Source organism: Strix aluco, chromosome 6 (assembly GCF_031877795.1).
Source record: "Strix aluco isolate bStrAlu1 chromosome 6, bStrAlu1.hap1, whole genome shotgun sequence".
In the NCBI taxonomy this organism is placed as follows: Eukaryota; Metazoa; Chordata; class Aves; order Strigiformes; family Strigidae; genus Strix; species Strix aluco.
Window position 1 is genome coordinate 35,528,733 of NC_133936.1, and position 139,798 is coordinate 35,668,530.

The 139,798-nt window shown below is 39.1% G+C and overlaps 6 protein-coding genes across 17 annotated transcripts; 3 read left to right on the plus strand and 3 right to left on the minus strand.

Annotated features, from left to right (window-relative positions):
- Positions 1–434: 434 nt before the first annotated feature.
- PMS1 (PMS1 homolog 1, mismatch repair system component) lies at positions 435–49,292 on the minus strand. 7 transcript variants are annotated; one of them, XM_074829619.1, is made up of 14 exons: positions 48,133–48,147; positions 47,534–47,669; positions 46,258–46,411; positions 41,805–41,987; positions 39,605–39,707; positions 37,816–37,979; positions 28,099–28,215; positions 24,198–24,320; positions 22,024–22,167; positions 19,896–20,791; positions 14,250–14,705; positions 13,573–13,703; positions 3,536–3,696; positions 435–857 (listed from the first exon to the last, which is right to left on the minus strand). In XM_074829619.1, the coding sequence occupies exons 3-14, from the start codon at positions 46,387–46,389 to the stop codon at positions 666–668; spliced, it is 2,802 nt and encodes a 933-aa protein (XP_074685720.1). In that variant the 5' UTR covers positions 46,390–46,411; positions 47,534–47,669; positions 48,133–48,147; the 3' UTR covers positions 435–665. The 7 variants fall into 7 exon arrangements, 6 of the variants coding, with proteins under 6 accessions (XP_074685720.1, XP_074685719.1, XP_074685718.1 ...); XM_074829618.1 differs by lacking the exons at positions 47,534–47,669; positions 48,133–48,147 and adding an exon at positions 49,229–49,292; XM_074829617.1 differs by lacking the exons at positions 47,534–47,669; positions 48,133–48,147 and adding an exon at positions 48,538–48,996.
- Positions 49,293–49,305: 13 nt separating this feature from the next.
- Positions 49,306–55,798, plus strand: ORMDL1 (ORMDL sphingolipid biosynthesis regulator 1). 2 transcript variants are annotated; one of them, XM_074829630.1, is made up of 4 exons: positions 49,306–49,442; positions 50,925–51,118; positions 53,472–53,623; positions 55,137–55,798. In XM_074829630.1, the coding sequence occupies exons 2-4, from the start codon at positions 50,945–50,947 to the stop codon at positions 55,270–55,272; spliced, it is 462 nt and encodes a 153-aa protein (XP_074685731.1). In that variant the 5' UTR covers positions 49,306–49,442; positions 50,925–50,944; the 3' UTR covers positions 55,273–55,798. The 2 variants fall into 2 exon arrangements, with proteins under 2 accessions (XP_074685731.1, XP_074685730.1); XM_074829629.1 differs by having other exon boundaries at positions 49,327–49,442; positions 50,938–51,118.
- A 1,306-nt stretch (positions 55,799–57,104) lies between these two features.
- On the plus strand, positions 57,105–62,758 carry OSGEPL1 (O-sialoglycoprotein endopeptidase like 1). Of its 5 annotated transcripts, none has more exons than XM_074829623.1 (9): positions 57,107–57,485; positions 57,641–57,890; positions 58,302–58,689; positions 59,569–59,773; positions 59,858–60,006; positions 60,525–60,655; positions 60,801–60,872; positions 61,977–62,057; positions 62,660–62,758. In XM_074829623.1, exons 2-9 carry the CDS (start codon positions 57,679–57,681, stop codon positions 62,694–62,696), a joined length of 1,275 nt encoding a protein of 424 aa, XP_074685724.1. In that variant the 5' UTR covers positions 57,107–57,485; positions 57,641–57,678; the 3' UTR covers positions 62,697–62,758. The 5 variants fall into 5 exon arrangements, with proteins under 5 accessions (XP_074685729.1, XP_074685724.1, XP_074685726.1 ...); XM_074829625.1 differs by having other exon boundaries at positions 59,731–59,773; XM_074829624.1 differs by lacking the exon at positions 57,107–57,485 and having other exon boundaries at positions 57,496–57,890; positions 58,304–58,689.
- A 2,912-nt stretch (positions 62,759–65,670) lies between these two features.
- Positions 65,671–70,373, minus strand: ASNSD1 (asparagine synthetase domain containing 1). Its single transcript, XM_074829622.1, has 3 exons — positions 68,892–70,373; positions 67,090–67,271; positions 65,671–66,000 (listed from the first exon to the last, which is right to left on the minus strand). Exons 1-3 carry the CDS (start codon positions 70,371–70,373, stop codon positions 65,745–65,747), a joined length of 1,920 nt encoding a protein of 639 aa, XP_074685723.1. The 3' UTR covers positions 65,671–65,744.
- ASDURF (ASNSD1 upstream open reading frame) lies at positions 70,193–73,664 on the minus strand. Its single transcript, XM_074829631.1, has 4 exons — positions 73,450–73,664; positions 71,961–72,014; positions 71,343–71,418; positions 70,193–70,466 (listed from the first exon to the last, which is right to left on the minus strand). Exons 1-4 carry the CDS (start codon positions 73,567–73,569, stop codon positions 70,396–70,398), a joined length of 321 nt encoding a protein of 106 aa, XP_074685732.1. The 5' UTR covers positions 73,570–73,664; the 3' UTR covers positions 70,193–70,395.
- Positions 73,665–103,532: 29,868 nt separating this feature from the next.
- On the plus strand, positions 103,533–120,423 carry SLC40A1 (solute carrier family 40 member 1). The gene is made up of 8 exons (XM_074829632.1): positions 103,533–103,778; positions 104,021–104,088; positions 108,552–108,711; positions 109,540–109,655; positions 109,986–110,112; positions 113,298–113,540; positions 115,366–116,031; positions 117,157–120,423. Exons 1-8 carry the CDS (start codon positions 103,736–103,738, stop codon positions 117,474–117,476), a joined length of 1,743 nt encoding a protein of 580 aa, XP_074685733.1. The 5' UTR covers positions 103,533–103,735; the 3' UTR covers positions 117,477–120,423.
- Positions 120,424–139,798: the final 19,375 nt, after the last annotated feature.

A 139,798-nucleotide genomic window follows, 5' to 3' on the forward strand; every position in this document is an offset into this window, starting at 1 on the left:
ACAGGTACTGGCATCTGCTTTCCGTGCTAACCTGTGCTCCTGTGACTCCGATCCTTTCATCTTCCAAGTCATTGATCAGTTTTTGTAGATCTAAAGTTTTAAGAGTGCACTATATTTTTAAGAATCACACTTTTGTAAGTGTGTAATAAAACTTTTTGGAGATTGGACACTAGGACTTCTGATACTCATTTATGCGAGCTAACATTTTCCAAACAGAAATACAAGATCATAAAAGTGTAACTGTAATAACTGTATATGGCAATGCCACATTTAAATACCTACAGCTATCTGGCATTCCTTTGAAAATTAACATCTCATGTCCCTAGTACAATAAACTTTGCCAGGCTCTGTTGAAAGCACCTTCTAACCACATCTAAAAAAATTTGACATACCGGTATTTTCTAAACCTGCAGCAAATAAGAAAAGCATCAAACCAGTTGAGAACATTTCTTTAATAAATTCTTTTAAAAAAATAGTCATGAGTTGTTTCTCTATAGTATTTATTTCCAGTTTTCAAGCAGCACTTGAATTTAAATAAAAAAAAGTCTCTAGAAGGTGAACATATGATAACGAAGAATCATTATACAAATGTTTTGCACAAAACATACTGAAATTACAGATCAAAATTAAGTAAGAGAAATATGATCCCAAACAAAATGTTCCATTTACTGAATAATTTCCGTGGAGTTGTGCTTGTCAACTTCTGGAATATCTGTCAAGTGATGAAAAAAAGGACGACCATGAACACAGCCTTTATTTTCCTTTCCAAGCTGTTGCTTCATCCTGTAAATTGTGTTTTGTACATCTTCTTTTGACAAATGTGAGGGCAGCTGCCGAGCTAAACGTACCGCTTCTCCCTGTGGAAAGAAAAAACAAAAACAAACCCCCAATAGTTTTAAAGTACCACTTTTTAACACATTAAAGGGGCTACCAGAAAGCAGGAGTTAAGCACTCACTGTTTAAAGGTCACTCTTCTCTTTTCTGCTGATAAGTATTTTGAATTCCAGAAACCCAAACGTAACTCTTATCTTATTGGTCATTTCATGACACTTCTACAGTGGTCACACACAGTCTCCTGGTCATGTTTGCACTCTTTTTCTTTTAGGGTCCACTTTTGAAAGATGCTTTTTGTTTCTGATTATCTTATTTCCTATTGGCACCACTATCAGCTGAAGATGTTTACCAGTTCACAAGACACATTCTACACCACAAACTTTAGAACTAACACAAATGAAGTCAACAGTCACCAAAACAAAGTTTTAAAAATACTATAGTGATGTTTTAGATTAATGTTGTATTAACATTAACATTACAACCAGTTACCTCACAATACTAGAAAGCAGAAGTGACTGCTAAACACAATTACTGAAGCACCCATCCTCAAAGAATCAAGCAACTTCAAAAAGAAGTTGTCAGTCTTTTGTTTGCTCCTCAAGGATGGCCATTCCTGCCACTGCCTTCTCTTCTGTACTGTAGTAACATTGCCTAGACAGAAATGGATATAGCATACAATCTCCCTTCCCATTGTACAAACCTGAAGCAGCGTTCATAAATGTTTTAATCTGAATCTTCTCATTTTGTGTGTCTGGGATTTTTTCCCACTCTTCCAAGTGGAAAAGAGGTCACTGTGGACTATTCTCTACCTAGGAAGGCTGCTTCTTTAACCATTACCCTATTCTTTCTTCTGGGTCTACCAAAAGACAGCAAAAGCTGCAGACATGCTGCCTGCTCAAACATGAAAGTTATGATAAAAGTTGCAATTCTGAACATGACAGTGAATGGCATTTCCAGTGTTTATCCCCCAGAATGGTCAAAAAAGCCCAGTGCTCTTTTTTCCATGAGAGCAAGCCATATACTTCCTAGTTAATACGTACTGTCCAGCTACTGTTATTGCTGCACATTCATCTTCTTTTTAACAGTTCCAGGATCAAAATTACTCTTAATAAACCTTCTTCTGATAATCTCTTGATATTTACCTTTATATGTATGTGTGTGTATCTATATATATACATATACATCTGTATATAGATACAAACACACATTTGTATGTGTTTGTATATCTCTCTATATAATCAACTCCATCCCACTCAATCTGACGAGTATTTGTAAGTAGAGCAAATAAAGCTTCTGCCTCCAAACCAAGTTACAAAGCATTCCTGTCTTGAAACTTAATTCATCCCTTCTTTAAGCTTCTTTCATGAGTACACGAGAATGGTTCAGTAGTACGCAACAGAATCACTCACTCCAAAGGCAGCTGTAAACTTACTGCTCCAAAAAGACAGGGAAAGATTTGTATAATAAATGTTTAAAAGATAAACCACATATTCTGGGTAAATGGCTAGTAGCCCAATTCAGGAAAGCATGTTAGCAAATGCTTAAGAAGAGACTTAACACGTATTTTGGTAACCTTTTTGAACAGAGATCTTAAGAATTGGGATTAAATATAGCATTAGTGAAACATCTAGACAAGAAATAGAAAACTACTATTGTTAGTTACTCCAGCTTCAACTAGTCCCACATATATTAGTTGTCTCTGAAACATGCCCATTAGTGTCTCTGGATGGGCAATTTTATCTATTTGCATATCAAATATTAACAATAGTCATTCCAGTTTCAACTGTTGCAAAAGTAACTTCTGTAAGAAAACAGATTAAAGATTCTTTTACTCAGGTACCGTATTTCTGGCAACCAATAATGCTGGCTGCTTGTGAAGAACACATAGTTTCCCCTCTGTCAGTGCACTGCAAAACTTAGTCACTACTGCCTCGAATAGAGTGGACTTACAAGACTGTTGGTTGTCGATATGTGCTTCCTTTAACTGCAGAAGTTATTGATGTTAACTAAATACAAGCATTTGCAGAGGCATATGGGGTTCACCGTATGTGAGACTTCATTTTTTTACTTCAATGTCTTAATTCCAGTGACAGCTTGATTTTCTGGCAAAAAAAAGGTTTCCATTTGTCTATCTCTGAGCTTTCTTTGAATGAATCATAGGAATTTTTCCTCTTTAAGTGGAAACGGTGCACCTTCTGATTTTCACAATGTACATCTCACTGATGTTTCCATGAGAATAAGCTTCAATTAATGCCTGTTTTTCATAAACTTTTACCTTAAATGACTTTATAACTACTTCATAGATTTATTTATAAAGGAGTTAAATCTTGATGAGTGTTCTGGATTCAACTGCCTTCTAGACTTTGTAAAGCAATTTTATGGCAGTTCTGTATTCTAACACGGAGAAACACCTTTCTAGTCTGAAAACTGCCTGTATAGAAACACTTTGTGAACATCAGCTTTCAGCATGTATTATATCACATTGGACAACTGGTTTTGGATACGTCTGATTGAAGTATTTTGGTAAGCAATGCAGAACCCATACACTTCAGAGAGGATATGACATTCTTCTCAAAAGAAACTTCTGTTGAGAACAGAACTACATTAATTAAAACAGAAAGCTGAAGAAAGATTTTCAAGCTGTTTAAGAATTTATTGTAAGCTTAGCTGGACAATACTTAAAAGCAAACTTCTGTCTTACCTCCAAATAATTTATTACTTTGAGAGGCCTACATTCATACACTTCCTTTGCATTTTCATTAACTACTGCATTCAGAACTTCTTTCAAATCAGAAATACCATAATATGGCAGACAATTTGCCATCCCTTCTATTTCCACATGACTTTCTGTAGCTGAACCACCTGAAAATACAAAATCAAAACAGTAACTTATACACTGCTTGATTTCTATTCTGGAGCAATTCAGAGAAAATTAAACATGTAAAATCACTTAGTAAATTAGTCTCACAAATTCAATACAGTTAGGAAAGGTTTTTTTGCTCCTCCCTTGGAGTGAAAAGCATTTATTCGTCCAATGTTTCATTATGATTATGTGTGCCTAGTCACATCACAAATGTCTCAGCTTATTTTAATTCAAATCTTAGCTGGCACTGTTTAAATGCTTAAAACATTTTGTAGCATTCCCAGTCTTGAGCACAGCTTTAATTAAAGCTTCTATGGCTTTAATCAAACATACATGAAATTAAAGTAGAAGTTAGTAATAAAATACAGTTTAGTTTGAAAAAAATTAAAACAGAGCATTGGCACTATTTCCTATGTAATTGGTTTAAACATCTGTAAAGTTCAAATGTTACCATAACAAATTCAGCTTCTACTGAAATAAAAAGCAGTTTTTCTCCTAACACAGCAGAAGAGTTAACTTCTGCACCGTAACTAAGGGCTCTGTGACAGACTTCATACTATCATTCATATGACACCACTGCTGCAGTAGGTACCACTCTGATAAGGAAGGACAAATAAAACATTTAAACAACCTTCCAAACAAATATCTATTCAATCTTTGAGGTGTAAGAGATTTCACTTCTTATTCACACACACTACTTCCAAAAATTTGAATGAAGCTGCTACTGTACAGCTAACTTTTCTTCCACTGCCCGTCAGAAGCAAGCTCTCTAGGGGTCAGGCTCACATGTTCTTGTGCAGTTCTTCAGAGCTGCTTCTCTCATTCATGTTGGACGCACAGAAATCTCAACCCAGCCTGCATGGTATACCTTTAGTTCTTGGACTTGCAGTGGAGGAAAAGGGAAGAGCTTCACAAGGAGAGCATGGAAGAAAAAAAGTTTAGAGAGGCCAGGAGATGGTGCAGCAGAACTGACATCCTGGACTTCCAAAGGGCTGACTTTGTCTTGTTTGGGCACCTGCTTGACAGAATCCCTTGGGAGACGGTCCTGAAGGGTATAGGGGTCCAGGAAGGCTGGGCACTCTTCAAGAATGAAGTCTTAATGGCTCAGGAGCAGGCTGTCCCCAGGTGCTGTAAGAGAAGCCAGTGACAGAGAAGACCACCCTGGCTGAACAGGGAGCTTTGGCTGCAACTCAGGGAGAAAAGGAGAGTTTACAGCCTTTGGAAGAAGGGGCTAGCCACTCACAGTGATTACAAAGAGACTGTGAGGCTATGCAGGGCGGAAATCAGGAGGTCTAAAGCCCAGCTGAAAATTAATCTGGCTTCAGCAATCAAGGACAACAAGAAATGTTTCTGTAAGTACGTGAGCAGCAAAAGAAAGACCAGGGAGAGCCTCCATCCCCTGCTAGACGCAGGAGGAAACATGGTAACAAGTGATGAGAAAAAGGCTGAGGTGCTTAATGCCTTCTTTGCCTCAGTCTTTAATACCAAGACTAGTTGTACTGAGGGAATCCAGCCTCCTCAGCCAGAAGACAGAGACTGGGAGAACAACGCCCCCGCATTCCAGGAGGAGATAGTCAGTGACCTACTGCATCACAGAGACATACACAAGTCTATGGGACCGGACGGGATACACCCGAGGGTGCTGAAGGAGCTGGCTGGAGTGCTCGCCAAGCCGCTTTCCATCATTTCCCAGCAGTCCTGGCTGACTGGGGAGGTCCCGACAGACTGGAAACTGGCCAATGTGACGCCCATCTATAAGAAGGGTCGGAGGGATGATGCGGGAAATTAAGGCCTGTCAGCTTGACTTCGGTGCCCGGGAAGCTGATGGAGCAGTTCATCCTGAGTACCATCACACAACACATGCGGGACAACCAGATGATCAGGCAAAGTCAGCATGGGTTTATGAAAGGCAGGTCCTGCTTGACAAACCTGATCTCCTCCTACGACAGGGTGACCTGCTTATTGGATGAGGGAAAGGCTGTGATGTTGTCTACCTTGACTTTAGTAAGGCCTTTGACACCATTTCCCACAGCATTCTTCTGGCAAAACTGGCTGCTCGTGGCTTGGATGGGCACACGCTTCGCTGGGTAAAAAAACTGGCTGGATGGCCGGGCCCAAAGAGTTGTGGTGAACAGAGTTAAATCCAGTTGGCGGCCGGTCACGAGTGGTGTCCCCCAGGGCTCAGTTTTGGGGCCACTCCTGTTTAACATCTTTATTGATGATCTAGACGAGGGGATCGAGTGCACCCTCAGTAAGTTTGCAGATGACACCAAGTTGGGTGGGAGTGTTGATCTGCTCGAGGGTAGGGAGGCTCTGCAGAGGGATCTGGACAGGCTGGAGCGATGGGCTAAGGCCAACTGCATGAGCTTCAATAAGGCCAAATGCCGGGTGCTGCACTTGGGCCACAACAACCCCCAGCAGCGCTACAGGCTTGGGGAGGAGTGGCTGGAGAGCTGCCAGTCAGAGAGTGACCTGGGGGTGTTGATTGACAGCTGGCTGAACATGAGCCAGCAGTGTGCCCAGGTGGCCAAGAAGGCCAATGGCATCCTGGCTTGCATCAGCAATAGCGTGGCCAGCAGGGACAGGGAAGGGATCTTACCCCTGTACTCGGTCACTGGTGAGGCCGCACCTCGATTACTGTGTTCAGTTTTGGGCCCCTCACTACAAAAAAGACATTGAATTACTGGAGCATGTCCAAAGAAGGGCAACAAAGCTGGTGAAGGGTCTGGAGCACATGTTGTACGAGGAACAGCTGAGGGAACTGGGGGTGTTTAGTCTGGAGAAGAGGAGGCTGAGGGGAGACCTCATCGCCATCTACAACTACCTGAAAGAAGGTTGCAGAGAGCTGGGGATGAGTCTCTTTAACCAAGTAATAAGCGATAGGACAAGAGGTAATGGCCTCAAGTTGCGCCAGGGAAGGTTTAGACTGGATATTAGGAAGCATTTCTTTACAGAACGGGTTGTTTGACGTTGGAATGGGCTGCCCAGGGAGGTGGTGGAGTCCCCATCCCTGGAGGTGTTTAAGAGTAGGGTCGACTTAGCGCTGAGGGATATGGTGTAGTTGGGAACTGTTAATGTTGGGTGGATGGTTGGACTGGATGATCTTCAAGGTCTTTTCCAACCTAGACAATTCTGTGATTCTGTGAATGCAATTCATAATGAAAGTAAATCCACTCTTGTGTAATGGCCCCAGGTAGGATAAATTACATTCAGCCTGAGCCATGGTTTTTGCAAAGTCCAAAAAGCTAGAGAGAAATAGATTGCTACAAAGTGGATTACACTAACAGACTGCGATAAGGGATCATTCATGTTCCTAACCTAAACAACATGAAAGATTTCAGAAGTGAGAGAAAATATACATGCAATGTAAGTCACAACAACATACTTTCATTTGCTAGTAGAATGAAACTGTTATCCATGACCAGGGATTGTTTATTTAACAGTCATTAAATAAATGCATAGATGAACAGGAAGACTGTGCAGGTTGAATTTTTTTCTAAATATGTGTGTGTCACCAGATAAATAATGCTGATGGCCTTTTTAAGCTTCATGGCAAGAGATACTTTGACCAGAGTGGGAATTTGATATAGGGAACACCCCCTACCCCAAAAAGTCACATAACCTCCTTCAGCTACATATTTAACACTGCTATAAATTTGAAACTTTATTTCCTTTTTCACACAGCATTGCCTTCCTTCTCTTTTCCAAGCTGTCTGTCCCTAATCATGGCCAGCAAAAACAGACATATCTTTTATGTACTGCTGTAAGCCTGTGATCAGATTCAGCTTAAAGCAAAATGTTAAACTATCTGAAAGTTCGCCAGTTATTAAAGGTGAGATAAGATGATGCACTATGCCAATATTTCCCCATGGGAAAGGCTGCCAGTAAGAGACAGGAGCAAAAGATGAAGTCTGTTTTTAATCTCCTTCAGCTCTTTTAATTTTTTTCCCAATTCTGCTGTAATGAAAGACTAGATTTGAGTAACTGTTCCAGATCATTTGATTATGCTGCTCTCTAAAGTGAAAACTTAGTCTGTTTGACAACCTTTCAATAACTACCTCTCTATATGCTACCAAAAATGGGACACAAAATTTTGTTAAGTTCCAAGTGTTAAGATTTTCAGTTTAAAAACTCTATTTCCAGTTCTATCCTCTTCAAATTTCATGACAGTGAGATTCTGGATTTGCAAAATGTGTCTTTTTTTTTTTTTTTTTTTTTTTTGCAAAGCCAGTAAACCAATCATACATGCTTGCTAATGAGACTGCTAATGCCTGAAACTCTTTGGTTTTACCAATAGCAATTTTCCTGTCTGCAAATTTTGACAGCCAAATTTGACTTCACCATACTGCTTGTTAATTTGAAAGTCAAAGGGGGCTTTAAAGAGTCTAACATAAGAACAAACAATACAAATCCTGGCTAAGAGAAGTTTTCTTCTTTGGTATTTCTGTTTGTCATTCTTCTTTTGTGCTTACATTCTTTAGATTGCAAAGTAGCCCACTGCATGCTGATTAACATATATTTATCTGCAAGTCTTTGCAGGAATTCCAATATTGGCAACATTTGATGATATAAGCAGATGTCTGAGCCTCAGTGTACTTGTAAATTTTTGACAAAATATACGTTAAGATTTTTGAGTATTCAAACAGCAGTCTTCAAGCAGTTTCCATGGTAGTTTCTACAAAATGCTTTGCAACTTCCAAGGAAAATATTTCCGTGAACAAATAAACTAGCTTTCAATTGACTAAAAATGTGGATTTCTCATTGCTACAAATTTCCCCTTTCTCTTTCCAAACAAAGCATTCACAATCATCTTTGGATAATTCCTTCTTGATGGCCAGGAAAAATTGTTCTCCTCCAGCTGCCACCTAGATTAGGTGACAATATAAGACTATCTATCTTCCAGTCTATGGTCAAAATCAAACTGAAATTAAGTAGCAGCATGATTTTCCACTGGTTGGTTACAAGAGCTGAGGCAGCTTATATTACCAAGGAAGATGGATTATTTACCTATTACTGCTCTTTGAGGCCCTGTAAGCACATTCTTTGTATATATGCATTTGGGTAAACATATTCTATCAGGCAGACGATTCTACCCTGAAAGCCTGCCTTAGAGCATGGCCCAAAGCCCATCATGGTTACAAAAACAGGTAAGATGTGTTCCTTGCTCTCAGTTCCTTTCCAGCCAAGAATTCGCATCTCTCTAGCACTTTCACAAAGGCAGATGTGCAGTGAAGGTACATATAACAAACACAGCTTAAGAAGAACTGAACAGAAAGTAATCCATCTTACTTCTTGAAATGCTTCTCTGTGTGCAGGGGTCATTGCTATACCCAGCAAACAAATGCCTGGCAGATCCCAGAATACCGAGTTAAGTAAAAGCAAACAGACTGCTCTCCCAAAGGTAGCATCACTTGAATCCTCAGTAAGGCCAGAATATGAGGGGGCGGGAGGGCAGTGGAAGACAGACTGGAGTTCAGCGTCACAGCTTTGCAAATCACAACAACTGGCACGTTCCACAAAGAAACCATTGATTTTGCCTAACTGACATACTCACAGCAAGAAGTTTTTTCTGAGCTATTTCACAACATGTTTTTCACTGTCAGCTATCCAGAGAAAAAACCAGCTGAAAACTCCTTAGACTGCTGAGCGATCAATATAATGGGAAACAAGGAGACATTACAAAAGATCTTAAGTCTACCAAAACAAGAAGATAGGGCATGTCCAAGATCTAGGATATTTGGAACAACTTTGGCTACAGTCATACAGAGTCTTTGAACAATATGGAGCAGAAGTAGATTACATTCCTGTCTTACAACAAGAGAACATTCAAAGGACAGACATCCTTAAATGAAACAATAGGCAAGTAAGGCCTGATACTCTTGCACTCTTGTAAAAATAACTATTGAAAGGCTGCATTTGTGAAAAAGGAAAACATTGCCAGAAGTTCTAACAGTTTTCCCACCAAAATGACAGAACAAGAACAAAACTCAGTCCTTGTTAGGAAGAAAAGGCCTAATTAGACCTTTCAAAAACCTACTAGGAGTAGTGCATCTGGTGTCACATGGTGCCATGGGGTTCAGTGTGAGGCATGTCCGTGCTATGCCTGTGAGAAAGACTCCTGGGAGATTATTAGAGTAACTAAAGTTCAGAACCACCCCACTAGCTAAGAGGTCTTGGCCTTTAAAGAGTGTAGTTATATTTCTACGAATTCCAAGTACTGTGAGGGAGTAAGATTCAATTTCTAAGTATTAATCCCAAGACCTGCCAAATTTAGTGCAAAACTAATGAATTTTTTTTTATCCTATGAGAGTTGTCCCTTACAGACCAAGTCATCCAAATAAGGAAAAAACAATACTATGTGATTGGTTTATTAAGTAAGAAGCTATCAGAATTAAAATCTTTATAAAAAGTTTCTCTGTGCCATAAGTTGCCAAAAGGTAAAAATTTAAATTTAACAAAGACCAGTTGAGATGCAAGTCCAACACAACAAGGGAATTAACAAAGTCACATTCCAAATTAAGGCAGCTGTTCAGATTTTCTTGTTATTAAATAGCTAGTCTTGTAAAACACCCCCCACCAAGAGCAAATAAGGAATGAATCTATGGTCCTATATTCAAGTCATTATACTTATCTAGGAAACAGTCCTAGTGAGGTGCTCAATACCAAAGCAAGAGGTCTTGCATTCCAAATTAATATCTGAGTATTATGAGTAGACTTAATATATGACAATGGACAGCAATACTCAAGGTCCTTCTCATCTCCTTTGGACAAATATGTGTGGAGATTTCAACAAATAATCAATGCCACCTACTAGATTGACAGTCCTTTTCAGAGACCACCATGGGTCAAGGAAAGCCTCTTCTCCTGCAGCCAAAACTGCCAAACATTGAATTGGAGCAGCTAAATTTCCTTCATTCTTGTTTTGGAAGGTATTTTAGAGCTATTGATGCCATCACAGACTTATCCACATGGATCAACAGAAAGTCTTGTATTTTTGCAAGAAGAAATTACTAGAAATACCACTTTCACATTCAAATTCAAAGCTAAAGAAATGCAACCTTTGCTTGTGACATAAAAGATGATATCTCTGTTAGAAAAAGGAAATTTTCTACTGCAGAAAATAAAACTCTCAACCCAGGATGAAAAAGGAAGCCATATACTAGTGGTTATTAATAAGAAATCAACCAGCAGTCAGAAAGGGACATATGACCATGTCAGGGTTGACGTTCCAAAGGGAAGTATAGATCTTCAAATATACTACAGTGGACCCTGACATCAAGAAAGAGTTGATAGTTCAGTTGAGAAACAGAAAATACTAGGACTGATCCAATTTTACCCAAAAAGATGGGAAAAAATGAGTTATAAAGGTACATGCACAGCGAACGGGGTTCAGGTGTGCCCCTATGAATGCTGCTAAGGTGAAACTCTTCAGCTACCATGGGTTAAGTGCACATTTGCATTCTGGACACCTCTCCAGAGGAAGCTGTGACTTTATCATTCACCATGCAAAGTGGCAACTCCTGTCCCAAAAAATTATATATCCTGAAGGAACAAAAGTTTTCTGAGGCAACTTCTAGCTCAACATCTGAATGTCCCCCTTTGAGGCTGTGCCTGAGTTTCCAAAAACCACAAAAATAGACACTGGATTCAGACAGCAAACAAAAAAAATTGCTTCTATAAGGATAGTGAAGAATGTTTTATTAGACAAACTTGTTCTCTCAAAGTTGAGAAATCCTGTAGGATACTCAAGTATAAGTGGGACAAATGACTCTGGTCTGCAGGTCACTTTCCTAAAGATTATACAAAAGAATCCAGAAATTAAAGAACCTCAAAGTGCATAGTGAAATTCCCAGAGAAAGACACGTAAGGAGTATTAATTATTAATACCTGTGTTTGTAAAAATCAGCTTTAATAAGTATTTGTAGAAGATAGTAGCAAATTTGTAGAAGACAGCGTATTTCAGGGATGAGTTTAAGGGAAAAAGAAAAAGGAGGGACTGATGAAGTATTAAGTAAAAATCCTTGGGTCAATTGGAAAAAAAGCTGGGAGAAATTCCATTCATTTGTTTGCTGGTATTTCTACCTTCAACTGCAATGGTATGCTCTTTTAATAACAGAAGCTGTAACTGCTATAATGTCATCAGCAGAAGCTTATAAACATGACTGACAAGACTCAGATGTTATTAATGTTGTAGCTAAAATATAAGACTGGGCCAAAGAACTGAATTAGATTCCCGTTCTTCATATGGGCTAGCTGTATGGTACTGGTCAAGTTCATGACCATGGTTCATCGACCTGTATAGGGCATATAAAGCATGTTTACTTTCACTAATTGTAAACCAAATGAGAAGAGTTTCCTCACAAGATTTTCTTAATTTCACATACTTAGGAACACAGGATTGGAAGACGGTTACTACTTCCCAGTTACTGTGTTGTTATATTGCACAAATCTGCTCTTAAACTAACCAAGCTACCTTAAAACTAGTTTCCCATCTCCACTACCACAAGACTGGTCAACAACTCTTCTCTGTTGTTACCTAGACACTGTCTTCAAATTTTCACATTCAATTTATTCACATCCAGTTTACATTAATTAGATTTTGAGCAAACTTACAATATCAGGAGGTGAAGGCTAAGCAGCAATCCCTTTCTCCCATACTTGTCTAGAGACATATCATAGACTTCCTCAGTTTTTCATTTGCTGGACTGAATAAACCTTTTAAAGGCTGCCTCTTACAATACACACTTTATTTCCCTAATTATTCAATCTAAGATTATTACCATGAACACCTCTTCTACAAAGTTTTTGCTATGTATGTAAGGATTTAGCCAGTGCAAAATAAATTTTCTTGGTTTAGCTGTGCGTGATTCAGTAAAGAAAACAGCTTAGACTCTGTTCTTCCCATGAGCCAGCCTCTGAGTGGAGTTGCTCTACATCCCTTTTTTGTACCTACCCTTAAAAGATCCCATATGTTACAGTAGATCTGTCATCACTGTACATATGTGGGGATCTGTAACACATGAAGCTATAGCATTTCTAACAGCTCTTATAGTGAAACTTTTCTCTGAGCTGTCAGCTAGGTACTACCCCCAAAGACGTTCGCTTTTCTTGGAATTCTGCTATAGAAATCCTGATCTGCAGAACCAACCCTGAGTGGGTTGCCCCTGGGTTTCCACCAACATCCCTATAAATTGTTCTTCAGAAAGATATATAAACATTTGATCTCTCTTGCTAACGTATGAGGATCTTAAATGAAACAGGTTTATTCTGTGATCTACGTAGAGGCATTGAAAAGTAGGCTGTCTCAAAAAAAAAGTTCAGACTGAACTCTATCAAAAGGTGCGATGGTGATCCTGTCACCCTCTCTTTACTGGCCCCTTTGGGCTCTGTTACAACTCTGATGTGAAAGTAAGTCAATAACCAGAACCAGGTTCTTACTGGACCTCCTCAACAGTGGAGGATTAGTCAGCTAAAGCACGTACTCACAGAAGCTTCTGCAAGTATCACCTTGGAAGAAGCTGCCAGGACTAAGAAATTCTCATCAGTTTAATCTAAATTCTGTCAGAATGGCAATTAAGGATATTGACATCTAGCATTTTGGGAAAAGAAGAAAAAATAAAAGTCAGGAAAACGTGGATTTCAGAGCATTTTTTGAAATACTAATAACATTTTCTGTTCAGTTATCAGTTTCCATTAGTCAGTGTTCTATGTAGGAGATTACATTGTTTGCCAAGTAATAAAATCTCAGTGTTAAGGAAAGCAGGATGTTAGTGCTTTAAATGTGGAATAACATGATCTACATTAACAATCATTTAAATCGTTAAATCAGTTGAAACAAGCCCCAGTATGACTAAAAGATTTAAAAACTATCATACCTTCTATCACTTTTATCTGGAATCCATTTGCTACAAGCCTTGGATCTGACAAGTAACTCGATCCATTGAAACTCTGGTAACCCTTCCGCATTTTATAAAGAGCGGCCATATACTGAGCTCCACCAATAAGGCTGGAAAAAAAAAAATATCCCCAAAGTGTTAAAAACCAAAATCCTTAATGTGAAAATTAAAACTGTGAGAAAAATACAGGAAAAAGTAGTAAGTGATGAGGAGTGATCAGAATTTTTAAAAGTATTCTGAAAAAGCAATTTTTTTAAAGAAACAAAATTGCAACTATTCACATATCTTAAAGAGTGGCTGAGTTTAGGTATATAATAATAATTACATCAGCCATTCTCTAATCCATGGGAGAAAGCTAACTAGAGTGAAGTTGTGTAAATGTGGAACATTTAATTTTCCTCTGGTGGAGGAAATTTGTCTTTACTGCATTACCAATGAAACTGGTCAAAATTCACACTTATTTCAACTGGAGTATGACCAGGCCTGCTCATTACTATAAGGTAAAAGTATACAAAACATAAATATCTGTTGTTACAGATAAATGAATATACAAATAATCACAGAATTAGCAAACAGGGCCTTACCAGAGTTTACTGTAAAAAATTATCAAATGATACTTGAAATAACATACAAATTTTTGCTCAATTGTACTGTACCTGTCCGTTAACACAATCGGCTGGTCCAGTTTCTCTACTGGAAGTTTATAATTCATCAGTAGTCTTTTACGTAGCAGGGCTTCTTCCAATCTATAGGGATTCAGCAACATTAGCTTTTTTTCAGTAGCAAATATCCAGACATCAGGAAAACTCTGACGACGGATCAGGAAAAGCTCATGTTCATCTGAGTCATTTTTCTCGTGTCTCTGAAGCTGATGTCTACAGGAACTCAGAGAAAAAGGCACTGTCACAATTTTCGTAGGCTGTTCAGGTTTCCGCTTCTTTTCAGTTTGAGCATGTAATATCTTGTCAAGTTTCTGCTGGTCGGATAGGGAAGTCTTCAGTTTGGGTTTCTGTTTTACTGCCTCCTTTGTTGGTCGGTGCACTGTCTGTTCCATAGCTTTCTTGACCTCTTTGTTGTACCGTTCCATGTCTTTAACAGCTTTTATTTCATAACTTAAAAGAGAAAACAAACAAGTAGCATAATCAGATAAAAATCCCCAAACCCCAACTCTGAACATACTAAAACAAAAGGCAAGGTAACCATTTCAACAGACAAGAACAACTCCCATGGTTTATTCAAGTAGCCACATCAATATGCTTTCCACAATGATGGAGGTGGAAGGATATCAGGGACTGTGCCCGTATTACATTACCCTTTGAAGATGATGAGTTGGAAATTTTCCTTCATCATGACAGCCAGCAAAACTTGAATTACTGAAGGGGGAGGAGCAGACTGCATCATACAAAGAGCTACAGCAAGTTGCTTTTGACCTCAGTCCCAAAGACTGTGTTTAACCCTAATCTGCAGTCAGATATATAGTTTTGGAAGTTTTGTCACAGGCACATCCAGCCCAATTCACAAAGCCATTTAAGTTTCCAGAGCTCTATAGACTTCAAGGGGGGGTCCATGTGGTTAGGTAAGAATTTGGAGTCTAAATAACTTCATAAGCCTCAGGCTTTACTTAACATAAAGAACTACATTTGATTTCAAATGGCCAATTAGCCATTTCAAATTAGCCTCATAAATAAAAAGTGTTAGGATACAGAATAGAAACGATTATCACAGAATTCTGTAACTAATAAACTTACGGATTTTTCAAAAAGTACTCAATAACAAACTACTACTAAATGCTGTCTGAATGGATAGAACATTACTACATACTAAATCTCTATAACGTGAATGGATTCTTAATGAGTTTACTAATGTCAAGAAGATAGCTAAACTTTTATAGATGCCAGGTTGCCTACTGCATACAAATCTTACTTTTTTGAAGGCCAAAGGAGTGATTTGCTGAACTCCCTCTTTTTGCCCTTATTTGATATTCCAAATTCTAGCACGTAATTCAAACCAGTCCAATCTTCAATAAAAAAAGTAGTAGTATCATATGTAAGTATTGGAAATAAATATTTTAGCTGGTCATATTTATTTATTGCTACTTGCTGGAACAGTTTGATTCAATTATGTGTATGCATGCTGGAAAATTAAGGTCAACAAAAGGGTCACCATTTGCAATTAATTATGATGTGCTAGCGTTCACATATGGTACCAATATTTAGTTAACTAAAAAAGTCAGCTTAAATAGTTTCTTGCAATAAATCATGTCCTACAAAATATGGAGTAAACGTTAAGATAAAAAACATCTGCTCCTTTTAAAATGAATGGATGAAATCACTTGAACAGAAATTTTTTTAACCCAAATACATTTATTGCTTTGACCAGATCAATAAATACTTTGTTTTGAATACACCCAACTGTAATGCAGGAGAGTATTTAACTATAAGAGAACTGAGCTTTCAGTGATACACTGATAATCCAAAACAAAAGCACCTCCAAAGAAAGTCCAACTTGTCTGTCATTTTAGGCTACCATCAGAAAAATTCTAGTCCTAAAAGCTTTGATTATGAGGGTTTTGCAAATTCATATACATCACTATCAGTGATTTGCTCAGAATCAAAGAAAACAGCAGGTTTACAAACTATGAGGGAACATCTTTGCCTTTTCAAAAATCCTTCCACAGAGGCAAGTATAATCAACAAGCGCTACAAGAACAGTTTCTCCTCTGCTTTGTGAATTAAGACTGTAGATTCAGGATCCCTTCTTGAAGCTACAAAACCTAAAGCCAAGGAAATGTGCAAATCTGGGTGTAAGGAGGGAGTGGAAGACTCGAATGAAGTCTAGTTTCAAAGGCAGCTTTGGTTTAACTAGACAAATGGATCCACAATTTATTATTTTCCCCCTGCATCTTAAACCCAAATGAAATATTTAGCATGTAACAAAAACCTTTTAATCCAAGGTCTCTCAGACCTTATAAGAAAAATAATCTGAATTTGACTATCTGGAGTAAACTCTGACTGGAAATGGCCACTTGTGTAGAATCATATGTGTCCAGAATAGAGGCGCATCGCATTCTGAATGTAACACATCTCAGCATCAGACTCTTCACCTAATGAAACAAAATCAACTCAAATTATCACCATGAGTATGTATTACATTCTACTTCTGTGTTTCCCTGCTTTGTGAAGAGGAAAATTAAAAAAGCTTTTAATAGCCCATATCAGCTTTTCAGTTGGATTCTGAAATGCATAGGTTTCAGGTGACTAGCACTGTTTCCTAGGAGTGGACAATATGGACTTACAATTAGGACTGAACAGATGCTGGGGACAAGCATCAGTATGGGACAACTGATACCAATTATTAATGTCATTATTCATGATTAATATCTAGCAGTATATGAATAGAGCTGGCTAGAGATATGAAGGATGGCCAGTGACTAGATGGTACCACCAAATGACCATGTTAACTAAAAGGTTAAAAGACAGTAAAAAAGAATTTTTCTGGAATTGCTAAGCAAGCATACTTACCCCAAAGTGAAAGAGGTGCAAATAATGCATACACCCACACACAAGCCATGAGATGCATGGAAAGTTTATCAGGCAATAAAAAACTACCACATATGAGCTCGTTACTACTAGCCACTAATGACTGCCTATGTGCATGCTCTTACCTGTCAACAGACAGCACTGGCCACGCTACCTGAAATGATGTTTCTCCCCAGGTACAAATATACTCATGAAGAATTACTATAGAATACTGACAAGGTAATATGTTAGTCCCATGATAATGTGCATGTAGTTCTGAACCTTTCCTACACCTTCAGGGTAACTACTGCTGCCACTGACATGGCCCTTGGAGGGATTTCTGCCACTCCTACCTGAGCCTGATATGCAAGAAATATTAAGGCCAGAAAAGTACGTAAGTTGTATTAAGTAAGAGCAGAGTGAGAGCAAGAAATTAAATCCTGGCTTTGCAAAGCAGGGGGATACGCAACGTTGCCAACATGGACATGCATGGAAGCTTTCCTCTTCTATTATAACCTAAAGACCATAACATTTTACATTCCGGTTGAGTAATAAATGCTGGCTTGTTTTGAAAAGGCTATCCTATGTCACTATGAGACATCTGTTGGTTGTACTGCTCCCAAAAGGGATTTAAACTCATTTAGACCTGCTGGAGGAGCCACAGAGAGAAACAGAGATGCTGAAGCCAAGCACACCCATTGTAACATAAACGCATAACTTTATCACAGAAGGATGGAGGACTAGAGCCCAGAAAAAGTGGTGTCTTGCCAGCAAGGTTGCAGGAAGTTGGAGGTATAGTGTGCTCAGTAGAACTGTGGCACTTTGGCTGTCCTGTTGTATATACATTTGTTGTTACCTCTAGGTGGCCCAATTTATCCAGAGTATCTGGTAGCCAAGACTTATGTTCTCTGCCAGACGTACAACAGTTCTTCTGGATTGTTGCCTTGGAGGAAAAGATGTCTGTGTATCTCTTCCTCTTCGTTATTTTCTGAGGCAATTTTAAAAGATTAAAAGCAGAAAAGAGATACACCAAAGCTGAAATGTATGGACACAACCAGTGGTAAATCTTTTATTCACTTCAACATCCACTGGACCATACTGCATTCAATCCTACATATAAGGAAAACTTCATTACGTCATTAGTTCAGGTCTCCTTCCTGAACTAATACAAAGTTAATCTGTAGGCACACTCTTAAACATAACAGTTGTACCAGGAAAGCAACCATGAAATCTCAAAAGCTAAAGCAGAGCAAATTAAAATTTTCTGAAACAGCTGGCAGAACCTTTTGTTTCAGTTCATTAAAAGCATAATTATAATTGGACTAGATTTCTACTATTACATTAATATTTCTGCTAATGCAGAGATAGACAAAACACTTTCTCACATGTTTGGTTTTGTGATCATGGCATGTTGCTTGCTTAGTGAGCTTTAAATTAATTAAATCGGAAGCTAGATGAAAAGGTTTTACTTAATTCAGATATAGCTGGTATTCAGAACAATGCAGATGTTTTCAAACAAAGCCAAGAAGTCAAGGAAAAAACTGGTACCTTACAGTTAATTCAATAGGTATAGCTTCTCTTTCTTACCATTCTCCTAATCAAATCTCCTATTAGTGTTAAAATTACGCTGTTCTGCCTAGTATAGTTTCCTTTTCAGTGGTCTTTCTTAATCCCCTCTCCTTGCTTCCATAACATGAAGAAAACACATTTTCACAACACTGCCAATGAGTTTGTTCTTCGGAACCAAAATTTAATTTCCCAAACTTTCTGCTACAAATTACAATATGCATTCAAAGCACTACATGTGAAACTATTGAAGAACTTCTATTTTCCCCATTTGTGTGATGTTCTACAGTGTTTTACATTTTATAAAATGACAAACAAGATGTAGAAGGTTTGGTGTTTCTTTTTCTTTAAACTGTCTTAGAATGTCTCAAAATCTGTTATTCTAATTCATCTTTTACCGTAATACAACTTCCACATAAAGGACAACACATACCTGATGTTTTAACTAATCCAACCCCTGCCCCAAATTAGGCTAAAATATTTCCCTTACTTGCAGATGGATTTCAAAATCTCAGTGATAATCAGTTTTAGAAAAATATGGACTTTAGCTATTCAGACTGCAATCTAAACAGAGATTTGGCTTTGGCTGAAACAGATTAAAATTCAGACTGTACCATACTCTCTGAACCAGCACTGGAATAGCTGTTTAGGGGAAAAAGAAATTCCTTGTGTCATTTGATTGGGTTTTATAAATACAATTCTGAGGTAGCCTGGATTAAGATATGTACTAAATTTAGAGGAAAGGAGTTTACCAAATGTTCCAGTACTAAAGATCCTGAAAAAGAATTCTCACTTTGTAGAAATAAAAAAGAACTGTTCATTGGAAAAGCTCTGGAGGAATTATACAGTGCCTCATCCATCACCATGCTGGTTTTCACTGACAGTGCATCAGGAGTGACAACATACAGGCAGCCCTTGGAAAAGAGGTTTGCAGGATTCAAACAGTACATTTTCTTGCCTGTTATCTCTAAATAGCAATTCAACAAAACTGTCCCTCCGTAACTGCTGCACATCACAGTGGCAAAATGAGTATCAGCAGTGCACATCTGCACACAACAAAAGGTTACAACTCACAATTCTAATGCTGATCTTGAAAAGTCAAAATTAATTTTCTGTTCTATTTTTTCATAAATAACTGGGAAGTTACAATTTTTTAAAATCACTTCAGGTGACTCATCAGTAACTACCAGACTTAGAAGTCACAGCCTGAAAACTTACTTCTTTTTTTCCTCTTCATTCAAATTCTTCCACTGCTCTTCAATTCTCAGCAGGATGTCCTCCATGCTGGCCTTTGGATTATCAGTTATCAATTTTGGACGACATTCTTGAGTGAAAAATCCAATTGCAGACTTAGGTTTTCTTATTATTTTACTACTAATTAAGTCATAAGCTGACACCTGTCCGAATTTATCACTTATCACATTTCTTTTCTTTATGCTTTGATTTAAGATTTGTGGATCATTGCTTTGTTCATCACTATGTTCATTTTGCTTATTAATTGTTCCTCCAATTTCAGGAATCAGAATCTTAACAGGTTCCAGATTGTCTCCTAGATGGTTTTTAAATCCACTTCCCATACTCCAATTATCAGCAGAGATTTCAGGTAAGTCTTTAGGGACTAACACTTCCTCATTTTTTTCTATTTTGTCAATATTATCAGAACTCAAAAGATGCTCATTGGCTTTTTTAGACTTGGGGTCCATGGGAACACTGTTACTTTCAGTATCAGTTATATTCTGTCCATTCTGTTCCTCCTCACACAATAAATTTAAGGAACTGTCTGAAAAGGCATCACTCTTAGAAACCTCTTTTTTGTCCAGGCGACTATGTACATTATCACCACAAAACGTCTGATGACTTAAGCAGATCTCTGTGTTTTTTCCTGCTTGACAGTTTTGCACATCACTGCTGAATGAAAGGAATGAAGTATGAGCATGTAGATCATCATTTCCAGATGGTCCCATTTCATTAACAACCACATCTGTTTGTTCTGTTCTATGAACAAACATGTCTTCTGCAGTAACATCTGTTTTATTACTTTCACCAGGGACTGTAGCAGGTAGTGGTCCATACAGTGATTTCAACACGTTTTCAACAGCAAGTAAGACAGATTCCTGAAAAAAAAAAAAAACCCAACCAAAAAACAACAGAAAAGCCACACACACAAGCACACCTTAAAATGTTACTGACAGATATTGAGAATATAGAACAATAAGCAAAGTGATCTTATTCAGAATATTTTTCAGACAAATCTGGACAGGTTATTGCACACATGCTCAAAAAGACTCTGAACTGAACACCTTTAGCCTCAAATATTTTGTGATAGGTATTTCACTCCACTGGTTATCACAAAACTGAGTAACTACAGGTAAAGCTATTCCCAACTAATATGGACTTAGAAGATTATAGTCAAGACAGATGCACCAACAACATCCATTTCATGTAAGCATGTTTGTGTAGGTGCTTTTATGATGCATGCTTCCAACACAGCTTTGCACCAAATGATGGAAATGAAAACCAGAAAAAAAAAACAGAAGAAAAAAGAAAAAAGAAAACCCAACCCTTTTTCTAATGCCGAAGGAAAGCTTTAAACTAGATCGAATGTGAGAATGCTGTGTTAATTTTCATACAAGTGACACTTAACAGGCAATACATTTACAAGATTATCATAGATAAAAACAAAACCTTTAAGTGAAGAAGAGGATTAACATACTGGTGTGACTACCTATCTATCTAACCTTCTTCATTTCTGTGGCACTGTTTTTCATATGAAGTACTAATTAAGTGAAAGTGACCTTATGGAAATTTATTACTACACATCGTCTAAAACATGGGCATATATGGTCTAAATTTCAGGTCTTGATAGTATGAACAAGGTATCCTGAAAGTTAAGTGATGTCAACAATAATCTATACACATAATGGCAAAATAGTGCTTTGACCAGAAATCAACTCCCTCCGCCCCCCCTTCATGTTCATGGTGTTTAAAAAGTGGTTACTTAGTGTAATTATGAAGATAAGCATGAGATTTATGTAGGGACACACATCATAATTCCATTTAGCTTCTCTCACTATAAAGCCATTGAAAAACAGTGACACACACATGTATCTGACAGGTAAAAGTGATCTTGGAAATCAACTGGGAAATTAATTTTGAAAAATCCTCCACTTAGCCTGTTCAATACTTTTCAAACAAAATAGTCCTGTAATAAAGGCAAGCTATCATGTAACTAAAACAAAACAGTGGCACTGTTTACCTTCAAACATTTCAGTAGTCCCAGAAGCCCTTATTATGCTTACATAAGTAAAAGGTTGACAACTCAAAACCAGATTAAAATCTTAGTTACCTTATAATGCAGTAAAACTTGAGTTTTATCAGGTGTTAAATTCACATCCACAGCAGAAGCAGGTACAGTAATATTCAAAAAGAAAATAGGATATAAACGAGTACAGTCCTTGTGCACCACCAGACTGTAGTACTGTCGAATTAACTACAGATTGATTTAACAAAGAGATGTCAGTAAAGGCAATAAAATAGACACAAAGGCACAGAAACAAAATTTGACATTATAAAAGCATAACTGGTTGGTTTGTTGATTTGGGTTTTTTTTTAAGTTAAAGGAATGCTAAAAAGGTCCTCATGGGTATACATGTATGCTGGAATAATCACCAAAAGGGCAGTTATTGGTGGTTTCCCTGTCTTCATAGCTAAATTAAAAAAAAAAAAAACAAAAAACCACAAAAAGGAACCAATTCTAAGACACTAATGGTAGCTATTTTGATCTTCTGAATGAAAGTATTGATCACACTTGGAAGAATAGATATGATATGCCCAAATTGGACTGCAACTCCACTACTTCTTCAACCAACACAAATACTATTATTTGTTTGTTTTTTAAAGAAAATCTACTTATATAGCATGCAACTACATTGCTGCCTCTTTCAGCCAAATTAAAGTCTGTTTGAGAACATAGCCTTGCACCACAGACCTGCCCTTCACCCAGAACAGGATTAATTTGTTCCTTTTATTAACGCAATTATAAATTTACAGCTTTTCCTCAAACTCTGCTTGCCCTTACTATTTTCTCTATAATCCTCCCAAAAACTCCTCCAAAAGACTACAACATTTAGTTGTTTCAGAATTTTGGTCCTGTTTACTAGAAGGATCAAATAAAGATCCTTGCACTTCCCTCTAGTATCAGGGATCCTTCAACATACACACATATTGGAGAAAAGAATACGTTAATGAGACAAAAAAATTTGAAAGCATAAAAAATTAAGTGTTGCTGCAGATTAAATTTTTTAAAATTAATTTAATTCTTAAATATTTTTTAAATTAAACTTGTTTAAATATTTTCAAGTTATTTTAACTTTAATATTCCCACAGTCTGTCCTCAGAGGTTCACCAGCACTTCTTCCCCATACATAGCATGGAGATAAAAGGAAGTGATCTATAGCTTGTTTTCCAAACCCATCAAAAATGTGTTTGTACAGATGTATTGTTATCTTCACCTGGCCAAAAAAGACCAATTAAAAAACTGGGGGGAAATAAAAAAAAAAAAAAAAGGCAGTGGAAGATTACACGTGCACTACTACAGAACAGCCCTAAATGAAGGGCAATGTATTTGTACTTTGTAACGTATGACAGTACTCTGAATCCCACCTTGAATCTGGGCTTCTGTGCTCTGGTGAAAAAGCTGTCTCTGTCATGGGATTCAAGCTGAGCTTTGAACTCCCAGAAACAGGCACATCACATACTGCGTAGAGGTGTGTGAGCCTTATTTGGCACTTAACGTACCAACACAAGTTCAGGGTTTCCACCTACAAAGCTTTGCTTGCCAACTGAAAACTATTTCATTGTCTCCACTTTAAAACCTACATGTACACTTTGGCACAAATATGATTTTCTTTTCTGGGGAGGGCAAGGATTAGGACAGCAAGGCTGCTCCAAGTGAGGTGCTGCAAGGTTCAGTAGTGTGAGAAACCCAAGAGTATCAAATTCTGCCTACACAATGCCTAGCTGTAGCCAATGCTGCTGCACTATCACTTTCATTTTTATCCAATGCACACACAAATTTAAAGGGAAAGTATGTGTATTTGCTTGATAAGCCCACAGCAAGGAGTGGACAAAATCAAAACTTTATTTTCAGAATAATTCTCTTGCAAGAAACTACATAAAGTTCCCTCATGGAAAACTGCACAGGTATATTACTGCAGGCTAATACAAAGAAAGAATAGACTATTCTGGTCTCTCACATAGGAGTATCTGAAATTACATTGTTTCTAAACAGCCATAAACAAAACCTCCAGCTCTGTGGTTGTACGTGACTGCAGCAAATGGAATAGAACTGAGGCACGAGGAACATCAGACTTGTGAGGACCTTTCTGTTGTAAATGCTATCTAGTATCTTCACCTGTAATACTCTAGTTATTTTATGTGGGGAAAAAGGTTGTAGATTGCGTAGGTATCTCTGTTCTCAAAGAGATCACATTTCTTGAGTAAAAAGCTAGAGAATGTTACCTTCAGTATTTCCTTCTGATGAACTGGACGATTATTTATAAAAACGAAACTCCTTTCTGAACTTGAAAGGCTCGTCAAAGAACTGTCTGACTCAGCTTTTGGGAAAAATCCAGAAAGATTTATCTGTAATGATAAACAAATCCAGTACAAAAGTCTTTTAAAGAGAACCCTGAAAAAGGTTTTTTAGAAATTGTACAGGAGTCCAAGTCATTCAAACGCATGCATTGCTTCTTGAAAGTTATGATACAAAAAAAAAAATCATTTAAAGAAAAAAAAAAAAAGAGATTGAGAAGGATGGGTTTGCATCTATTTTCCTTGATCAGTTTATTGAGAAATTTCCCATTTGGACTGCCAGTCGCACCAGGCTCCTGTCTGCAGCTGAGGGCTGTGGAGAACACCAGCCAGCTTTATGCTTGCTGACTGTAGGGCTGCGAACTTAACCCCTTTACAAGCTAAAGGCATGCACTGCTGCCCAACCTGGAGAAGGCAGTAGTGCTTTCCCTATGGGGAAAGCCCAAAACACACAATCCCTCCCTTTCTACACGCAGGGCACCTTAAATAGCCTGTCATAGGGCATTTATTCAGGGCACCTAAATTTACCTACACCACCTGTATCCAAATCATCTGACTCTCAGGAGTGCTGAGCACCCACGATTCACAGACTGCAGCAGAACCTGTGAGCACACAGCACTGCCAAGGAGCCTCCGAAAATCACACGATTCGAGTACCTAACATTAACTCCAAGTTTTAAGATTTTTCTGTTGAGATTCTTTACCTTAGGTTTTTTTAGGTCAAAATGAGGCCGACAACTTGTGCTGCCTGTCCCATCACCTCCCCCTCTCCCCCACCAAAGCAACTTTTGAAACTGTTGGATCAATTTCAATTCAATCTGGTGAAGAAGCAGAAATCCCAAAGATATTATATTTCCACAATTTCTCTGATAACTGACAGCTGTTTGGAGAGGAGAGCCTCAAGATAATGACCTTACTGAGGAAAAGGCAATTGCAACTTTTCAAAAGCCGGGATCCATCAGCATGTAAGAACTGATGTGTCGACCAGCCCACAAAGTGCCCCACACATCGCCCCACTGCCACGTGCCCAAACTAACAGGGGAAGGAACACTTGGGGCATCGTGAGGATGGAGATTTTGGAGATATGGGCAAGTCTGGAGAATGTTCTGGTAGCAGGGTGGATCACTGAACACAGAAATGAGACCTTGTTAGCTTTGCTTTTGGCAGAACCACTTGTATTCACTAAAATCCAAATTATCATGCATTTGAAACAGAATTTAAAATCCCTGGGATTTGGCCTATCCTTTCCATTCATCTACGTCACTCCAGCTATCTGCTCATGTGCTCCCTTATTCCCTCTTGACCTTGTAATAAGCATTCTGTGCTAAAGCTGGAGTGTTCTGGTCAGCAGCGTCACACATAACCAAACACCACTGGTCAAGTTAAAGAGGTGTCAAATATCTGTTGGATGATTATCAGAAAACAACATGCAGCGTTTCTAGATTTTATTCTGCAACTTTAGCACATCCTCCCTGAATGTCCCTCCTCTATGTTTCAAGCTCCTTTTATAATTCCCAAATATTTGTGCAAGTCTTTCACTTCAAACAATACTTTTAAATACAGACAACATTAAAGAAAACTGAAAGTCTCTAAATAACTCATTTAAGAAGTTGCCAGATTTAGGAATGGCTGACTGCTGTTACTATTTAAAGCCACGCAGAGTATCAGTATGCTCATCAAAAGTTAGCAACAATTTATAAAACTAGCCTTAATTATTAGAATTTTCATATATGAAAGTATATGAAGTATAAAGACAAAATTACAGACTGGAAAATATTACAGAATTTTTGCTTTTAGATTAGATCGGCTGTTTTCAAAATTAATACTTTAAAAATCAACTTATACATGTATTAAAATATATCTGTGTTGAGTGAACAATAGAATGTTTGTCTTAAGCACTTCACTTTTTCCTAGTGTCACAGGTATCTGTTAAACTTAACCTCCACAAAAAAAGAAAAGCCTAGGAAAATTTCCTTTGTTAAAGCTTTCAGCCAAAATAGATCCACCCATCTACAAGACTGGGGATGTGAAAAGCATAGTTGCTCTTTTGTACATGTAAAAAGTTGTGTCAATTCTTTATTTTCTGTTTTCTTTTTATTTTACAAGTAGCTCCTGAGTTTGCATGCTTTGGAGTCAGCTTGAATTGTGTTCTTCTTTCATTCAGTGCTCATATAGAGATGTTTTGAAGAAAGCCAGTCTTTAAAACCCCCGGATCACTTGTTACAGAAGTTTTAACTCCACAATTAGTAAGATATAGCTTACAGAAAGTTGTTTATAGCAAGATTAGTTTTGTCTTCAGAGTAGACTTTGCAGCAAAGGAGTATGAAGCTATGTGATGAACAAGTAGGAAAGAAGAAGAATTACAGAGCTGCTCTCTGGTCTGTGTACTGAATGAGGCATGGACCTAATGAGACATAAGAAAGCAGCATATGCTTTGTCATTAGATACCTATCCCAATACCTGCACAGAGAGGATAAAGAAAGGGTTACACAGGCAACCTTAATTCCATCATTTCATAGTGTTTGTCTGCTTAATTTAGAAACGTCCATGGTTTCTGAACGGAGATTTGCGTGAGCAATAAGCATAGATCACTTATACACCTATAAATGATGCACGTGGTATTTTACACACTATTTAGAGACAGAGAGAGAGATGGAATGTTCCCCAACTTCTATTCAAGGAATATGGATGCCTCATGATATAGCAGAGAGGTAATGTGAGAACCTGAGTGCCTCCCCTTCAAGATAGTCCCTTCTAAATACCCCCACGTCTTCCCTTCGGAGCCCCCTTGCATTTGCCCTGTGGGGCACATCCAACATGCATTCAGGTGAGAATGGGTGGATGTTCTGTTCAGCAACAAAAACTTTGTAAACTACAAGAAGCAACTCTGCTTTTTTTCCCCCTCATTTCCCTGCACATTTGTACTACAGGAACCTTGACAAACTCAAGATTTAAGTCTGAATAATGCTATTAAACTTTAATAAAGTCTGAATATCTATGTATGTATTAAAGTCTGAATAATGCTATTAAACACAACTTACCATGCTGAATGCAGCATGGTAAGTTGTGTTTAATAGCCACTGTGACTTTACAGATGGTGATTCATCTCATCTATGTGACTGGTCAAGATTTATTACTACAAGATACAGGAAAATGCAACTTTGAAGGATTGGAAGTAGCAAGACTCCCCTTCATAAGTATGTCTCCAACAAAAATGGAAGCAGAGTAAACAATTTTTTGAAAATACTAGACAAAGGAGAATATCATGGGGAACTCCCTCAATTTCAAGAAGGGTAAAGAGCCTGGTAAAGTACACTGAGTTTTTTTGAAAACTTACTAGTGTTTCCTTGAAATATATGTTTAGTGGAAATTTTACATAACCTGCCTTCTAAGCAAGTGTTTCTTTTGCTGCTCAGGTGGCCCTCATTGAAATCGAGAGGATATTCTTTAGAGTGTAAGGCTAAGAGGCCACGAGGATGAGAACGATATAAACGCTTATATATTAATCAAAGCACAACCTGCCTGTGGGCCAGGAATCCCAACTTAGACAGCTCTGAGCAATCAGCAATTCTGCATTTGTCATCACAACTGTTTTTACTGCCATTTGATCAGTGCCACATGAGTACTGACTAGATAATTCTTGGAGTGGACTTTCAATCACCTAACCAATTAATTTTGCAGAGAGGACAGTAATAGAATCAAATGCATTAATTGGATGTCAATCTGGAGATAGTATTTCATTTTCAAATTCTCCTTCTTTTTGAATATTGTTTTAGCTCTCTTCATTGACAGGCTTTAAGTGGATTTGGGAGAAGGAAGCTTAAACTCACCTCAGGATCTTCACAGCAGTGTTGAAAAGGTACCATACTGCCCATAACGGCTGTTCCCAGAACTGACATACAGGCCATTTTGTGATCTGACACCCTCGTCTTCTGCCAAATAACTGCCTGAAACAAATGGCACAGAGTCAAATTTTTGACATTATATTTGTTGAACTCAAGTCATGTCTATGAACATGCATATGCAACTGCACACATACTGTATATGTAACATTCTGTACTTTGACCCTCTTACATTCACAACTTTCAGTGTTAACACACACACGATATGGTACTTTTTGGCATGTCTTCTCGTATTGTATTACTTATTTAGACTCGTAGCGATTGGAAAATTAAGCAACGCTTGTATTTATGGATGTTACACAGCTAATCTGGACTTCTACACCTGAAGCAATTGTTAAAAACAAATCAATAAAAATACTACTTCTTCTCTTAAATATATAGCAGTAGGCTTTGTGTTTTTACCAAGTAAATAAATTGAAGGTTTATGACATGTCTCTGGCATGGTGGTCAACATTTGAAGGCAGACACTGCAACACTTTTGATACTTATACTGAAGAGGCAGGCTGTTTTGCTAGAAATCAAGCTATTAGATGTCCATTCATAGCTCTTAACCTGATACTCCAGGTCTATGACAAGCCTGCTATTTAGAAAGGAAAGAAGTTCTAAGGAAGTATAAGGAAAGCAGCTGCTTGTCTAATGAAAACTTTCTAAGTTAAAAGGATATTAGCTACATATCTTCCAGTACTATTGCAAAGATTTAATAAATACAGCAAGGCAGTATGAACTGCAACTTGCATCAGAAGTTAACCTGTCAAGTCCACTTACATATACAGAAAGTATCAGCTACTCTGGGAGGTGAAACTTTGTCTCTCACTAATGAGAAGTCCTACACTAAACAGACACAAATTTAACTCTGAATCTGCTGACTTTTATTGCTGTGTATCAACAAGAAAAATATTTTGCTTAGTTGGCTTTCTGCTTCTAGGCAACTGAGACTGCTAGAGTCAGATCCACTTTATATCTATTTCTGTCACTGTTGGCTGACTGAGTGTATTTCAATGTGCAACATTCAAACACAAAAGGAAAAAAAATGCAGCAAGTTGCATTTTAAATCTGATGTTACATTGCTGTTTAAAATTGATGTTTTAAGTAGGTGCTAGGTGTCCAGTAAATTCAAAACGAGTTCACAGTATTCTGGTACAGGATGTTATGTGAAAGCATGGTAAGCGAACAAAGAATACACACTCACCAATCTCAAGAAATGCAATACATAGCCTTAAAATTCCACCTGTCCAGTGGAATATTTGCTGGCCTTGAGGGGTGAATTCCACAGAAGAACACGGTGCTCCTGTAAAACGATATTCCTTTCCTCCAGGACAGGTGGAATTGTAAAGCTTTGAGACTGTTGAGCCTAAAACTATTCCCCAAATCTTTAATTTTGCATTTCCATGTATGCTCTGCAGCATTTGTGAAGTGGGGCTTTTTAGTCCTGGCTGAATCTAGACACCAGCCTGACAGCCCTTTTGTACATGCTGGATAACAGCTCAGTCATCCTACAGCCAGAGTGAACCCCTCAAACATAAAGGACAATTTACATTGGGGAGGGCAGCAAATACAAAAAGGGGAGAAGGATAAACAAGCAAGCAGAGACATGGGCTGGGTGTCCACAGCTCTGGCAGGAAGAGTGCCCACTGTCCTTTGGCAGCAGGCAGCGGCAAAGGATAGCTTGGGGCTGCCCAAAGCATGCTGCCTCTCAGCCTCTCTCCTCTACACCTGCTGTAAATCTCCTCAAAGACATTTCAGAGTGACGAAAGAATTTGTCCTCTTCTTTAGAGCTCCTCTTATAAAACATATCCTGTACTGCTTCTATTTTAAAATTGATTACTTAAAATGGAAACACAAAGTGCCAAGCAATTTTTTCTTTACTGGATATATTTTAAATTAAATGCATGTGACCAACCTGAGAAAGACACTTGTTACATGACTAACGTAAACATCATGCTGTTTATTTTGGGTTACTAGTGTGATGCCACAGGTACAGATATAAATCTTAGCTGCTGATTAATGCAAGGTTATTACACTGCTTGACCTGCTGAATAGCTGAAACTCGGGACTGGGAAAGATCACTTCAGTAAGGTGGTTTTAAGAAAGCTGTGGAAAATGACAACTTATTAAACGCAAACTTAATAAAAGTAGATATTGTTAATAAGTTCAGGGGTATTTTTTAACTAGTCATACATTTATCAAATATTAATACTCAGAACTACAGACAGAAGTTTAGGGGTAGGTTAAATTAAAGCCTACATACTAAAGAGGCCAGGCCACTCTTAAATTTGTATACTATATAAACACAGAATGGACTGTATGTTCATTTTTAGCCCTGACTGCACATTATGAAGCAACATCGGAATAGCTGATAATCTAAAGAAAATTATTTTTCTAGACTCTCCAGACGTATCAACAGGCATTAAAAAGTCCACAAAGAAACAATTCCTGTTCCATTTAATTTATTTTAGAAAGTGCCTGTTTCGATGAGGTTCCCGCAATACCCTATTTTTTTAACCTTGCTTATACCCTTTAGTTTAGCTAAAAATACACACCCACACACACCCCCCATATTTTTTTTCTAGGTCATATAAAGCGGGTGTCCAGGATGAGCCAAGGAAGAATCTGACTCTAGTCAGTATGATGACACTGCAGAAACAGCCTACTCAAAGATATATTATTACATATGGCCCATCTTAGGTTTTGCTAGAGCTAGTCAAATATATCCCACCTCCCTCCCTGTTTCATTGAAGGGGACTACATGATCTAGATCTTACAAAATGTCATAAGGTATATAAAATGTACTGCACATATATGGAAGATAAATATGTGTGTGTATGTCTGTATGTATTTCTCCACCCCTGTCCAGCCCTAGGACATATGCATACACATACTTTTGTGGAGGATGACAACCAACAACGTACATGCACACATGGAGCAGGCATCTCTGTTATTTCAGGATGCATACACATAGCCCAGAAGGATTCCTTGAAAAAATGCGTAAAGAGTGGAGAAAGAATATGCAACCTCTTCCCACTGGGTCCCTGGTATATGGCACCAAGGAGAATAAGAGCTGCTCATTATTTGTCTCCTCAAAGACACCATGGAATGACAGAGAAAAAACACAGCCACTCCTCATCCCTAACTATCCTTCATATTCTAGAACTTAGCAGCCACAATGATTTGCAATCAGAGACAAAAGAAAAATGTTAATTAGAGCTGGGGACTGGATGTTGTTGCTGACTTTGGCTGTTTCAGTGCAATAAGCTAAACAGATTCATATTGTTTATCTCATTACTACATAATGGCAGTAACTTAATGAAGTGGACTTTTAGTACCCAGAAACCATCTATTTTCTTTATTTGTTTTGTGATAATCATGTTATTTATCCTATAATAAAGTTTGAGGGTGTAAAAGTCATCTCAGATCTCACTGCAGATAGTTAACTCTTTGGGCCAGCATGTTCCTTAGCTTTTCTTAAAACCTAGTAGTTTATTAGGCTCCAACATAACTGAAAACATCGCTGCTGACCTGTTAAGAGTATAAAAACAGGAACAAAGCCAGGCAGCAATACCCAAAGTTTGAACTGAGCCCAAGGGAAACAAAAAGACATCACCTTGTACGATGTATATAATCTCTTTTGCTTATGATGCACAGATATCCAGCTGCAAGGGCTGGCACATTCTCTGCAGTGAAGAAAGTCTATCAGCTAAGATCAAGAAGAGATCAAGATAAAGTCTTAACCACATTCTTTAAAAACCCAGCCTTGAAAAGTGTTCATGTTGTTTATCATCTCCATGCCATAACTGGTGTCTTGTTTTAAAGCCAATGGAAAGTTATCTTACTGAAAGAGAGCTCTTACAGAATCTTCCCTTGAAAACAGAAGTCACAGCAGTTTTTCAATTTAGCTTAAAGAAAAACAACACAACTCTCTACATAATCATGATTATTTTCCCCATACATTTTATAGTTGCCCCTGAGGAATCCGTTGTCCATCCATTTCATAAGTGATGGTGAGACAACTACCAGCGGAGGTATGCAATAGGGAAACTTAAGGCACAGTTTTTCCCCTCATCAGATGCAGCTGACATACCTGTCTATCCCATGGGCATCAGACATGACAGCTATCAAGGGGATTTGTTGAAAGACAGTAATGTTCCACAGCCACTGTTCATCCTACAAATTCCAACATGTTTCTTGCTCAGATTTCCCTTTTGTGATACGAGAGCACCCTCTCAATGAAAAGGCTTTCTTGAGCATCATGCAGGGGAGAAATACTTGGATTTGGGAGCTGCAAGGTAAGTTAGAAGAGGAGCTAACAGATATTACGAGGAGCCAGAGACCTTCATCTGGTAACATGTGTTTTCAGAGCCTTTCAAGAATTACAGACTAGAGAGAGTTGTAAGTTTTTTGGCTGCTTTAACCACACACGTTCAGCTGTGGGTGTTTAGAGAAACTCCACTTCCACAGCAGAAGAAAAAAAAATAAAAGTTCCCAAACAATTAAACTACTATCAAAAAACACACTCTCTAATCCTAAACTGTCATTTACAGGATGTACATCAACACAGTGAATTCTGTTTAAATAAAGGGAGGTTTAAAAGTGTTTTGCAAAAGAGTACTTAACAAAAATAACATGCCTAACTTTCACAAAGTACACTGGTAAGGAAGAGGGAAAAATCCCAGGCAGCTTTGGAAATATCCTTTTTCTGCTAACATTTAAGAATACGAAGTGAGTGCAAAAGCCTTGCAAGAGCTAAAGGCACATCTCAGATTCTGCAACACACACTGCATATGTGAAACAGTAATTGTTTTGAGATTTCAGACATATACTGTGCTGTCATTTGAAAAAAGTGATGGATGAGAAACTGGAAACCTCAAGGAATTAGTAATAGGATATAAAGCATTTCACCTCTAGGTCACCAGTTCAAATTCAACCAGGTTGGTAGTGACCAAAAGTAGTTACCATCTGGCAGCTGTTCTCTGGCTGATGTAAATTGAGTGGAGGTTCTCAGCGCATTTCCTAGTGGACAGGTGTCCTCAGCACAAAAACCACCATAATTAACTCTCTGTTTGGCTTTCTCAGCAAAGCCACTGAACAACGAATGGAAGTAAAGACTGAGCTATATTCCAGGTCAGCATGAAAGCATGTTGGCTGCAGAGCACTGCAGATTCTTAATCATAATTCCTCTTTATATTTTAAGACACGCAGATTAGGGAAGGACTTAATTTATCATCATTACATTAAACTGAGTAGCCTTTCCAACTCAAGAAAGAGCTTATGTGCTGCTGTTTCTGCTCAATGCAGATTTTTTTTCAACATGCAGCTACAGTAGAACTTGGAAGCACAATGAAAGAAAGCAAAATATAATCCCATTATGAAAAAATGATAAATTTACCCTAACGCACTTACCTCCATCTCAAAAAACCCACACTTATTACAGAGGACTCAGACACAGAAAACAAACTGGTTTTGGACTATTGGATACAGACTGTAGGTTGAGATTATCCAATTTTGGAAATAAGAGGAGAATTACTGTAAAGAAAAAAAAAAATGAAGATGGTATCCTTTAGGTCAACATGAACCACAACCACAAAGGGGGTTTGGGGAAGAATACCACCCACAGTTATAATAATAGCTTTAAAGTGGACCTCTTGCATCCAGAAATTCTGAGCCATGACTCTCTCAAGAAACAAACAAGACATAGTTCTAGGCAGAACTGGGTGTGAACAAGGCTTCAAAATATTATGCACAAAAAAAACGCTGGAAAAAAACATTCCCCTATGCAGATTTTTGCTAAACAGGAACTGGAAAATTTATTGAGTCTACTTATGGCCCACCTGTGCTTTGCACAAGACATGGGACCAGTTGTGTATGGTATGACCTGCTGATAGGCATCACCTAAACCACCTGTTGCCATAATTTGTTTAGCCCTATTATATCTGAAATTGTTAAAACAGGTATAGTTATTGGGTATCTGCTCTCATTTTGGTGTTTCTGGAAGAAAGGCAACTAGAACAGAAATAAGTATTCTGTATCATCAGCCTTTCCACACACAAAGGCGCTTCTTGAACATCAGTGGCTTGTAAGACTGAGTCAAGGGCTACTGGTGTTAAACAGTGAAGAGTGTGAAAACTGTTGTTCCAGGAAAGAGACCTACACCACCTCAGGAAAAATACAGCCAGAGCTCATAGGTGTCTAGAACATGGCATTTCAGGCTGAAGAGTTTGATGCGGTTTAAGCGGTAGCTGACTTTGGAATGTTCTTAGCACGCCTTCAGATAATGTTAACTTTAAATATACTTGCTGAATACTCATGTAAATTATTTCCATTTGGCTGTCTCATTATTCAATATGCTTTCAAGGAACATGGTGATGAAAGAAGAAAAATACCTCTTTCTAACATAACCATACTGGCAAGAGGATCAACATTATCAGTATTCAAAGAATGTCTTGGCAGGATAAACCTTCATAAAAAGAAGGAGCACTAGCTAATCCAAGTTGTCAAAATAGCAATAGTATTTCAAGGCTTGATCTGCAAAGTGATTCATTATTTATTGCTAATGCAAACAAAACATTCTGAGCAGAAAGAGCAACTAAGTATTTCCTAGCTACAATAAACGAACCCTAGGATGACTGATAAAAGGGTATCTATTTTCTTACTTACTAAAAAACGACCTAAAGGTAGGAAGAGCATTGTGGCTCTTCACAGAAATCAGACACCTAACGGTAATATTTTCCAAACTAACACAGATAAGAAATGTGGCACAACAACAGGAAAAATTTCTGAAAATTTCATTCAGAAACACAAGACATACACCTTTAAAAACAAACAGTAGAACGAGAACATGCAATGTAGTGTGCATCCTAAAAACATATATATATATTCAACAGCTCAGTAAGAGGCCTGACTTGCCAAAATAAGTTTCTGCTAGAATCAGTTAGGCAACCATTTTCAGATGCCTACGCTCAGACACTTCTATGAATGTTTCAGCCTCCTTACATTTTTCCCCTGTAAAGCTAGGGCTATGCTTTCTTCCATTCTTCTTTAATTGCTTATAAAATACAGGACTTTAAAGACTGTCTTTGTGGGGATTTTATTTGTGACGTTTTTTTTAATGATTTGGTTTTGTCATTTATTTTGAAGATTTCTTTGAAAACTTTCATTTACACTTCTTTCAGTTACCACCCTTTCCATTCTTTTGACCCATCTTTCCTCGTCCTCTTCTGTAATACCTCATCTCTGCTACCTTCTTGCTCTTTTAAGCCTTGGAACCTGATCTTACTCCTGACGTGTATCTTCTTCCATTGCAACAGAAAGTATTGGCTCAGCCCCAAGAATTTGGGATTCTAGGAACTCCTCTGAATAATTGCACATACAATTTTTAAAAACTAATATATAATCTATGAGCTACATGAAAAATAAAGCCATTCTAAGAAGTTGATTCTTTCTCCTAGTACATTTCAAACAGAAATATAACAGCCACCACAAAAAAAAAAAAAAAATACAGACAACCCTATTCAGTGGAGTATTATTCTAGTACTGATATACTGTAGAATCACTATCAGAAAAAACCCTTCTGATCTGAATTAGTAATTTTAGTGACAATAATACTTAGCATGCGAAGTAAAAAGAACTTATGAAAATCACGTTCTGTGATATTATGGTAAAACAGAAGCACACAGATCTGCTGAAAGTTGTTATGCATTGGAATTTCAGAATTTCAAATTTCTTAAAAGGTATGATGCAATAGGTAATTTCTTATTTTTCAAAGAATGACAACAGCAGTAGAAACATGGGCATCTGCATTCAAAGTTTTTTAACATTTTCAGACTATTTCAAACCATTTACACATGCACAGAGACAGACTATACCTTCTGCAGGATTTCTTAAGACTTTAATTCTCCCTGCTCAGCAACAGCTACTGAGCGACCTCTCGTGTTGAAACATTTGAGCAGTTTGTTTTCTTTTTTTCTAACTAAATTAAATGAACATAAGGTTGGCAGTGCATAATGAAGATCCTAAAAAATCAGCACCATCTCTGTCATTATAATGAATAATTCTGCCTGCAGATAGCATTTGTACTGATTATTTTACCCACTCAAGTTGTATATTGAAGAATTTACCTCTGTAGCTAATAGGATAGGTAGTCAAAACCAACATGCAATAGCTACTTATCACACCACTCTCTACACCATTTTTGCAGTAAGTATGTGAAAAAAACATGTGATCAACTTCTGGCACATTATTGACATTGTATTAAAACAAGCAGAGAAAAAAGAAAACCAAGATATGTTATAGTCTAATCAAAGGGGATGAAATCGAAATACTATTAAAAAAAAAAATCTTTTGCAACTTGTCAGAGAGAAAAAAAAACACCAAGAAGAAGTTAGTTTTTCTGTGAACCACTGCTAGATATGTCAAGGAGCTTAAAAATCTAAGAAGTTCACACCCCTGAGATCTCTGGTTTCAAACTTTCTGTAGTCCCAATGAAGTAAGACTGAGAGTAGCTACACTTTCTCAGCTTTGGAATACTAATTCTGTAGCCACAAGGTTGGCTTTTTTTTTTTCAGGGTATCTACACTTTGATATTTAGACATACATAAATATAATCAGATCATGTTCTACAGTTCCAGAAAAGGATGGGCAATCTGTTGTCATTTCAAGAAAGCACAGTGCCATTCATCATTCCCACTGAAAAGGAACTGAAGTGTGAATGCTTGGTTAATAGAATAACTGATTGAAATTGATCAATGAGCAGGCCAAATAGCAAGATCAATAAACAAAATTATTTTAGAACAGAAAAAGAATTGCTGAGGGATCTGGCCACGAGATGTCACTCTCTACTTTGTGGCAACTTGGAAATTCATTCGCATAGCTTTCCTCTCAGAGGTGTCAAAAGCAAGAGTACAGCCCATAAAGGTAGCTAGTTAAATTTGGGTCAGGTAAAGAACTGCTCAAGGTGTCATTTCTGTAGCTGTGTTGTATAATTACTGTTCAGTATGCTGTGAAGTCAAAGTAGCCTGCAAGCAGCCTCTGAACCCGTTCCCTCTTGTCTGAACAAAAAACAACTAGCTCAACGAAAGCCTGTTGTTATAACATACGTTACTCTTCCTTACACCAATATAGTAAATTGTTTTGAATTTTTTAGCCTTTTTAAACAAAACCATCATTATGTATTGAGCTCTAAGGACTAATCATACAGCAAGCTATAGTGCTATAGTGTCTGTCCAGATAGCCTAACCAGTCAAGCTTTGAGTTTTTTCAGTTGCCTAAGGTTAACACTTGATCAGGCCCCCTGGCCTAGTAAGGTCTCACTTCTTTGCTCTGCAGAACACCACCACCATCTTTACTAAACACTAGCATATAAAATCATTCTTATACCACTAGCATGTAAAATAATTTTTATACTTCATATATCTAACCAGGCATCTGCTGGAGCAGACCAAAACAATCTGAGCTTTAGAAGTTTAGGCTCAAAATCTGTAACCATCATAAATACACATCTATGAAGGGAAGAAAGAAATGGAAGTCCAAAACAAACCTATGATGAAAGAAAATTCCTAGGAATTAAAGACTTTATGTAAGTACTAGATGAACTGCATAAATTCACCAGAAATTGATCCTTAAGATAGCTGATAGAGAAGAACTCAGTATTACCTTATTATGTGTTAAGGTTATCCTCAGGTCTGGTTTTATGATGCCATACGCTGTCAGTAGATCTTGGACTTTTTTCAGTTCTTCTTTACATTTTCTATTTGTTGAGTAAAATTGCTTTCTTACAGGAAGATTCTTAAACAACTTTAGGACTGTTACTGTAGTACCTGCAAGCAGGTGACAAAAAATAAGGAGAAATTACACTGAAAGCATACCACTGACTGGATGTTGGGAAAACTCCAATTTTACTTGAAGAGACCTGTCTGTATGCTGCTGCATACAAAATAAACCCTAGCACTAAATTAGATTGTATTAGCATGAGAAGAAATATACCAAATCAGTGGTCACCCTCCCCAAAACAGTACCTACAGACCTCAAGAGTCACAACTCCCCTCTTTTAGAGTTATGACTGTAGCACTAACCTTTCTTTTGTACACACTGACAATAGCGAGAATCAGCACTGAATAAAGCTGAAGACTCTTTCAGTGCATATTAAGTTAACTCTCATTAGTAAACTGATTAACAGACTAGAATCTAATCAGACATATCTGGATGCAAAGGAACACTGTGCTCCATTAAGGCCCTTCACAAGCATTTGTTTTAGGGTAGTACCTCATGAGCCAGATACCTCTGTTCAAGGCACAGCACACAGTAAGAGGAGGAATACTCAACTACCAACATAATCACATAAATTCCTAGCCCATAAGGATATTGCAAAGTATTAAATATATGTCACAGAATTCAGTCAGTCATTCAACTATTTTGACAAAAGACAAGGCAATGCAACCCACAGGCTTTCTGGCTTTACTACAGTCTAAATCTTTGGAGTTCCTGGTTAAAATTAGCTAAAATTAAGAGTTCTCAGCTTCAGCTCTTTCTTCAGTATTTGCCCACTGACTAGCCCTCAGCAGCTTCTTCTGGCTTAATGACTCGTGTGGTCAGTTAGCGCTGAGGAGAAAGGGAGCGGGTCGGCAGGCAGCTCCCTGTTGGTGTACGAGCACTGCCAAATATTGACAAGCAGCCAGCCGCTGCAGCTCAGCTGGGAAAAGCTGAGCTTTACTGAAAAGCTGCAACTGCTTCCTCAGGAGCACGCCCTTGTCAGAAGAAAGGAGCACACCTCTTCCGGGAATACACACCGGCTGCAGCGTGTATGCCAGGACGCAGCACGGTCTTAACGGTCCTCGCTGAGCAACAATTAGCTGAGCAGAGCATGAAGCAGAGCAGATGCTACCCCAAACCTACACCATGTCTGAACCACTAAGGCCGCCTCTGAGGTGAGGGCAACCTTTAATCTTTCACACAAACACGCAGAAGGATTTCTAGTGACACACCCTTCCTGCAGGTTAGAAAGAACTGTGACTTTGCCTGGTCCTGCAGCCAAGCTGTTTCCAGCAACTCCTTCATATAGCACCAGGGCAACTCTTCCTGCTTTAAGCAAGGATTTTGCTATGTACAGAAACATTATTTTGGTCCTGAACAAATCTTTTGTATACTTACACAGTAAGTCTGTTTGGACCTGGGGCATTGAATTTTTATAGCTTTTATTTCTGCTGTCAGCTTGAAGAAGTGAGTCAGAGGAGAAACTAGTTTATAATTACATCTAAAGCAACTTCCAAAGCATATTATTTCTTACGATAACAACAACACATTCTCAGCTGACAGACATAAGGCAAGAAATGTTTACAGCTGCAAAGATTTCATACTCAGCCTTCAAGTAGAGAACAGGTATTTCAACATCAAATAGAGCCTCAGAGAAATGTCACAGCACAACACCAGAACAGTGGTATCTTACCTTGTCCAAGATGGGAAGGCTTTTTAGAAGTTATATGCCCATGGCTATCCAAAGCATACTGAGTGCTGAAATCATCAGCAGCTGTCTTTGTTGTGATCAAAACCTGAAAAGAGTGGTTTAAAAAGAAAATTATGTTAATCAAGGATTCACAAAGCTCAGAATGAGTTAGATAAGCTTTGCTACCGCTCTCACTGTTGTTTTAGTCACCACAATCACATTGAACTAGTTTATAAAATTTTTCTTCTACAGGTGTTTCTTACAGTCACAGAAACATTCTGCATTATTACTCATTTTTCCATCCATTTAACTAAAAGCCATGCATTTCTATCACACTAATACACAAAGCATAGCAATCCCTACTACCTACAACACACACTCCCATATCTTCTATTCTAACCCAGGTTAAATAAAAACTAAATCCATCGATAATTTCACATTTTCATCCTTCACAAGAGAAGGCATACTATGACAACTTCTTAAATTCATGTGAGATTCCACAAACATAACAAGTACTATCAAACAAACAGTGTATTATCTTTCCACACCCAAACATATCTAGCAATCAGTAGTAGCATGTTTTGTAAGCTATTAAGGTAATACACAGCTTGGCTTTAGCAAGACCAGTCATAAACCAGAAGTTCAATAAAACTACAGGTCCCTGAGTTCAGGTATCAACATTTTGAACAACTGCACTTTAACCACCTGAAAGCCATAAAGGTTATCACACATACAGAGCTTCAGGATATTTTGGTTTATTTTAGGGCCTCATATGAATCATTCACAGTTCAGCCATGCCTCTAGAGAGAAAAAACCAGTGATTGATTAATTGGAAATGACAGTATTACAGACCTACTTAAGGGCCAATAGTAAAGTACCTCTTAACTAAAACTTCAGGGGGCAGTTTGGGTAGGCAGAATGCAATTAATGCCAAAACTATTTAATTAACATAATTACTGATCCAAGGATTAAAGTAATACCTAGTAAAGTACTTCATACACTCGGGCCACCTCCCATCTCTTATGAAATGTACCACAGAGCTGATTAAAAGCTCAGAACAGATGGCATCCTGCTTTGACAACTCATTAGAAGGAACCAGTGATTGAGGTCTGTCATCATCTGTCTGAACACCAACACTCTTGAAAGCATCTTTGGAAATCTCCATCCAAACACACAACCCACTCCTGCTTAGTGCAATGTGAATGTAGCCTAAGGTACCAGGGAGTCAAGCTCTCTACCATCTCTCCTGCCCTCGACAGTTGACGGTTCCAATTTGACACAGGTATCAGTGTCTTCTTGCAGGTTCTAATCCTTGGCAGACTTAGAAAGAAGAATCCAAAACTTGACCTCGGTGCAGCATGAATACAGAAAGGCACAGCACAATGGAACAGATACATGATGTGCCCTTAATGGCCTGAACACTTTTCAGATGGTTTTGAACAAACTTACTGACTTTCAGTCAACAAGTTAAATCCTAAATACCAGTACACTGTCAGTCCTCTTAACTCAAACACATGGATCAAACTCAGATAGGAACCTGCTCGCTGGCCTGTTTACTCATATGGACAACACAGCTTGTGCAATTGCAGTCATATACATGTCAAGGAGCAATATGAAGCCCAGCAAGATCCCATGACTGCTGACCACCTAGAGAACATCAAGGCAGAAATTACTGGAACGGTGGCTATGCGGGCCATCAGTTCCCTGAAAGGATTTCTCGTGGCCACTATCTGCTGTTCCTCATTTTGATTTACCCTAATTCAAGTAGCAAACTCAGCCATACTTTTTGATGTTGTATTTGCTGATAATATGAAAGAAGATAAGCCAGTGTTCTAATGAAATATGTATGTATACATGTATGTGTAAGGAATCATGTATCTATATCCTGATACAAAAGAAAAGGAAACACCAAGCAATCTGTCTCTGACTGAGGAAAATAAAGAGAGCTTTGCTGTGACCAGGGTGACAGGCAGGACTGACACTAACAAGAAAGCCATACTGCTTCCTAACCGTATGACATGACTTCTGGGGAGGAGTGGGGAAAGGCAGCCTACACAAACCAAACTGTTCAGAAAACATATCCCTGGCAGGCCGCTGGAAAAATTTAAAGTCTTTGCACTGATATTTTAATATAACTTTCACAAACACACACACACAAAAATCACAACACGAAAGACTAGACACATTTATAGCGACTGCTCACCTCTGATATGCAGCAAATAGAACCCAAAGCTTCCCCACGGAAACCGTATGTTGTCAACCTTTCGAGGTCCTCAGAAGAGCTTATTTTTGAGGTGTAGTGTTTAATTGCCATAACTGGAACATCGGCAACCTTGATTCCATTGCCATTGTCTCTTACTTCTATTTTGTTAAACCCATAATTCTCCTAAAAAAGAACAAAACATAACGAAGCACTAGAATGGCTGAGCGAATTAAGACACAAGTCTAAAGCAGCTAAGGTTACAGCTTCTAGCCATCCAGATAGAAGTGGGAGTTTTGCTTATTTGGAGAAACTGAGCAACCATTAAATGTCTCTGTTTAAATAAAACAAACCAAAACCCAACTAACATATTAGGAGAGAAGTGGTGGTTTCTCTGTAATTCATACCCTGTGGTTCCAAAATAGCACGTTAATATAAATACAGTAAAATTAAAATGGGAATTAAGTAAATTTTTTAAAAACTATGACCAAACTTTCAAAACTTAAGCTCAGAAAGAGATCTATAGCTGAAAAGCTAAAGACTTTTTCACCCCTTTTCACCTCTCTTACCTATTTGGTATCAATTTTTTTGAAATCACCCTGCATCCAGTAAAGTCAGAAGGCCCTCACTTAGAACCATCTTCAATTTCAGTCTTCATTTACGTGATTTCACTACTTCAGTAGTTTTCCAGTCTCTATATTGTGTCTCAATATACAGAAGCTGAAATTGTAATGGGGGCAAGGCACGAAGGGGGACAAAAATAAGAAACCTTGTTTACAAGGTACAATACTTTACAGAAAGAAGTAAAGGTTCCTAGAGACTCTTTTAAAAAGCAGCTTTTGAGGAAGCAAAGTTCAACCTTTGTGATTTACCTTTACATATATGCAATACATATTTTACTGAATTCTAATTTAAATATGTCATTTCAATAAGCACCAGCATCAACAGGGTAAAACTCTGAAAACCCAGATAATTAGGACAGCTAAAGGAAAGACAGAATTCAGGTTCTACAGCATCTCAAACAGGTGCAGCAACAGAATACTTCCTTCCAGCTACATTATAACCTGCACATGTAAATCGCACCCAAGAGAATCACAAGCCAGGAGGAGAAAGTAATTAGAGCTGCAGGATCACTAACTACACTTCTTTTACAGAAGCACACCCGGCCCTTTGAAAAGATTATGATGTAACATACAGAAAAATGTGCTGTAGTGTATAATACATCTAGGCGACCTTAAAACTGGTTTTGCTTAGAAAGAATATCTTGAAGGAGTGGCTACCACCACTCTTGCTGTACTGAGCATGTGACCATTGCTCACAGAAAGCTGATTAAACAGAACTTTGCTGTCAACAGTTACAAAAAATTATGATGTATTCCTAGGGTTATTTCTCGCAGTAAAACACTAATGCAATTAAAAACAAAAGGAAGGTATCTAAAGATAATATCTATATTCACACATAATCTGCATTAGGAAACACCAAAAGCCTCTGAGGTAGACACAGAACTACATATATTTAATTAACTAATACACAAAAGAACTGTGGGTACATTTCACTTTCCGTATTAATGAATGGTGCTAAAGCTATCTACAGGTGAAAAAACAATGCTTTTGCTAATACTTGAGTCAACCTCCTACTGGGAAGCAAAACAGAACCCAAGCAATACACCTCAACTGAACATAAAAACACACAGGAGATATAAATGGGAAATCTTCTACCCTGCTGCTGTATGCACTAATGAAGGGTTTGAGCATTTTACAACAAACCCCTACTTTCCACTCCAATTTTTACTTCCAGACCACTTAACTGCTTAGGAAAAGAGAGATTTATCTTTTTCAACTTGAATCAAAATGTTACATGAATGATTCTCTATTTCTTTTCTAATATTATTCATTTTTACGTGTACACATTTTACTTAAAATATTTCAGTGCTTAAACTTTGTATTCTGTAACACCTTCCACCATGCTACATGACCTAAATACTTCTGACATCATGATCCCATGACATGTTTAAGCTGCTCTATCAGGACACTGATGCCAAACCATATGGTTCAACTCCCTTTTCTTTTACTCATGACTGCACAGTCCCATCTACGTTTCAGCTACGGCTCTGTTACTCAGAAGAACTCTAAGGTCAATTCAGCTTATTAAACAGACACAAATAATCCACTTTTCTTGCTGGGTTACTTTTCTTTTACATTAGCAAGATGAATGGATCATCAGAGGCCAAAATGTCTATCAATGCCGTGCAGATGGATGTGGGACTTTGCTTTCCAGGCAATGAGATGGATCAGGTGTACACCAGAACCTCAGCCCGAGCTAAAATTCCTCTGAGAAGGTTCCAAGGATTAAAGCTCCCACTTCATGCATCGGAACAAAAAGGGTGCAGAAATGAGTGTCTGCCTTTTACAACAGCCATTTCATATAATAGTAGCAAACCTGTAGCTAAGATCCGTCCTTCTAGATACAGAATGCAAAGACGCTCAATAACATCACCTGTTGGAGTCTGGTCAGCCAAGAAGTTAACAAGAATAAAACACTAGCCAAAGCTTCCCACTACAACGGTTTCTACCTGAGAGCCATTCCTCCTGCAGGTTCACTCCTGTTTGTCTGTCTCCAAAAAAGCCATTCCTGTCTTTGTTCAGGCAAACTGGGTAACAAAGCTGAATGAATCAGCTAGACTTCCTAATCCATTTGGAAAAGGTTAAAACAACAAAACTGCTGCAAGTTTCAGGCAAAGCACATCAAGCTGTAAAATAAAATTTCAAAGATTCCGTTCTCTATTATGCTTTTGAACTAAACCAGAGTTAATGTGGTCATTGAGCTCTACTATGTGGTCAACCTTATTTAAATTTCACGCAATAAAAATAGTAGTTTGATATAAAAATATTCTTATCACAAAAAAATCCCAGGAAAAAAAAAATCCACTGTTTTATTAATATTGCTCTGTACAGTTGTGCAAAGTGCAGGTTTTCTCTTCTCCCCTAGTACCCACAGCAGAACAACCAGCAAATGTTGTTTACTCACTGATAACTTGTGCGAAGCCAGGTTCGTTCATTTCTTTTAGAAATACAGTGGTTTGAATTGGGCTGAACTGACAAAGAATGTAACAGTAGTGAAGATGACCCATGCACTGGAAAGGGTTGAAAATGCTCTTTTTAATTGATTTGGAACCTCTCACTATGGAAACAGCTGGTTATTGCACTGTGAAACCCACGCTGATTAGAGGGCTTTCTCCTCCAGCTGTCTGCACGGCTCTGTATTGGCACTCCAGTAAAAGAGACAAGGTCTGTTCTAACAATTTTTGAAGGTTCCAAAACCTTCTGTTGACTTCTTGCAGTTACTGATCAGCTCACAGGATCTGATTCTGATACCCTTATGCCCAGAACTGTGCACACTCTACTTATTTCAGAGTTACTCATGAAGCAAAATACTAGGCAGTCTAAATATTGAGAAGACAGACGTCATCACAGACCATAGTGAAGACAGCGCATCTTCAGTTCACTTAAGGCAAGCAACAAAGCAGCATGTTCCTTGGCATCTGCAGGAAACCATACTCAGATAGAAACCACTTGAAACTCATTCAGAAAAGAGAACAGTGACATGGACAAAGAAACAAACAGAAACTGAATTGCCCTCCTAATCAAAAGCATTTGTCTAGCACTTAATTTAAGAATAGCTTTCACTGTTATTTGCAGGAAAGGAAGCTGGACGAAATTCTGGATACATCCATCTGTACAGGCTGTAACAACACACTTTGTTACTAAGTAGGAGATACTGCTATGATGCAGCTGTTGACAAAATACTGCAAAACCAGAAATATGCATAGCAGCAAGAGAAGCTTATCAGTCAGCCATTTTACCCAATTTGGAAAAAGCACAAGTTTTATAAGCAATATTTTCTTTTTTTCCAGAAATTATCCTCAAGTGATATGCCAACTTTTTTTTAGCATCTTATAAAAATAAAATGTTAGAAGTAGCCAGAGCTCACCGTGCTAATTAGGGACCATGTAGTAACTTATATTCCAAAAACATCTAGCACAGCCATTGACCTTTTCCATTGCTTCCATTTTCACCTTCCTGACAATATTTTGTAATGAGCATTAAATATGCCAGTCTAGCAGTGAAACTTAAGTCCAACATCTTTTAAAACAAGCTATTAGTGAGAAAAAGTAATTTGTGAGAAAGAAAAAAAGTATTGAAGAAGTTGACAGTTTTTCCCCAAGATATACTCAGGAGCACAAATATGCCTTACTGTTTCAGTGGGGCCTGAAACACATTAAAAGGAAAACAATTTTGGAACATTTTTATTTGAGGTTAAAATATATATCTATAACTATTATTAATACCCTTCTACTTCCCCAAACCCCAATAGCCTAAAAAATACATTTTCAGTGGAACAACTTTCCTTGCATCTTATTTTATGTCCAACTCTTTGTAAGAGAAAGAGGACTTACCAGTTTAATATCAATATTTGTAGCACTGGCATCCAAGGAATTTTCTATCAGCTCCTTCACCACACTGACAACTGATGTAATCACCTGAGAACTTGAAAGGAGACGAATAGTCTCTGCTGACAGCTGTTTCATAGTGGAATAAGATTCAGAGAAGCTGCATAGAAAGATAACAGAAAAAGAACGTAAAAGGCACACTACAAATACAATTTCTAAGTAACTGTTCCACAGCAACTTTTAAATACAGGTGAGACACAACATTACAGCTGAAGAGTAAAATTTTTAAGATAAAGTAGGACCCAGCTTCCTCTGCAGTCAATGGGAGTTTGACTTGTGGAAGAAACAGAACACAGGTCTAGACTAGAAAACACTATTTTAAGTACATTAAACTTCTAACGAAAAACTTTAAGAATTCAGAGATATACTCAGCAAAGCAGTGTATTATCTCATGTTTATATAGTCATCTCCTCTAAATTACTATAACATGTGGTTGTGATCTTGCAATTACAACAGAGCAGACAAACTAGACAGTAACACAGAATGCTAGTCAGAAACATCTTCAGCGAGGATATTTACCCAGCACCAGGCCTAATTCCAGCACTGATGAAAAAAAACCCAGAACTTTTAAATTCTTTATTAATTTTCTTTTACTTCTAAAAACTCCTCACATCATTTTTTCCCCCTACATTTAAAATTTCTGAGCTCAGCACTGCTGTGTTTTGTGTGTATGATTCCCAGTACCTAAAAATTCATGGAAGAAATATGACCTGAAGGTAACTGTTTTGGAATTGAGAAAGAAGTAAGGAGGAAGCACAACAGTGCTGAGGCTAAAGTCATATTCAATGGCAATGTGATCTAACAGCAATAATGAAAAACAAAACAAAACAAACCCAAAAACCTTCTGAATTATAAACCTTGCCCTTCTGATCTGAATTACTGTGTGCCCTCAGGCAGGTCAGTTTATTTCTGTATCTTCCACTTGAAAATGGAGATGCTTCATATTATAAGCAAATATTTATTTTTTTTATCCCTGAAAATACTTACAAAGGATTGTATGATTCCTGCTGCATTATAGAGACACTCTACCACAAAGAGATTGTAAGCGGATCTGCAAATTTTTGCATGCCTTACTGTTTGAGTACCCAAGTAGACACAATTAACCAAACTCCAGGAAAAATCTTTCTCGATCCTTGTAGCCCGACACAAAGAACTCAAACACAGTTTTTCAAGCATATGAGAAAGGGGGTGAGAAAGAGCATTGCTAGACTGTTCTCTGCACCTTAAGAATGGTTCAGACTTGGATTTCTTCTCTCCACAGCAGCACTCTTTATTGGGTTATGTTACATAACATTACTTGCATTGAAACCCAAACAATCCTGGCAGTCCTGGCTTCCTCATCGATTCAGCCCAAGTATCTGGTGGAAAACACAGACTGAACACTCAGCTCTTGTCCCAAGGATATGAGCACATGTGGAGGAATGGAGCAAACCCAGATTTCCTCCTGACACAGTCAGGACACAGCAAGGGACTGCAGCCAACACCCCAGAGCACTGCTATCCCGCAGGCTATAGGCAGCTGATACAACAATTACAGGACACTTCTCTGCCTAGATATCCTCCTAAAGACTGCCACTCTTCAAACATAAAAGACAAAGCAAAAACACAGTTACTTGGGGGGGAAAAAAAAGGAGAGTGGTTTGAAGAGGAAGCAGCATTAAAACTTTTCTAAGAACAGCTACAAAGCTGTTATTTATATTCCAAAGGGAGTTTGCCTTTTAGGTGTGGTAAAAAGATCTGACAAATCAGTTTTCCACCAAACAAACTGGAGGAGCACGGGAAGATGTGTGTTGTTGCAGACGGACCAATATTAATCACGTACACGTGTTCAGAGAGGCAGGTTTCCTCATGCATTCACGCGTTATACAGGATTCCCACGTCAAGTGCTTCATGATTTACTAATGCCAAGCGCTAGATCCGAACTGGATACCTTTATCAAAAGACACTGACTGAGACAAGGGAGGGTCTTAAAAAAGAAACGTTGCAGACCTCAAAGACAAATTTTCGATGAGATGTGACTGATACAGGCGGTGTGGGCCAGGAGCCAGCTCCCGGGGTGCCTTCCCCTTCCCTGGACCCAACCACCCCGTGCAGGGCTGCCCCATTACCACTCGAGCAGCTCAAGCCCCATTCGCTGACTGAATATATTAAAATCCGCGCTCAGGGGGAAGCCACAGTATTTTCTGTGTCTGAGCACTATCACTGCTGCCCCCTAAAATCCTTTTACCCCTCTAAACGAAGTCAGACAGCCCAGCAGCGGCGGCTCCCCAACAGCTGTGATGCTGCACGCCACCGGGTAAAGCGCCAATGAAAACTCCTTAAACTTCATGGTTGCAGCCTCACAGGTTTCTGGCGCAGCACCCAAACCCCCACTCCGACCTTTCTTCGGAGTCCACCAGAACACGTACTCAGGTAATTCCTCAGTTTATGAGAGAAAGAAAAAAAAAAAAAAAAAGAAAAGCTGCAGATAAACCTGCAGGCAGTCCCCCTTGAGTTCACCTAAAACCACACGAACGGTCCCCGGTTCCCGGTTCTGCTTTTCGGTGAGGCAAGGGAGGGCAGCCACGGCCGCGGGGGACGCGCAGCTCCCGCCCCAGCCATCGGACCTCCCTCCCCGGCACGGCACGGCCTGGCCTGGCTTCGGGGGCCGCCGCGCCCCGCCAGGCCCAGGCCCCGGCCCGCGCCCAGGCCCAGGCCCAGGCCCAGGCCCAGGCCCAGGCCCAGGCCCAGGCCCGTCCCGCGCAGCCCGGTAGGGAGCGGCTCCCGCCGCGGTGCCGCCAGCTGTCCGGGGGAAGCAGCGTCCCCGCCCCGGCCGAGGCCCGGGGAGAGGCGGCGGCGTTTCCCGCGGCAGGCGGGCAGCGGCCCCGCGCCGCCCCTCGCCCCGCCGCCCCCCCGCAGACACCCCGGGGCTGCGCTACCTGCGCGTCCGCGGCGCACCAGCTCCCGCCGCCGCCGCCGCTGCCGTGGGCGGTGCGGGCGGCCCGGCCCGGCCCCTCCCCTTGCCGGCAGCCCTGCCCACAGGGCAGCGGCGCGCTCAACCTGCGGCCGGCGGCCCACGCTCCGCTCCCGCTCCTGGTGGCTGCGGTCACAAGTGCGGCCGGCGGCGCTTGAGGCCGGCGGGTCTCCGGAAAGGTGGGGCCGCGTTCAGGAGGCGGGGGACGGGCAGGCTGGGCCGCCGCTGCCGCCGCCTGCGCGCCGGTGCTTGCGAGCAGGCCCCGGGGCGCTCGGCGGCTGCTGCCAGGCCCGGCCCTGCGGCGGGCCCCGGCGGGCCGGGGCGGTGGGAGGCGTCTGCCGGAGGGGGTCTGCTGGGAGCCCGCACGGGTGCGTGGCCGGGAAGGGAGGCGGCTCTCCGGGGAGGCCCCGGCTCCTGCGGCAGGGTCTGTGGGCCCAGCATCCCGCTTCTTCGGTGTGTCTGGGCTCCTGGCCATGAGAGGGAAAACATGGGGGTACAGCGAGCCGAGAGAAGGTGCCGGCTGATTAGACGAGAAACATCAGGGGAAAATAGAAAGAGGTGGTAGGTTATGTCAAGATGTACGTCTGGGTACTGGCTCACCGGCCAGGGAAGAGTCTCTCTTCACCCATCTCGGGTAGCGTGTTACCGGCACGTTTTGAAATACTTTGCACTAAGTAATGATTAAAATCATCATTGCCCCGGTTCAGTTTCAGGTTGTCGCATCTCTTTTTATTCTACAGTCTGCTGTTAATATTGAGAAATACTTGAGTATCACATCACAGTGCTTTACAGCACTAAGCAAGTACAAGAAACAAACTTCCTACCAGAAGCAAGCTATTTTTGCTCTTTAAACAGTGCTTTTGTAGACTGATTTAGAATTAAGTCTCATAAATGAATATAAATAGTCTCACAGATCACGTGAGTATGAAGTATGCCATGATTCTTTTTTAAAATTATCATTACAAATTTTAGTACAACAGGACAAGAGTGTCACCTCCAGTAAGTTCTGTCAATCTCCTGAAGAAATCAGCATTATTAAATTGTTCTGTGTGTCTGTCAGAAAACTTTTGAACCCCTTGGCTAATTTCAGCTGGATTTGAAAGATGGAAATGTCTGTCTGAAGACTTAACAGATGGGCAGAGGAGGAAAAATCTGCACTCTGTTGCAAGAAAAGCAGGCATAAATTAGTCCTTGTTCGTTCTTTCTAGCAGTAGGTGGCTGGGCAACTGGTATATGCAGAATTCTTCACTAGCCATTCCATGAAGAAGAAACAGGAGGAAAATTGTCTGATATGGGAAGTAGAAAAGAACTGCAGATATTGTTGTGGATGGAGAAAATAATTTAGAGAACAAAAGTTACAAAGCTTGGTTTCTTACAGGTTTGCAGCTTCAGCTTCTAACAGCACGGCTTACTATTTTTTTAAAATGCCCTTCTGTAGCAAGCTTGTGCGTTTTATTTGTCTGGACTCCTTTTAAACAAACAGTTCCCAACAGCCCCTTTGTACTGACTTCTCTATAAATCATACTTTGAAGATCTTAAGGTACATCTTGGCTTATGCCCTGTGTTCCTTCCAGACCCGCTTATTTAAAACAGCCTTTTCCCAGGTTCAAAAATTGCATGTTAAGTACCTCTCTGTAACAGTAGTCTCAATCTTCAAACAGATCTGTTTTATAGGATAAAAATGAACGTAGGAGTTGCCCACAGCGAGGTAAATCCAAACACGCGTGTGATGAACAGTCGTGGAATGTGGCTGACGTACGCGCTGGGAGTCGGCATGCTGCACATTGTCTTGCTCAGCATTCCTTTCTTTAGTGTCCCTGTCGCCTGGACTTTAACAAATGTGATTCACAACCTGGTAAGCACCCTCTCTTGTAACAAAATTTGAAAGGCTGTTCATACGTATTTAGTTTTAGTAGCAAGAGAAGAGGAAAAATAGCGAGGCTGTATGGATAATGAAATCCAACCAGACAGAAAAACACCTTTACTTGACTTATCCACTATTAGATGAGTTGGGTGTTTCTGGGAGGAGGAGTGATACATGATCACTTCGGGTTTAAGCACAAAAGACAGGAAATATTCCTTATACAATTTATGTATTCTTTTAAAAGGCATTTAATTAAGCTAGAATCTTGCGAACATAAAATCATCATGCCAACTGACTTTTACGGTGTTTTGTGTATTATTAGAGAGCTGTGCTGAATCCATAAAATATATTTTTAATTCTTGGATATTATCTACTAATGTTTCTACACAAATCTGTTAGTATCCCAAAATGTTTCATTTTGGCATTTTACCTGTTTCCTTGGACAGGAACATTTCTCTTCTTTTTTTTTTTTCTTGCGTTGGTTTCTGGCCAAGCTAGGTAAATTTCAGCTCAGAATGACTTCAGCATACAATTTTGTCACTACAGACACAGGAAAAATCTTACTTGAAAGCAGTGGGAAGAACTGGACTACCTTGACCCAAGCCCTGAAACCGTTTGTCATTCAGTGGGCTGTGATTTGCATGATGACTTTTGTATGCAAAAGGGTTTGGAAGCTGAAGTTCTTAAGAATCTTTCTGCCTTGTTTCCCCAGGATGCTATAATTTTGTTGTAATCATTTAAAGTAATGCAAGTATGTATACTGGTCCTGCCAAGTTTAGAGAAAAGAGGGACATAATCCAGGAATTTACATCATACTTGAGGCTTGCTAACTCAGCTTTGTAAGATTAACTGCAAAGAAGTCTTGACAAAAAGATAGCTTCTTCCTTATTTAGGAAAACGATAGCTCATTTTAAAGACTGAGGTTGGATAACATCCTCTTGAATCAAGCTTCTTATTTTTGTAGATATGTTTGAAAATGACAGTTGGGTTGTAAGCATCATTAGAACATTTTGTATGTCAGACACGCCTGACTTTGGAAGATGTTGGCAGAGACAAGTATTACTAAATATTTCCTAAATGCCTTACTGAATTCATTACAAGTAGCTATAATGACAACAGGGATGAGAGCATGCACGGCGAGTAGTTTTCTAGTGGAAGATTGAGTATAAACTTCACTTTTGGATATTCCAGCATTTCGATGGCACTTTTTTGGAAACAAATCCTTGAATGGTTCGACGAACAAAAAAATCTTGGATTTCCACTAATGGGAAACTCTTGGCTGACCTTGTAAGCATTTTTGGTGGCCCTTTCTCTGCAAGTACCATAAGATGTATAGTAGGCATTTGGACCTGTCCTAAAAGTGCCTTTTTGGTTAAGTTATTAAAACTCAGATGCTGGAAACATCATGAATTGGAGAATTAATCATGCAAATTAATTCTCTTTAGCTTAATAGGCCTCTGGTCAGGGGGCTGTGCCAAAAAAAAGTGGAAGATGATGTGAAGTGACTTGCTCAAATTTCACCTCCTTTATAAGAATTTGGAAGAAATGCGATTTTTCTATATGAAACTTTCTAGAACAACTTCTGTATGTGCATAGGAAATAACCTGAAAGAAATAAAGGGAAGTCTGATATTTTCTGATGGAGACTCTTGCTTGGAGTTGGTGTGCTCTCTGATAGAAAACAGGTGTTTTTTCAAGCTGGAAGAGGACGCACTCCCCTATCTGAAATCAGTGGGCTCAAACTGATCTTTTAGAATAGACCAGACATGGCATGCTCCTATCAAACACAATCACGAAGTCCAGTGTGGTTAAGGAGAAGCAGCAAAGAGATGGACAGATGGTATTCAACAGATTGCTGGTAGTCTACTTCTAATTATTTGAAGCTGGTGGGGGGCCAAGAAAGCTTTCAAAAATTCTTGTAATATTACTAGTATTTGTAGATAGATTTTTGTTTTGTGCAGACTCTACCTCATAACTCAATTAGCACTGTGTTAGGAAAGTGGTCATGTAAATCGGCAGCCCTAAACTCGTTACAGTGCTTGTTAAAATTCTGTTGATTTCATGCGATTTTTGCCATCTAATGTAGAAGACAAGGCAGTGGATTGGATGTCTCATAGACTTTGGCTTTAATTCTGACTGTGCCATTAACTGCACAACCTCTGGCAAATCACTTGTCTCTTCCTTCCTCTTTGATAATTTGTCAATACAGGGTAGCAGCTCTTCTGGGTGAGAATTCATTTACTCTTTTTTTTTTTTTTTTTCTCTTTACAATGCATTGAACAATGTAACAATTACAAAAAAGATATAGCTAAAAGTGCCACTGTATTCACTTTTATTTTTCCCAGGGAATGTATGTGTTTTTGCATGCAGTAAAGGGAACTCCTTTTGAAACACCTGATCAGGGGAAAGCTAGGCTACTAACACACTGGGAACAACTGGATTATGGAGTACAATTTACATCTTCAAGAAAATTCTTCACAATCTCTCCTATAATTCTGTGAGTTCAAAACTGTATTATGGATTAATTGAATCATAAAACAATGATTTCAAAAGCTGCAGCTAAACGGGTTGCAATTTACATTCTAAGAGCATTTTCTCTCTTTCTTTGCTTGTTTGTTTGTTTCTACATGACAGAAGTAGGGAGTACATATTTACAGGCTGTATAATCAACAATCTTCTTGCAGCTTTTGACACTTGAGTTCACATACTGAAGTCAAAGTTTGTAAACAGATATTAATGGGGCAGGTTATAAAGATTAGAAAGGATGTGAGGAAAACTTACTGTTAACTCTTGAAGTTCTTTAAGAGATTGTGAAGTCATAAATACTGGCAATCTGAAGTAATCACCTTTAACACATGACAGCATTTATTAACCATTTTGCAACTTGTGAGTTACGAGGAGTGTGGCTGTCCTCACGGAATGGGGCCAGGATTTTGCACGTTGGTTTTGCTTTGTACAGATTGTCTTCTGTTTACACTAGTTAGGTAAATAGATTAGAAATTCTGCACCACCTGTCTCTGTCAACAAAAGTATGGTTGTGCAACTAAAGGAAATCAGATACATATTTAATATGCAACTCTAAAAAGTCTTTCTGTTTTTCCCTGAAGGAAGTTGTCCACTTGCATGGCAGGGTTGGAGGGGAAGGGAAAGATCCTGCATCGTGTTTAGAAAGTTGGTTCACAAAGAATAAAAACTGAAAAAATATATATAACTCCTCAAAAAAAAAAAAATTCTCTTTCTTCAAAGGTTGCTTCCCACTTTCCAGTGGGAATTTTGTATTGATAACTCTTGTGTATGGTTCTCTTCGTTCACTAATAATGTGTAAGTAGCTGAATAAGCATCTGGGTTTTGCTGGGAAAAAACCAAAAACCTAACAATGTGATAGCCTCATTTCTCTGACTAGTTTTTGCAAAGAACAAGATTAAATTACTGGCTCAAAGTTTAAGAAGTTGGTAGTGAATTGGATTTTCTGAGGCACATTTCCTTGATCTTGCAGTTGAACAGGTTGTGGACTAGCTTGGAAGAAAAATATGCTGGAAATATCTGCCAGAATGGAAGCATTTTAAAATCACGCCAATCCCAGATGTGCTCAGCATTGTGTGCTCAGCACTGAAAAACATCAAGTGCTTTGTCCCTGAGCTTGCTAGGGTAGCAGAACCGCGAGTATTTTGGTAACAGATCTTAGGCTATTTAAAACCCGTATCATAACTCAGGCTTGTAGCTGCAGAACTCAGAGACTCCAACTTGAGGGGCAGGGAGGAGTGCTGGAGGGAAATACTAGCTGAGAGTTGCTTTTTAGCACCTTGAGAAGTATGGGAAGAAGAGACTTAGTCCATAATTTTGCTGTAGATATTCTAGAACCTCAGGTGAGGTATTTAATACAGGAATAGATCAGTTGTTAACCAATAGAATATTACTGATTATTAAAGCACTTTTTTCAGCTATGCTTTGTTTATTTATTTTTTAGACAAGGATGTCATCAGCTAAACTTGCTCCCTTTTCTCCTGCAGGTACTTCCTGGCGAGTTTCTACACAAAGTATGATCCAACCCACTTTATCCTCAACACAACCTCTCTCCTGACGGTGCTTATCCCCAAGCTGCCACAGTTGCATGGTGTTCGAATCTTTGGCATCAATAAATATTAAGCAGGAGATCTGACGCTGACTGCCCCTGATGTGGCTACTGCTGCTCCCCAGGTGAAGGAAACGAGTAGTCTGCTGTGCCAGGTATCTAATCGTATTCATGAGGGATGCTTTTACATCTGAGATACAATTCCCACGTCCTGCAACATTGTCTGGGATGAAAGTTGAGTTTATAAGAAGATGCCTTCAAATACCTAAATGTGAATCGGAAACCTCTAGAAGAAAGATTTCCATGAACTGGGCAGGCCCAGCTCTAAAGCGTAATCCCCGCTGAGACTGTGTCTATGCCGGGCTGATGCGAGTGACAGCTGAAATGGAGAGCAGGGTTTCGCAGTCAACCTGATGCAAATGGTAACTTTACATATAAATCCAGGATCCTCAGTGCCAAGGACTGGTGAGGCTGCATCCTTAGATTAAGTGGCTAGTTTCTGCTGTATGGATTGTAGGTGGTTGTGCTTGTTATTGCATTGTAAAAGTTTGTCTCACAGTAAATACTGTGACAGCTAGCATAAACTGATGGTGTAATTCATGCCTTATCTGTTCTTGTGATTTTATTTTTTTTTTTTTTTTTTTGTCACAAAGACTGGAGAAAGTCCTTAACTGTCAGCTCAGGGGATTTCTACATCAACTTGATAGCTCAGTTTATGTACACTTTTATAAGTTGCCACTGTTGTGTTTATTTCATTTTGCTTACCAGATACTGACTTTTCTATGTGTAAATGGGACATCCTGAAAAATTGACATTTCTTTCAAGCTGTGGAATTTTGACTGTTTTCTCCAGTACTTGACTGATGGGTTATTTTTCAGTAGTTGAGAGGCCTGTAACGGTGGGGGAAAAGGTCGCTGCTGTTGGAGGAAAAGCAGCTCCATTACGGAGCAACAATGTCAGAACATGTAAGAGAAACTCTGTAGGTCACAAGTTAGAATAGATGCTGAACTAAAGTAGGTGATAGGCAAATCACGTGGACTAACTGTATGCTTTTGCAGAAAAAGGTATAGATAATCTGCATGTCTTGGAAATGTGGAGGAATGCTGTGTTTTAGGGGTACCGTGTAGTACTGTGCAGTACTGAGTAATCTTGTATATTATCAGTTCTGGAACTAGAGTGTAGGAGGTACATCTAGACTTCTGAGCACTTATTTCTCTATCATCTTGGAAAAAGGATTAATTTTGAAGTGTACCATATGTCTGCCAGCCAAAAAAAAACGGCTCAGATTTAACAGAAGATTCCATGTAAGACTTGATTTACATTTTGGTTGCAGTGACAGCCAGTGAGCTGGAAAAAAAAAAAAAAAAAAAAAAAAAAAGTAAAAAAAAAAAAAAGCGCAAAGACCACAGTGGCACACTTCTTTTCTTGCTAAGAGAATTTTCTAGCTATTTACTTTCTTGATAATGATGCTATTAAAAGGAAAAGGAAAAAAAAAAAGGTAATGAGTTATTTTTTTTTTTTTTTTAGCAAGTGGAAGTAATTTTTTTGTGTGATTAATACAGAAGGTGGTAGCGGGCTCATTTTTCAATTCCGGCTCTGCTTGCCCGTTGGAAATCGCCGTGTGGTGTCCAGTGCCGGAACTGAGCGGCAGAGAGCGGCGGGCGGCGGGCCGGGCAGCGCCGGGACCCGCGGTGAGGGGCAGGGCTGCCGCCGGGCGGCGTGCGCACCTCTCGGCGTGCGCAATGACCGCTGGCCCGGGCCCGGCCGCCCTCGCCGGCGGGGAGGCGGGAGCGCAGGGACCGCCACCCCCTGCCTCGGGGCCGGTCGCGCCCCGCCGCTGCCGGGCCGCTCGCCCCGCTCCGCGCATGCGCCGGATCCGCGGGAGCCCCGCCCCGTGACCCGTGGCGGCGGGCCCGGCTGCCTCCGCGGGTGGGCCCCGGCGGGACCGCGGCCGGCGGTGCGTCAGGGAGCGAGGGGACAGGGCGAGAGCGCGGGGACAAGCGTGGCAGCGCCCGGCGCCGCAGCCCAGGAGCGGGCCCGGGCGGTCGGTGCTGCCCTGGCACAGCGGGGGCCGGGCGCGCCGTGACCCGCTGCCCGTGGGGGCGGTTCCGTGGGGCTGGCGAGGCTCTGACGACGAAACGGTAAAGAGGGAGCTTGGGGGCAGCACTGCGAACGGCGGGGCACGGGGGGCACGCGGGGCCCTGCCCGCTGCTGCGGGGCTGTGTCCCTCCCCTTGGGCTGCAAGGAGCGCCATACACAGCAAGAACTCTCTCGAAGAACGGTTAAGGTAAAACAAAGACATTAGTTCCCAACACGTAAATGATTTTTTTTCCTTAGGGTCTTAAATATCATGTGTGGTCATTCCTAACTTTAAAAGTAGTACCACTTCTTCAGAAAATCAGACCATGCTTGAAAACCCTCCAGTAAAAATAAACTGTACAGTTCTTTTCTAGACATAACTACCAGATCGACTTTAAACAATGAACAGCATTGCCAAAAACCTTTTGAAATCAGTTAAACGCGGCCAAGCTGTGTGGCTGAGAGGCAGCTCTGCTCAATCTGGAAAACAGCATCTGCGGAAACTAGTTCTGGGGATAGAGACGAGCTGTGACGACACCGGCGCCGCAGTGGTGGACGATGCCGGCAATGTGCTGGGAGAAGCGCTGCACTGCCAGAAGGAAGTCCATTTACAGTAAGAATACACTTCTCTCAGGCTTTCGCCTTACTCGTTTTTTTATTGTTATTCTTACTTGTAATGTCATCTGTATGAAAGTCTTCTCCAGAAAACTCAGTAGGAAGTGGGTAGGTGTAAAGACCAACCCCCTGGGCCACCACACATTCTGCTTGAGATATTACTAAGGGTGAGGAAAGCAAGCTGTGCATGTAGCAAGTTTCCTCCAGTATTTTCTTTCAAAAAGAGACAGATTACTTATCTAGCTTGAATTAAAGATGAAATCATTATTACTGTTAAAACCACCAAATGTCTCAAATTTTTTTAAGGGAAAATGAATCAAGTAGTAAGTTAAGAGGTGTTTGAAATTATTTTTACATCATTCTATCTGTTATGAAATACAAATGTATTGTAATTCTTTGTTTTTACTAGAGCAGGTGGAATAATTCCTGTGGTGGCACAGCAACTTCACAGAGAAAACATTGAGCAAGTAGTAAAAGAGGCGCTTGGTGTCAGTGGAGTTTCTGTACGTGAACTTGCAGCTATTGCAACTACAGTAAAACCAGGACTTGCACTAAGCCTTGAAGTGGGGCTGCAGTACAGCTTGACCTTGGTGAACAAGTACCAGAAGCCGTTCATACCCATTCATCACATGGAGGCTCACGCACTGACCATCAGACTCACGCACCACCTGGAATTTCCCTTCTTAGTTCTTTTACTCTCTGGAGGCCACTGCATCTTGGCAGTAGCACAAGGAGTTTCAGATTTCCTTCTGCTTGGACAGTCTATAGATATAGCACCCGGTGACATGCTGGATAAGGTAGGATTCCCTTACTTAAGCGCATCTATTATTTTTTTTTCTTATTGCAGTTAAACTACATAATGGTAGTATTATCATCAGCCTGAGGACAGTAATACAGTGCAGTATGAGCTTTGTTTTGAAATACCATTGGTTTAAGACACAGGAGGCTGTTAAAAATCAATGCATAGCATCAGTTGTAACATGTCTATTTGCTAAAAACATAATTAATTTACAACATAAGCAAAATTGGTGTTGGAAGTTTCACTGACACCTGTTTTACAAACGAGCTGTATGAATTTGAGAAGACTGATAGCGATATTTTAAAAGATACTGTCAGGTTTAAAGCAATACATATTAAAACATTTCTTACCTTTTTTTTTTTTTTGCACAGTTTGAAAAGCCTGGTTTGACTTTCAGAATCATCTAAGTTTTCTGGGTCAGCAAGTACAATCTAAAATTGGTCACTTACAGTTTTGTTTTCAAACACAAGCAGTTTATAAACAGTGTTGGTGTGTATTAAAAAAAAGTGGGGGTGTGAGCGAAGTCAGAAAGGGGATTGTTGAAAGTTGAAACCAACTTTGTTTATCTGGTAATGCAGCATGGCACTCTGTGTGTGTTTCCTATAGCATAAAAATTGGGTAATTAATGTTTCCTGCAAAATTCATTGATCCTCATGTTTGCTCAAATTGTTCTAGAATTGCATTTCTAATTACTCCAGAAAAAAAAAAAATCCAGCCGGCATATGTCTTGTCCTTATTGTGCCCTGTTTGTAAGCTCAGGTTGGACTGGATTTTTGCGGTGTTCAGTTTTGCTCCATTGACTAAAATACAGTGATGCAATTATGGGAGGAATGAATTTAGCTCTCTGTTCCAAGTCTGTTGTTTATTATCTCCTTAGGTAGCAAGGAGACTGTCTTTAAGAAAGCATCCAGAGTGCCACAGCATGGCTGGGGGGAAAGCGATAGAGCACTTGGCTCAAACTGGAAACCGGCAACAGCACACGTTCAGACTTCCCTTGCAGCAATATCGTAACTGTGATTTTTCTTTTTCTGGACTTCAGAACCTTGTCAATAACGCCATTATACAAAAAGAAAAAGAAGAAGGTATTTTTAAACGAAGTCAGATATAAACCGTGTTTTTTGATGGCCTACACTCCGGAAACCCCATTTGATCATACATTTTTATAGGTATTCAAGAAGGTGAGATCCTATCCTGTGTTAAGGATATTGCTGCTGCTGTACAGCATGCAGTGGCTGTTCATATTATCCAGCGGACATATCGAGCCATGCTGTTCTGCATAAAAAACAGCATATTATCATCAAGAAATGCAACTCTGGTGGGTATACTTTTTTTTCCTTTTTATATTTGACTGTATAACAACATTTGAAGACGCAGATACCTTGTACTTTCTCCCTTAACAGGTGAGGAAGATGTCAGTATGTATTACATTGTTAAAATACCAGGATTAAAGTAATAGTCCTGTAAATATTTACAGTAAAGTCTTTCATAGTTTGTTTGGTTTTAAGCTAGGAAGAGATTTTTTTTACCATCTAATCTGACCTTCCATAAGAATTCAGGCCACATAATTTGACCTAGTGCTCCCCAGTACTTGACAGCTGTTCTAGTTATAACATGCTTTTGTTCAGGAATCTCTTTTAGCATAATAAGCTTACTTATTGTACTCGTTTCTGATATGTTTTCATCTTCAGAGATGTGTTTTAATCTTCAAATGTGTTATTTATTGCTGTCTTCAGAACTGCATTTGATGACCTTTTTTTAAATAGGATGGTAGTTGAGTGTAACCCATCAGTACTTTTGAGTTAATGCCTTTTTTCTTTCGGAAACTGCTCTCAGGTTGTATCAGGAGGAGTTGCAAGTAATCAGTATATCCGAAAAGGTCTACAGACTTTGGCAGATGCAAATGATTTTGCTTTTCTGTGTCCTCCTCCAAGGCTGTGCACTGATAATGGTGTTATGATTGCATGGTAAGAGTTGTTTCTCTTTACATGTGTTTCTAGAATGTTCTTTAAGAGTTGATATTAGAGTCAAGAACTTCTGTTTATGGTGACTGAACCACATGCACATATTCAGATAGTTATGATGTACATTTTTACATAATTGCTTTCTTAGGAACGGCATTGAAAGGTTACGTGCAGGACTTGGTGTTTTACATAGTACTGACGGGATCCGCTATGAACCAAAGTAAGTGACCCAATTCATTCAGTCTACTTCTCCTCTTATTCACCGTGGGCAATGAAAGTGGAAGGAGGTGTAGGCTGAAAGAAGCAGCAGAAGCTGAGGAGTGTCTTTGCAGAGCATATAACCTTTAAAACTTACCAGCACTTCCTTTTCAATGTAGCTGTGAAATACAAATGATCATGCCTGGCATTTATGGTTTTTTTGGCTCAGAAACTTAAATTACGATACTTCATAACAGTTTTATGTGTTTTCCTATTACCGTTGTGGTATGGGAAAACTGGAGCAAGTTAAGCTGTAATACACTGCCCCTAGCTTCTCTGTTACTGTAATCAAAATGCTCCAAGTCAAACTGTGTATTCATAATGAGCTATCAATTTTAAAAAAAGAATTTAACATACAACATCTGATACTACTTTTTTTTTTTTTTACTGATAATACTGGGGTTTTTTTAATGACTTGTTAGGTAAGACTTGTTCTATGGATTTAAGTAGATCCCAGGCTTAAGGTGAAACAAAATTTCAAAAGTACCAGCTGGTCTTAAACTTTTATTTTTTTCAGGTTTTTCCCCTTTCCATTTCCAGGAAAACAGACTTGGAAGGTCTCAGGACAAAAAAAAAAAGTCTGTTTTAGAATTTTCCCATGGAAAAATGATAAAATACTCTTCTTGAAAACTAACTTGCTTTATATATCTCAGTGAATAAAATACTAAGTTTTATTTGCTGTAGACTATACATTCTTTATCACAGAAAGAGATACCTGTGAATCTCTAGTGTGTCTTGCATTCATCAGCGACATGTAAAAAGAATTATCAACTAAAATGAGAATCTAAATAAAACACCCTCAAAAGATGGCTTTGAAATCACAGCTGTGTTCCCTGACTTTGGAATGGCTACAGATGAAATATCTCCTCAGTGTGAAGATGTTTTCAGGTCCAGCTTCAGATGGACCATTTCAATGGTCACACAGTCTGAACAGTGCAGGGAATCTGCAAAACACTGTGAGTCCCATGCTCATTGTAAAAAAGGTCTGTGAATCTGCACATCTGCGTGATACAGCCATAATGTTACTTATTTTTAACAAATACATCGTAATTTTATTATTTTCTAGAGCTCCTCTTGGAATTGATATTTCAAAAAGAGTTGAAGAAGATTCCATCAAGGTACCAAAACTAAGAAAGAAGATACAATGGTAACTAAATAAATGGGAAATTGTTCAATAAAAACTGTTACATTTACTGACAGTACTTGGTTTACAGGTGTTGAAAATCACCTGACAGAGGAATAAATGCTGTGTGGTATCACCAAAATGATTCCAGTTACTGTTCCACAAATGTCTAACAGTTCTAGGTATTAATAACAAAAAAATAGAAGTGCACTTTCTTACAAATATAAACTTACACAAATGAAAATACCTTCATTGTTTACACTTTATAACTTATAAGGTTTATATATTTAATATATACCATATTATAATTTAACGATACATAATTTATACAAGGTTTATAATTTACACTATATGTTAAAAAAATTCCTAACTACCATGATTGAAAAGTTGCAGAAATGGACACAAGAGAGCTCAGATTTTTCAAGAAGATCTCAATGTGTTAGCTATGCCAGTACAACCGAATTTTGTTTCAACAGTACCTAATTTTATGCTGCTGGTGTGAGAAGCCTGTTTTTAATTATACAAAACTAAATTTTGGGGGGTATAGGGATAGTGCCTTTCAAAGACACTTTTGTTTTCTGTAGTTTGGATTATAAATTGGATCTTCATTTGTATTTTCATCACAGGTTCCCTCAAAATCATATTGGTGAAAATACCAATTAGACCTGCAAATCAGGAATGAGTACAAAATTCTACAAGGTCAAATAAAACCTTTTAGAAAACTATTGTTGTCTGCCATAACAATCTGTACCACTAAAATGTAAGCATTCTTCAGTTTTAAAAATGTTTTGTCAGATGCACTTTGCTCTTGCGTATATAACCTGACAGTATTTTTATTAATACACTGGGAATTATTAGTTATATGTTAGTTAGAAGATTCTTCTGTCTCTAACACCACCTTATATAGCAAGGCAACTAATTTTAAATCTTAGAGACGTGCCAAATAATATAAATAAACTATGTAAAATGTTATGAAAAAATGTATGCATGTGTCTTTAGAGATGTATTTTGAAGAATTCGGAAGCCTGGAGTTGTTATTCTCAGAGTGCTTCAAAGTACTGAGGACTTCTGAAAATCTGACCAATCACTTAAATAGCACAGTGGAAGCTGAGCTCTTTTGGTAATCTGTTAATTTACAGTATCTCATATCACCTTATAATCTTGCATGAGATCAAATGATTGTATTTTTCTGAGTAATAATCTCATCTTTTAGGAGTGCCATGTATAAACTACATGCAATATGAGGTATTTTTTTAATAGGAATGTTTTTGTACTTGCCTCCTGAACGAAAACTCAAAAAATATTTCCATCTGTTTGGGTTTTCCCATCGGTATCAATATCAATGTTCACTTCAGAGCACCAGAGCTCAAGGAACTCAACACATTTATCTTTGGGTATATATGCCTCAAACTTCTGCCATGTAATCCACTGATCAAAATTTGTCCAATTTTTGTATCAGTGTAAGCTGGAGGGAGTTGACAAGAAGTGCTGTGATGACAGTTTGTATCTGCACCCACAGAAGGTTTAAACAGCGACTTCTCTCAAGATCTGATGGATTTCTTAATAATGCAAGGGCATATCTGAATCCATCAGTGCTAGCAAAGTTGCTGTCTGGGTACGTAGAATTTTTATCTGGCCCAGCAGTCCACTGGGCATCTACCAAGCACTACATCATCTTCTGAAGCCAGCCAACTAGAGGACAGGGTAGTAAGTAATTCTTGATACTTTAGTCAGACTTTGCAAACAAGGCACTAGTATTTTCCTGTGCTAGTAAGTTTGACAAGCAGGTTGCCTCATCAACTTATTCAGGTCTAGGGAACATTTTTGTCAGGCCCGAGCAGTCTTTAAGAATATTCTCCAGTTTCCAAAATACAATTCTTAGCAAGGCTAACAAAAAAACCAGAGCAATTACTCCGTCAAGAACTATACTAGTATTTGCAAGAAAACAATAAAGCTCTTAAGAACAAGATTAAAAGACAGTAACATTCCTGTAGGTTGTTCTAAAATATTACGGAATATGATTTCAATACATCAGGTATTTTAAAATGTCTTCCCCTTCCCCTGGAAATGAACATTTGGTCAAGAAACTCTATAAATAATACTAAGTGTACCATAAATAATAACAATAAATTGATTTCTTATGAATAACTGGATAAATTGAAAAGTTTACCAACATGAAATTACATGATTTCCTTCTACTATCTAAAACTATTTAGAAGCCTTCCAAAATTATTTCTCATGTTTCTCTAAATATCAGAGGCCTCTTAGTTTGGAAAATAAACTATTTGCCTAGGTATAGAAAGCACAACTTTTTTCTTCTTAGGGTCCTAGGTGCACATAATTTCTAGGAACACTCCAACAGAGATAAGTAATGAACAGTAGTCACATTTCATCAGCCTAATGCTCCTCTTGGTCCAATCTCCACCTGCTTTAGATGGAAGAACTCTTGCAAACATCCCAGGGTATGGTACTAGGGAGTCCTTTTTCCTCAAAGCACCAGTAAGAGATCTGCCAGTGCTGTGAACCAGTCTGAAACTTAAATTTTTGTAATAAACATTTCTTTACAGACTTGACAAATTGAAAATCTACTCACACCCTTAGAGATACTTTGTAGAAATAGATACGTTATGCTCTGCATGAAAATGGATTTTTTTTTTTTCTGGTGTGATTTTTCCTTTCTCTGCTTAATTGGACAAACAGAAAACTAGAACTGTAAGGTAGCACGTTGAGTACCAAGCTCTGACCTTACCAAAACCACTGGAGAACATGTATCCAGTTTTTCTTACATTAACTTTGCAGTCCTTCAATACACAATCAGAACAAGCTAACTCAAGCTCCTCTTCAGAGGAAATCCATTCATATTTCTATTTCAACCCTGTGATTGCATCCACGTACCTTTTTTTTTTACTTAAAGAGAGACCTTTTTTTGTTTTGTTTAAAAGATATCTTTCTTGAAGTACACAATGGATGCTTTGCAACTTAAAAGTAGCAGTTAAAGCTAAAGGAGAGGAATCAAGCTAGGGGAGCTAATGAGGGACAAAGAACAGCCTGAAGGGAGCTTCCTGGTTTCTCTGAGAGCAGAGGGAGCCCCAGACTAGGGACCACCAACCAACCCAGCCCTGCAGAACTGGCCAAGGACTGGGAGGCTGCACAGGATGGCCCCAAAACACCAAGGAGGTGTGTGGGGTGTCCATTTCTCAAATAACAAAAGGGCAAGTGTGATACATGGTTGGCAGATCTCCAAGAGGCAAGAAGGCCCGAGATCCTCAGCTCTTTTTGGCTCTGGCAACGCAGGCCAGCTCCTTACCACGCCCTCCCTTCTAAAACCATACCCTGAGCCCTCTCCTAAAGCACAGCTGCAAGACCAGCCCTGTTCTATAACAGGAAAATCTACTGTACTGAATTCAGTCTATGTGACAGATTGGACAGACTGAACACTTTCTGCAACACTGACATCAGTCAGGAAGGGTGGGAAAGCCAACCTCTGGCTATCCTCTCTTCCCCAGAGCCCAGTATTCCCTTCCTCCCCATGGATGCATTCATAGTGAGTCTCTAGTACAAGTACACATCTAAACATTTTACTTTGATGATTAATAGTAATGTGTATAGTAAGTGTGTAAAAAAACCAGACCAAGCATTCTAAGAAAACTCCAAAGATTTACTAGATTTGCATATATGATAAATGCAACATCTCAGCATGTAGCTTTATAATTAATCTACTGAAAATAACTTCAGTCTGCTGCACATGTCAGATGCTTTTTCACTGTTGCTCTCTAGTTTTGCAATCCGAGATCCAAACTGTACAGCCCTTTTTGGCAAAACAGTCGAGGCTGTAAGGCCAAACTCCTTGGCTGCAAGGCGCAGAATCAATTTCTCACCAATTCCTCGAGGTAAAGTCAAGTCAGCTTTTTCTGTGATGGGCAGAGAATTGAGGAATGAAACAACATCTTCATCAAGAAAAGGAAACCTAAAGGAAAGATATACATGGGAAAAGACCCTTTAAAAACTTCATACAAATAGTCTTGATTTTCCCCTTTACCACATGCAAAGACATCAGAGTCTGTGTCAATTCCTAACTATAGATGTACCTTAAATGTTAGTGTTGCAGTACTAAGGCAAGTCTCCAAAGCAGTTACACTGTCTTGGAGAAAGAAAACATAATACATCATGTTTAAGCTTCAGAAGCCTGGAATTTTTTAAACTCATGCAAAAGAAAAGACTAAACACAAGCATCAGAAATGTTGGGTTTATACAAAACAAAAATTCTGAAGAAAATCAAAAGTACAATGGAAGAGCAAGAAATTTTAAAGTAACAATTCTCAAGATAACTAGTAAGTATTTAAAAATACTGTATGAAGATACACTGTAACTTTGAAACAAAAATATTTACACAATAAATTCTGACAATGTTCCAAATTCTGGGTATTGCTATCTAATCACAAGCATGATTAACAGCATTGCTTGTCCACCACTGCACCAACTAAACTGAAAATGTGCAACTAAGAACAGATTTCAAAAAACATTGGTACAAAGATCACAGGAAAAGACCTTTCATGCACCTGAGTGGCCTCTACTACTGGACAACACCTAAGGAATTTTTTTGCAAGTTGGCAGTAGCATGAAGGAAGTAAACACAAATAAAATGATTCTTTAACTATTCTGACTTAGCAACCAGGAAACGCAGTGGATATTGATCACGCCTTTATTGTGTGGACAGGAATACGTGGCTTCTATGTTGTGTTGTCCTCCTACAAAGTCACTCCCCAAATGACCACACCAGAACACTTCAGAGTTGTGCAGAAGACTGTTCCACTTAAAAGAATAAAACCATTCTTAAAACTTCCAGATGGAAATCCAATATTCAAGTTGCTAAATTTCCTTAACTCTTCCACAGTACTACAGACCACTTAAAACAAAAAAACCCCAGAACACAGTACACATTAATGAAACTGCAATGAAACCTAAAGTCAATAAAATGCATAGAAGTTTCTGCTGGAGCGTTAAAACAGAATCTAACTGGCAAAACCAGTTTTGCTTCATGTTAAAAGAATAATACCTGGCTTCTTTTCCGTGATCACTAATAATCCTGTCATCTCTACCAAGATTTCTAGAAGAAATGCGATGCAACTCCATTTCAAGTTCTTTATTCAGACCCTCTAAGCCATACTTTTTGAAGCAAACACGATGTCGAGAATATCCAGCAAGCTGTTCATCTGCTCCAATTCCTGTAAGCACAACCTAAACAAACAGAATAAGAGAAATCTTTATTATCTATGCAAGATAATAATATGTAACAGATCTTAAATGTTTAACTACATCTTAAGGAGAATAACTTCAATACACATCTTCTAAATATATTACCTATTACGATAGGATGTGCCTTACACATTTACAGAGTCTGAAACAGTTCCCAGTAATGTCACTGGGAACCTGATGCAGGTTTACAATCAGACCTAAAAGCACACACAAACATTTCTACTGAGGCAAGGAAAAAACACCAAAATAATGTTGTGTGCATCACAAATACACCAACATCTTTGAAGAATGTCTTTGTTAATTTCTATTACAATAAACAGCATTTGTTAAGCACCAGTGTTCATAAAAAAATTGTTGCCGCAGGTGATGCAGTATGTTGTAGGTTCTAAATAGTTATCAGAATGTACACACAGATTAATTTACCAGCTACTGGGTTAATAACAACTGCATTACAGGAAATAAAAATGTGTCATTGTTCTGTCTACTCAATGATAAGCATATAAAATGTTACCAAGAGAAAAACACTACTACATCTGGTCCATTACTGTGCCTTCAACAGCAATTCACTATAAAAGCGGAAGTCTCTTAAGTCAACTGTGTTTTACTGATGTGGCACCAGCTAGTGGTCAACTAATTTTTTACCTGTGCACACTAGTAAATAACTGATGGGAAGATGACAATTTCACTTCATGTTTTATTAACTCATGTCTCATTTCAACATATTCTGGACCTAATATGAATCTGTATGTTTCACAAATCTGACACATGCATCCTGAAGTAGATCAGTCAACTGCATCAACTGTGTTCTACAGCAGTAGTTTTTACACAAACTATTATATTTGTTGGGGTTTTTGTTGTTGGGTTTTTGTGTTTTTAAGATCTAGCAATAGCAGAAAAGTAACAGAAGCCTCAAAAAGCAAAGGTAGCAGTGAACTGCAAACTCCTAAAATTATACAGTTATTCCTCCCTACACAAACCATCAGGAATTGGGAAGTGAGAAATAAGAACCAAATTCCCAAGAAAATCATCTAGTTACTAAAAAGATTTTACTTAAAACTACATACATGAAAATAAGTTACAAAAAAGAAAGAACTACTTTTTGTAGTTCTGTCATTCAACCAGACTCTAATTACAAAAGATTCCAAGTAGTAATCTTTTCTGCCATTATTAATTGCAATTTTGTCACTTAGTGTGCCTAAGTAACAAGCTAGTAATTTTACAGCTGTTGGGATGCTGGCACAAAACAATATTACTTAATACTTCATTAATGTTTATCTCTCAATTTGTTAACCTATTCAGTTTGGATTGAATAGCAGTTACCCACTACTGGACTTGAAACACCAAAAATGGTAAGATGACTTGTTATTTTTTTCCTAGTCACACTGGTGCTTATTCAAGCTTAATGAAAAGCCATACACATTACATGATAAAAGAACTGAATGCGGTTTTTAACTCCAGAAATACACAAAGATTATCAGTACAGAACTATTCTATATTCTGCCACTGAATTGCAGAAGCCTTATGAATATTAAAGACCCTTCTGAAACAACAGAACTGTTTGTATATTCACAGGTCAAGCATAGGGCAGAAAACAACCAGTACCTTTGCAGGACTTTTATATGGTCTCAGTTCCCCTTGGTTACTAATAAAACCCTCTCCTCTGGAAGCAAACCAAATTGCACAGCCAATGCTGTCATCCAAGACTGTATGCAGTGGATAAATTAAGTGATTAATGCACTGTTGTCTCATTTTTTTCAATTCCTCTAGTGTAACATTAATTTCCACAAAGTTCCAGGTTCTTGAAGGGTTAATGGCTTCTAATTCTTTCAGTCCTGCCCTACCAGTGATTCTGTCGGGAACAGCAAAGCAAGATAAATCAGCACCAGTTTTAGCATCAAGATCTTTACAACTTTCTTGAGGACAAAGCAAATCAAGCTGTACTTCCCGGTTGGTATGGTTTTTAGTGGCACCCTTTTGCTTAGTTTGTTCTTTCATCATGAAAGCTACATTGAGAAGATCAATTGGTTCCTCCAAAGGCACATGTTTGTCAGCAAGGGCTGCAATAACCATAGAATCAATGCCACCAGAAAACAGCACCGCAACGTGTGCCTTCCTATTAGATTTGCTTGGAACTTCCCTTTTCTTCTGATCTTCATGTCTGAAGAGAGACAAAACCCGTCTCTTCACTGCTTCATTTAAAACATTAATAAACTGATGGACTAATTTTTTCTTGTGTTCCTCTGCAAGAAATCCCTGAAGGGTTTCTACAGAAACCATATGGGTAATTTTGCTAACATTAGCGCCTGGACATTCACCTGAAGCTTCAGAAATGGTTTTATTTAAGGGGATAACTGGTGCTCTGAGACATAGTTTTGATTCATTCATCACGAGAGGTATGTGGTTTGGTAAGTCTTTTGAAACTTGGTCCAGAACATTAACAAATATTTCTTCTACTGCCTTCTCTGTGCAGCTGTACTTCCATGGAAACAATGTTAAAGACAAAGATTTAGTTGTTGCACAAGCTTTGAGATCAATTTTGAAAATTCCAGATGCTGGGACTTCTTGCCATTGGTTACCTGACTCGGAATAAACACTTACAGATGTGAGACAGAAAGCACTGTCAACCTCATTATTGAATTGCCAAAGCAAACTACGACGACCAAAATAATCTCTACCAAACCATAAACTGTGTGTAGATGCTTGATAATAAATAAAAGACCACGGACCCCGAAGTGATGAAAAGAGTGACAAAATGTCTGCTTCACTACTGCACAATGCAAGATGATGAAACATTATTTCAGTGTCATTCTCTAGATCTCCTACATGCACTCCACTGAAAATTTCTCCATTCCAAAGAAAAATATTGTTATTGGCATCTTCCAGAGGCTGAGGAGTCACCAGTCCCCTCAAGTGAAGTACATGGCCAGAAAACAGACACTCATAAGAGAGATCAGATGCGGTTTTTATCAACTGTTGGCTACTGTCTGGTCCTCTTCTTCTAAGACAGCAGAGTATGTCTTCGTTAAAGAAATCACGAATAGCACGCTGGCTACGCAAGGTAACGATGCAACAAATACCACACATTGTGACTCTGAACTCAGATGGACTATTTCTTGATTTTAGTCTTTTCTGAATTTTCCATCTCCTGATGTGCCTTCTTTAATTCATCTAATGTGTCTGTGTAAGAGAAAAATACACGAATAATCAATTTCATAATCTGGTAAATTAGTAGGTAAATTTAAGACTATATCTAAGAAATGAGTAATTCCAGCCATTTGTTTAGTTAAAGAGATAAACATGAAATGCTAACAAAAGTTCTATAGTATTCACGTAACACAAACATAGCTCACTGTAGTCCTCTTCAACTATACAAAGATGATGATTTTTTTTTTTTCTCCCAAAGAAAGCCACACTACAAGTATAAGAATTAGGGGAAAGGCTAACTATTGCCTATATAATCAGTGTAATTCACACAGTTGTAACAGTAAGAAAAGCAAACTGTCAATTAAAATGTCAACATTATTAAATCAAAGAAAAAGAAAGTAGCAATTGTTCATTCCAGAAAAATTTATACATTTATACATTTCTAACATTTGTTCTATCATCAACTCCTTTTATTATCCATTCTCCTATCTTCACAACCCCACAGATCCATTCTTTCAACTACCTAAAGATTTGCAGCTTAGCCTCCAGTTTTAACTTGTCATTTTCTTCCTACTCATCCCTTTTAGACTTTTAGACTTTTTTTTTTTTTTTTAAGGGACAAAATGCTATACAGCTTACCAAAGGGCACCAATAGCAACTTCTCTGTGGGGCAGGTGTTCTCGTTCTTCCTACACCTTCAGCACTTGCTCTTTTATCACATCCATATATCAAATGGAAACACTTTCACACTTACCTAACCTAGAAAAACAAGCACGTGTCTTGAAGTCTCTTTTGCATTGATACACGTTGCCAGTTTTTCATTTTAATATACCTTTGAAATCATTAACAGCTACAAATGCACCTTCAAAACAGTGAACTATTTGATCAACTTTTACACTGCAAACTTACTTTTGCATTGAGATAGTGTTTCGGTTCGGTCTACAAGAAAGAATATGTTGCTATTGGGCTGCTGCCTATAAACTTTCTGTAAAACAAAAACAAGGCTGCATTAAGTCAAAGCAACAGGCTCTGGAAACCACGCTGCAGGAGACACTAGTGTGGGTCCACTGATACACCCCTTCACTTTTATGCCAGGAGGGTAAGTTCTGCCCTGACAACAGCAACATGCTAATGTCGTACCATCAAAAACATTTCATGATCAACCCATGACTATTCTGCATTTCTCTTTTCCTCATACATTCTATTTTAAAACTCATATACGTGAAAAGTACGAATACCTCATGAAGTCTTCTGATCAACCCAAACATTTTATTGAAATAACTCAGATAAAACACAAAAAGGCAAAAAGTCCCAACAATGCATTTTATTACACTGGACAAGTGTACATAATCAAATAATTTGGAGGACAAGTTGTTCTGAGAACAGCAGAGCACATCTGTACTAACATCTGTATTGCAACAAATTAAAGACAGTGTGCTCCGATTTTGTTTCCCCTCTTGTCTCTATGCTTATTTCTCTGATGCTAAAATGAAATAGTCAAAAACAAATTTGTAAATACATACTTACCCGGTTCTTCTTCAAATTTGAAAGCTCATCGACTACAACCTTCTGCTCTTTAATCTGAAAGGCAAAAGATGCACCTCAATTTAAGTATTAAAAATAAACTACTGTATTATAACCCTGATGATGAACAAGCTTGCTAATATTTTAAGACAGCTACATGCAAATATAGTTGCTGTTTTCTGAACAGACCACTGAAGACAAAGTGGCAGTAGATATAAAAATTAAATACTAAATAACTGTTCTAGAAATGGGTTATCTTGCATGGATTGATATTTCTCCTACCCTTGAAAGCAATCCCTACTGGGAAGCCAAAGTACCTCTAGCTATTTATAATCAGAGATCACATTTTTCCCCCAGAAGAAAACATACAAACATAACTAGAAAACAAGATTTTGCATCATATCTACAACAGACTTTATACTCATATGTATTATCATGATTCAAAATGAAACCAATAAAAACCCCAAACCCCTAAAACGGCATTAAGAGCAATGGAAGCCTTTCTATCACTCTGGAGTTCTGCACAAACTTCTTTACTGGGATTTACCACTCTGCACTGGAGGAGGTGACAGGCATTCCCTTTTTTTTTTTTACAATGACAGCTGTCAATGCTAAAGAGCAATCAGGAGGATGGGAATAAAACCCAACAAACAGAACAAAATCTGGTCTGCGGGCACTTAATGCTTTTAGTTAGAAACAAACAGTATGTATGGCTTTGTTCTTCCTTTGTGTCCCCTGGAATTGGTGCAACAGTAGAAAGCTGCCACGGAGCTAGGTTAGCCAAACTGAAAGTGGCATACAGAAAACACAACTTTTCCAGTAGCTACATCGTTTCTTGTATTTACAGTTCCAACAGACCAAACGGACTAAACCAGCCACTTACACATAACAGAAAATGCAACCTGCAATACAGTTATGTCACAGCTTTACAGCTTCCCTGGCAATCAAAAATACCACTGACTTTATACAATATGACCATATGGAAAGGAAGTAATTTTTTGAGGGAAAGCGGTTCCATAGGACTTGGCAGATTTCATACTAAATAAGTTATTGGCACCACGGAAGCAGATTTATGAGGAGTGCCAGCCTCTGTGACTGAAATCCCTTGGGACCTTCTGAGCTGATGCAGCCAAGGTAGATACCACAAAGAAAAACCTCACTGCGACTCACCCGACATTTCAAGCTCAACTTGGAGCAGCACGAACCAAGACCCCAACACGACGAGAGAGCTCACGGCGAGGCCAGACACTCCCTACGCGGCAGCCGCTCTCCTCCCAGCCCCACAACGAAAACCCCGCAGCCTCTCGACGCGACTCGCCCTCCTCTTCTTCACGCGGATCACACCCGAGGTTACAGGCCTCGCGGAGCCGCCACCCCCCCAAACCAGCAGCACGGCCCCGGCCGCGCCTCAGCCCCGGCCGCGCCTCGGCCCCGGCAGCGGCCCCGCGGCCCCTGTCTCCCGCCCGCCCGGCAGCAGGCCGCCTCAGCTCACCCTCCGGCCCAGCTCCTCCTTGCGGCGCAGCTTCGCGCTCTCCCCCGCGTCCGCCTCCTCTTTCTCTTTCTCCTTCTTCTCCTCCTCCTCCTCCTCCTGCCGCAGCGCGCGGCCCGACATCCCCCCGCGGAGCGCGCCCCGCCGGGGCCCGGGCGCACAACCCCGGCAACGCAGCCGCAGCCGCGCGCACCAGCTACCCGCAGAACATGCGCAGACCGCCCGGGGGGGGCACGTGCGCATGCGCGTGCGTGCGGCGGGCAGCGCGGAGCACCAATCAGCGGGCGGGCCTGAGCACGCGCGAGGCGGGAGGCGGGAGGCGGGAGGCGGGAGTGGGCGGGGCTGGGCTGGGCTGGGCTGTCGCCATGGCAGAGGGTTGTTTAGCAAGGCCAAGGTGGAAACGCTGCTCGGGATGAGGGCTGGAAACTGGGCCTTGTAGGATGTAAAGGGAAAAGAAAGAAAAAAAACAAACAAAAAGGAAAACAAAAGGGTAGTGCTTTGCCTTGGAGCTGTTTGGTGTGGTGGTGACCCTGGGCCAGAGTCAGGCAGCTTGTTTAAAGGCATTCCAGAGGAGCTATGAATTATATAATATTTATAGATATTAGGATTATAAGTTTTCCTCTTTGGTAGGATGGTAATATTTCTCTGTCTCTTCCATTCTACTGTAGATATATCACAGTGATGCATCTGTCTTCCTGTCTTTATAAATACATCAGGGAAGGAGTTGTTTAAGTGGCAGGATGACGGTAGCACAACAAACAATATTATCATGATTTGCTATCATAAATAACTTTAGGCTGAGAAATGGTAAAAGGAGCCAATTACTGTGACAGAAAAGTTTTGAAAATATCTTCCAGTAGCACAGATGAGGAACAAAAAAATAATTTAAGATAGAGCTTGATTTCCTTATGAAAGGAATGAGATGTTCTGATTAGTGAGTTAACTGGTGAATGAACTGCGTATCTCAGGAAGTTGGAAGTCTGCTGATTTTCATGGAAAATAGATCATATATTTATTAATGACTGTTAGTGGATACCAGTGAGGAGTTTGGGTAAAACTTTGTCAAGCGGGTTGATGTAGGAAGATTGCAGTTATTTGGTCTCATGTTATCCCTTCCCCTCTTTTTAAATATTGTTGTGTAATTATTCTAAAGCCTCAGGAGTCCTTCCAAGCTCACAGACTGCTACTGATGGTTCAGCTGGGTTAGAAATCTAAGAAAATCCTACAAGTTCTTGTGCTACTGACTGCACTGCAAATATTGTGCAAATCTTCATGAATTATTTGAAACATTTGCTACTTTAATAACGGAGGTAGGAGTGTGGACTTTTGCTGCTTTATGGTTTTTTTTATGATCACTTAATCATATGTATTTTGATAATACTTAGAGCTTGTGAGCAAGATTACACCTTGTTTCGGTGGTATCCATGAGCTTGGTTGGAGTGTCCGTGATGTTGAAGGAATTTTTGGCAGTGGTGCAGGGAGAACAAGGATTTTGGCTTCTAGTAGAAGCATGAAAAAAAGACAATTTGGCTATAAGAGTATTTAACAGTACAGTAGCTTGCAAAGGCTTATTTGCCTTTAACAGAAAAAAAAATTGAGGTTACAGTTTCATAAAAGGTCCATCTTGCTCTTCCCTCTGCCTTCAGCCACACCCTTCTGCCTCCACATCAACACGGCTGCTGTGGGGCTGTGTGGTGAGACAGGGGAAGTACCTGATCCAGCTTTCTCTGCAGCTTACCGGTGCTTATGTGATTCTGGCCGTCCCAAAGCAGATTCACTGAAGCTGCTGAGGGGCTGTTGCCTAGGGGTTGGAGATGTTCTGGGGCTTGTCCTTCGGATTCTAGAAGGAATACACATACCCGGGGCACGAACAACAGTTTTGGTGCTAGTGCTCAGTGTGCTTTGTAGTTTGTCACTCTTGTTTAATCGGAGTACCTCCTGGCCCTCTGCTGCCTTTGTATTTTATCTGCTGTTGATATGTTACAAAGGTTGATGATCAAGTAACTCAGTAGTCAAAGTATAATTTCTGTACTGATGATCCTTTTCATGTTCAGTAATAAATATTGTTAATGTTTATTAATCAAAAATTCATCACTCCATTCCTGAGAATGTTCCATTGATTGGTTCATAAGAGTGATGATAATGGTCTTGAGGCATAATAGGGAATGTGGAATGTTTTCGAATTCTGGTCTTACTGCGAATTGCTGATTCTTCTACTGATATGGAATGTGCATTTGATAAGTCCTTTTTAAAATGAGTGGATTCCTGTGACATGATTACTTGTGAAATTGCCCACATCCATACCCACAATAAGAGCGGCTGTGTTTAAAAGTCACCAAAGGAAAAGGTCGGCACCTTTTATCTCCCCATGCAGAGTTGCGACATCTTAGTCCAACCTTATTCCAGGGCTGCTGTAGTTCTATAGTTTGCCATGTGCTTGCACTGTTCTTCATGAGAGGTGGTGAGGTGACTGACTCAGGAGCTGATCCAGCTGAAAGCTAAGTGGGCAAGGTAGGTCGGTGATACATCTCTGGTCAATCTGCTTGTGTCTGCGCACTTCTCTTGTGCCAGCTGGGGTGGTCTGAACTATTTCTGGCATAAAACTATTTTGGGGAGGATAATAATGCCTGACACAATGTTAATAAAATATCAAGGAATATTTCAGAGTCTTTTTAAAGTCCTCACCTTTTCAGCATCTGGGATCTTTAAAAATATACAAAATAACACAAATTACCCAACAAGCAATGTTAACAGTTACAAAACAGGCAGCAGTTACTGATGCCAGAAACTATTTGAAGTTGCCATCACCTGTTCGCAAGCACATGACTAAAACAGTATCCTCAAAATAACCAAGCTGAAGCTCTGACAGACTGTTGTGAAAAGCATTCTGAAAATGTTAGGCTGTCCTTCTGAAAACTTCTGTCAGTCTTGAACACCGCTTTTCAAGGTGTTGGCAGTACACTTGTGTCAGATGATTTTACGGATATGAGAGGTACAGGGCAGCATTGATAACGCCTTTGGGGCTTAGCAGTACCAAGTTTCCATGCTTTGCTGTGGGTTAGAAATCTGCGTGTGTTCAGTTCTCTATCTAAGGTGATGCTTGGTAACATCTTAAGCCACGATAACTTGATTGTGGGTTCAAACCTGAGTCATTTACTAGGTTCAGCTGTGCCTGTCATCTGAGGAAATTTGTTATGCTTTAGAAGAACCACTCATGAAGGTCCTTGGAACGGGAAGGTACCAGGATAATTGTAGCTCTAATGTTGGCCACAAGAGAGCAAGCCGAAACTGCGCTGGCTGTTCAGTGAATCCAGAGATAGTCAAAAAAAGAATGGAGCCTAGGATATAAGACAGGTAGATTGGGTCTCTAGAAGGGGGAGAAAGTAGTCAGAGGGTATTTGCACTTATGGGTTTTTGTCTTTTTTGGAACATTTTCAGTTTTGATCCTGGGTTACTTTGTATTCAGACATTGTGACGTTAGAATCCATGTGAGTAAATTCTGAGGTGTAACACTGGTCTCTACATTAACTTCTCAGTTGAACCTATATTTTAATAACTTACAAACTCATACCAGTCTAAGAAAATTCAAATTGTTGAATTTAGTTGGGTTTGCTTTATGGTAGTTCTTCTGCTAGTTTGATTGAGACATTAGGATTTGAAGTGAGTTAGTTTAGTTTACACAATCGGGGATCTCGATCTGTGTACTGGAATCTATTTACATAAAGTCGTGGCTTGTTTCCTTAGGTTAAGTATCTAGATTATCAATTGCACAAGAAACCTTGCAAACCTTCTAATCATTCTACTTTAAAAGTCCTATTACTGCAAACAAAACAGAAGTCTGACACTTTCATGAGCTTGAAGTACAGTCATTTTTTTCAGCATTTACTTCTGATACACTATTAAAGCAATCTGAGAACTTGTTTGCACAAAACTTCTGCATAGGTCAGATGCATAAAATTCTTACTTTTCCAAGTTAAAACAGGATTTCGTCACTTTCTCATGGAAGATTTTAAGGCTGTTGTAAAAATAGCTAAGAACTTGTGTAGCATCAGTCTATCATTAGTTTTTACAATCTGATAGCATTCCGTAAAGCTTCTAAAAGTGCTGGACCAAGCAGCTTTTTTGTAAAATACTCCCAGCACAGTCTTTTGTCCGATGACATAAATAAAAGACTGTTTAAAAATGGACTTTTCCAAGTCCACTCTGTGTTCTTCAGTGTAAAACTGAAGTAACTCTAATGAATACAAGGGCCTTTCTCCAGGTTTTATGTTGCTGTAGCTGAGAACACAGTTTGACCTTTAATTCTCATAATCTTTTCTTCTAGTGCAGAATACCTTGTTGTGCACTTTGCTTAGAGTTTAAAAGAGAGTTGAGACGTTCATGTGAGTGGTAGTTTGACTTAGAAGGGTAGAGCTAAAAGATTTGAGTTTGTCTCTTGTTTATGAGCTCTCTTTTGTTATAGAGAGTTCATAACCTAGCACAGCAGTCCCTCACATGCTTTGAATAACCAATGCACATTTACTGTAGTAACAGTCTACTTTGAATATGGGATCAGATTTCCAGATATATATTTTGGGCAGTGAATGTTCAGGGATCTTAAAAAAATCAAGTGCTCTGTCTTACAACAACAAACATTCTGTTTGCAGTATGAAGCTGGAAACCCTTCTGTTGATGCTGCTACGGTGCAGGAGTGTGAGTGGCTTAGAACTGCTTGGGAACACCAGATGGACCTATGCCTCATGTGCATCACCTTGGACTGGGGTGTCCTGATGCAAAATCAGATCAGCGCTAATATTTCTGCCTAACGAGAAAAGGAAAAGAGAACTGCACCAAAGACACTCCGAGTGAAGAGTCAGCCTGCCCAGTAAGTCTGCTTTTTGCAAGCTGAGCTAGGAAGCCTGGGGAAGGCTAGAGGGATAATTATGTGCTTGCTTCTATTTCCTGTTGGGAGTGCCTCCCTGACAGTAAGTACTGTGTTTAATACTGTGTACAACCGATATCTTCTTGAAGATAAACCACAGAGATTAGATTGCTTTGAAGGAGTAGGCAGGCCTGAGCAGGGTGGGCTGAAGGTACAGAAGTAGCAGCCTGCTTGTGTTACTCTAATAGGGGTCTCCTAGAACCAGGGACGTGGTCATTTCGGCTGAGATAGGTTACAGTCCCATAAAGCATGTTCTCACAGACACAAAATGGACCTGCCTAACTGTGAGCTTGGGCAGACCAGAACATGTCTGAGTAGGCTGGAGAAAGGGCCTAATACCTTTGCAAGGCTCTCTGAGGCAAGAGTAAAGGTAAGGCTGTTTGTTTGAAGACGCCCAGTTGGATTAGGATCTTACCTAGGCTGATTTATTAAATGTGTTGCTCTCAGGTGCTTTTCGTCGCTTTGTTCTCATTGTTACAGATGTTTGGACTTAGTGCTTGCTAGTTAGCAAATATAGCCACTTGGACACCAAAGAGGGAAACTGTAGTTTTTCCAGGTTTGGAGAAGAGAGTTATTTGAAAGGACACTCTTATGTTTTCAAATTTTAATGTGCTAGAGGCCATGTTATCAGACAGTTTGTTGGGCTTCACTTATTTTTATACTTCATTCTTTGTGTCTTAGACTATGCTGAGGGCTTCCCATTTACCCATTGTCCTTATTCGTCTTGAGCGTGGGTTTTTTTTTTTTTTCCTCCCTACTTGAAGCTTTGGTCCAGTCAGGCTGCACACATGGCAAAAGAGCCTGGGACCCAAATAACTGAAATCTTAGAGCTTTCAGTCTTGAGGGTTATACTTTTTCACCATCATTTTAAGATGAGTATGATACTTAGTGGTCTGAATGTTTTTAGGGTCCCTAGAGCTCAGGATGCCTGACTGAGATAGATAAATACAGAGAAGAAATCTAAGCTGTGTGAGTTGGCAGAGTGAGGAACAAAACTTTGAGGTCCTGGCTTTTCTTCACATGTTCTGCCTATGAGCATTACTATTTCCATGTTTTGAGTTACTATTTCCATATTTAAAATGAGGCTATTTTTGCTTTATGAAGTCACAGTCAGAAAACTACTCAGTACAAAAAAATTCACTGAACTGAATGGTGAATACATATCTCTTTTAATTTTACTGCCATTTTTATGTTGACTGTTATAAGCCATCATGCTTGCTTGACAGCCTAGACGCTTCATCTCAGTAGCTGGAAAGAAAATATTCTGTTCAAGTTCTCATGGGGCAGCAGACTAAGGATTCCACAGCTAAGTGAGCTCTGACAGGAAAGCTCACAGAAGAGATCTCATGAAACATTTATTTTGGAATGTCACAGGACAAAAGCATCTTCCATTTGTCATGTTGACATATAACCTGAAGAAAGGCAAAACTCACTAGTTGCAAGTTGCTGTGTACTATGCATTACTATGAATGTCATCTCATTTAAAGTCTAAACATCACTGAGATTTAACTGTTTTCCCCAACTATCCTCCTGTGAAACACCATCAGTGATCCTATACTCTTTCCCATGTTTACCACAATTTTTGGAGTAATTACAGCTGTTACAATTAAAGAAAAAGGATGTATAGTAGTACAAAAGGGCTGTAACTACTGTGAGATGTAAGAACCTCATCTTTTAGATTGTATAATAGCCCTCAAAAGGTTTCCTTCTCTTCCAAGGCAGAACCACTAGAAGCTAAGAAACCAGCAGTGTAAATGTTGGTAGGCTTTGAATGTTAATAGTATTATCCGATATAACTGATACAGTTACTTGAAATCCAGTAATCTTGACTGAGTTCCTAGTATTCACAGTGCTGATTTTTTAATATGATAGTTCATCATTTGGAGCAAGAATAACCACAAGGGAGGGAAAGGCATTTTAACTGGTGGATATTTAGCAAAACATTCACCATGGCTCAGAATTTAACAGTAGTTTAGATAATAGAAAGCTTAAAAAAGGTCTTTCTGCCAGTGACATACATTCACATATGTGAGAGAGGTAGCCTAGATGAATCGTACAATTTTGCAACATTGAACATTCGAGTAACATATCATTTTGTAACTATTTCAACATTCCTTTAATGAAAGATAGTGGTATTTAGCTCTTCTGAAATCAAGACAGTAAGGTAGCTGTCTGGAAGAAAAACCAACCCAAAACTAACATTAGATACCTGTAAGTTAAAATCTCAGCCTTGCTTACAACTGAACTTGTAAGTTCAGTTAATGCTGTTAGAGCAAACTTTTAAAGCCTTTTGAAAAGAATATGAGAGTATCAGTGTAATTTGACAGACATACCCAGAAGTAGTGACTTTGGTTAGCAGTGGAAGTCAGAAATAAGAATACTGAATTTAGAATAAACAACCTTTGCCAAATTTTGCTCACAGTCTCAATAGGTTGAAGATGACAATAATGTCAGTATCAGTTCACACAGAGGAAAATCTAGTGGCCTAGTAGTAGTAACATATGAAACTAAAGCATGGAAGCTACCCTTTCTTAGTAGAATTGCAAGCAACATGAGCAAGATGTGACTACATTTGATTATTTCCAGACCAGAACAAAAAAAAAGAGGTATGACAATGAATTATAATGAAGGAACATAAATTTCTGGAATTATTCCAGTCCAAGAGGATGAAAGTTCTTTTAAAAGAAGGGAAAACTGGCAACTGTTTTTCACTCTCTTTGTATCTTCTTAGCCTTCTCAGCTGACTTCCATCCTCAACAAAATGTTGAAAAATTATTATCAGGGAGATAATGAATTTCAGCCCTTGATATGGAAGATGAAAGTAGGTACTTCAATGTAGTAGATTTTTCTAGTGTGGACTATATGTACGTTATATGGATATGGCCCTTTGTTGTAATGCACCAAAAATAGTAATGTTATCTCAGTCATAAAACTATGTCAGTATCCTTCTATCTGAATTACAGTACCAAATTGGTACAATGAAAATTCTGTTACTTCTGATGCATGGCACTCTGGGGGGGGAAAAAAAAGTAGGTTAGAACATAAGATAACACGTATCTGCATGGAGTCAGATCAAAGGTCCTTCTAGCTCTATAGGCTGTCTCCATCTGTGTTTGATAAATGAAGCCGAGGAAAGAACATGCCAAGAAGTATAAACAAGAAAAAAACATTTGCTTTAAATGATGACTATACTAAAAAAGGTGATCTATGTGGCAGAATTTATTTTTGTTTTTTGAAATCATACTGCTGCCTTTAACAAGATGAGGTGGATTTGTCTCCAATTGTTTGCTGATCAAGGAGGAGTTGGGTGTGTACTTTTGCAGAGTAGAGAAAGAAAGTGCAGTGTGTAAAAAAATCTCTTTGGAGCTCGTTTCTCAGTTGTTAGAGGTGGACAGCTAAGCATTTGGGAGGAATTTTTAAGGAATAAATGTTTTCTCCTTTTAACTTATTTAGAGTAGGAGAACTGCAGTTTTCTAGCACAAGTGCAAGGTAAAAAGAAGAAGCAAGCCACATTTTCTTTCAGTAACAATCTGCAAAAGAAGTTATATTGCAGTAATTATGTGTGTTTAGAGTATGCAGAAAGTAGTAAGTGGTAAGTAATTAATCCCCAAAATGGCTGCTGGAGAACACTTTCATTTGTGCGTAACACAGGTTAAATAGAGGACTGTGGTAAATTGATCTGCCCCATTCTCACTGTTCATGTCAATGTCATGGTTATAATTTAGTCCCTGGTTTATTATTATTATTATATGTAGAATTTTATATGTTATTATTATAATACGTAGAATGCACAAGGCTGCGCTACTTCCTCTTGAGGAAGTGTTCAGACTTCACGTTTTGTAGTCTGTAAGTGTGGTCAAAATCCTCTTTTTGAACAGTGTTCAAAACTCAAAAGGCAATTCAAAAATTTAAAGCAACCTTTAGGCATAAAGAGTATGGTTAAGATGTTGACATTATGGTTAAGATGTTGACAGTCGGACTGCAAGGATTCTTGAGGTACCTGTCTCAGTGAGAAAAAAAACCCCACACACCAGCCCCTGAACAGCAGTGTGACAGGCTGTGCCTGGCTTATTGGTGAACAGAGTTTAAGTGATAAGTTTGCCACAACTGTTAAAGAATTTATACTGTGTTCACCACAATTAAAGTGGAGAAGGCAGGTTAGGCAAATACCTACTGAAAAGGCCTCATAGCCAGCCCTTGCGACCATCAGATTTACTTTTATTAGTTAAACAGCTACTGCAGAAATTACATTAAGATATCTGATTAAAAATTATATTAACTAGGAGGTCATGGTCTTTTTAAAAATCAGAGGAAGATGATTATTACTTTCTTTTTTTACAATTTACTTTTTATTTGAAGTATCTAATTGACTTTTAATCCTCTGCTAAATAAGCCCAATAAATACAGTCTTACATGGATTGTCTGCTACTGAAATGAGTGCAACAGCTCCTTAACAGTAAATAGAACCACTCAGAATATTTTTGGATAAGAAATGCAAACTCTAGCCTTCAGTTACTGTGCATGTAACTTACACTTAATTGTTTACTGTGTCTTTACACAAAGCGTTGCCAGGGGATTTTGCCATGCTTGTTTTCAATCATGCACTAGAATAGACTCCTGCAGACTGTATGCTTCCTCCTTTAGTCCTCTACCTTTATTTTTTTTAGTAAAAGAGCTAGCAGTTAATACCTTGGAGTATAAAATACCTATTTGTATGACTGAAAATTTGGAAAATTTTTTTCGTACATGATATTGGGAAATAAAAAGCATTTCTTGTTCTGAGTAATAATTGGAAAATTGTTTTATTTTTAGTTTACAATCATATTTGGTATTTTTAACTATAATAAAAGTCATTATCATCTTATTATAATAAGAACCTGGACATGTGATCTGCATCTTACGTGTTTAAATGAGTAGTGGTCCACAAAGCCAAATTCTGCTTCCCTCCTCTTGTCGGTAATTTGAATTGAATGTTGATTACAAAGCAAGATGAGCAAGATTTAGCTGCTAAAGAACTATTTGGGTGACTGCATTCTTTCTGTAGGGAGTATAAGCAACACAGTCTTGAAAGTCTCACTGCTGGTGGATTTCCATTAGCTTTAATGGAACTTCATGCCACATTTATATCCATTTAAGTGTGTGCAAGTGTGTGTGTGAGTACAGAAATACAAGTTTATATATATGCACATAAGCATACTGTACTAGATAATAATCATCCTAGATAATCTAATTATTCTTAGTAGCATTTCTTTGTATTGTAGAATTCTGTTTCATATGTATGTATGGTGTCAAATAAGGAGTTTGTAGTTAAACTCTAAAAAAAAGTAATTTCCAAGTTAGCGTCATTCCTAGGAAAGAGTGAAGTGAAGACGAAATATTGGAATTGTAGACAGAAAAGCTTAAAAATTTGTTGGTGATAACCAAACATTCTTGTGGAAAAAGTGTCAAGGGCTGAATCATCTTGGAGAAAACAGTTTGGAAGTCGAGAACTGTGTATTAAAATTATACACTAAGAAGAAGAAATTAGGAGACTCTTTAGACAGCAAAGCAGAGATGATGATGTAATACAGATGCTGATTTGGTTTGTAAAACAAACCAAATTCCCTACTTAAATAGTTCTGTATTTTTGTTAATTTTTGGTTGGGTCCAGGTATAAATCACTAGGAATCTGTAGAAAAGTGTTTCTTTTCAGCATACTTAAGTTTCAGCAGACTCTTGTGTTGAAACCCATACTAGTTTCAGAATTAAGTTTGGACTTGGTCAGATTCTGTTGATATGAATAAAAAGCAAAACTACTGTAAACCTTTGGAAAATACTGTATGGATAGTGGAATATATGGGAATAATTGGTGCTCTGCATAGGTGACAAGGTCAGACTTATCCTTGAACATAAACTTGTTTCAGGATGAAGCCCTAAGTGACAAAAATAGCTGTTCCCAGGGTGAAGAATCTAGAAGTTACTTATGAGAAGAGTCTGGATTTTTAGTGGACCAACATTGTTTGAAATATTTAACAGTTAATTAGAAGTTAAAGAAGGAAGTTAGGTGATACTAAACACTTAAAAAAAACCCCAAAACCAAACCACCAAATCATAAAACACTTAAGGAGAATGGGAAGAATTTAAGATAGTTTTATACCTCAATAGATGTTGTTCTCACTCCACTTGTGATCTGCCTTGCCTGCTGATAAAACATTTCCTCTTAGGCTTGATGATCTCTGAGGATTCAAGATCCTGTTTTGAAAAGGATTTTTAAATCATCATGGGTAACTTGACTAATAATCTTTTCAAGTTTACAGAAGTCATTAAAACCTAAACGCAGGTGAATTAAAACACTAGTAGAAATGGAAAACAAAGGGGGCAGTTTCCACATCACATGTAATGAATCAGACCTAAATGTGCATCTAAGATCCTTGCAGTTTACTATTTTCTTTCAGGCACTACTCCATTCCAAAATGATGCAGAATGTCTTAGTATTTATCTTGATAAACGTATTCAGTATTCTATATATACCTCAATATATTATCTTGATAATCAGTCTTATTCAAGCTGCTTTTAGGTTTTCAAAACTGAAGGTATTTTTGATTGACAAGGCTGCATCATGCATGTGGCTGATGAAGAAAGCTGAAAATTTGACTCTAGTTACTGGACAATTCAGTTTCTAGCCATTGCAAAGTTGTGCATGTCTCATATTCTGATGCTGAGAACAAAGCTGAGGATGCTGATGGTAAAGATTTTCTGTTCTAATATGTAGATAGGGAAGTGATTTTGGGGAGTGGGGAAGGAGAAGGTTTGTAGTATTCAGCCTCTTCCCAGCAGAGCTTCTACTGACAGGTTGCGCCATCTATGCTGCCTACATATCCGGCCCTACACAGAACAGCAATGAGGAAATACTTGCTAGATGATTGGCAAGATGATTGCTAACAGTGTTGACATTAATTATCTTTCTGATCTAACACTTCACCAGTACTATATGGTTGACATGTGGGAGACTTTATTTACAATTCTATTAGTTAGAACTGGAAAAATGATTGAATGAGACATCCAAGTAGTAGGGATTGTTACCTCTTTTTCATTTAATTTTATGACAGAAAAAGCACCGATGCGTGGTGGGGTTGTAATATATTTAGAACTGAAAATATTCATGTTGCACACAGTGGGTGAAATGTAATGCCGCAGAAATTCCTAGTTTAAAACACTGATTTTTTTTTTTAATAGACTAATTTTATGAGCACTAATGATATTTTTTGTCATAGGGTACAGTAGAAAAGGAGAACCAAATGTCATGCTTCAGCATATAAGCAGGTGTCAGAAAGGAATTGGTTTAAGCCCTTAAGTCTCCTTCTGCACTAGTGTGTGCAAATGCAACAGTGAATTGCACATCTACTGAAATCTGTAGTACTGGCTGTTGGTCACAGCAAGGCCAGAATGTCAGACACTTAGATGAACGCGATAGCTCTTAGGCTTCAGTATCAAATGTTCCTTTTAAGAAGTCAACAACAACAACTAAATGGCACAGTATCTTGTGCTATACCTAATTACTGCTACCTGTTAAGTAATAAAACAGTTTCACAAATGCCAGCGTAGTCCAAGTTGTCTTCTTTTGTGGGAAGATAGGCACTTGGCAATGCCAGCCTTTGGTTATCATCTTCAATTTTGATGGTTTTACTATGCTAATTAGCATGATTAACTAAAAACTACTGGATTCACTGCAGTTCTTTGCATTTTCATTTTAGCATTAGAATGTGTTTTTTTGTTTGTTTTTCCACTGAAGCATTTGCTACAGTTTTTACTGAGAGACACAACAGAAGGGAATTCTGCTTAGGCATTAATATGATTAATTTTCAATGGTTTTCTAACTAGCTCATCTTTAAAAGTAGGACTTTATAATATAGCTGTAGACAGTAGATAGGTCTTTTTGCAGGGGTTTATTATGTCTGTCAATTTCTGATTAGCAGAACAGATGGCAGTTGTTTTCAAATAGTACTGACCTCATGCTTAGAAAAATGATTTAGCAGCATTTCATTATTTAATTCTTAATAGTTTGCTTCTCATCAAACAGAGTGTAGTGCATGCTTAGATCAAGTAGCTCTTTGCCTGTCAAGCAGCTTCTGTATGATCCAATAGCGGGCTAAACATTTTTGGTAAACTCAGCAGTCGAGGTGAATAGGCTGAGGATATTTTTATTTTTTCCATGTGTTACTGTCATTTTATGTTAGACTGTACTTCTAGTCCTTCATATCTGAAAGTTATTAAGCGGGCTTCCTGGTTGACTTTGGTGCCATTGCTTCATGTATTTATTTGCTTAGTGTTTTATTGTGAAATAAAACTTTACCTTTGAGAATTTTCAAAAACCATCACCAGCTCTGCATTAGTATGAAGTAATCTCTGTTTCCTGGCCTAAATTATTGCGTAGTACCACTGTGCATGGTGGTGGAACAGCTGCAACATCCTGACTGAAAATTTTGCATTTTGTTTGAGGAAGGAGTGTGGTGTAATTGGGCCAATATTCTGCCCTTGAACACAGTGTGGTCTCTACAGATTTATCAAAAAAAGCCACCTTCAAACAGGAAGGATTATTAATTGGAGGAAATTTCCTGGGTAACCCAGCCAGGTTTAGAGTGTGCATTATGAAAGACTCTCTTACTATGCAGTAGCTTTATCTAGCAAGCTGTTTTCCTGCAAATAGAGATTTGATGAAAGACCAGAGTGCCACACCTCTGTGCATAGGTGTGGGAAGAACATTTATCATTGCTTTGTCTGGAACACAAATGATGTTGCTGATTTTTAATTCTCTGAGGTGATAAGCATACTGGCCCCTGTCTCAGAAGACACATGTGCATACCTCAGAACGAACAAAAATCTGTATCATAGAGTATCTTGCTGTCCTTTTCTATTTCCCTAACTACTTCTTCCACAGCTGTTGCTCTCACTTTGACTCCCTCCAGTTCTCAGGGTGCAAAATATACAGCTACTTACTCCAGTTACTCTTAGTTACTGTTTTGTTGATTATTTTGGCAGGAATGCTTGCACAGCTGCTTCTCTTCTTTCATAAAACATCCCTGGGGACTGAAATCCTTGTTCTGATGACAGTGAGAATGTTTTCAGCTTTTACTGAAGTCAGGTGGCAGCTCCTAAAATCACTACACTAGAGCCTTTTAGCCTACAGAACTTAAAGATATCAGCTGTGAGACTGTTCATAACATGGCAGTGCACTCTGCTAATGCTTTACAATCCCCTGAACAAAGGCGGGGTTTTTTAAGTTTATGGCGCAGCATCATGTCCCTTGTATTGTATTCTTGTCACATTGCCACAGCTCGTACTGTATGAACTCTGTATAAAAAAAAATTTCAACTAGTTATGCCTCCTTAGCAGAATAAAAGCAATTCCAGGGTGCCAATATCAATGACGGTGAAGCAGGAACAGATATAGGAGATATTTGGCAACTGGAAGCATGAATTAATTTCTCAGATGAGATAAGAGAAGATGCAGATGAGGACAGTGAAGCAGTGGAACAGGTTGTCCAGGGAGGTTTTGCAGTCTCCAACCTTGGAGGTTTTCAAGACCAGACTGGATAAAGCTTTGAGTGACCTGATCTCATAGCTGACCTTGCTTGGAGCAGATTAGACAAGAGACCTTCTGAGGTCCTTTCCAGCCTGAATTGTCCTAGTATTCAAATCTTTGAGATCAAGAAAACGTTGAAGGTGTCTAGCATCTCCCAAGGCCCATAAAACCTGCCACAATCTGGCCTGATGTTTAATTGCCACATCCTCCTTTAATCAATTGCCCTTCTTTCCAGTGAGGCTGCTCACATCTTCTGCTTCCATTAGATGACCTGCATCTGTGTAGAATGCTACCTAAAACCCATTTCCCATACCCACTATCTGCCCCAGACTCCAGTACAAATATTGTGCTGATCAGTTGTTCCCAAAGCTGCAATGGAATTTCTGTTTAACTTCCATGAAGTTACACTGGAGAGAGGACAGGACAAGGACAGTGTGTACCGTATTCATTATATTTGCAGAAAGTCTTATTCTTTTGTATGCTTAACTACTGAAGTTAATTTCCTTACCTCTTTCATGCTGGTAATAGTACTGTATGTGATCAATTAACCTGTTTTCCTACCTTTCATGCTTTTATCACACTGTTAGAATAAACTTTTTGACCTGGCCAGTCAAGCCATTTTCATCCTTTTACTCCACCTGTTCTTTGATTCCCATGTTTTTTCTATCATCTAAAATAAATGAATCACATCTTGCATTTCAGATTTTACTTTTATTAATTCTACTTCCCCTCTTGTCCCCTCCGTTCAACAGATAAGCATTCTTTGCTCCTGCAGCTATATTCTTCACTGTACTGCTGCATAGTCACTGCTGTAACAGCTGTACTTTACCCCACAATTCTTGTGCAGATTGGTCACCATAAAGCTGTTTCACATCAGAAAGCACATGGCAAACACCTTGGGAGTTTGCAGTAGTGAGAAGGCTCTGAAGACCTTCAAGGAAGGTGATGTCTGTCTGAACTTTAGCACCTCTTCACTGACTACGTAAGGATCTTCTTTCCTTGGGAGAACTATAGTAAGGTTAGATAGACACACTGGGTATTAGCTGGTCAATAGTTTTCAGTGTGACAAGTCCAGTGCTGTTAGCTATACTTTTTTATATATATATATGTAATGGTGATCAAATTACACAAACATCTAGCATTATATATCTATCTATCTATCTATCTAGTAAGTAGGTGAGGAAAAACATAGTGGTAGCCCCAATACTTGGCATTGTCCTGCTGCTTTGTTCCCTGAGGATCACCCAGTACTGCAGACAGTGTGTAAACATATGTTTTAGGTTTTAACAGTGTGACTTTTCCTCCCAAAGAACAAATAATGACACGTGAATGCTGCAAACTGCACGCTTTCCACTGGGATTTTTAAAAGTGCACAGCATCCTGTCACAAAGGAACCTGACTGGTACCACTGGGGGAGGAGCTCAGCTGAGTTTTAGCCCTTTTGAATTTCTAATTTTTTTAGTACAGTAGATCTGTAAACGGAACTACACATTTTTTTCCTGTACAAACAATTCTCAACAAATAGCCAAACACAATTAGCCCAGAGAATTGACCTCATTTTTATGATCTCTCTGATTTGTAATGTCACAACTAATAGAGTACTGGGTGCTAAGCCTTGGCCATTGTTCTGTTCAGTTGATAAAGTATCATCAACTTATAATGGTCATTGTTCTAATATCACTCTGGACACAATAACATCACTGTTCCCTGCCTCCTGCTCCCTGGCCTCTCTGTACAGTTAAGCTTTACGTAATATGCATGTGGTGAAACTAGTAATAATATTCATTGAATGCTGCTTCCGTTTTCAGAATACTTGACTGACATTCATGAATTTAACCTCTTAGTGACCCATTAATTATAACACATAAAGTAATCCTCATTCTATAGATGAGGAAATTGAAGGATTAAAAACTAGACGTGACTGCATAGGACAGCACTCTGAAATTACTGTTCAGGACACCATTCATCCACAAATTTTAAAAGACTTTAAAATATCTCTCTTTTTATAGCACAGGAAACTGAGACAAAATACGCACTTGTTTAGGAATACACAAACGACCGGTGATAGAACCAAAAATAGACTCTGACCACTGGACTGTCACTCTACAGCTATCAAGCTGTGGGTGAAGCATAAAGGAAAATGTGACACGCTGTCAATGTTTTTCCTGGAGTTAGTAGCATGTGTGGTATTAGTTCAGTATCAAGTACCAGTAGGTATGCAGTGTAAAGCTTGACATGGACTAACTGTCTGAGCACGTACCCCACTTCCTAGACAGACTGTGCAGCTTCTGCTCCGCTCAGTGCTGCCAGAACTAGGCCAGTATTAGAGGCTGCAGTATAGGTGCACCCTGTATCAGTGACAAAGCCCAAGACAGGATGAGCCCAAGATTGCTGATTAGCAAGCTGCTATATCATTTCCATTTGGTATCAGTAGGGAGAAAGCAAGCAGTGAATTATCAGTGGTTCCATCCAATTTTCAGTTAAGCCACTCAAGCCACAAAAATATTGTTGTTTTTCTTTCATATTCAGATGTGAATATTTAGATGTAATGTCACTTTTTGCAGCTTCTCTAGTGATGTTATATGTGGCATTCTTGAAAACTAGTGATTGTATGCTATGGTTTGGAGATAGAGCCCATGTTTGTTTTTAAACTAGCTGTTACTTTGTTTGCTAAATAATTACAACTTTCTGTCTTTTTTTACAAAACCTATGTGTCTTCCCATTTGAAAATGGGCTGGACAACCCAGTTTTCTTTTTGTTTGTCAAATAAAGCTTCCTACTTTGCAGAGATGATAAATTATTTTTCACTGGGTTGCCCAAAACTAAAAATGTATTAGGTCATAAAGGCAGCTTAATTTGTGCCAGCATTTGATAATATTTTGGTCTTTCAGCAGGTTTTCTTGTTCTCCTTAGACTGAAAAAATGGTTTACTCACTGCTTTGGTACAGGAGAGGCAGAAGTGGACTAATCACTTGATTAGTATGGCATGTCTGGTATTTCATGTACTAATTCACACTGAATAGCAGTCTTTTCTACTTCTGTATTAGATCATGATAATTTACTTAAGTCAGTGGCAGTACCTGACCCAAACACAGCAAATCTTAACTGGCAAGAAACTAAATATATAGTTCAAAAATATTTATTAAATGATCTGTTTTAATAGTTTATGAAGAAACTTTATTTAGGGATGGCTAGTGAACGTGCTCAACTGCGCTTTCTTCTGTTATTCAACGTTACTAAATTAGGTCAAGTTGTTGTGATTTCATAGATAGTTGCATATATAAAGCCTGACATGGAAAACTTTAAACAGACTTAAAGAAAGGACAGGCATATTAAGTTGGATAGAAATTACAGTTGACTTATGGCACCCATAAGATGCTAATGGCCTAACAACTAAGACTGTTTTGCCTTCCTGAAAGACCTCAGCCTTGAGTAGAAGAATCATTAGGGAAAGTAAGTAACCAAAATTTTACCAGCCCAGAATACCAGTCTGCTTCTGTCTGTTTGTGACCAAATAAGCACAAAGCTGTCTAAGATGTAGTAGACTTTTGACATTAGATTAAGTAATAAATGTATCCTATAGTTTGCTGTATTTTTTAAAAAATATATTCTGATAATATAAAATTCTAATGAACACTCACCATCAACAGTGTACTTTGATGCTAAGGCACAAACATAGACCTTAAAAATGGTCCCAACTTCAAAGAGCTGATGACCAGTGCTAAGTGTATTTGTCACTTTTTTATAACTTACCAGCTATTATTATTTATATTTGAAAAAGTGTTTATCAGATGTTTCTGTAGATATATGATAAAAGACAGCCCTCTACACACCATTTAGTCTTGGAATCTAATCTGATAATCAGCTGGGCACATGATTAACTTTAGCTGATAAATAGTTGTACACATATGATTTGCTTGAATCAAACGTTAGCTAAATATAGAGTGTAATTGTCCTGATTTCAGCTGGCATAGAGTTAATTTTCTTCCTAGTAGCCGGCACAGTGCTGTGTTTTGGATTTAGTATGAGAATAATGTTGATAACACACTGCTGTTTTCGTTGCTGCTGAGTAGTGCTTATACTAAGTCAAGGACTTTCCAGTTTCCCGTGCTCTGCCAGCAAGGAGGTGCACCAGAAGCTGGGAGGGAGCATGGCCAGGACAGCTGACCCGAACTAGCCAAAGGGCTATTCCATACCACAGGACACCATGCTCCCTGTAGAAACGGGGGGGAGTTGGCCGGGAGGCAGATCACTGCCCGGGCATCGGTCCGCGGGTGATGAGCAATTGCATTGTGCATCACTTGTCTTTTCTTGGGTTTTATTTCTCTCTCTTTTTGTTAGACTCCTTTTCATTACTACTATTATTATCACATTTTATTACTCTTATTATTATATTTAATTTATTTTAGTTATTAAACTGTTCTTATCTCAGCCTGTGAGTTTTACTTTTTCTCCTGATTTACTTTTTTCCCCTAGCAAGTAGCTGTGTGGTGCTTAGTTGCCATCTGTGGTTACACCATGAGAGTAATCCTAGGTGAAAATAAGTAGAGAGTAGACAGCAGTAACAAATCTGTGTTGGCATTTTTTGCATGGTTTCTCTAAGTATAGACTGTTTTTGCTGAAAAGGAATGAGCAAGTCAGTTTGATGCCCTCCTAGCCATTACTGTGAAATTGGCCTTTCACCTTCAAAGTACTTTCCAAACGTTTATTAATTATCTTTACAACATTCCATGAGACTAGTAGATAAATATCACCTTGTTTATGAGAAACTGAAACGTAAAGGCGGAGTCATTAGTTTGCGGTCACAGGGTGAGTCAGCAATGAATCTAAGATCAGAATCCAGAAGTCCCTGGCACCCAGCCTGTTGGTCAGTCACTGGATTTAGTCTCTTTCTCAGTCCTGTCTTCTTGTGTGCCAAAACCTTGTTGTTTTTTTTTCCTTGCTTTCTTCCCATTTGCCTTCTTCCCACAGGCCCCACTGGAGATCAGATCATGTCCACATTGGCAGGTACAGTTTTGAATTTTCCTTCTTTTCCCATCCTTTCCTACTTAAGGAAATGTCCAGCCTTCTTGTTCTCTCAGTCCTGTCTTTGGCCTGTGCATTTTAGGGAAAGTAATAAACCTTGAATTGAATGTATCTTGCATTTGTTAATTTGATGTATCAGAGCATAATTATGTAATTTCACTGATTAAATGTCTGTGCCTAACAAAGCTGAATCACAGGAATGAATCTCATGTCTTGAATTAGTTAATGAAATACTTCTTTTGATGGCTTCCTTTAAATCTCCAAGTCTAGGCACCAATAAAAAATGTTAAGGAAATGAACCATTTTATTCCGAACAGTGGTTCCCACAGCCAACATCCATGTATTTAATTATCTAAGTAATAATAATTGTGAAGACAGGCATGTTCCCCTGGACAATTTGGAATGATTCTCACCTTCCTAGTGAGTACCTCCTTCAGTTACTGCTACAACCTGCTACTCACTACAGCAGCACAAGTTCATGTGTTGTAGAGCCCTCATTTTCCCCTTTCAGACCGCCTTCTAAAAGTCAGTCAGGACAAGTTCCCCATTAAGACTCCAGTCAAGGGTTCTGATGGCTCCAAGCAATCATCCTGGAGGAAATTATATAAGGCCAAACTCCTGCCATCTGAATTGCAACTAGTGTTTCAATTGTTTGGCTTGTGGGCTTTTTCAGTGGAAAATGCTGGATACAAAGACTGAAGTAGAAGCTGGGAAAACTGAATGTGGCTCTCAATCTCTTTGAACCTCAGTTCTTCCACAGTGTAGCTGTAATACCTAGCGCAGAAGTGCTGCTGAGTCTCAACGTAGAAATACTGGCAATGTACTCTGAGGATAACATACAAACCAAAAACCTACCATATTAATAAACACATGCTGTCTCCAGATTTAGCATGTCTCCAACAGCCTCAGTAAGGTCTTCAGAGAGTAAGAGTTTGATCTGTTTTTCTAAATTTAGACATCTGCTGTCATCTGAGATGACAGAGGGTATCCTGTCTGCCACCCAGTTAATATACCAGAAGAGCACAGGTCTCTTACGGGACCTCTGTTGTATTTGCCATGTGGGTGTTTCAGACACAGGGGTCTCTCAGACTAGATGCCTGTGTTTAGGCAGCTTATTTTGGCCCTATGTCACATGTAGTCACTGTGCAGTTTTTCAGCTAAATTAATCACCATTTTGAAATTTGTTATGCACAGCAGCATAAACAAAATACTTGTTTTGCAATGGGAGGTATGAAATCGATTGCTGACAATAAGAATGTGGTCAAAACAGAAAGACTACAGAAGAAAGGAATTCACAAATGAAAAACCTGTGCTCCTCAGGATGGATGTGAATATTGTGTAAATAGACATTAGTTAGAGGTTTAATTGTGTCAATGTTTTCTTTAATAATTATATGTTACAGCAGCTCTTCTGTTTGTTCGCAAGGTTAAATACATCACAACAATGCTTCTGACCATGTCTGACATCCAGAATTACACCTTCACTTAAGAAACATCCTCTGCCTGTTTATCCTATATAATTTCCCAACCATTTTGGAGCCCTGTACTTAATTGACTTTGGCATGGACTCTCATCCTGAAAACACTTGGAAGCACGTGCATAATAAATACTTGACTATTTCTACTGAATACAGTAATGGGCAATTATGTGTTTTTACAGGACTGAAGACATAATTAGTGAGCAGCCCATAGATTTAAAAGACTACTTACTTGAAATTTACCTTGAAAAGCAACTTAAGTCAATCTCTTTTGCACTGAAGCAAGAGCCCTGCCTCAGCCCCAATTGAGGTCAGAAAAAAAAAAAAAAGAACATACTGTATTAAGACAGTTTGAAATCCATTGATCTTGCCATTGTTTTACTTTTTCGATGTGCAAACCCATGCACTGTAGTTCAAGAATATAACTAATATACAGCTGTTCTTTGCAGTACCAGTAATATACAGACTTGGTTAGATTTTTTCTCACAGTTGTTTGAAAATATTTGTTTTCCTGACACTGATATGGCAGGAAAGATTTCTTACTAGCTCATGTATGACTCACATGCAGGCTTCATATGACCAGGACCCCTATGTTGTTGCTAACTTTCCATATCAGTTCCCTTAATTTATTAATGTTTGATCTCCTAACATGCAAAATCTTAAAGATCTGATTGTGCTTATTATATTAATTTAACCTTGACTTAAATTGAATTGACTCATGAGCATTTATTTTTCATGAGCAGTTCTTCTGGTAATATCTAGTTATATACAACCCTTGCCCAAATTCAAATCAGCGTTGCCTTTTCAAACAAACAGGATCAGTTTTTTGACCATTTCTTCTTCGCATACTCTGACTCTACTTGGTGGATCTGTAATAGGATTACTATACAGGTCCCCCAAAGGAGAGGTCCACAGCCTGCAGTGTGAGAAACTGAGTGCTGAAGGTGATAAAGTTTCCATAATCATAGAATCATTTAGGTTGGAAGTGACTTCTGGAGGTCTAGTCCAACGCTCTGTTCAAAGTAGGTCCCAGAGCATGTTCCTCAGGCATGTGTCCAGTTGTATATTGGACACCCCCACAATGGGAATTACCCAGCCTTTCGGGGTAATCTGTTCCAGTATTTGACCACTTTTGTGGTAAAAAAAATCTTGTAGCTCTTGGAATTTCATATGTTCCAACTTGTGTCTGTTGCCTCTTGTCCTATTACTGTGCACCTCCAAGAAGAGACTGGCTCCATCTCCTCTGTATCCTCTGACAGTATTAAGATGTGTCCCTAGCCCTCCCTCCTCTAGTGTGAGCAGGCCCTGCTCCCTCAGCATCTCCTCTTATGTGGTGTGTGCCAGCCCCCTGACCATCTTGGTGGCCCTTTGCTGAACTCACTCCAATATGTCAATGTCTGTCTTGTCCAGAGGAATCAAAAAGTATTCACAGTACTCCAGATGCAGTCTCACAAGTGCCAAATGGGGGAAAGAATTGATTCCTTGGGCCTGCTGACTGCACTCTTGTTAAAACAGCTCAGGATGCAGTTGGCCTTCTTTGATGCAAGGACACACTGCTTCATGTTCAACTGAGTCATGTTCCACTTGTTGTCCACCAGGCCTCACTGATCCATTTCTTCAAAGCTGCCTCTTACAGTTGTCCCCCAACCTGTACTCCTGAATGGAGTTATTCCATCCCAGATAGAAGACTTTGCATTTGCTTCTGATGAACTTTTTCTTGAAATGTTGACCACACTTACTTTTCAAATTTTCAATGGATGCTTATACTGAGACTTGATTTCCCTAATTATTTAAATGTATCACAGTTTATGCCATTGAGCATAAATATTCCATGAAAAATTGTACTTTAGCCAGCTATCTGGGTAAGGGTAACAGGTCATTCCATCCATTTGGGAGTGCTAGCCATAATAATAGGGTGGAGAAGTATTATAGCAAGATAACAGCAAGCTATCGGTCATATTTCTGTTTTCTTGTTAGCTTGATCTAAGCTAATGAATAGATCTGTGCTTAAGATATCAGAAAAAAAGAGCTCTGCAAATACTGTAAGCCACATTTTCTGCTCTGTTAGATCACTGTACGCACAAAGCTGGAACTGTGGGCTAAGACCACCGTTGTGGCCAAAGACTATCTCTTTGAAAAACATCCTGAGGCAGAGGGGTTTGTATCTTGTCCCTGAGCACAGCTACATAAATATGCTGGTGTCAAAGGATTCCACATACCACTTTAGATACTGGGGGGTCTCCCTGGCAGTATCTCTGTAATATGATTCAGGCCACGGGTATCATTAATGGAAGAGAGAGGGAGTGCTTCCTTTGGTATTACCTTAAGTTTCACTTCAGATAGATTAGAAAATTAACCCAACAATATTAATATGAATGTTCTTGTTAGAGCAACTATAAAAGACATTTTAGAGCAAACTTACATTTTCAGGTTTTCTTTTTAATTTTTCAATTGCTTATTAATGCTAGACACTTTTTAAGAAAAAAGCCTGAAGGTAGACAAAGCTTTCTATGGGAACAGCTTTACCTGACTGAAAGAATTGTTAGTTGATGTTTGCTAGTGTTTGTGAAGTTATGTACCATTGGTGACAAGAAGGTATCAGGTCGAGTCTGATGGGTAAACTACTCTTTGAGAACTAGGGCTAGAATTTATGAGAATTGAAAGCTAAGTAATTGTAGAATGATGGCTAATTACTAGATGGGTTATTATGAATAATCAATACAGTACCAACACCAAAGGATTATATTAATGATATTGCAAAAGGGGAAAAGACTAGCTAATTAGTTCTTAATAAGATACAGCAACTTAGTTAATCACTGTCTAACATCAAGTACAGTCAGATGGTAGTACAAGGTTTTTCTCATACCTATAAATGCATGCCAGAATCATCTGTGCAGGTTTTGCTAAAGATCTATTTGGCTAAGGCTCTAAGTGCAGAGCCCTGTTCACGTAGGATTCTCTATACAGGCAAAGGGCTCCACCAGTATTCATTCACCTGCAAAATTGATGCCTGCAAAATTGATGGGTGGTGAGGTGGATGTTATTTGTATAACTGAAGAACAGTTCAAACTATTTTATATGCTGACATATACTTATTTCACCATGCAATTTTAAGTACTTCTTGTACTTTATGCTTTACCTTCCAAAAAATTACTTAAAAGTTATGGCTAATTTGAACATGAGTGAATATCAGTCTCCCAAGACAAACATGTTTTTATAAAGACTGTTCTGGGACACATCCAGGAATAAAAATTGATAATGCAGCTGAAACTCTTCTAAGGGATTTCCCTTTTCCTGCTGTGGGATCACTGATATCCAGATTGCACAGTTCAAACAATGGCAGGTCAAAAGAAGCTTTTATTCCCTGGTTCACTTCTATTCCAAAAAGTCTTTCAACGTTGTCTTAAATCTAGGAATTATTATTTTTTTTTATTTCATTGAAATCAATGGAAACTAAACATGTGCCTAAAGTTAAAAATGTGGTTTTAAGTATTTTCTTGGAGTAGAATCAGAATAAAATATTGCAGAATGGTGAACAGGGATGTCAAAATCTGATTGTCTTAAAGAGGTCAACCATCATCTTCAGCAGGAGTTGTTCAAGAGAAGAATGTCTTCTACTTATAGCAGGGTTTCTTTTTTAAGGGATACAAGTATTGTCTGACTTGCTTTCACATTTGATTTTATTGTATGTATCAAAATTCCTGAACACTGAATTAAGAAATGAAGGCAAAATTCATAGGTGTTAGAAGGCTGTGGGGAAAATAATGAATCCCAATGTTTTCCTATTGCATACTAAAATACAGACAGGAAACAAAATACTGTTTATTAAGCATTGTTGTATTGTTCAGTAACAGAACAATGACACCCTGTAGGAGACAAACTGCAGTAAGTTCTAATGAAGAAAGCAAACAAAATGAACTTAAATGGCAGATAAGCTGTTATCTTACCCTCCAGACTCTTTTCAGTCTCTTCCGCAACTCCGTGTTCCGATTCAAGTCAATAATTCCCACTCTTGAGAATGACTTTCAGTATGACATAGGGAGTTTGCAGAAAGGCTGCTGTTGACATTTGGGTGTGAAACATCCACATGTTCCCAGTAGATGTGGTGTTTTTCTTTCTTTCAATTATTTTTTTCTCATTTGGTACAAGACACTTTCCTTATTTCTGTTTTGGGTACGGTGTTTTCTTATGACTGCGAAAGATTGAACAAAAGGAGTCTCTTACTGAAACAAGTTGTTGTACCTAACATAGGATTTTAAGCAAGTTGTTTTGCTCGCTAGTTAGGTTATCGCTTTTTGATTACAAACATCTTAGTTTGGGCATGTGAGCACAGAGCTGGTTCAGCCCCCTGAGCTGGAGTTTTGTATAAGCTAGACAATTCTAGCCTCTCCAAATAAAACTCTGAATTCTGAATTTGCTAGAGCTTCTGGATGGTTTTCCCACAAGAGTTTGTCACAAGAGTCTAGCTCTGGTCATGAAAATGATGATTGTTTCACATTAAAATTACTTCAGTCTGTCATCTAACCCTGAGAGACAAGAGCTGTCACTTTGAAGTCTGAAAGAAACAAATCCAATAGGAAGGTCACACTATGTATCTTAGAGAAAGTGGGAGGGAGTAGACATTTACTTAATGAGGATTAGTGGGTAACTGACATGTAACTGAAATGAACAGTCCTGGAGTAAAAAGCATCTCTTTTGAAAGGAATCAGGAATCCTAAAAAATCTGGGAGACTTTTCTCCACCCCATCTCTGCCTGTTTCCCTGTGCAAGGACATTGCAGACTCTGAACTCTGAGCATCAGCTGATACGGAGACAGTAGTTCTGATAGTTGAATGTGCGGGGTTATGAGCAACAGGGCCACAGCTTCCCGTGCCCAAGTTATAGCACGGGTCAGTTCAGTAAAGGCTTCTGTGCTTCACCCTTCAAAAGACACAGATTATATATCTATTCTTTTCAGTTTTGCTAGGCCTTGTGTAAGCTAAATGAGTAAAAAACCCACTGTTATTCATGCCTCTTTGGTTAAACCATGATGACGTTTGTGCGTAGCATTTTGTAAAATTGCTATTGCTCTAGATTCAGCAGCTCTATTACAAGCACAGTGTTTAAAGACGCTGCCACTGATGTGGGCAGTTGTTTAAAGCCAAAACATATCCTCTCTTATTTTTCAAGACATGTCTTTCCTGGAAGTGTATCGTTGAATATTCTTGGCATCATTGTTATGTGCTTACCAGTAACTAAACCATTCTCAGTTGTTTACATCTTGTAGTTGAATTGTTGCCCTTGTTGCCTGACAAGTTAAATATACTATAACTTTTTTCAGTTCTAGACAGCTGTCTCATTAGAAACATTTTGAAGAATGTTTCTGTCTTTTGAGTGAAATTATTTTTATATTTTAATTTGAAACTTAAAAATTCTAAAAACTAATCCAGTAGTTAGATTTCTTCCCTCAAACAGTAACTGGAGAGATGACATTAGTCACATATTTTTAATAAAGCACAAGGAATTTATCCACTGAAAAACTTTGGCTAGGAAGACTATAACGTAAATACATGTCTTGTTAAATCCTGTGTATCTCCAGTGATGGGCTATAAAGAATTAAGAGATTTCTGTTGAGAATAAAATGCCTTTGTGACAGCTACAATAGCAGTAAACACAAAGCCTGAAAGGTTTTTCCGCACATGAAAAAAGACATGAAACAAAGATAAATTGTTCTATCTAGTAATCTGAAAAAGTAGTAATAAAAGAAATGATTAAGCCTTCCCACAGAAAAAGCAGAGATGTAGGTAGGAACAGGAAACATCAAGTTATTAAGTAGGAAGCTAGGACTGGCCTTGCAATAGAAGAGGCTATGGGGCTGCCCACAAACATGTATGTCCCAAAGAGGGGTGGAAATCCAGGGTTATCTGCATAGCAAGGTTGTCTCACTGTTTTGGTCAACACCTGCTGACATAACCCAGGGCTTCTGTACATACTGGTTGCCCTTGTTGTAAAGGAAGATGCAAATCCTACTGAAACTATTACCTCTGAAAACTCAGAAGCTCTTATTTGCATACCTAAACATTTATGTGGAAGCAGATGTTCTGAATCTAAAGGCATCTTTTGCCACCTGTGTTCAGATAAAAGAAGTATCTGGTGTCTCCAGAATCCCACTTTTTTGTCTCCACTTCCACTCTGCCAGTGACAATTAGTCAGACCTGGGCTCAAATCCACAGCTGGTATGCTGTCCCATTATGTAAATTACTGCTGTAAGACTGCTGAGTCGGGTCAATACCAAGTAAAACTGGTAACTCCTCTCATACAGCTTCCAGCTATTAAACACCTCCCTAAATGCATCAGAAATCTGTAAATATTGTGGTGAAAAGACTCCGGTGAGCCAACCAACTTGAAACAAGAGCTGCATCTTTAAAAATATTCACAAGGGCTTCACAAAGCAATCTAATAAAATTTGGATTTAGTGGAGTATTAATCAGAATATTTGGGACTTCTTTGGCAGCATCTTAGATGTAAAAATCAAAGTGCTCAAGCTACTGTCTTAGGTTTAACATCGGTCTTGTAAGGAATGTTCTGTTAGTCTGTGTTTGACAGGGAAAGAAAGCTGAGCACAGGCTTATTTTAATAAGCTTCTGGGGAAAGATCATGTAGTCAAGTGGTGGCAAATTTGGGAGAAAGACTATTGATTTCCTCTCCCTGCCAACTCCACTGCTTTTGGAAGTAGACAAATGCTTCATAAATCAGCTATAGCCTTTTAGCTATGTGTCTAGGACAGCAGGCAAATTGTTCGGAAAGGTGCTGTTACTGCCTTCAGATATAACAGACCCTGGGTGTTACCTACTGTCCCTATTGGTAGCAGGTACCCTATATCACCTATGCAGTGACTCTCGCATGTCCGGGACGTGTGTGACCTACAGTGTACAAACCTCATGGTTTGTTTGCACTGTGCAAATTGTGTGCATTGGCCACTGTGCACCCTGGACAGGCTGACTTCATTGTGTGCAGATCGACTCTAGGTTGCAAACAATACAACCTTTCACTGACATCCAGTGCAGTCAGTATTTCATAGTCACATTGCATTCACTGTGTACCTACTGCACAGGCTATACGTACTTCCGTACGAGAAATCCCAGAGAGATATAGGGACTGTTGCTTTTTAAATTCTAAAGGATGGTAGGTATGTTTTCTTGGCCTTTTCTCATACCTTAAATGTCACAAAAAAGTTTCACTACCCAGTAGGAAAAAATAACGAAGATGATGATTTCATGTATAAAATCCAATGCACATGTATGAAGTACAGTGAGCATTCAATCAGAAATGATTATTTAAACTCTAATTCATCCAAATTGTTCTCTAGTTACAAAAAAAGGTCTAACCAACAGTGCTTTTCTGGTAAGTGTTCCTAGTGTTACTCTGTGGAGAGTAAATCTCTTTAGGATGCAGTTGTGCTGCTGCTGTATTATGTATGTACAGTACCGGACAGGATAGATCAGATCCAGATCCACCTAGTCCTGTAGCCAAACTGTAACAGTGGCCAGAAGTGCCACCAGGGATGGGGCTGGAAAAGGTGCAAGTCAAATGTGTTGGCCTGTACGGCCCACCACAGGCATGTCACAGTGCTCCTCGAGATTGCGTGTTGCCTTACTGCCTGAGATGGGAGTAAGCCAGACACCTGTCAGGGCCTTACTGCAGAAGAAACCCTGGTTAATTCAGTGCATCTGCTTGTGGACTGCTCCAAAATTGTCCATAAAGGTGCAGGCACTCACAGTTAATAGGCTTAAAGCCAACTATCGGTTGATTTTGATACACTGTAGGTTATTTAATATGGGCTAATAATATTAAAAATGTTAAGTTTTAGGAAAAAGACTTCTCTTTTTATCTGTTAGTAAAGAAGAATACAGTTTAAGCAGTAAGGCTTTATAAGATGAGCCATCAAGAACATTTTCTCTGCTTTTGATGCCAATCTGAGAAAAGATTTTGTGTGTTTTCTAAAGGATCACACCACAAGAGGAAACACTTCACTCATCCAGGAGAACCAATGCCATTAAAATAGTAATTTTAGGCTTCCTATGTTTATATGAATTTTTATTTCTGTATTATTTTTTCCCAAGGTATAGTTCCCTTTATGCAAAGGATAAACCGTGATTCATGCATAGAAAGTCATCTAATTAATACAAGAAATACTTTGAACAAGATCACAGGAGTGGCAAAACCAGAACAGATTATTGGTCTATTACGTCAGGCATTTGCTTCTGGGATGGCCTATATACTTGGGGGGAAAAAAAATCCAAACCCAACCAAAAGCAGGTTTACACATACAGGAGGGAATTTTGCAGTATCACGTGATGAAAAAATTATCTCAGCTCTGGCAGCCAAGAGCACTCATGTTTTCTGAAGCACAAGGAAAGATACTTCTTAATTATTTTCACAGTATCCTGAAAAAAGTAGCCTATTTTGACTGCTTTTTAAGTTCTATAAAAATGGGTTTTGCTGGTGGTCAATACCAAAAGTAGGTCACATAGGGTGCAAAGAAAATATTGGTGGTAGGAACTGGGATACCTGATCTGAAGTGGGCAGCCTGAGCCAGCATCAAGTGAGTGAACTCTCCACCATCGTCACCAGAACAGCAGGTTATTTCAGTTAAATGGCTTAAATGTTGGTGCCTTGTTCGGGGTTTATTTGAACGCTAGGAATCGGGAGCGCTGTCACCTGCAGGTGCTGCGGCCAGTCTTGTGCTATTTGGTGCTTATCTTACAGCCCTAGCTGCCTGCTGGATTTGAGTGGTCCAGAACTTCCCAGTTTTCAAGCTGTCAGAAAGGAGGGAGGCAGCAGAAGCGAGCGCAGCCCGGCGAAGGGCCCCCGCCGGCGGCCGAGCACGCTGACCCGCTTCCCGGGCGGCTCCCGGCGGGGCCCGCGGCCCGACCCGCGCCTGCCGGCAGCCGAGCCCGCCCGGGGCCGCCGCCGTCCCCGCCGGGCGCTGCCCGGGGCTGGCGCGGCCGCGGGCGGGGCGGTGCCGGGCCGGGGGCCGCCCCCGGGGCGGGCCGGGCGGGGGCGGTGCCGGCAGCCGCCTACAAAGGGCGGTGCGGGGGGAAGCGCCTGGCCCGCAGCCGCCGCGCTCCGGCCCCGCGCAGCAGCCGGGCAGCGCTCGGCCCTTCTCCGCGGCGGAGCCACCGCGCCGCCCGCGGCGTATAAGGCCAAGGCTTTCCGACTTCAGCTACAGTGCTGGCTAAGTCGGGGAAGGCAACACGGAGAGAAGCCGCGCGTCCCCCCGCCTCCTCCCGGCACCGGGCTCTGGCAGCGGCGGAGCGGGCCGGCATGGCGCGGGGCGCGGAGCTGGCGGCCGAGCGGCGGCCCTGCGGTCAGTGCGCGGCGGCGGCGGCGCCTCTCGGTTGCCGGGTGCGGGAGGGCGGGCGGGGGGCGAGAGGCCTCGCCGGGGCTGCGGAGCGCGCGGGGGGCTCCGCCGCCCCCAAACGCGGCGTGTCCCGCCGGCGGCTTCGCTCTGGGAGCGGCGGCGGGCTTCTCCGCGGCGACGCCCGGTGCTGCCGGCAGGCGTGGAGGTGCCCCAATCTTCTCAACGTTTGTTCCTTGTTTCTTATTTAGGATCTGTGGTTGCCTATTTTACGTCTGCAAAGTTTCTTCTTTATCTTGGGCATGCACTGTCCACTTGGGTAAGTAAGCTGTTGGCCTGGTAGAAGTGCGATTTTGTTCATCTACCTGTCATTTACCTGAACGTTACTGGTACTTCCCAAAAAATCTTCACAAAATAGAACACCACCACAAAGACGGAGGTCTCGTTACAACACCTTGTCGTTAAAAGCCTTTGTAATCTTTACATGATACACCACAGTTAGATTCAGTTTTCATTAGTACAGAGCAGTTCAGTACGTGGTTTCCTGAGGGCCTGCTCCTCTACCTTTTTATGCTTTTAAGTAACTACAGAACCAGTGACTCCTTATGGTAGAAGCTCTGAGTGAAAGAAATAAAGCATAGTCCTTAGCAGAATGAGAGACAGTCCATTGCAATGGGTATTTGAAGGACTTGTGTCCTTACTAATGGGAAATATTCCGTGTTTACAATGGACCCATTGCTGCCACTCATTAGCAAACCTGTTGAGAGTGTCAGGAGATGTCTGCTTCTGCCAAAAGGTTTGCCTTCTGAAATGTTTACTTTCTGTACTAAAGCAACTTACTGTACCAGTTTTTACTTGCTTGAGGGATACTAAAAAATCTTAAATATGCACTAAAAATAGACAGTTGAGTTTTATTCTGTAGAATAAAACTAAGAATATATGTATCTTATACTACAATCTTTAGTCTCCATTCAATAACATGAATCAAAAAGAAGTGTAAAGTTTCCTCCCCAGTTTTCCCTGTTTTGTCTTTAGTCCTGGATTTGGACTGGTTTAATGTGTTTTGTATAGCATTGAACAAGTGGTGGGTATACAGTTACAACATCGCGTGCCTAACTCTGGCAGCTCCTCGCTTTCACTAACCTGAAAGGTCATATTGATGTTTCTCTTGATGGAAGAAGGCTTGAAGTGGTGTCAGATGCTTGTTTAAGCAGGTGCAATATTTTAGCAATTATTAGTATCCTTAAAGGAGCTGAGGGGTGATGTTTCTGTTTGGTTCGCTGCTTCTCAGAGGCCAGGGTTGTAACCTGCAGCAGTTTTTGTCAGTAATGCCCACAAAGTGCCAGACTGGCAATTTGGCCAACCCTGCTTACTCCTTTCTGAAGAGTGCTTCAGAGCTCGGCAGTGGGACTGCTCGCAGAGCAGATGAGTAAAGGTGACAAAGCAGGGTTTGAAAACACTGTTGCAGATCATAACAAACATTAGACTGCAAGATGTCTATTCAGCTGTTTAGCAATATTAATAGTATACTGCTTGTTCCAGTGTGTTTTCTATTGTGCTGAAAATCTTGACTGAAAAAAACCAACCAAACCTGCTGAAGCAACATAAATACAGCTTATTCTGACACAACTGGGTGCAGGACTACACCTTTTGTATCTCCTAAGCTTTAGCGTTCCAGTAGTCTGAGTGTTTTTGCTAACAGGAACAATAAACAAGCACCTTAATCTTCAGAACTCAAAGTAATAGATCATCTTTGTTCTGAAATGGCTGTGTCCACAATACGAAACCTGATAGAAATGTGGTTTAGGTGTAATTGAGAGAGCTAACTTGGTTTCTGTGTTACTAAGTCCTTCCCAAATACAGAGAGAAGCTGTAAATGATTAAATGTGTCACATCTCCACAAATGTTCAGATTTGAACAAAGTCTAGACTGTGTCTTAGGCACTTGTTCGGTAAAGCATTCAAATGTGTGTTTGGCCTCAGTGATCTTAACAGGCTGGGTGGCACTGTTGATCTGGAGTCTCAGGCCTTAAGCTGTTGCCTTTACGCTTTTAGTTCATTGCTGTCTGTCATTCGCTGGTAAAGAGGAACAGATTGAAACTGGGTTCACCTTGTTGGTGCCAGGCCTAATGCTTGCCAGGAGGTCAGTTGCAACTTCCCAGCCTTGCCCGTGCCACTCAGACCTCAGGAGGCCTGTCAGTAGGTTGTAGCCTGGCTACTGCTGAACTTCTTGGCTTCAGTTCTGAGATGGGATTGTATACATTCAGTCTGAGGTGATTATAAGGATTATTGTAATGATGAAAGAGCAAGAACCACGTTTAAAAGGATGGTGAGGCTAAACAGCTGTAGTTATTTACTTAAGAGTTGAAATATCCCTATTTGGAGACATTTTAAAGTGGGATTAAGTATATGTGATCAAGGCTTTGTTCATTTCTGAAGGCAATATTTACTGTTTGAATTTAAGTAGATCTTAGCTTGAGATTACATACCTGCTTCAAACATCTAATTCACTAATATTGTTCTTCTGTGACACTAATTTATCTTTGCTTGCTCTTTATGGTTTTTAATTTTGAAAGAACTTTATGCTTCCATGTTGGAACAGCTTTAGTTACGCCAAAAACTATCTGTGTGGATTGGCCTGATCAAAGTACTTTGGGTAAATGTGTTGGGTGAAGTTGAACAGAGTTCACAGGCTCCCCAAATGAAGTATGTAGCAAAATCATGATCTCACTGGAGTCAATCTTCCTGTGAGTGTCAAGTGAGATGAGGTTTTTCACTCTGACAGTAGTGGCTGGCACTGTCTTTCACATTCTTAAATTATTTTTAAATGCCTTTTTCATCTTGTCAGAATTCAGTAACATCTCTGCATAAAGGAAAAAACCCCACAAACTTCTGTTACAAAATTTGAATGTGAAAGTACTCCTTTGGCTTATTTTTCTAGCTTAATAAACAGTTACCCAGGCCAATCAGAATTTAGTTAATCCATCTGCATGTATTTTAAGTGAAATTCAGTAACGAGGTACCTCAGGTCATTTGGAGTTTAAGTGAATGCTAGACTTGGGAAACTATATCCCTGCATTTTCATTGCTGGAGTACTTTCTGTGTACTAACCATGGAATAAAAGTGGAACATATTTTACAGAAGATTTTACGTGTCTCTGGAGAGTGAAAATCAGCTCATTATATATGAGAGGGCTCATCTAAGCTGATCATGCTTATATTTGCATTTTTTCATTGGTTTTAGTTAGAAAACATACAAAATACCCAGAGCTTTTCCTTGAACAAGTGAAATTTTTCTACCCACACGACTGGGATGTAATTTTTTTCTGCCTATAGTTAAGGAAACAAATATGAATGCTTATACATGACAATGTTTGAAGAAACCTCCTTCCGAGAACTTCAGTAACATCAAAAGGCAAATTCTTTCTGTATGTCTATACTACACTGAAGACTTTAATCAAACTTTGCAATTATTTTGACCCTCCAAATAGCATGTTTTTTATGTATCTCTTGATTGCTGTGTTATGTGGTATGTTAGACTTGGCAGACTCTGCTTTTTAAAAATGCTTTTATGTTACACCTCCCCCAGCCCTTTAGAATATTTGAGGTCCTTAGAAATTTGTACTATTCACTGTATCACATAGCAATTGCTTATTTAAGATAAGGCAGGACAAGAAAACAGTTTCATGTTTGGTTTATGAAAGACTAACATTAGGGACTCTTGTTAAACAAACTATGTGCCCTAGAATAGTGTGGATGACTTCTATTCATCTGTTTTGTTATTGATTACATAAAGCATTTTCTGTAGTGCATTTCTTGCAATATGTTTAAAAATAGTGAGATGTGACTCCCCTCATATGACAACATAAAAACCTCGATGTATTCATTAGCAAGCCACAGGTCTGTGTGGTAGCAAACCGAAAAATGTTTTGAATATTATGAAAATTATTTCATTTGGACATGTTTAGTGTTTTGGACTTCATTTTTTTTAACATGTAGTAATTGGTATCAGAACATGAAAATGTTGTGTTCTAAGCACTAGGTTAAACTAGCAATAGACTAAATAGACTGAACTAGCAATGAGCTTGCCATAGATTAAACGAGCTCTGATAGTCTACTTCTTAGTAATATGCCAGTGCCTAACAATATTGAAAAGAACTTAAGTCCGTTGACTTCAGAAACTTCAGTTAACATTTAGAATACCAGCTTCCTTGATTTACCCCTGTCTATCTTGAACAGTATTATGGCTTGCTCTGGCCTGACTGGCTCTTGTGTTTTAAAGCAGCATTTAAGCTTTGATCATCTAAGAGCAAACTGCTGTCTTAAAGTTATTTAAATAGTATCAGTAATCAATAAATCTGTTGTTAATATTCAGTCTGTGCTGGAGAATCTATGTAAGCTTTCTGAGGTTTGTTGGATGTGGCTGGTAACAGACTTTGTCCTGTAATATTACAATAGAAAATATTTGGGATTTTTGATGTGGTATTAAAAGCTGTAATGATGCAGTTAAGACAGATGATCTTAGTGATACTGGGTCAAAACCAGTGATGATAGGATGTAGTCATCAAAACAAAATTCCCCAAAATTAAAGAAAGCTCCACACAGCAAAAAACCCCCAGAACCTAAAAAGCCAAACAAAAACAACCCCCACACCCCACCCATGCATGTGTAACAAACCTTTATTTTAAATAGACTTTTGTCAGGGCATTAGTAAAATAGTCAACTTGTGTGCTTACAAAGTGCAAATAGTAATGTTTTCTATGTACTCTCTGTTAATCTTAAAGGGAGATCGTATGTGGCATTTTGCTGTGTCTGTATTCCTGGTTGAACTTTATGGAAACAGCTTACTCCTGACGGCAGTCTATGGACTGGTTGTGGCGGGATCAGTTCTTCTCCTGGGAGCCATTATTGGAGACTGGGTGGACAAGAACTCCAGGCTCAAAGGTTAGATGCCTAGAGCAGGTTCTTTACTTAAGGATTGATCAAATTAATGTAAAAAAACCTGATAGATTTAACTCCTCAAGTCAAATATGAGAACAGGGCTTGCTCAGTTCTTTTTTTTTTTAAGAAGGGTAGTGTTTCAGCATGGTAATGATTATCTGAAGATAGTATCAAAGACAGGAGAAAAAGTTTTACATCATGGTATGTCCACTACTAAGGCTAAACCTGTACAATACGTAGAGATGCACAGAAATGCAAAAGGTAAAATGCATGTAACTTTAAGGACTACAAACCAATTTCTTTACAGTCTAATACTAACATACATTCATGTTATTTGTTGTCTTCTATCTGGATACAAACATCTATGCCTTAAATGTAAATGTGCACTGCATTATATAAATTTTAATAGGTATGCTCTAGCCTGTTTTATAAATAACATGCCATCAGTTTCTTTCCAAGAGTTTGCAAAATAGCATCACTTCCATGGTATGCTGAAGATGAATTTTAAAGACTCAAGCTAAGTCTTGTTTTTACCCTTTCAAAAATAGTGTAATTTAAACAGGTTCAGTTTGGGTTTTGATTGAGGAAAGACCTGCTTGGACTGTAAATTGTTAAGAGCTATGAAATTACATCAGACATTAATTTGTTTCTCTAAGACAATGGGAGATTCAAAATCTATTATGAAGTATAGTTCTACCATTTACATTTGGGGGGGGGAGAATAGGAAAATAAAAATTTAAAGAATCTGTGAATGTTCCTTAATTCTATCCTGCTTATAGTTAGCTCATTGTTATGTTCATAACTGTTGCTCTCTGTTTTGATTTAAAACAGTGGCCCAGACATCCTTGGTTGTACAGAATGCATCTGTCATCCTGTGTGGTATTATCCTGATGATGATCTTCTTGTTTAAGACACAACTTTTGACCTTATACCATGGATGGCTTCTTGTGAGTGCTTGAACTTGTTAATAAGGAATTAATTTACAAAAACTTTAGGGAGTATGGGAGACAGATGAATTTTTATTTTTCTCTCTAGTCTGTTTAGACATTCCTGGGAGCTAAAAGTGGCAAATGAAACTTTGAGCTATTTGGGTAAACAGAGGTGATTGTTTTCTGTCAGGAACTGTAAAACAGATTTGGCTGTCTTTTGTCCAAAGAATAACACTAAAGTGTATGGATTCAAATGTAAAATGTCTTTTCTGGTTGTACAGGGTAGGAGTGGCGATCTCCCTTCATCGATTTTTCTCACGTTGTAACTCTTTCCCCCTATTTCTCTAGACGATGTGCTATATCCTGGTTATCACAATAGCAAATATTGCCAATTTGGCCAGCACTGCCACAGCGATCACAATTCAGAGGGACTGGATTGTTGTGGTTGCAGGGGAAGACAGAAGCAAACTGGCAGGTGAAATATGTTGCCTTTTTAATACCTTAAATGTCTTACTTTTCAAGCTTGATTTTTAGACTGGTGTTTCACAGAGGTCAGCACATCTTTGAGTTCCAGATATTATGAGAAAACAGCAGGTGAAAAGGGCAGCCTTTATGTTCCTCTTCCCTGCTCTGGACCACACTTACTGAGATTAGAAATTACAGTTCAGTGAGGCATCCCTAAACTTGTTTTGTCCTACTGCAGCTTTGTCAGGAAAACTTTATTCTTGATGAATAAATAAACATACACCACATTCCTACATCAAATAACCAGTGTTTAATAGGAAAGTTATTTAACTTCCAGGCACTTAAAGCCAAGTGTTGCAATACTTTATTTTTAGGTCCCTGGCATGAAACAGAAGACTGTTGCGTAACTGGGCTCCTCACATAGGGATCAAAGAGGAGGTACATGAGAATGAAGTCCAGAAGAGTAAAGTAGGTGGATCAGGAAACTGCCAGTAGGAACTGCTGTGCATGCAGATATATTTGAAATCTTGCACTTCTCTGGCATTAGATGTCTAACTCAGAGCTGTGAACACTTTTCTTCAGTTGGAACTGAAAGCTCTCTATTCCTTTGACATCTGATACATTTGGTATTAGATTACAGACTTAATCTTCTTTCTTTGCCTAGTAAATATTTTTTCTTTCTTTTTCCCCTTCCTTGCACAGTGGCTTGACATTATTAAGAGAGAATGAGTTCCTGTTAAATTCTACTGACTCTTGGTAGTCATGACACTACTTGAATGTGAGAGATTGTTTGGGATCCTCCCCAAGGATACATTGAACTTGACTCCCCTTTCCTGTGGGTAGTCCTAGCCACAAGGCCATTCACATCAAGGGATGTGTGATTGATCTTTGACTGCACTGCTGCTCTGATTGTGACAGTGTAGGAAGCAGCATTTTTTGTGATGAACTTGGGCAGGCTGTGTGGGCTCTGAATCAACCCTGTAAGGGGACTTCAGCCCTCTGAGATAGAGGAACTGATACTGAAGTGCAAACAAGGCACAGAGCAGCTTAACTTTGCCAAGACATTTATAGCTCACTAAAGTAACTCTGGGACTAATGTTTTAAGTCTGAGACTTGTGGAATTTAGATACCTTCAGGCCTAGACCAGTTTCTGGACTGTGATTTTTGTATGAAGCTGCCTAAATTGCCCATAAGGTTCAGTCTACATGCCAGAGTCCTCCTTAGGGATTTGAATCCTATATTGCAGATTTATTCTTTATCTCCATGGAGGAATTTTATTTTCCCATCTCATCCAGGAGAGGCTAATTCTTAATTAGACGTATTAAGTGTCTTGCTTTCATTTCCCAGTATACAAATTGTCCACCATAGTCTTATTTTGACCTTGCAGTGCCTTTCTAGGTCACGCCTTTTGTAGAGCAGCAGTATGGTTAACTTTCTTTATGTGTATGAATCACAAGCAGAAAAATATCATCTATATGTAAAAGCCTTAAAGATCTGATGGTTCTCATTAACCTTTCTTCTTGTGTTGGATCTTATTCAGCAAATCATCTCTGCAGTCCCTGTACTGCTTACTACACATGAGATAAGGTCCAGACCACACCTGCAGAGAACTGCTGCGTGGTAGGCAGTCCTGCCTCTGTACTGCTTCATGATCTCAGACAGAATTGTGTGACCATTTATATTCTGTACTGAAAAATCAGGCAAGAGGTTACTCTAAGTTCTCATGCAACTGAATTTAAAACCAAAAGACCCTATTGAACTAAGCACCTCAGTTCAGCAGATCTATCTAGAGGATCTCTTCCAGGCTGAATAGGGTTGTTAATGTGTTTAATCATAATATAACTTGGCGACTGTTGAAATTCCTTAATAGGAAATACCATTGCAACAAATACTATTGTCCATCTCTGCACAGTTACCTTTCCTCAAAGACGACCCTTAGTTGAATAAGGTAGTGGAATAGGGAAATAAATTGCCTTGGCTTCCCCTTCTTCATTGTCCTTGGTTAATTTTTCTATTCACTCTTACTTTGTACTTTTCCTGGGTGGAAATATTGGCCTTCCTCAAACAAAAACAAAGCTTAGTTCTTGGCATTTCTAATGCCAAATATTATGCAAGTATCTAACTTATCTTAGTTAACCATCAGTCAAATAGTTAACATTGTATTGACTTTAAATTCTAAATAGAATAACCTAAACATTTTTTTGAATGGCAAGGAGTAATTTGCTACAGATGCAGAAAAGCAGCTTCATAATGGTATACAATTTTACTTGCCCTTCAAAAGCCCTAACTTCCTAATAGGAGTCTAAAACAGGTTTGAGATGTACTTCAAAGCAGCCTGAAGCCCTAATGGCAAAACTATTGAGCATCTAGCAACTTTTAGGGGTGGAACAATGGCACCATTAATTGGAAAATTACAGGAGCCCAGGGGGTGCAATGATACTAAAGACTGGGGAGGGCGAAGCATTCTCTACCCCCAAATGGAAGATGCATTTGTGCTAAGAATAGGCTGCTTGTTTTGACCGTAAACATCAAAGTGTGGAACAGAAAGGAGTGAGGACTTTGCTCAGTAAGTTCTGAGAATACCTCCAACCGCCATGAACCAATGTGACTCGATAAGGAAATTTAAACTCATTTCAAAGGTCTGGTGCTATCATGGTGGGTACTGTGGTCACTAGTTATTAGAAGTAAATGGAGGAGATTAGGAAAGATGTGGTCCATTATTGAGAGATAGTAGTTGCTAAAATTATCTTTACAGGAAAGAATTCTACCATATGAGATTCCTATAAATGTCTGGAGTTGCACATGCTAGGTTTGAATGTTGCAGAGATAGACTTGGGAGTCCATAATGTCACTAGGATGTAAGGATAATCTGATCTCATGACTAACAGTTTTACCTGCAGGAGTACACTTCCACTGTAAACCCCACATGCTAAACCTGGAAGACCTCATGCAGGCAAAACTAGCAGGAGTAGGCATTTGGCTTACAGACACCTTAGTTGGTCGCAGTAAACTTTAACGTTGGAACACTCTAAAGGTGCCTCTGGTTAGCAGTCTAACTCCTGCTAGAACCACTTAACAGTTGGAGCAAGACTTCTTAGCTTGATGTGTATACATGTGCGATCCTCAATTATGTTAGTGGATATTTCACTGGAAGTGTTCAGCAGTTACTTCATAGCATCAAATAATTTCTGACAGATATGAATGCCACAATAAGAAGAATCGATCAGTTGACCAATATCTTGGCCCCGATGGCAGTTGGTCAGATAATGACATTTGGCTCCCCCATGATTGGCTGTGGATTCATTTCTGGCTGGAACCTGATGTCGATGTGTGTGGAATATCTGCTGCTCTGGAAGGTCTATCAGAAAACCCCTACGCTGGCACTCAAATCTGCAAGAGTTGAAGAATCGGAACTGAAACAGCTGAATGTAAAGAAAGGTACTGAAAGAACAAAAGTAACAGTTGAAATTCACAATATATTCACTGTATCACTTAAACTGGTGTTGACTGTTGTCTTCTACAGATGCTGCTTTGAGGCCACATAGCTTTCTACTCATAGCTTGAAGGTTTCAGGTTTTGGATATAGATACCAGCAACTCTAACAATACTTTGTGTAGCTATTTGATGAATCCCATAATATGCAGCCAAAGAATGAACTCTCTCCTCTTAATTAATCCTAGAGTAAGTCTGCTGGGTTATTTAGAGCTGATTGTGAGGAATGCTCCTATCCATCTATAGCTAAGAAGCTGGACAAAGCCCATCACTCTGTAGTGTCTACAGGCGAAATAGCCCGTGTAGGACTTTCTTGCTAACTCATCTCTAATTATGCATAGTGGTAACAGACTTTCAGGGGGTAGTAGAACAGGTGGTAATATTTCTAGTCTGGCATGCTTTGAGTTCCACATGCTGCAGGAAATGGGGAGGAAAAAAATATATTTTGACCTTCTACTCTGCTTTCTTGGTCAAGCTGAACAACTGGGATTTGTAGTTTAGATGGCTATGACTATAAGCAGCCTTAAAATTGATATTAACATTTCTTTAGACTTAATATCAGAAATTAAAATTGTTTCAGAAGCAGATTTTTTGTTATGAAGCATTTGAAATGCCAGATACTGGAATACAAAACTTAAGCATTTTTCCTATTTTTAAGGTAGCAGTATGTCAATACTACTGAAAACTTATGCTGTGGGATCCCAAATACAACATGTTGAGGGTGTTTTTAATGAAAGATTATAAAGAATTATTGTTTTTTCTTTAAAAGCTAGCAATCTATTCTTTGCTCAATATATAGTGAGATAGGAGGCTGCTGTTAAGTGCTGGAAGAACTGTATCTTCTTCCCAGCCAGCAGATCCATTGTGGTAATAGCTGGTCCAGTAAGCTGTTGGACAAGGTCGATGGCAGCCTAGGATATGGGAGCAAGATGCAGTGTAGAACACTTTATAGCTTTTGAAGTGGCTCTTGAATGCTCCCAAAGAATGTCAATATGTAGGAAACATTTCTTAATCTTTGCTATTGCAGTATTCAGATTTCAGTAGAAGACCTGCATTTTTAGAAGTTGCGGAAATACTTCATGTGTCTTGCTGTATGTTGAGTTTGTTTCAAACTTAACACTGTAAAAACACTGCTCAGGCATCCAAACATTTGTATAATTTCTAGCCACATTACTAATATAGATACTGCTGTGGGTTTTGTGGATTTTTGTTTGCAACCAGTGGAACTGCCTTTCTACTATATTAGAGTGAAAATGGAATTATAGAAAAGCATCGTCTGAGTTTTTTTAAGTCACGTTTTGAAAGCTGTTGGCTTTGGTAGGCTTCAGCAGGCATCTTTGCCTTGGTTCTTCTACTGTGACATGAGGTATTGACAGATGTTTAAGTATTCCCTGCTTTCTGTGGTTAGTGCATTTAAACATACAAAGCTATGATAAAATGACAACTAACACTGGCATTCATTAAGCAAATAATTTCTTGATGGAAATGGAGCATTCAGTCACAGTCTATTGAAAAGGAGCAGGCTACGCTTTCTCCTGCTACAGTTTAATGAAATAAGCAGGAGTTTAAATTGATAGAGATAAAGTTTACTTGATCTTACTATACAGGTGGGATTTAAGGACACTTTAAAACATATAAGTAATCAGAGGAAGGTTGGCTGGAGAATTTAACTGATACACTTCAGCTTGCTAGCTGCGAACAATTGTCCTACAGTTTATGTTCTTCACTTTCCAGGCAGGATCGTGTCTAACAGTTACATTTCTGTTTACAGAGTGTGACATGAAACCCGCTGAAGGAGTGCAGTTAATTGTTGAGAAAGATGTAACTGGCTTTGAGCCCCAACAGGAGAAGGAAATCAGCTGCGCTGCCCGGATTGCTGAACCTTTCATCACGTTTCGTGATGGATGGGTTGCGTACTACAACCAGCCAGTGTTTCTTGCAGGCATGGGTCTTGCGTTTCTGTATATGACTGTTCTGGGCTTTGATTGTATTACTACAGGCTACGCATACACTCAAGGTTTGAGTGGCTCTGTGCTAAGCCTCCTGATGGGTGCCTCGGCAGTCACTGGAATCATGGGAACAGTAGCTTTCACTTGGCTTCGTCACAAATGTGGCCTGGTTCGCACAGGCCTTATTTCTGGAGTTGCTCAATTGGCTTGTCTGGTCTTATGTGTCATCTCTGTGTTCATGCCTGGAAGTCCTCTGGATTTGACTGTTTCCCCATTTGCTGACCTCAGTGCCAGGCTGTTTGAAAGTGAACCGTTACCTACTATAGTATCTCCAGAAGATAAGTCTGAAATGGTTTTTGCAACTGGAATGCCCAACTTGTTAAACGGGTCTACTACTCCTGCTAACAGTGACCCAGAGATGAGTCCTGAGCCTGTGCCTTTAATCTCTGTTAGTCTCCTGTTTGCAGGAGTCATTGCTGCTAGAGTTGGTAAGTATTGCGTCTCCGTTAAAAACTGATCTATTGACTGCTTTTAATTCTAAAAATTAGTGCCTGTCAACTAAATACAAACTTGAATTTAGAACTGTAGGCTACAGTTCAAGTGTTATATCACATTTCTAAGGCTAATTCATTACACTTTATAAAAATGAAATGATCTTGCAATAGTATTGCCAGTGCAGAGACTGCAGTACTAATTCCTTGCATATCGTATAGCACTAATAGGAGAAAAGGTACCACATTTGGAGATGAATAACTTGTTTTTTGAATGCTCATCTCTAACTTCACAACCAAATACACCCATTTGTTAATAGGAAACAGAGCTAAACAGATCTGATATGAAAACCTTCAAATTTAGCAGCTTACTAAATTAATCCATTCATTAAGTAAATTGTCTAATTTAAGCTTGTGACCAGCAAAGGAGTTTAGGACAGAAACTTTGATTTGGATGACAGCTTAATTTTTTGAGGAATTGCTGGGTAGTGTAGTATTTGTATCTGTCAACAGAAGAGACAGTCAAATACATAAATGTAATGAACAGTAATTCTCATCTGTAGAATTTTTGTACTCAATTTCTGCAGCTCTTGCTGAATTTTGGAGGAATAAAATACTTGATTCACATGTGTTAAGCTTGTTTGCAAGATAAACATTTAAAATTGAATTATTAATGGACTAAAACAGTATAGAAGCTAGTGTGAGCTGAGACTGTTGTAAATTATAATGTATTCTGCAAATTTTAAAACGTTTGATTTTTTCACAAACATGCAAAATTTAGCAATTGTAGCTAGTATGAATACACTGTAAATAGTTCTAAAATGGCTATTTAAATAAGGAACAGATAAGCATAACATTAACTTGACAGACATGTTGAAGCAAGATGTGACAGGCAAGTTAATGTGTCAAGGTGTATGTATTATTTCAGGAAATATTAGTAGAGGGAAAGTAAATTGCTCTTGACTGTCAGTGTGAAATCCATTCTAGTTTGAGAAGAGGCTAGCTTGTCCTGTGCATTTTTGGCAGAAGTGAGTGTGTGGAAGTATGAATTGAATTGTGCCACCAATGGAAGTTTACCGTGAGAAGCCCAGTTGTATGGATAACTGTTTTTTCTCTCCATAGGCCTTTGGTCCTTTGATTTGACTGTCACACAGTTGCTCCAAGAAAACGTGGTAGAATCTGAAAGAGGCATCATAAATGGTGTCCAAAACTCCATGAATTATCTTCTTGATTTGCTGCACTTCATCATGGTCATCTTGGCCCCAAACCCTGAAGCTTTTGGCTTATTGGTGCTTATTTCTGTGTCTTTTGTTGCAATGGGCCACATAATGTACTTCAGATTTGCTCAAAAAAACTTGGGAAAACAACTTTTTGTTTGTTGCACTCCTGATCCCAAAGCAGTCTCTGACAGTTCACCACCTGGTAATACATCTACTGTCTGAAAGGATCCGCTTCTCTTACTAACATGCTACAGAAATATCATGGTTAAACACATATACTGTCTTTTGTAACCCTGTCTAAGGTGTTTCTCTAGAGTTGAATGCATAACTTAGCTGTTTGAGGAAGCTGTCCCAAGAGAGCTAAAATTCATTTTACAGTGACCCTGTAAAAATGTTTCATGTTTGACAGAGGACAACCTAGTTGGATCTTGACAGCTGGTGTTTCAAAGGACAAGTCATATATCTAGTATTTGACAGCAAAAATAATGTTGAATTTCTGCTGCAGACCCCCACAGTGATGCTGTTTAGTGGTTATATGTACTCAATTTGTTCATGAATTCTGAACAATCCTTGTGCTCGTTGAATAAAACGAGGGGTTTTTTAGTTGCTTCAGAATAACTTGATATACGCTATTTGATTTTTTTTGTGGGGGTTTTCAGTTTTTTCTGTTACCATGAATAGTTTTGCTCCCCTGTCTTCGCAAATTGATATAAACCTCCTTCTTGAAGTCCTGAAGTGGACTCTTAAGTTCTGATGCTTTCCCAAAATACGTTTTTGGTATTCCATCTGTTTTGGTTTAACTTTATAGAAACACCTTTGTAGATTTTTTGCATGTTGCCTTACAAATTAGATGAGTGCTAGGTACAAGATACTGTATTACACTTTTGTTGCACTTCATAAAGTAAAACATAGCGTCATTTTAGCAGAAGCTATTGATATAACATTATAAAGCATGGCTTTTTTAATTGCAAATTACAGGTCTGCTCAGGCTTGATGTAGCAGAAAGCGTTAAGGTCAGGAGTACTGGTACAGAAAGGTAAAGTCTAGGGCTAACTAGTTTTTCCTCAGTACAAGCAGCTTTAGTTTATTTTTGAATGCTATTGTTTTCAGAAATCCTATTAAAGCCCTATTGGAAAATTATTAGTATTCCAGGCAAAAGAAGTCAAAAGTGGATTACTTGGATTTATCTGTTTCACAGGTGTGTGAGTTTTGACTTAGTTTGTTCTAAAATACTGTTAAAACAATGAGATGTTGGACTGTGGGACTGTAAAGCAACTTCAAAGCAATGAAGAATGATATATCCCTCTGATTTGCAAGAAGTTCTTGCATTCTTTTTTTTTTACCCTGCATGTGTACTAACACAATACTTTCATAGTCATTAACCGTAGGTGCACTTCTGTGGAAACTACGCACTTTCCTTTCTCAGTAGAGTTGAACCTGGTAGTGTTCTGAGTTTTCTTATGGCATGACAGTATGACTTCTAAACTGAAATCTTTGTAAAATGTTTGCAAAATAAGGACTGTTCAAAAACATACATCAGCAACTTGTGAAAAGTATCCTCTAACTTTTAAGGTTGTTTTATTTTAGGTACTGACCTTCGCACAGTCATCTGTGTTGCCAGACTTCAACCCTGGAATGTAAGTGGGTGAACTCCATTGACATTAAAGGTGTTACACCAGGGCTGAATCTAGGCAATTCATCTTAAAAATTTGTAATAATTACCTTATATATCAAACTAAATAGAATGTAAAAAACATCTAGTGGCTTTTGTCTCAGATACAAAATATTGTAAGAGGAGTGTAAGTGAATGAATGGGAATCCAGTGTACAACCAATGTACTTGTAGCCCTCAGTATTCAATAACTGGATGTAACAATTTTTTTCCTCAAACGGACCAAAACTAATCATTACTTCTATGTTACTGAAAGTCTCTCAGGGATGTTTTCACTAGGTTTATAAGTGTTTATACTTTGACCAAGCTTTTGGGTTTTGTTTTGATACAATAAAGTAAAATATGTAAATTAGACTAGTTTTAAAATTTGTGACTCAATGCTGAGTGTAACTTTTTAAGGAAAAGGGAATTTTGCCATCAGCAGAATTTAGAAGTCAGAACATGAATAAAACAAGCTTATCTAGATTTGTAGAATAAATATGCCCAAAGGATATACAGTATGTGATAAGTACACTAGTAAATAAAATACCTCTGATTTGCCAAATATGTTTTCTCATGTGTATCTAATCTAAATTGGGACCAGATTTTAATATTGCTGAATATAAATAAAGGTAGACCAGATGTTGGTGAATGCATCTGTACTGCACTTTGAACATCTGAATGCCAATGTATATATTGGACTCACTGGCCATCAGGGTAACAAAGCTGGAAGTGCAGCTTCTTGGGGGCTGTCTATAGCCTAGAGAACCCAGTGTGCCTAAAGCTTACTGCAGTAGCACTAAGCACCAGACATCCCAGAGGGGGTGTATTCCTGAAGTCGAGAGCTCCAAAACCATAACAGACCTGGGATCATACCATGCTCCTGTCTGCTCTTTTAAAAAAAAAAAAAAAAAAAAAAAGAAAAAAAAGACCTGGGGAACAACGTAGTCTTTTTTGGGTTGAGTGGCAATTTGTTTCATATAGTTCCACTAGGTAGTGCAGTCTGGATCTCAAGCCAAAAATGTAGTACTGGGAGGGGACTGGACCTTTTGTGTTTTGTATGTATAATGTAGCTAGGATTCACAGCTGGAAGGCAAGACAATCCTAAAAGAAAGAAGAAAGGTGAATGCTAGCTTTAAGAGGAAAAAGGAGGTCTAAACTGGAAATCTTGTATGTGTTGGTCTGAGTCAGATGTCAAAAAAAAAAAAGCTGCTTGAGCACAACTCATTTGTGTATGTCTAAGATGTATGCAGACACCTGTACTGATAGTGCTTTGAAGCAATGTGGAGCCTGAAGTCTTACTTAGCAGGATTTTCATTAAGTAAGCATTTTTGGCCTTGTATTTATTTATTTTTTTTAAAATGTGTCCAATTTGGATGAAAACTGCCCTTAAAATGTACGCACTAGAAATCAATCTTAGTAGAATAGCATATTTTATTATACAACCATATGCTGGACATAGTATTGATTTATGTATTACTATTGTTAAAGCTAATGAATAAATTTGCATAAAATTTGACTTGTTGTGTATTACTCAGTTTGTGGGCATCTCTGTATGCTATATTTAGCATGGATCCTATAGAAGAAGGTTTTCTGTAGATGAGATGGAAACAGCCATGAAGCACAAACAAATAGCGTTGAGGAGCAAGCAAAGGACATGTGTAGTAAAAGCCTTTCAATAACCCTATAGCTCTGTCTTTAGTGAACTGATTTTTATTTACCATCCACAGTGGTAGCTTAAGACATGGCAACTGAAGGTGAAGTTGTGGTCTTAAGCCTCTGCCCAGGACGGGCATTGGTGATACAGCAGTTCTGTGTGTTGGCTTGCTGACCAACAGAAAGCAAATGACTTTATCTTCCCAGTTGTCTTTTTACCATATTGAGTTTGAGATGATGGCCTGTAGCTGCAACCTGTAGGTGAGAACACTAGGCATGTGGTCACAAGTAAATGCAATAATTTTAATATTCTGTCTTCAGTCTTTACAAGTTCAACTGAGTATTTTATACAGGACTGATTCTTGTTACATGTATTCAGGATATGCTTGTGTGATGAATTGATCTTTGGAAGGATGTTGTGCTCATTCACTAGGATTTCCCTGAACTGATTCCTCTGAATTAGAGCCTTTCCTAGAAAAATACCTTTATGGGTTGTCCCCAGTTATGTTATTACCATGTTATTCCCTTATAGGAATTAGAATTAGTAATAATTAGTTATTCCCATGTGGGAGTTAGAATGTGGTGAGTTAAAACTGTAGGCTTTGTTGCATGTATCAGACTTGGTAGTGTTAGGGTAAGTGATGTACTTTAATAGGAGCTACCAAAATGACAGTGTTAAAGTCAGATTACCAATTTTCCTTTTTCAGGAATGTTTACCTCCTTCGCTGCTGCTTATAAACTTAGGAAAGTATTAGAATACTGACTTGAAAACGTAGTTACACTGCTACCTGCCCGCCCCCCCCCCCCCCCCCCCCCCCCCCAATAGGTACAAAGAGAATTCTGAATAGTATTCTGTAGTATACTTAATGGATAAAGAACACCATATTGCCTGAAAAAGGCCCTTCACAATTTACCATTCAATGGTTTCAGTGTTTTCCCTTACTTAGGTGTTCCCATTTTGGAAAGGTCCGAGTTTTCTAGGACCCTGTGGAATTCAATGCTCACCAACCAAAGGTAGAATGATTGAAGATACCTACCACTGTTTACTTGTTTGTTGTGCTACTGTGCTTGCTAGGTAGTTGAGATACCAACCCTGCCTGTGTTAGGCAATGTATATTGCATATTACATATTTTGTTATTTTGCTCTGGAATATTTAATTGCTTTTACTTTCAAAAGGGTTTTCTTAAACTGAGCACTGATGATATGAGGATTGAAAATTGAATCATGTTAAAGGAAAAAGGGTGGAGCGAACTGAGTCCCTTCAATTTAAACTATTTTGTTTCTTTAATGAGAAAACTGTCTCTTAGAAATTCCAAAAGAGTAAGTAGGTTCATACTACAGTTAAAGGTGTCTTTGCTTCTACAAAGTATATGATGTATATGTCCCAGGTTAGCAGAGCTAGCTTATGTCCTTCATAAATTGTCTGAGTGTTTCCTTGGTGATCACTGTCGAAGATCACCTCTTTTCATGTCATAGTGTTACAGTCCTTTCCTGCTGGACAGAGGCTTCTTTCATAGCCTCCTACACAACTAGTTTTGCAAAGCATGTATTTCAACTTTTAATCTACAAAGGATCACAATTTGCAGATAAAGCTTCATAAAGAAACCAAACATTCTGTAATAGAAATGAACAGACAATTCCAGACTCCTTTATAATAATTTCTACTGCTTTTTAGTATTAAAAACTAGCAGATATTACCAAATTAATGCCAAATCATAGGCTTGTCAGAACTTTGAAACAATAAAAGATCACAAGCAAACCTGAAGTTATTCAGGGTAAAGAGTGCTGCTGCTGCTAGAGAAGAGTGCAAGTAATAGATTTAGATTTTCTAAATCTAGCGCTGTGGAGGTGATAATGCTTTATCATCTGCCTCAAGATTGACCTATTTTCACATCTTCTGGGAATATTGTGCTGTACTCTGCATTCATATCTCTCTGAAGTACTTAGTACTAGAGAAGCTACTAGTATGTATTAGAGTAATGGTCCTTATTATCTTGCCCTCTGTACTAACACATTCTTTTTCCTGATTGTGGGTGCTGTTAACTGCATCATGTAATCACAGTTGGGTTAAAAGTATTTTATTCCTGTAGTAAGACTATGCCTCTAGCTTTTGCTTTAAGACAGACAGACTATATTTTGCAACTCTGAAGGGCAGAAAAAACTGAACAAGGATGTTTGCTTAAAGGCTTGCAAACTGCATGGACAAAGTGCACGCTGTTCAATAATGCTTTTTCAAATACTTCAGCTTGTCCTTGTGTGGGTCAATATTTCTTTCTAGTTAAACTTTATTGCATTGGGTCACAAGAGAAGCATGCAACCATGTGCCTTCCACTCCTAGGTATAGAATCTGTTTTCACACACGCAGAGTTAAGAGTTCTTAATCCTTTGTAAATGCATAGGTAGTTACTTATGTTTAGAAAATCTGATTCTGACTCTGGCAGATAAGGGAAAGGGAATGTACAGTAGATGCTGCTGTTAGAACTTCAGTAAGTATCTAAGCATAACTCATGAAGACCAGAAAAAAAAACCCAAACAGCAAAACATTCGTTAAAGCTGTGCAGATAGGCTCAGAAAACACACCTGCTTTGTTCATGGTAAGCCATTGTCCACTTCAGTCAGGGGAAGGACAATATACAGGGTATCCACATCCCAGTGACACCATTCCAGAGTCTGAAAATAAGTCCTTCCTTGAGCAGCAGAACTAACGAAGCATGAGTTTCTCTATCTACGTGTCCTTGGTCCCTACGCACCCACAGCTGCAATAACTGTAGCTTCTACCCCTGTCTTGTGTAATCTTAGCTCTCCCACAAGCTTTCCTCGCAGTGCTCCCCTCACCTGTTTTATGAGCAGAGCAAAGCAGAGCATGTGCTCTGCCTGATCCTCAGGAGTGATGCATGCGCAGCGGGCCCGCGAGTGCTCAGGGACTGATCAGCCAGCTGACAGGAGAAACAGCACACACCAGTCTTGTGCTTGTGCCAAAGGCTTTTCCCTTGGAGAAGGGAAATGGTTTCAGGCTTCTCCTCTACCCAGCAGCTGATTCTCATGAAACTGTTAAAGTCAACCTTTTGAGACCTTTCTCTTTCATCATATTTAGATGGAATTAACTAAGTGATTCAAAAGCTGTTTGTCAGGAAGTGATGGAGGTGACAGAGAACAGTGATTGCGTAAATCCTGTGTCCTTAGAAAAAATGGGTAAAAATGTGTTACACCTGTGATGTGAGGTGTGATATGGCTGTATGTCTATTGCCAACAGCACATTTTAACAAACTGATAAAGCGGTCCAGAAAACAGTAAGATGAAATCCAGTGTAGACAGGTGCAAGGCACTACACTGAGTCAGGACCAACTGACTGCTGAAATACTGGATAGGGAACACCTATCTGTTTTTGTAGAAAAGAGTTGTGAGGTTATAGGACAACAAAGGCCAAATAGAAGTAACATCAAAAAAATAAATGGAAATGGGTCTATAGCATGTATGATTCATGAACTGAGTCATACAGGCTGGTGTTCTCTTTGGAATTGAGAAAAATGGAGTACTGCATCCAACTTTTCCTTCATGTCTGTCTTGAGCAGCAGTGCTAACTGGAGAGAAACCAGAAGAGTGCAATAGTTGTAACCAGAGCTCTAGGAAATGAGACAAGTGAAAGAATGATACCTGACTGTGTGAAAGGGGACGGGAATAATGTATAATCTTGCTTGAGAAGACAAGTATTAACAAAGTCAGATTACAGCATGCTTAAAACCTGGGAAGTTGTGAAATTTCTAATCCTGAATATCTTCAAGGGCAGGTACCATTTTTCCAGCTCTGTTTTTCTCCAGTTACATGTAATGTATTTCTGCAGTTCTTCCAGTTCAGTATTTCCTCTAGAACCACTGCTCGGTGAGTAGACTAGTTCACATTGACTTTTCACACCAGCTAACCATCAGTTAATTGCCTTCCAGAGATCTGTCCAATGGATAGCTTGTCCATCAATAAATACATCTTTCTTGTCATTTAATTTTTGTTTTCAGTTTATAAGCAATCTCTGAATTCACTATCACAAGCTGTTCTGCAGGATTATTAAAGTGTTCAGGCATTTTTTATAATAATGAAAGCTTTTTTCCTGAGTACGGTCAAAACTCCAGAATTGCCACAGATTTCATAGAGCAATGATACAGTGGATCTTCAAAGGGGTGCTGCTGAAGACAGAAAGCTGGTTGAAAGAACAAAACGGTTAGTGTGAAACTCTTCTTTATGCTTAGTACAAGTAAAGCAGATTCATCACCTTTTCATCTAAGGATCCTTTTTAAGTAGGACACCTAAAGTGAAGAAAACACACCTTCCTCACATTGACATTTTCAAAACACTTCAAACCATTTCAGATATTTTATCTTGCACTAGAGGACTCAAACTGATGCCTCTTGATCAGTGTTCATGTAATTTCAGCAGAGAATCTGCTTTAACTAAACAAGGTCTTCGGAATTATTTAGGATGACAATTAAGAATATTAGATTTTCCCTCAAGTTATTTTGGTACAACAGTACAGATATTTCTGTTTTCATTAGGCAGACATGCTAAAACTGTTTCCAAAATGCTCACATGTAATATTCCTGTGCAGAGCCTACCTGCATTGTATGTATACATATCCTATACAGTCTGCTTCTTTGAGCTCTTCTAGCTGTCTGTAGCCTGCTGATTTAAGAGCTGCAGACCTGAACTTGGAGAACTGGACAGTGTGTTTTCTGGGGCTGCTCCTAGAAAGTCACATTTTGGTTCTAAGACTGCTGAAAAGGTAAATGCAGTGTTTAAATTCCTTTATTTCTGGGAGTTTCCTTCCCCTGGCTGACCACATTAGACATAAGAACTGGCAGGGAGTTACAAAAATATGTGGACTGTCCAGCTGAGAAAGAGGGAGGAGGAGTTGTCCATGTTAGAAGTATTTGTGCAGCTGCTGCTGGAGTAAGGCCAGTCAGCGTTACTGTTTACAGTATGAAGTGTGCTGCAGTCCATTTATCTTCTAAAGATAACAAAACAAGATAAAGAATCTATTCTTTGGGACAGTTTTGACAAAAGTTTCAGAGGAATGAAAATGACTTACTTGAAACTTTAGAAGCTTTTAGGTTTTATTATTTGCTTGGCTGCAATGTAGTATTCCCTGTCATCCTGTACTGACCTTGGCATTGTTCAGTCATGCCCGAAAGGCTGTGACACAGCTGGGGACCGAGGAAACACTGAACAGCCTATCTGAGCTGCAGAGCTTCCTTGGTGGATGTCTGAGCACAGACAGAGCTGCTTTGCAGAAACCCCCTGCAAATTTCAGTAGCGTAATCTCAAGTGGATGGCATCAGGAACAAACTCTCCCACAACCCCTGCACATGGTGGGGCAGTTGGAATATAACCAGTTCCTGGAGAGAAACACACAAAATAGCGCTATATGCCCATGGAAGGGATGTAGAAAAAAATGTTTCTCCCAGGAGAAATGTTTTGTACAAGAAAGTCTCCTGAATATCTTTTGAAAAGTTTCTTCCCCATCTGAAATACCAAGAAACTTTATATGTGTCGAGAAGCCTTTATTTACTTATTTTTAAAACAGAATGTTTCTCTTTACATGTCTTATTTTAAAGCAAGAGCAATTTTTGTCATGCAGACTTCAAGGACCTTTAACTTTACAGCCTTTTTATTGCCTTAATTGCCCCAGGATAGTCTTTCCAGGGATTTTCAGTTTGTCAAAGAAGTAGAGTTATGCTTTGGCTCTTTTGTTTTCTACTATCTTGCTTGCTCTAATCAGTGCCTGAAGCTGGCAGGTACCACTAGCGTCAGTGCAAAATCTACAGTATCTACAAAAGAATAAAATACATCTCATCACCTTTTAATTCCTTCCCCTGAATCTCTGTCATTAGCCAAAAGAGGGAAAAGAAACTGTTCCCCACTGTTTGTTTCCTCTATTTCTTGATTTTTGTGTGACTATGTGGACACAAGGAGGAATAGATTTTCTGAATAGAGGAATTCAGTGAAAAGAGGAATAGGACCTGAGAATGTCTAATGTTTGGATTCACAGCAAAAGCAGCCTGATTCCGCAATAACAGATTTATTTTTTTTCTTAAGATGGATGCTCAGGTACGTCCTCCCTCCACAAAAAAATGAATTCTTAGCCAGTTCTGCTTTGCTAACTGAAATTAGATTTTCAGTAACAAAATGGTAATTTGATTTACTTGGCTTACTAACATAAGTTACCAGTTCAAGTTCAGGGCTGTAGAGGAACGTACAGTTTCATTTTATCTGCTTAGCTGTGGTAAAATCTAAATGTCTTATCTAAATGGAACAGAGCAAACAGAAGAGACCGAGGCTGATATCTGGATGTTCAGCTGATAGCTGGATGTTCAGCAGAAAGCTGTAACTTCAGACAGAACTTCTTTCCCATGTTGCATCTGCTGTCTAGTTGGCATTCCCCACTTGGCCATAGAGGACATAGGTTAGATGAGTGTCCGAGCATGGAAACAGAAGTGCTAGATCATATGAATAACCTCAGCGCTTTCCGGCAATTTTAAGTCCTCTTAAATGTGATAAAGGAAGTTAAGTACAGATCAGCATTCTCCTCAACCCTAGCCATGTACCTCCACATCCACAGAGCTCCCAACCATGGAAGTTGCACCTGTGTGTTCAGGATAGGTGCTGATTTCTGGGTCTCTATGTTTCCATGCATTGCCTATTTGCTGAAGATAATTTTGTAGTCATTGACAAATTTGACGCCAGAAAAGAGGGATCTAGAGGAGCCACCCAATCAGTGGCACTTTAGCATGGTTATCAGGGACTAAGCTTCAGGGTGCAGACCTTACTTGTAGCCTAGTGCCAATCAAGATGACCAAGGCAGCAACAGCTTTCATTTTTGTAGTTTACTGAATGTATGCTGCATTACTTGGGATCATACTTCAGCGTTACTTGAGGTCATTCTGTGCAGATCTCCATGCACTGCTGTTTTAAATTTCAAGAACATTTACCTTTGGGGAGGACGACAAGCAAATGTTGTACTGAATTAATAAAGATATATATTCAGAGAATGTTTTCTCTATGAATTTTTCTTGCAAATAAAATCCATCTTTGAAAGGCAAAATATGCTCTAATATATCTCTCTTTTGGTCTTCTAATTCTCATGATTAAAAGACAGAATAGTTAACAAAAAATTATAGTTCTAATTCTCTTTGTTAACAATTCAGAATAGAAGGATATCAATATGTTATCCTGCTTCTTGTTAGATACATTAAAAATTAGTCATTATGTACTGCTGCCTGTGAAAACTGTTCTTGAGTAGAAGTTTAAGCAATAAGGATAGCTCACCTCATTACTATTGACTGCAATTTTTTTCAATGTACTTTTTATGCAGCTAACTTTGCTTACATCTATGAATAACACCGTTCAAAAAAAAAAGGGAAAGACCAGTTTCGCAAGACCATCCTGAGGAAGTGATACGAGGCATTATTAGTTGTGCTTGAGGATGAGTCAGCAATTCTTATCCTACATTACACTAAATAAATTATACCAGAAGTTTGGCTACAATCACAAAACAATGGGATGGGGAAAGTAAACCAATTCTGGAAGCCTTAAGTGCAATCATAGGTCAGAAATGGAAAAGACAGTTCTGACTGGGTTTCACAGAGTGGCAAAATATGGCTGATAGCAAGAGAGGCATGGGAGAAAACAGTTTCTGTAAAGGAATATATGTCCAGCGCCTGTAGAAGAACGTATTGGAGAGCTCCGACTTGGATGATAAAAATGTATAAAACGTTAAGGAAGCGAGAAGTATGGCAGCTCACCAGGAGCGTGTGACAGAGGATGCACAGATACTGCAGAATGAGATTCGTTTCATGCAATTGCCTCTCTTCTAGTCATTATTAACATCCCTGCACCCTTCAGACTTTAATTTATTCAGTGGACGTTTCCATCTTTCCCTGCTCCCTTACCCTGAAGTCTGTCACGCTGCAGTAACTGCCTCTAGATCTTACCCCGCCTGCCTCTGAAGTCATCTGGAGTGAGACAGTTCTGTGCCATCCTATTGATACTGGCTGAAGGTTAATACAGGTCATTTGTGTCATAGGACTGCCATTTCTGGACTCTGATAGTCTCAGTCATTTGCAGTTCAAATCTAACAAATTAGGGCCAAGAAGCAAAACGTGTTTGTAGATTTCAGGAAAAAAGAGTAAGCTATCAGGCAGAGACCAAGAGAAACTACGTAATTACAGCTGTGAGGAAGAGTTCTGTGAATTACTCATGAACTTGTGAGAAATACATAGCACAAAGGTAGCTGTAGTTATTGTGTGTTGAGGGTTCATTCTGTATAGTAGAAATATATAGCACAAAGTACCTATAACCCCCCTATGCAGTGTGGGTACAGCAGATGGCCTGTGCCAGGCAGCTTTGCTAAAGCAGAAAATTAACTCAGCATGTCTCTTCAGCAGACCTCATGTGTCCAACCTACCACAATTTAAAGTTCCGTAAAGGAAACTCTGGAAATACCATCCTCTGCTTTCTGAGTAAACTGCCCTCCACAGAGACGGGAAAGCCAGGCCGCCCATGCTTCCTGCTTAGAGATTATTTTGCCTTTCAAAGATGGATTTTATTTGCAAGAAAAATTACATGATTATATGTAAGTTACAGACAAAATGCAAGAGCTGCTACAAGTGGCTCTGTCAGAACAGACATTTTTCTTACCCCTCCTGTAATAAAAAGTGCATGAGAATGTTTCATTATGTGATACTCAAACTCTTGTATAAAGGTTACAGGGCGGACGGTTAAAGGATAATATACTTTCTGTTCTATTAAAAAACACCAATGTATTTTAAATGGTCAGATATTACACGGATGGCAGTCAGCCACTGTGGAGAGATCTAGTTAGCCAGAGGGATGGGAAGTAACACTCTGAGACTGAGCAGAGAAAACTGCAATAACATTTCTTCCCTTCTTAGGCTTCTGCCTCAATTTCCCAGTGCCTGTCCCCCGACAGCATGAAGGGGCTGCTCTGCATGATGTACCCCTCCAGCTGGGCTACCGATCCCGGGGTGAGGCCACCAGTAGCCATGGTGCAGCAGGGCCAAAGCAAGACGCCCTGCACACTGGCACAGGGGCCAGAAAGAAGATGAAACTCGTGCTGCTGGAAGAGGGGTGCCCAGCCACCTTAGATGGACTTTGCCAAGTTCATACCAGGCTGCACTGCACCCTTTCTGCTGATAAACCCAGGACTTCAGTCTAGGGCTCCATCACACCAGGGCAGAAGGAATAGGGGAGGAGGTAACAAGGCACCCCGAGAAACTCAGAGGGCAATTCTTGTTTCTCCTTCCACCTGTGGGATGCTGAAGGCTGGGAAACACAAAGCCTATTAGAGAACATAATTAACTCCAGCTGGAGCTTTTGAACTCAACTTTTTAAAACGTCTCCCTCCTTGTTAAGGGCATTAAACAGTCACCTATTCCAAGACTTCAGAGAGAACCACTTTCCTTATATTAATTCAATCTTTAAATGATCAAGGAAGGCTCTTTTCTCCCCTTAGGTCTAAGAAATAACTTACAGACCATGTACTGAGAACATTGCAGCCTCACCAGAAAGAACTATAGCTGAGAGATGAGTGATACCTGCTACCCATCAATGCTGTATGTGTAAAAAGGCAAGTAAAGTTTCTTCTAAGGCGTCTCAAACTTAGAAAGCTCACAGAGTGCTTTTAAAATGTTTTGGGGACGTTTTTGTTCTGTTGAAAGCTAATGTTGTGAAAGGGAGAACTAATGTAGGAGAAAACATACTTGCTATTGTTTTTCTCTTAAGGAGGCAGAAAAGTTAGGAGACTGGTTCTTCATCCTTCGTGATCAGCAGCTATTCAGCAGGCTTTCAACAATAGGGAACATTAATAGCTTGTTTGTGCTTTGCCAAATGAAATGCTATTTTCAGTATGAGCCTAAGGGCATGATTCAGCAGTTTCCTAGCCAGCAAGTAGTTCAAACCTATCCCAGGGTATTTTAAAACTCACTATCACATGTTTCTTAGTAACAGTTTTCCTTTCTTATTTATCTGTGATTATATGGTATATCTATTAATTTATCACTCATTAATAAGTATAGGAGCACATTAGATTATAGAATGTAGTGGGATGACTCAGTCAAATGGATACAGTGATCACTAAAGGTGAATGTAATTATCTATGACACTCTTTAAGATACTTTAATTCTTGTGAGAAAAAGTTTGAACTAAAGAGACCTGAAATCTGTGAAATATAATCTTGGCAGGGTCAACTCATTTGTATTTTACCGTATTACTTTTATGTCACTTTGCACACAGGTAGGAGGATTAGTAATCTTCTCAAAGCTACTAATATAGAGGAAGCAACTGGTATGCATTTCCTGGGTTGGGGTTCTGGTTGTAGTTACTCACTTGACATTGACAAGAAAAAAATACAATGATCAGAGGTCAGCTGTAAGGCTACAAACTTGAACGGAGAGTGTAAGTGTGAACATAAGCATAATGTGAAAGGTAGGATTCAACTCTCTTAAAATATAGGATGTGTGTGTGAGATGCTCTTGTTCAATCTGCAGTCAGGTGTGCATTACTGTACCTGTCATGTGTTGAGGGTTTATTCTGTATAGCAGAAATACAGTATCCTGAGCAGCAAGTGATGTTCTTGCTGCCTTTGCCATAAAAGTCTTGATATGAACTAAAAAGGAAACAAAACTCATGTGATATGGACACTTCAGCAGTTTATAAATCCCCTTTCTTTGTTCACACAGGAACACTTTGCACAGATCCCCTCTCCCCTCTGCCCTGCCATCTCACTGAATTAGCATGTGCAGGAGCACCTGATCATTCAGCTTCCCCAGGAAGAATCCCGATATGGTGATTTACTGTGGGAAAGCACGTTGACCTCCTTGCTACAGTAGCCCACTTGTCCCATAAACTCAGCTTCCACAGCTTCCCCTTAATTTTCAGGCAGAAAATATGATGTAACACATCTGATGCCCCTTGACATGTCCACCCTATTCCTTGTGTGGAGAGGAAAAGCCCGTATGCAAGATGCTGCCCCTGGAAGCTGCTACAATCTATAGAGTTGTGAGGTGGCCTGGGCCCAACAAGTGGCCTTCCAGCTTCTTGCAGAAGTGACCTTGCCAGGAACTGCCCAGTCTATTTGTCTTCTGTGGAACATGAAGATTAGTGGGATTGTAAAGGGCAACTTCCAGTATCCATGAAATCAAACATGTCCCTCTGGAGAAATTTCATTTTATTTCCTTTGCAGGGAGGGGCAGGGAATGAAAGGCAGAAAGAATCCAACCTGGTAGCACAGTGCTCACTGAGGAAGTGAAGAATAATCGGCACAGTGCTCAGTGGAGCTTAGTGATTCCTGTTGTTCATATGGGAGTCAGGCACTTAAATGCCTTTGCAGATTCACTCCGTGATCTAGAACTCGAGTAACGTTTCCATCTAGGCAATAAAACTAGGTACTGGTTCAGTGACTGAACTGGGGAAAAAGATTTCTTGTGAAGGAAAAAAAAAAAAGCCACAGGTCTCGCTCAGCCTCAAACACTTGAATGTTCTGACAAAAATAACAAAAAAAAATAACAACGAAAGAACACACGCTCTAAAATATATTTTGGGAATGCCAAAATATTGAGCCTTATTCGAAGCGTGACTTAAAAAGCAGCATTCTCTAAACAAAAGTAACTCTGCAAACTAGAATATTAAAATGTTTTTAAATGTCAAACCCCAAACAACTTACTTGGTTTTTCAAGTGAAGAGGAATATATATTTATTTTGGTTGAAGCTGTTCTGTGATTTTAAAACAAATTCACAGCAAAAGTTCCTTAAAGCTATAGTCTCAACCTGTTGATTTGTATTTTGGGGAATAATGTCACATCAAGGCACAGAATAGCAACAAACCAAAGAATTAAGAAAATAAAACCCCTCCAAGAATAAATCAGTTGTCCTTTGGCAAAGGTAACTTAAGAAAATGGCTGTGGAAGGTTTTGGGCTCTGATGTTCACTCAGCTGTTCACGGGCAAGATTAAACACTTTGGCAGTGAAATGCTAATGTGAGGGATGTCACATGAGGTTTTCTCTTGGCTATTTCTGGTGAAGCAGGGCCTTTAGGTCAAGAAATTAATAAAGCCACTCTATCATCAGTCAGTGTAGGTGGAGAAAAAAATGTTTATGAGAAGGTATGTTAAAAGAAATCTGTAGTAGCTAGATACCATAGAAAAAGCTGACCTCCAACTAGTGGCTTAACATAGTATGAATTAGCAACTTACAACGAAAGCTTTTTTTTTCCTGGATTCCCACACAGTTTACATTTTTGTAAGCAAGTAAAGCCAAATGAAAATATGAAAGCCTTACAGACCTCTGGGCTTGTCAGCCACTATGTAAGGCAAAGTTCAGCGCTCTGCTCTCCATCGCTGAGATTCTTGGCAGGCGTGACAAAGCTTTCCTCCTACCACTGCTGGAGCCTTGCCACGGCTGTTTTGAATGTCTCCCTATTTTTGGTCTCTGAGAATCTGACAGAGGACTCTCGACATTATACCTATGATTTTTTTTTTTTTTTGTGGTGAAAAAACCTAAAATTGACTCTTTAAACTTCTGTGTTTGTTCCTTGATAAATTCTTAAAGTATTGAAATTTGTTTGGAACTTCCAATCACTTCAAGCAGATGCTTCTATTAAAAAGAAATCTGTGGCAATCCAGAGCACTGGTAAAGATAATGATTCTACAATATCTTGCACTTATTTTAGATTCTTTTAGCAAAGGTGCTTGTGAAATTCCTAGGTGATGACAGCCTTCTCTTTCTGTTTTGGTTTTTTTCCTTCATGTAAGGAAGTCCCTTACACACATTATGCTTCTGGATGGAGATACCATAGAACCATAGAATCACATAATGGTTTGGGTTGGAAGGGACCTTAAAGATCATTTAGTTTCCACCCCCCTGCCATGGGCAGGGACACCTTCCACTAGCCCAGGTTGCTCAAAGCCCCGTCCAACCTGGCCTTGAACACTGCCAGGGAGGGGGCAGCCACAGCTTCTCTGGGCAACCTGTGCCAGTGCCTCATCACCCTCACAGGGAAGAATTTCTTCCTTACATCTAATCTAAATCTGCCCTCTTTCAGTTTAAAACTGTTACCCCTCATCCTATCCCTACCCTCCCTGATGCAGAGTCCCTCCCCACCTTTCCTGTAGCCCCTTTCAGCACTGGGAGGCCGCTATAAGGTCTCCCTGGAGCCTTTTCTTCTCCAGGCTGAACAACCCCAACTCTCTCAGCCTGTCCTCACAGGGGAGGTGCTCCAGTCCCCTGATCATCTTCATGGCCTCCTCTGGACCTGCTCGAGCAGGTCCATGTCCTCCTTGTGTTGGTGCCCCCAGAGCTGGACACAGCACTGCAGGTGGGGTCTCATGAGAGCAGAGTAGAGGGGGAGAATCCCCTCCATCGCCCTGCTGGCCACACTTCTCTTGGTGCAGCCCAGGACACGGTTGGCTTTCTGGGCTGTGAGAGCACATTGCTGGCTCATAATCAGTTTTCCATCCACTAGTACCGTCAAGTCCTTCTCCACAGGGCTGCTCTCAATCCACTCATGGCCCAGCCTGTATCTGTGCTTGGGATTGCCCCGACCCATGTGCAGGACCTTGCACTTGGCCTTGTTGAACTTCATGAGGTTTGTATGGTCCAACCTCTCCAGCCTGTCCAGGTCCCTCTGGATGGCACATCCCTTCCCTCCAGCGTGTTGACTGCATCTCACAACTTGCTGACGGTGTACTTGATCCCACTGTCTGTGTCCTCAACAAAGATATTAAAAAAACAGTGCTGGTCCCAACACCAGCCCCTGAGGAATGCCACTCATTACTGCTCTCCACTTGGACATGGAGTCAGTGACCATAACTCTTTGAATGTGACCATCCAGCCAATTCCTTATGTACATCTATGTGTCTCCAATTCAGAGACAAGGATGTTGTGTTGGACAGTGTCAAATGCTTTGCACAAGTCTGGGTAGATGATGCCAGCTGCTCTTCCCTTACCCACCAGTGCTGTAACCCCATCGTAGAAGGCCACCAAATTTGTCAGGCACAATTTTCCCTTAGTGAAGCCATGTTGGCTGTCACCAATCACCTCCTTATTTTCCATGTGCCCTAGCACAGTTTCCAGGAGGATCCACTCATGATCTTGCTGGGCACAGAGATGAGAAAGACTGGCCTGTAGTTACTGACTGGCCTGGGTTTTCTGTTTTCCCTTTTTAAAAGTGGGGGTTATGTTTCCCCTTTTTCAGTCAGTGGGAACTTCACTGGACTGCCACGACTTCTCAAATATGATGGATAGTGGCTGAGCCACTTCATCTGCCAGTTCCCCCAGGACCTGTGGATGCATCTCATCAGGTCCCATGGACTTGTGCACCTTCAGGTTCCTTAGATGCTCTTGAACCTGATCTTCTCCTACAGTGGGTGGTTCTCCCCTCTCCGAGTCCCCCACCTTTGCCTTCTGTGTCTTGCACAGTGTGGCTGGAGCACTTGCCAGTGAAGACTGAGGCAAAAAAGTTGTTGAGTACCTCAGACTTCCACATATCCCAGGTGACCAGGTCTCCCATTCCCTTCTGGAGGGGGCCCGCATTTTACTTAGAGTTCCTTTTATCACCAATGTACCTATAGAAGCTTTTCTTGTTGTCCTTGACATCCCTGGCCAGATTTAATTCTGTCAGGGCTTTGGCCTTCCTAACCTGATCCCTGACTGCTCAGTTTTTCTGTATTCCTCCCAGGCTATCTGTCCTTGCTTCCACTCTCTGTAGGCTTCATTTTTGTGTTTGAGCTTGTCCAGGAGCTCCTTGTTCATCCCTGCAGGTCTCTTGGAGTTCTTACCTGTCTTACTCTTTGACGGGATGCATTGCTCCTGAGGTTGGAGGAGGTGAACCTTGAATATTAAGCATATAACTTGCTTTTACCTGCTTTAGCTTTATTCTTCTATGTAAAACATCATGCTACTCACACTGTACATGGCAGTGGTTCTGTATGCCTGGAAAACCAAACACCCTTTCAAAGCAGACTCTGAAATCTCTTCACCTGGATAACACTGCTTAATGAAAACAGAGAGAAATCTGTACAGGACATTCCATCATTTAACAGATAAAACCATATTGCCTTTACCACTCATCTTTCATTTCAGATTATGAAAATGTTTATTATTAGAATGAGAAGGATATAAACATAAAGATTGGATGCCACAAATCTGATACAGCTATTGATTTGAAGCTTAAACTTTTATTTTTCAAGTAAGCTTTCATTTTAAACTATTACACCAAGTACTTTACACAAATATGGACTATTGCCTTTAGGAATGAAAAGGAACTAAAAGCGTCGCTTGTCTTACTAGTAAAGTGTTATCAGAATGACCATTACAGCTGATCACAGGATAACAGTCCAATTTTCTGACTGCAGACCTTGATTCTTTACTGACATGAATAGAAGTTCTACTCACAGGGTCAGGAAATGTGTGTTGTCTACTATAAGACAGGTTTATTACTACTAATGTGTATTTTGAATTGCATTAAATCACAAACCTGAATTCTGATTGTCAAGTCATAAAACAGCTGTTGCAGAACACAATAATGTATCTCCTTAAGTAGGAAACAATTTGTTGCTTTGAGGTAAAATAGTAATAATCTGCTAGTTAGGATTTTTAAATTTTTTGCAAGTTCAAGTTTCTCTTTTAAATTAGGCTTCACATACAAGAAATGATAAGGAACATTCATTAGAATGATTTAAACTTCATGAATCTAATGGCACTCCAACTCAAATAATTATTTCTCCCTTTGCCTGTAATAGTGCTTATTATTGGTTCTGTTTCCTGAGTTAAACAGAAAACAGGAAAACTACACAGTTTGAGAGACTACAAGTGAAAAATATGCGTACAAGTTGTTTTTTCAAAACAGCCTAGTTTCTGTTGATGGGCTGAGATGTAGGAGTGGACACAAGAAAAAAATAGCTTGCAATAACCAACACTCTAAAAGAAGCTCTCATGTTTTGAGAACAGATTGTTGTTCATCACCCTTTGCAGAAAAGCAACAAAAAGTTGTCAGATTCTGGAAAATTTCTGCTTAACAACTACCAACAAGGTGGAAATTTCATCTCTCTAGAATAGTGAACACACATGTTTTTTGTGAACTAGCAGTCAAACAACTTTAAAGGTTCCTCTAACATTCAGACCTGCTGATCATCTTTACCTTGATATCCTAGCTTAAGCTTGTTTCTCCCCTGAGCTTCCACTTAAATGGTAGCACTTTAAAAAGATTCATTAAGAAATGGCTGAGGGGTCCTGTCCACACCTTCACCATTAACCCCTCCATTCTCCCTGGAGCACTGCATCTCCAAACACAGCGTGACACGGGGCTCAGTTCTAATGCCACAGTTCTATCATAGTGTATCTATTACTGGAAACTTTTGAGCTACTTTTGATGGAAAATCATTAGTCCTCATTATATTTTGTTAGGCTTCAAATTCTAATTTATTGATGAAATAGTGGAAATACTTCCTTAAAGAGAGATGCAGGGTACAGTAAAACATTTCTAAGCACATTAAAAAGATATGGATATGAGGTCAGTGATGTGTAAAACACCATCAGCAGTGTACCAAGTCTATGCTTAATTTAATACAACGAACTTCACCTGAGCCATGAAATGTATGTCTTCCATGCAGCCACTTATATGGAAGAAATGCTGTGCTGGAGAGCAGATTCATGTGCTTGTTCAGAGGCTATGAATATCAAGGATGCATTAGCCATTGAAGAGCCTGCTCCAGTGTCTATTCAACATCAAAAGGGTTTACCATGACTTTTAGTATAAGGATCTGACAACTCCAAAACATGTTTATGTGAACCAGAAAATTCATGTGGTACCTCTTATCTCAGGATCACTTGTTAGAATATTTGCTGTTATTTCTCTACTTAGAAAGAAAAAAATCATGTTTCCCATCACAGATATAGCAAATATAATCATGCTGATACTTGTAATTGGGGAGTTTCGTTTCCTTGAAGTTCTTCTCTTTCCTCTGTCCTTGGAAAAACAGAAATACAATTAGGAAGTCAAATCGCTGTCTATTGGTTATCTATGGAAAGTTGGCACATTCCTCACATGATCTTTATTTTTGTCTTGAAAAGAGCTAATGTGCTCTTTCACCTTGCATATGTTCTGGAATGACCCCCTAGCTCCTGCTTACACACTCTCAGAGAAGTTACTTTTTTCTAATGCAGTCTAGAATTTTTTTTAAAAAAAAGACAAGCTTAAAACTGAAGGTAAATATTTTATGAGTTACAAATATATAATATTAGTTTTAAGTAATTTCAGATGCTAGGATAAGAAGGGATTCTCAAATGACATTTTAATTAAAAGTGGTTTTGTAGAATTAGTATTATGGGCCAAAAGTTATTTGTCACATCATACAGACACTTGCTAGAAATGCAGGGATGAGAGGCAGTAACTGTGAAATGGCTGCGTATTGCTAAGAGGCACTGAGCAGGAAGGTATTGCAAAGATATTCAGACATTTTGAGAGGTCCATGATGAAAACTTAACTAGAACAGGATAAAATCCAGTAAGGTGTGTAAAAGCATATAGTCTGTCTGCCTATAAAGCTGTAAGAATACATTTTCTGAGGTGTCATCTGCTAAAGTTAGTCAGGTATTGTTTCTGCCTTTGGGTGAATTTCTTATCCAGTTTATTTACTACAGCATCAGAAATGCATTTTTTTATAAGACCTGAAAATGCTCTGCCCTCTACAAACAGGGAGGGTGGGTTTCTCAGCTAAGTTTTGATGCTTCTCTCTTGGAGAACTACATGTTCAAGGGAAAACAGGTTATGCCATATCAGCTTTTGCTATTTAGTACCAAAACCATAATGTGTGCGCCATGCATAATGGTGTGTCCTCATGTAAGCTTACACGTACTATCAAACTCCAAATGTGCAAAAAACCTGAGATTTCAGAATGGGAAGTTTCTTCAAAAAGGAAACCTTAGCTGTAAATAGTCTATTTTAATAGATCAAAACCTGAGTTTTGTGCATTTTGATTCTAGCTATAAGCATGCTCTGTGATTTGCCCCTGGGAGCAATCACATTCATTGTACTCATGACATGTAAAAATATACAAGAAATAATGCTTCTGAGGTTTCACATCCTTTCACAAGGTAATCAGAATACCCAGGAGTAGATGTCTGAGCAATGATAGGAGTACTGTGGGGTCATATGTTTCCCATGGAAATAATCTGTGACTTCCCTCTCTTTACTGCCACACATCTTCAAAGCACAAAAACAGCTTGTGTTTTGAGCAGAACAATTATTTGCTTTACATCAAAGTTTTATGTAATTCTTAATTCAAACTAGGTTTCAAAGAGTAAAATTAATGCAGGTCTGTATAACACACGGGTGACGATGTGTTTTCCGCTACTAGTACACTTTCTATTGATAGCTCTTGGTATACTTTACAAACATTAATAACTCAGCTGCTTGCCAGAAAGAAAATATGGTTTGCTGTTTCAGAATAAGGACCACTTCTAATCGTTGCTAATTCCTTCTGCTTTTGCAAAGAATTATAAAAGTGGTCATCTCCACACCTTACCTGTTGTGTGATTGTAGTGTGGTTATAGTCTGATATATCTCCAAGTATTTCAGTTTAAGTATCTGGGTGGTCTAGTCCTATATAGTACAATTTTGCCTCTCAGGACCATACCCTTGTTGCTGCTTGCATTGTTCCTATGGGTAAGAGTTTTAAAAAAAACCCAGGCCTGTGGTCTTATGCTTAGTGGATTAAACTGCTGTCTGCACCGGCTGTTTAACATCACGCTTATGATGCAACTAAAATACTGGGAAAAAATGAATTAAAACCAGAAATGGGATTATTCATACTATAAAAAACTACATGTTCTTCATATTGGACTGTAAGAGTCTATCAGTATAGCCAACTGTTGAACGTGATGTTCCATGATAACCCCAGTTTTTTGATCTAAGAATTAGGCAATTTATTTCATCCTCAAAATAAGAGTTCAGTGTTAACCAGTAAAAAATGTGGACCTTCGTGCTGACTGAATCATAGAAAAGCTCAAATCCTTGTCTCTGATCACTGGGTGTAACTGTGTACAGTGTTTGCCACCACGGTGATGTGACCATCCTGTACTGCTGAACTCTTGATTCGGTCAGTGAAAATTGCTGTTTCTGCAGATTATTTGCAGAAAGCCAGTTGTGAATGTTTTGCTTTTGAAATTCACACCCA

Excerpts from the sequence above, each read along its gene's own strand:
- PMS1 (XM_074829616.1), bottom strand. The coding sequence starts at position 48,164 with ATGCATGAGGAAACCTGCCTCTCTGAACACGT. Across the intron at positions 24,321-28,098 it reads ACTGCTGTGAAGATCCTGAG|ATAAATCTTTCTGGATTTTT; the intron begins GTGAGTTTAAGC and ends TTATCATTACAG. Across the intron at positions 13,704-14,249 it reads CCGATTGTGTTAACGGACAG|CCTTATTGGTGGAGCTCAGT; the intron begins GTACAGTACAAT and ends TTTTTTTTCCAG.
- ORMDL1 (XM_074829630.1), top strand. The coding sequence starts at position 50,945 with ATGAACGTAGGAGTTGCCCACAGCGAGGTAAATCCAAACACGCGTGTG. Across the intron at positions 51,119-53,471 it reads CAAATGTGATTCACAACCTG|GGAATGTATGTGTTTTTGCA; the intron begins GTAAGCACCCTC and ends TATTTTTCCCAG. Across the intron at positions 53,624-55,136 it reads ACAATCTCTCCTATAATTCT|GTACTTCCTGGCGAGTTTCT; the intron begins GTGAGTTCAAAA and ends TTTCTCCTGCAG.
- OSGEPL1 (XM_074829623.1), top strand. The coding sequence starts at position 57,679 with ATGAACAGCATTGCCAAAAACCTTTTGAAATCAGTTAAACGCGGCCAA. Across the intron at positions 57,891-58,301 it reads CAGAAGGAAGTCCATTTACA|AGCAGGTGGAATAATTCCTG; the intron begins GTAAGAATACAC and ends TGTTTTTACTAG. Across the intron at positions 60,656-60,800 it reads AATGGTGTTATGATTGCATG|GAACGGCATTGAAAGGTTAC; the intron begins GTAAGAGTTGTT and ends TTGCTTTCTTAG.
- ASNSD1 (XM_074829622.1), bottom strand. The coding sequence starts at position 70,373 with ATGTGTGGTATTTGTTGCATCGTTACCTTGCGTAGCCAGCGTGCTATT. Across the intron at positions 67,272-68,891 it reads CATATAAAAGTCCTGCAAAG|GTTGTGCTTACAGGAATTGG; the intron begins GTACTGGTTGTT and ends CTGTTTGTTTAG. Across the intron at positions 66,001-67,089 it reads GATCACGGAAAAGAAGCCAG|GTTTCCTTTTCTTGATGAAG; the intron begins GTATTATTCTTT and ends TCTTTCCTTTAG.
- ASDURF (XM_074829631.1), bottom strand. The coding sequence starts at position 73,569 with ATGTCGGGCCGCGCGCTGCGGCAGGAGGAGGAGGAGGAGGAGAAGAAG. Across the intron at positions 72,015-73,449 it reads AGGAGGAGCTGGGCCGGAGG|ATTAAAGAGCAGAAGGTTGT; the intron begins GTGAGCTGAGGC and ends TTTGCCTTTCAG. Across the intron at positions 71,419-71,960 it reads CAAATTTGAAGAAGAACCGG|AAAGTTTATAGGCAGCAGCC; the intron begins GTAAGTATGTAT and ends TTTGTTTTACAG.
- SLC40A1 (XM_074829632.1), top strand. The coding sequence starts at position 103,736 with ATGGCGCGGGGCGCGGAGCTGGCGGCCGAGCGGCGGCCCTGCG. Across the intron at positions 109,656-109,985 it reads TATACCATGGATGGCTTCTT|ACGATGTGCTATATCCTGGT; the intron begins GTGAGTGCTTGA and ends CTATTTCTCTAG. Across the intron at positions 116,032-117,156 it reads AGTCATTGCTGCTAGAGTTG|GCCTTTGGTCCTTTGATTTG; the intron begins GTAAGTATTGCG and ends TTCTCTCCATAG.